This window comes from Zalophus californianus, chromosome 10 (assembly GCF_009762305.2).
Source record: "Zalophus californianus isolate mZalCal1 chromosome 10, mZalCal1.pri.v2, whole genome shotgun sequence".
NCBI lineage: Eukaryota > Metazoa > Chordata > Mammalia > Carnivora > Otariidae > Zalophus > Zalophus californianus.
In genome coordinates this window covers 57,960,423-58,082,899 of record NC_045604.1, presented here as the reverse complement: position 1 = coordinate 58,082,899, position 122,477 = coordinate 57,960,423, and the positions used below count along the sequence as shown (strand labels likewise).

The 122,477-nt window shown below is 40.9% G+C and overlaps 1 protein-coding gene and 1 pseudogene across 1 annotated transcript; both read right to left on the bottom strand.

Moving 5' to 3' along the window:
• Positions 1 to 6,747: 6,747 nt before the first annotated feature.
• On the bottom strand, positions 6,748 to 92,528 carry LOC113932591 (annotated as a pseudogene).
• A 9,655-nt stretch (positions 92,529 to 102,183) lies between these two features.
• Positions 102,184 to 103,257, bottom strand: LOC113933263 (ras suppressor protein 1-like). The gene is given in 2 exon segments (XM_035722477.1): positions 102,184 to 102,813; positions 102,816 to 103,257. Coding segments are annotated over 2 exon segments (825 nt in total). The 5' UTR covers positions 103,228 to 103,257; the 3' UTR covers positions 102,184 to 102,400.
• Between the last annotated feature and the right edge of the window lie 19,220 nt (positions 103,258 to 122,477).

Below are 122,477 nucleotides of genomic sequence, written 5' to 3'. Positions count from 1 at the left end.
CAAAGAATCAAAGGATCCGTACTCAGAAAACTATAAAATACTCATGAAAGAAATTGAGGAAGACACAAAGAAATGGAAAAACGTTCCATGCTCATGGATTGGAAGAACAAACATTGTGAAGATGTCAATGCTACCTAGAGCAATCTATACATTCAAGGCAATCCCCATCAAAATACCATCCACTTTTTTCAAAGAAATGGAACAAATAATCCTAAAATTTGTATGGAACCAGAAAAGACCCCGAATAGCCAGAGGAATGTTGAAAAAGAAAGCAAAGCTGGCGGCATCACAATTCCGGACTTCCAGCTCTATTACAAAGCTGTCATCATCAAGACAGTATGGTACTGGCACAAAAACAGACATATAGATCAATGGAACAGAATAAAGAGCCCAGAAATGGACCCTTAACTCCATGGTCAACTAATCTTTGACAAAGCAGGAAAGAATGTTCAGTGGAAAAAAGACAGTCTCTTCACCAAATGGTATTGGGAAAATTGGATAGCCACCTGCAGACAAATCAAACTGGACCATTTCCTTACACCACACACAGAAATAGACTCAAAATGGTTGAAAGACCTAAACGTGAGACAGGAGTCCATCAAAATCCTAAAGGAGAACACAGGCAGCAACCTCTTCCACCTCAGCCACAGCAACTTCTTCCTAGAAACAACACCAAAGGCAAGGGAAGCAAGGGCAAAAATGAACCATTGGGACCTCATCAAGATAAAAAGCTTTTGCTCAGCAAAAGAAACAGCCCACAAAACGAAAAGACAACCGACAGAATGGGAGGGTATTTGCAAATGACATATCAGATAAAGGGCTAGTATCCAAAATCTATAAAGAACTTCTTAAACTCAACACACAAAGAACAAGTAATCCAATCAAGAAATGGGCAGAAGACATGAACAGACATTTTTCCAAAGAAGACATCCAAATGGCCAACGGACACATGAAAAAGTGCTCAACATCGCTCGGCATCAGGGAAATCCACATGAAAACCTCAATGAGATACCACCTCACACCAGTCAGAATGGCTAAAATTAACAAGTCAGGGAACGACAGATGTTGGCAGGGATGTGGAGAAAGGGGAACCCTCCTACACTGTTGGTGAGAATGCAAGCTGGTGCAACCCCTCTGGAAAACAGTATGGAGGTTCCTCAAAATGTTGAAAATAGAGCTACCATACGATCCAGCAATTGCACTACTGAGTATTTACCCCAAAGATACAAAGGTAGGGATCTGAAAGGGTACGTGCACCCCGATGTTTATAGCAGCAATGTCCACAATAGCCAAACTGTGGAAAGAGCCAAGATGTCCATCAACAGATGAATGGATAAAGAAGAGGTGGTACATATATACAATGGAATACTATGCAGCCATCAAAAGGAATGAGATCTTGCCATTTGCAACGACATTGATGGAACTGGAGGGTGTTATGCTGAGCCAAAAAATTCAATCAGACAAAACAAGTGTCATATGACCTCACTGATATAAGGAATTCTTTTATTTTATTTATTTATTTATAAAAGATTTTATTTATTTATTCATGAGAGACAGAGGGAGAGAGAGAGAGAGAGAGACAGAGAAGCAGAGGGAGAAGCAGGCTCCCAAGGAGCAGGGAGCCCAATGCAGGACTCGATCCCAGGACCCTGGGATCATGACCTGAGCTGAAGGCAGATGCTTAACCATCTGAGCCACCCAGGTACCCGATATGAGGAATTCTTAATCTCAGGAAACAAACTGAGGGTTGCTGGAGTGGTGGGGGGTGGGAGGGATTGGGTGGTTGGGTGATAGAAATTGCGGAGGGTATGTGCTACGGTGAGTGCTGTGACTTGTGCAAGACTGTTGAATCACAGATCTGTACCTCTGAAACAAATAATGCAATATATGTTAAGAAAAAAAAAGATAGCAGGAGGGGAAGAATGAAGGGAGTGAAATCGGAGGGGGAGACGAACCATGAGAGACGATGGACTCTGAAAAACAAACTGAGGGTTCTAGAGGGGAGGGGGGTGGGGGGATGGGTTAGCCTGGTGATGGGTATTAAAGAGGGCACGTTCTGCATGGAGCACTGGGTGTTATGCACAAACAATGAATCATGGAACACTACATCAAAAACTAATGATGTAATGTATGGTGATTAACATAACAATAAAAAATTTAAAAAAAGAGAAAACAAAAATCATCTATAATCTTACCATCCATAGATATCATGGCATTGTTACTATTTCTATTTTGCTTTCCCTTTGTCCCTGTGATATTTTAAAAATTGAATTGGGATTCTATTTAATTTTGTGCCTTACTCTAAAAAATAGTAAATGTTAAAAACCAAGATTTGTTTAAGATCTTACTATTGATTAATTCGATTAAAGAAATAAATATAAAATAAAGTGAAATTTTCATACAGCTAATACGAAGCATCCACTACTGCTGAATTTTCCTTTGAGCCTACCCTGGACTCCCCTCACCTACTCTTTCAGCAACTAACCCTTACCTACTCTATAGTCTCCTCTACAGCCACAAGAAAAAGAAAACAATAAGACAAAAAAATGCAAGCTGACATTCTCAGTTTCTGTCCTCCCTCAGTGTAATGGAAACCCTTTGCCTTCACTTCCATCGAGTGTGTGGCCAGTTGCTGTGATTGGTGGGTTCCATTAGGACCTCAAGATGTTAGGAAGAGAGACAAATCATAAATGCCACTCAATAATTCTAATTTTGGCGAGATTTTTGTCTCTATCCAAGAGATTTCTGCAAAATGACCGTGGGTAATTTGAACTGAGTAGGCCAACTCCTATTTCAAGAGAACTGAGAAAGGGGGATTTATGATGACACTCTCTGCCTATGTTCCAGGCGGATGTTCACAATGTGTTGTTTGAAAGCAGGATGGTCATGTTGCTATTTCATTCCATTGACAAGCTTGCCCTCCATGAGGCAGGACCACTTCATGTAGGAAATTAGCTAACCAACTTGATTTTGGCCAGAAAGACAGTCATATAAATCTGATGTAGTAAAGAATACAATAATGCAAACTTTTCTTAAAAACAAAGAATATATATTTATTTTTGAAAATGTCTGATTATACATACAATGCCAATAGGCTATATGAAACAAAGCAACATGTATGCTGATTTCTGGAATACACATTGTCCCACTATTAGAAGAAATTTTTTGTTTGCTCTAACACTTCCTCTTTTATACTTACGAGGGGAACAGAAATGTCAAATTAAGCACTGCAGGGAAAATTGTCCATCCGGTTCAGGAGGAACTGAGGCAAATGGTAAGTTCACCATCTGACAGGTAATGCTCTCTGTTCTTAGATTTACAGTCCAATTTTGCAGGTCCCATTGCATTGGGTAAAGTGTGTACTGAGTTCATTTTGGCGGTAGGAAAGTGTCCAGACCCATGTTGCTTGGTTGCACAACTCCACATTGCAAGTCAATCTCTGATAAGTCACATGTACCACATGACTGATGATGGGCTCCGGAGACAAGGGCCTCCCCAGGCTCCCTTCCCAAGCCAGCAGCATGAACAGTTAGTGAATTTGCCATTTTCAAGATTGTCACAGAGACACAAATAGCACATCTCAGTCTACAAGCATAAGTGTACAAGAAACCTCACTATTTTGCTTTCCAAATCTCTATTTAATGTTAATTTCAAGCCCCATTTCACTAGGATAGGGCAGTGTCTTCTCAGTCAACTTGGAGTCTCCGCTCCCCACTGCCATTACCATCCTGGGGTTTAGTCTGGTTTGAAGAGATAGAATAAAGCCATTGCCCTGAAGCAAGTGTCTATCCAAGTCCTTGGTTCACACTGACATCTGTGTCCATGTGACTGTCTCTATTCCTCTATTCCCCAGCAATGGGTACTGCTGCCTTTGTGCCCCACTTGGGGTCCCAGAACTTCTGCTGGGGCCCAAGTTCTGTCTCCATAGTGTGGTCATCTTGCTCATCTCAAGACCTAGTTCACACTCACTTCCTGCAAGAGACCTCTCCTTGTCCCTCCAAAGCCCATCTCATCTCTTTTCCCTCTAAGATTCTACAGCATTCATCTGGCCTTGCCGCGCAGGGATTGTCTTGTCCTTAAGCTTTTCATGAGTGTCTGTAGGCCCTTTGAGGGCAGGGCTCCATCACCTTTACCTCCAGGTCCCCATTAATATGTCTTCCTCAATTAAATTAGTACTCCGTCTTGCCACTAAGAAGTCCACGAGCTCACATAGAGGAGCAAAGAAAGGAGACATAGGTAACAGAGAAAATGCAGACATGTGTTGCAGGTTATCAAGATTATGCACCAACAAACCAAAAACATGCCGTGTATATATTTTGTCTTCTGCACTACGCTATAATTCAAAGGCAGTGTCTCTGTGTTAATGGTTTTTTTATCTATCAGCATCCAGCCTGGTAACTCAGTTGATTGATGCATCTGTTCTATGCTGACCCTATTCTGAGTACCATGAAGAAATAAAAAGGAAATTAAAAGGTAAATAAAAATTCCGACCAAAACAATATTTCTTTTCAAGATGTTGATTGGAGGGCCACATACACAGAAATGATGAATAGATAAGCCCAAATAATGGACTCCTCTATCATCTCTATCAGTAACACAGCAAGTTCAATTCAGTTCAGTCAGGTTTGTTTCATTTCTAAAAAGTGCTCCTGCGCTAGGCCCTGGTGATACAGAGAAAAATAGGACATTGTTATAAGGTTACATTTGATGTGACTGCTTGGAATTTCCTAGCAAGTAGGGCTGTTTTATAGTTATAAATAGGAACACAGATACACAACAAACTATTATTTTTTTAAATCAGTACTCATTTTAAGAGGCACCCCAGGGGCCCAACTTACCTCCAGCTGGAGAAGGGAAACATATAATGTATGGGGCTCTCAAGTAGACCAGAAGTGAGCTACAACCTCTCCAGCCAGGAAGCTCATTAAACACTAAAACACACAACATTGAATCAGTTTCAGGTATAATAATACAATGTTGCATGCCAATTATACCTCAGTAAAAATAAAACAAAGCAAAGTTTTCAAAGACAAAACCAAAAACAAAACAGTTGCCATTCTTGGGTAGTTAACTAAGGAGCAATTCTATGCATATTGTCGAATACAGACCTTTATTAAAACCTGAGTCACTGCTATTTGGATAGGTCTTACACAGAGCACACATATACACTGTTGTGTAAACTGACACTTTTGGCAGTAAAAGGGAGCACTATTATTACTGATTATTCCGTGACAACAGCAGACATAAAGCTGGAGTATGGCACCCTAGTCTGGCAATGCTGTCAAAGTGAAGGAAAAGAATTAAGGACAAACCAAAACATAAAGACACCCCAAACCCCTGAAATATCTTCTCAATGGAATATCAAACCACAGCTGACCCAGAAGTAGATTCTCTCCCCTTTGCAGAAGAAGGAAACAGTTTCCCCAGAATAATTTCACAAACTTTTCTTCCACCTCCAGAGTTTACCTTTTGTGAATTTCCTGAACTGGGTGGGGCTTCGCTGTTCCCAGATCAGAAGTTACCACAATGTTTACTTGTCTTTGGGTTGATGAGTAAAGAACTTTAAAAAATGGTGAATATTAGATGCCAAGAAGACAGTATTATTTCAGTATGTTTGCATGGGCCATTGAATTTGTGAGCAATGCTGAGTATTGAATATATACTTAAGTAACTTCCCTGTAGGCTATTTTAATAACATTATACATTAATTCCTTTTATAAAGTAGGACATACATACTTATTGTAGATAATTTTAAAAAACAAGAAAGATATACAGAAGAAAACAGAATCACCCATAAGCCCATCACCTAGAGAGAAAACATGTTGGTATATTTCCATTTGTGTGTTTCAGATAGTTGAGATTATACTGTATATGTATATGTTCTTTCTTCTTCTTCTTCTTCTTCTTCTTCTTCTTCTTCTTCTTCTTCTTGTACCACTTTAATTTAATGGTCATTTGATATTCAATAATGATGACCCCTAATGTTTATTGATGCTAATATATGTCATGCAATTTATCCATGTGACAGTCCTATGAGGTAGGTGATTTCATTAACCCATTTTGCCGATGAAGAAATTGGGCAAATAAGGGTTAGGGAACTTGCTCAAGGCTTCACTAGAATTAAGTGCAGAATCGGGGTTGAACCAAGTCTGAGCACCCTTAGAGCCCAGGTGCTAAACAATAGGCTGTACCATATCGGTCAGGTTTTGGTTTTGCAGACAGAAGCCACTCAAAAATTTTCAATACGAAGGACTTTAACACCGGGTATGTAAGGCTTATACAACCTGTATACACCTCCCATTGGAAGAGAACAGTAATCAGGAAAGCCCTAGGTCTAGAAACACACGTATTTCAGAGATGCCGCTACTGCGGAGCTCAGCTGCCCCCAGCGCTGAGAGCTGCCAGCAACCCCCCACATCGGCCACTTGCTGATGCTCACACTCATACCTAGAGCTTCTGCCGCAAACAGTGGCCTATCCTTTTCTTCTGACTTGCAAACCTCGAAAAGTGCCACTCACTGAGGATATCCAGACACCTGCTGCCGAGGACATCTGAGAAATATAGTTTCTAGGCTTTCAACGCCTATGGTTCCGGGGCGAAAAGCGTAGCCGGACAGGGAAGATAATGAATTCATTAGGTAAGATAGGGCCCACCGGTTATGCGACAAATCATCCTTTACTTAATTTTCTCCATAATTGTCCATTTCAGTTATTTCTCTGACCTATGGCTACAAATGAGACTGGTAACTCAGATTGCACCGCTCATGTCCCCACCTGCAGGCGTCTTCACTCCACACCCCATTTCAGTTCTCTCTCGGAGCTCATGTGAGCGCAGCGACGGTCCTCCCCGCCCTTCCACGCCCGGCCCCTGCCTTGTTTCCAGCCGCACCGCCACTGGAGGGCAGCACCGGCCCGCCAAGCGCCCACGCGGCCTCTCGGGCGTCTCCGGGGCCAGGACCCTTCCACTGCCAAGGCACGTCTCCAGGCCCCCTCTGGGCTTCTCCCCCGAGGGAAGACCGCTCCGCGCCGTCTTCAACTTCTTTCCTGAGCACCGGACAGCTTCCAGGCCTGCCAGGCTCCTTTTTGGAAAGGCTTCTTTAGCCCGTGTGAGGACCTCCCCCTTGAGGATGGACTGACCCGTGGGCCTGGGTGGGAGGCAGACGCCTCACTGCCCTCTCCATCGTCCCCCATCTCCAGCCCTCAGAGTCCAGGCCTGACTTCCCTCCCGGAAGCTCCTTCCTCAGCGAAAATCAGCTCATGCAAACGGACACCATTACCTGCCAACTGACATTTCATGACATGTGGAGTTATTTGTCTGAACATTTAGGTTCTCCATACCCAGGGCTACATGGAAAATTTTGGACATCGCTCTTTGTCCACATTGTTCCTGTAGATCCCTAAATAATGGAATTACTGTATAAAAGAGAATAAACATTTTTAAGGTTGTGATACGTATTGGCAATTTGGTTCCACAAAGTTTTACCAATTTATACACCCACCAGCTAGTGACAGTGCCTCTCCTTGAACCCTGGCTCACTGCAGCTTCTGCTGAATGCCATTTTATCTGCATCTATCTATCTATCTATCTATCTATCTATCTATCTATCTATCTATCTCTCTATCTCTCTATCTCTCTATCTCTCTATCTAGCTATCTATTTATCATCTATGGAGATATTGTCCCATATTTTATATATATATATATAATTATATATTATATACATCTTATTATATGACATATATCATAATATATATATGTTTCCCACAGGTTGCTTCATTCACCCTGTTAAAGTGAATTATGCCCCAAACCTCTCTCTCACATATATCCTTGAAGCTCCAAAACCAAACCTTCTAAAAATGTGAGGAAAGTAACATCCCTCACATATTTTAGTCAATTACCATAATTGGGGCAATTTTAATTGTTGATTGAATGCAAGGTGTCCTTCCACAAGTTGTAGGGGTGTATCACTAAGGAGTAGGTTGAGCTGTGAGTGAACAAATCCAAAATATCAGTGGTTTAAACCAGATACATTTTTTTTTCTCTTTGTCATAGCAATGGTTAGGAGTTAAGCAAGATCTCATCTGGTATGAGATTCACTGAACCAGGTTCATTCCACCTTCCATTTCCAAGTTTTTTTTTTAAATATTTTATTTATTTATTTGAGAGAAAGAATGAGAGAGAGAGAGAGAGAGAGAGAGAGAGCACATGAGAGGGGAGAGGGTCAGAGGGAGAAGCAGACTCCCTGCTGAGCAAGGAGCCCGATGCGGGACTCGATCCTCGGACTCTGGGATCATGACCTGAGCCGAAGGCAGTCGCTTAACCAACTGAGCTATCCAGGCACCCTCCATTTCCAAGTTTGCATCCATGTTCCATCCAGCAGGAAGGAGAAAGGGAAATTATGCTTCTGCCTTCTAGAAGAAACTTTGCAGAAGTTGTGCATACCCCTTGGTCTTAGAGCTCGCTGCCCAGAAGGTAGTCATACAGCCAAGTTCAGCTGCAAAGAGGGTGGGAAATATAGTCTTCTTCCCAAATGATCATTTTCCAGCTAAACATCAGACGAGTTCTGTAGAGAACAGATACCAAGGAACACGCAGTGGTCCCTGTCCCAAAGTCACAGAAGTATAAGATATGACGTTTGCTCTTAAATGGCACAATTTACTTATTTCCTGGAAAGCCTGTACTCCTTTTTTACATAGAAAATACAGTATTGTGGGTAAGAGCCTATTGTTTTTCTTTCTTTTAATTACAGTCTGCTTTTCCTTTGACATAGATTATAGTTTTAGAAATGTTTCAAATTAATTTTAGCCTTCAAATGCCTATAATTTCTCATGCTTTTCTCCCTTTGCTAGCCCAGCCCCTCTGTCTCACCATTAACTGGTCTGAGAATAAACAGTCAGATGGAGCAGGTGAGGTGTGAACCCAGAAATTTGCTTCATATTCTTTCCTTGATAAAAGAACAATGAAAATGTACTAAAATATCAGGAAGCAGAGAAAGAAACTAAGAGAGAAGAAAGAGACAGCAGGTCTGTGTGATGAGCAATGAATATAACCTCCAACATCCCAACTGAAAAACCCAAGTGGGACAGGCCAAGGAGCTTTAATGGAAAGATACACATCAGGAGACTCGGCAGTTTACAGAGGCAAGATCCCATCATGGTATTGTATATACCTTGTGCATCTTATCAAGTGTACAGCAACCAGAAATTAAGATAAATTACTGGCCAAATAAGTTAAGACTGTGGTATGAGTTTTATGGATTAGTGAGCTTAAGCAAAGAATAGGCATTAGCTTGAGCAGTGGATCCCAGAAATCTTGAGTCTGCTTATCATCCCACACCATTTGGTGAAAGGTCTTTCTGCTGCCTCAGTGGTAGGGCCAGAGTTCTCTATTTAATTATTTTCCCATCTTTATCTTCAGTTTTCTCATCCCTCTCCTGAACCACATATTCATGCACTGTACTCTTCTCAAGAAATACTCTCTAAATGAAACAGTTTTTGTATAGTCTATACCATGAAGATGAACTTGAAGTTTAGTGTGTTCATGTAGCATGTTGCAGAGAGAGCCCTTGTACCCAAGCCCTCAGGCTTCCTGCTCAAGGTTCAAATGCTGATCTTTTAGGGATTCAAACCCTGGAAATTCTTCCAAGGTCAGTGGATCTTCAGGTGCCCCCAATCTGAGTTGTTGCTGTAGGCTTTTAGCCACTGGTTAAGACTGGCTTCCACCCCACCCCTAGCTTTGGGTGTCTGACCGTCTGACTGAATTATTGCTAAAGGTGTATAAATTTAGTCAAAGCATGTCTGGAAAGAGATTTAACTTATGTTCTCAGCGTTCAAGGAACTCTATTTAAGAATATGCAAATGAACAATAAAAGGATGCACAAAAAATCCAGTGAAGTGGATCTGATGAGTACTGAAGTTGGGGCAAAAGTGGGTTAGCCTGGGACACTAGGAATTAAGACAGCCTGGGAATTGCTGGTGAGGACGTAAGTCTTTGGAGCCATTAGATGCTCAGTCACAACAGTGTCTCCTCACAACAATGGGAGGAGGACGGGGTAAGGACTGCTTTCTTTATTTTACAGTTGAGTGCCTGCCCAAGGTCACACAGTCAGGGGGGGACTGGGATAAAAATAGAACTCAGGTGTCCTGACTTTTAGGCCAGTGCTCTTTCCATTATGTTGCGGCTGCCTGCTTCCAAGAGACCCACATCCGATGCCCAGAAAATGCCATGCAGAAGACCGCTGCAACTATTCTAAGTTTAAGTCGGGATGGGGGGAGGCGTATGGTGGGGTAGACCCAGGGGCGGACTGTGGGAATGCCATCCTGCCATCCTGGATATGGATCCTTTTTATGGCTTGTGCCACTCCAACTGGCATAAACAAGGTATAGCTGAAGATTAAATGTCCTGAACATTATTAGCCCAGTAGGTCTCTTGATACCTTCCCCCAGACTTCTCTGCTATTTTACATTCCCAATCAGGTTTTGTTTATTCAATTTCTCACATGTTCGTGAAGAGATGTCCTCTTCATTGCCTCTCTTCCAGGAGCAAATATTCTCTCGTATATGTCGGAAAGGAAAAAAATTCCTTTTAGTCCAGAGGTCAAGTCATCAAGAAAAAATTGTGTTGCCATCCCCCACCCCTGCGTTGGGCGACCAGCTCGTCTGTCTGCCCAGGACTTTCTCAGTCGAAAGTCTCATGTCCTCCCTTTAATCCAGGACAAACGGGGGTTGTTGGTCATCCTTCCATGAGGGGATTTTTTTTTTGCATTGGCCTCTCTTGCTGCCTCAGGGGGTTATGAAGCAGACCCTGCAAAATGCTTTTTCCTCACTAGAAAGGCATTTGGTGGTGCCACCCACATCTAACAAAGGCAGAAGGATTGGTGAACTGGGCTGGAGAGCCTCATGTTCTGTAGGACAACGAGAGATCCCATCAAGGTGAAGGGCAGATTTTCTGGGGCCTGGGCTTCCTGGTGTAATTTGAGAAGCTCCTTAGGGTGGAAGAGAGCAGCTCTGGCTGGTCAGAGGTGAGAGGAGGAGAGAGGAGCTACTCGCTCTTGCCTGCAGGAAATTAGGACTATCCCATTACCCCACGGAAAATTCTTGTTTCCAGGTTAGAACATTCTAGTAAAGTCAGGCAAGGAGGAATTACTTACGACGTCAGTGAGCCAAGAGGTAATTGAGAAGACTTAGCACAAACCAGTTTGTCCTTCATTTCTCTTGGCTGGCTTTCCCTGGCACATGGTAGGGTCGCAGGCAGGCTGTCCCTGCAGGTCAGGCGAGGCTCTGTGCTGGCAAAGAGGTTAAAGCCCTTGCAGGGATCCCCTTCCCAAGCATTCCTGTTTCCTTAGGAAGAAGACTTCCCTGTTCATGATTAGGTAAGGCTGCCTTTCTGACCTGTCCCAGGGTAGTTGCTGTTGCTAGCTTTGTTGTTTCGGAGCCTGGCTATGTGCCATCTCCAGAGGGGAGGACAATCTAGCAGCATTTCAGATTTCACTGTCTATCCAAGAGTCTGGATAACCGACAAGATGAATTCACTGCAAGTGCGCAGGGGGCTTATGTAACCTGCAGGCCGCAGCTCAGCACAGAGCCTAGGAAGCCATGTGGGGGCAGGGAACCAGCCGGCGGGCACCACACTGCAGATCCCAGCTGGGAGAGCATGCTTGGAGGTTCAGTGACTACTACTGCAATGTGGAGCACCAGCAGGGATGGAGGAGGGAGACTAGGAGCTTCTGGCAGTGGTGCTGGGGCTCCAAGACCTGATTTGGCAATGCTCAGGGGGTGGGGCTGGGGATGGTGGGGAAAGTTGTCTTATTGGGGCCCCTTTGTGACAATAGGTGGGAGCATGCAGTGTGGGAGGGAGCTGAGGAGACAAAGGGGAGAGGAAAAGACCAGAGGTCTTGGAGCTGTTTTGTTGGGGGGTAAGGGATTAAGACAGCAAGCTCCTTTAACTGATTAGCAGCACGATTTCTCTTTGGGGGCCTCTCCCCCAAATTCTTTCTTCCTTATAACCACAGCCACACTCCTCCCCATCGTTGACTCTCCTAAGCCACAGTCCCCGGCCGTCCACCCCAGCACCCAGTAATTAGCAGAAGCTCTGCTGGAGTCATCATGTTTGGGGACAGTCAACATCTCAGCTGAGGAGGCAACTCCATGTTGCGCCAATCAGGTGGTTGTAATTCCACAATATTTATTTGACTTTATTCTGCATGAGGAACCAGGTTAGGCCCTTCAGGGCATATTCCTGCCCTCTGGGTATTGCAGTATAATGGTAATAAATAGGACAAGGGCCCAGATAAATACAGCACAGAGCCAAACATGGTACCTGCAAAGCTCAAGGGAGATACAAAGTGCTATACCTTTTTTTTCTGTAGGTTCAAATACTTAATACCTCTTTCCTTTAAAAAAAAAAAAGATTTATTTATTTATTTGAGAGAGAGAGAGAGAGAGAGAGAGAGAGAGAGAGAGAGCCAGTGAGTGGGGGGGAGGGTTAGAGGCAAGAATCTTCAAGCAGACTCTCTGCTGAGCATGGAGCCTGACAGGGGGCTTGCTCCCAAGACCCTGGGATCATGAACTGGGCTGAGACCAAGAGTCAGACCCTTAACTGACTGAACCACCCAGGCGCAACACCTCTTTTCTTCCAGCTGATTTGAAGGAATAAAATGCGGGTTATTTTGTCTGATTTCTGCAAATATGTTTAGGCTGTCAATAGGACAAAAGCTGTAGGTTCATATCCAACGGCACTCTTTTTGTTATGGTGAAGAAAGCTGGCCTTTAACATCAGATGGACCTGGGTATAAATCTTGGCACTGTCATTTACTTGCTTTGTGTTATTGGGCAAGTAACTTCACTCACTGTCAGTTTTCTCAGCTGCAAAATTGGGCTTACATAAAAAGAGGTTAAGAGCAAAGGCTCTGAAGTTAGACTAGGTTTAAATGGGAATCTACCACTCATTAACTGTATGACCTTGGGTAAGTTGCTGAACCTCCTGATGCCTCAGTTTCTTCATCTGGCAAGTGGGCATATTAATACCACATACCTCCTAGCATTGCTATAATGAGTAAATATTTTAACATATGCACAGAACTTAAAATAGTGGCTAACATAGAACAAGTGTTTTATAATAATGACAATAGCAGTAATTTCATTATAAGGTTGCTATGACATAAAATTAGTGCACATTATTTTATTATAGGAAAATAAATATGAACACATGTGACTATATCCTTCTTTCACTTATAATGAGTCAGGAAACAAAAGAAGAGCCCTTCTGTACTAATATTCTATACCACAGAATTAAGTCTAGCATGAGTAGATAATTTTTCCTTCTTTTGCCACTTTTCCCTTAAGAAAATGGAAACTAAAGTTGATATAGGGAATGGTTATTAATATGATATAATAGCTCTTAGCATTATAATTTAAAAAGCTATACTAAAGTACAATTTTCAAAAAGGTAAAAATTATGAGCCACACACAAATAAAAAATGAATAAATTTCAAACATTTTATTTAACCCATTGATTAGGGAAGAGTAAGATGCTGACATCTGTTCAAAGGACAATCTGAAGAACACACAGAAACACACACTCAGGAACACAGCAATGAATTTGCTAATAGATACAACACTGGTTCACAGTCTAGAGCACAGTCAAATATAATGTTTGGGGTTAACTTTTTTATAGGATGGAAATCAATCAAATCTCTACCAGACAAAATTCACTTGCATTTCTGTAGACAAGGATCATTTGTTTTACTATCAGTTTTCCAAAGCTTAACTTGTATTCCCATAGAGCTTGTCTAGTGAGTGGAAACAGTAGAAGATGCACCATTCTGTAGAATCCACTAACCCTCAGAAGAGTCTGTGAGCCAGTGCCGGGTTGTCACTGGAAGAGTACCCAGTAAAGTCTTTAGTAATTAAAGATAAACCAAATGATAAAGTACTTTCTGCATTGGAAAGAGGGGAGATTTGTCAGTTGATGGTGTAAAATGAGGTGAGCCTACATTTGTGATGTTACCTTATCTACCACTTTGGGTCCCCAAGATCAAGACCACCCTCCTTCAAATGTGACACAGTTTTGACATGGTAGGTGACACCAGGATAGCTGATACCAGAGGCTATGTGTTGCTGACAGGCTTCTCAGAGAGATTCTGTGGCCTGCGGACTCTTCTTCCAGAGGCACTGAAGCCTTGAGAGAGGAATCATGCCACAAGTCTGCAAGGCGTGAGACAGAACCTGATGTTGGTGGAGGGGGGAAGGGTGTGGAGGATCTAGGCCCCTGTGGACTGATCTACATAAAGCCACTTAGCAAAGCTCTCCACAGCTTCTTGGCTCCCCCAGCACTGTCTGTCATAAGTCCATGAACCATGTTAGGCACCATATTCAGCCTCTATGAAGCAGGAGACTTTTTTTCCAACTCCTTGGGATATAATCATGGGCTGGTAGAAACACTGAGAATTAGCATGATTAAGACTTCTTGGAAAGTTCTCTTAGGAACACAAGGCTGAGTTTTCCCTTAGTTCCTAGAGGGGAGCTAGCTGTGTTGCTCAAATCATGGTTTGAAGCCCCTAAATATCAATCACTTTGAATGTTGCCCCCAAACTGCTGAACATGAGGACGTTTAAACAATCAGTGAGTCAAACTTTTCCTCATCTCCTTTATTTGGAGGTGAGACCAGCCAGTTTCTCAGAGGCATCCCGGGGATGAGGCAGATGAGAGAGAAATGGAGGGTGGAGTAGTCCTCAGTTTGTGATGCTGGCTGATATGGCATATCTACTATAGGGCTTCTCTAACTCCTCCTGATTTGGGGGAACCAGGAGAGCTGGAGGAAAACACGGTGGAATCAGTCAAATATGATTTATTCATGGGCAGGCAAGGAGACAGTTTCCCTTCCTCTTTTCCTTACTAGGACCATGTAATTGAGTCTAATGGGAAGTGATTGTAGGGGGAGTTCAGAGCCTGTTTTCAGTTGTCTTTGCACAAAGACAGCAATCAAAATGCAGATGAGCTTTCTCTATCTTACCATAGGAAAGGGACACAGACTCTGGATAATGAAGGGGAAAATGGCTAATGCATGTTTACTGTGGCTTCTCTGTCCACAGATGGCCACTGGCGTGAAAGTGGGGGATGGAGGGCCAGCAGACACACTTTGTTTCCTAAGCTGATGCCACCACGTATTGACTGCCTACTTTCCGCCAGGAGAAGCTAAGTGCTGCACTAGTGCTCTCTTCTCACACTGCTGGAGGAGGGGCAGGAGGCCAAGGGATCTTGTTTCTTCCTTCCTTTGCCTCAACCTGAACAAAGATCTTGTTTTTTCCTCCCTTTGCCAGCTAAGTAGCTTTCCCCAAAGTACACCAGGCAATTGGGACTTTTCTAACCAGAAAGGGCAAATTGGAGCATTGCATTTGGCAGCATCAGAGATCCACTCTCATTTTGACCTTCACTCTAAATAATTAGAGCCTTCTCATCTAACTAAACAAAGAAGATCTGGGGCAGCATGGGACAGAATTAGAAATAACCCACCAGGAGATCAGAACTCAGCCTGAGGAGGACAGCACCATGCTTTAACCCAAACGGGAGAAAATTAATCAAATGGAGGCCGAGAGATGCCTCCTGATCTGCATTTTTTTTTTTTAGCAGAAAAATGACTTTCAACAAACCCCTCCAACAGACAAATCAACCTAGGATGAAATTTCCAGTGCACCTCCTTCCCTGCCAGGAATAATAAATTATTCCTAGGCTGAGCAGCTGCTGGACATCACTTAGGGCTGTTTCCTTCCATCCAGTCCTGGGAGAGCCCCTGAAGCCCCTCCTCTTCCTCCCAGCCAGCGCTGCTAAATTTAGATCTTCCAGCATGTGCACAGTCTATATTTAGTGCCTAAGAGTCAGAGCTCAGCATACAATTCATCAAGCCATCAGTCATCCCTCTATCCAAGCGACATGTAGAGAAAAATCCTTCCAAACTAGCTTGCTCTCCACGAGGATGGAAGCCATTCTAAGAATGGGGAATTCACAGGGCCAAAGGGGTTTTCTCCTTACCCAGTGGTGTCAGGAGTGCCTGAGATTGCCAGGCACGCAGCCAAGGAAAAGAGCATGGCTCCAGAGTGCCAGAGGGCAGGGGAAAGAGGAGGGAAAGAAGCAGGACTCAAAGAATGGCCTGCAGGCCCTGTTGCGCTTGTTCTGTCCCCATTGACATTGCAGGCAACTGGGATCTTAAGGCTCTAGCTTAGATGTCACTTCTTCATGGGAATTGCCTTGAGACCACTCAGAGTGGATTAGGAGCCCCCAACCCCCAACCCTGCCTGCACACAGTATTTCCTCTGCCACACCGTATAGAAACTACCCCCTCACACTGTAACGTGCAAATAAATCACCTGGGATATTGTGAAAATGAAAGTTCCCATTCTGTGTATCTGGGCCTCAGATCCTGCATTTCTAATGAGCTCTGGGGGGCAAGACTGGTAGGGCAAAGGTAATACCAGGCTGACCAGCTGGTAGCAAATCCAGACATTTCCTCAAGGACTAAGCTTGTGAGTTCATGGGTAAAGGCATTATAAGAGGGGTGTTGGGAAAAGAGGAAAGTGACTGGTCTTCATATACCATCCCTGCCCCTGCTCCCCCAACCCACTACCACCACCATGGCTGCAGGCCAGTGGGACTGTACCCAAGTGAGGGAGAGATCCCAGTACATGGGAAAGAAGGTTTGTGTCCAGGCATTTCAGTTCAGGCCCTGAGCTCCTCCCGCTCTCCCACCTGGACACCTTTCTTTTATCAGAACAAGCAATAATGCAGAGGTGGTGCAACCACAGCTGAAGCTGGTGTGGAGGGGCCTGAGTTTTCCCACTGCTGAGGGGCAGCCCTAATGGGATAAGCCAATGGGGAGGTGGGAGGAGGTTTCAGGATACTGGTAAACTGACAACAAAGAATGGTGAGAGACAAAATACACCAGACAACTGAGATGATTTAATTCAGGCTATTGCAATAGGGAGAGAGTTTGTTCATGAGCAATGTCTCAAAGAAAAGGAAAGTGACCTGGCGTTATGGAGACAAATAAATGAGAGTCATGAGAATGGTCTTACCTGAGAATATTTAGAATATTGGGGGGCACGGTGATCATTTGCAGTTAGCCATTTTAGAAACCCGGAAGGGTAGTGGATTTCTGAGAACAAAGAGTTGGGAGAATTTCTGAACCTTTATTGTTTTCCAGAGCATAAGACTCAGGGGAGTTTCAATCTGTCAGAGTATAAGATGTTGACCGTGAAGTGTGGATTGGGGGCTGCTGTAGGGGCAAGAGCAAGCCATGAATGCCTCAGAACTTAGATAAGCTGAGTGATAGATATTGGGGAGGGTATGTGCTATGGTGAGCACTGTGAATTATGTAAGACTGTTGAATCACAGACCTGCAACCTCTGAAACAAATAATACATTATATGTTAAAAAAAAAAAAAGAAGAAGATAGCAGGAGGGGAAGAATGAACGGGGGGAAATCGGAGGGGGAGACAAACCATGAGAGACTATGGACTCTGAGAAACAAACTGAGGATTCTGGAGGGGAGGGTGGTGGGGGGATGGGTTAGCCTGGTGATGGGTATTAAAGAGGGCACGTTCTGCATGCAGCACTGGGTGTTATATGCAAACAGTGAATCATGGAACACTACATCAAAAACTAATGATGTAATGTATGGTGATTAACATAACATAATAAAAAATTAATAAAAAATAATAAACTAATATATATTTGGGGAAAAAATAAAGAACTCAGATAAGCAAGAGGTATCTATGGACCAGCGCTACCTGAAAGCAGGGGTATTGTGGAGCTGGCTGGAACCTGCAGTTGAGAGCTCATCCTTAAACATACAGCTTGTTGCTAAACCATTGGTAGGTTGAAATTGGCCATGGTGGGAGTATTTATACCATGAAAATTGGCAAACACTGTAAATCAGTGTTCCTTTTCTGCCCACTCATCTACAGAGCTTACACATTTATCAGCAGCCCACTGCCCAGAAGGCCCTGTGGAGGAGGCAAAATTTGAAATGGACCTTAAGAGTTGGGAAAAGAAGAATGTTGTATCTCTCCTTCCCAAGTTAGTGCCAGAAAAGAGAGGGTACAATCCTTAAACTCCAAAATGAAGTGCCTGGAGTTGAAATAGGAATAAATTAAGCATTGTTTTAAGTGAGGACATATGGTCTGGCAAAGAAGTTTAGTCTTCATTTTGAAATGGGTTGAAAGAGTTGTCTCAGGAAATTTGTGACATGTAGATACAGTACTTGTGTGCCATTCCAGCATCCAGAGAATTCTGTTCAACAGACATCTTTTGAGCATCTACAATCTAGTGATTATATTACAAGATCTGTAGTGCCTTCTGAATTGTCAAAGCAAGATTACTTTATGTTCTTTATTGTTTGACTTGTATATTTTGTGGGATTGTGATTACTTTTTAAAAGTGTGTGCAATTATATCTACCTCCTTCTTAATGAGAAAGTTGGTATTCTGCATTATTAAGATATAGCCAACAACATAGTTTAGTAGGGGTATGAAGATGTTATGTCATATCAGAGTAGGATATTCAATGCTTCTGGTGCATTTCCCTTTTGAAGGTGGCTATATGGTCCAGCCATTAGCCTTATCATTTCTTTACCCTGACCATTTCACAGTTCCTTTTTTTTATTATTATTTAAAAAAAATTTAATTCCTGTATAGTTAACATAGAGTGTTATATTAGTTTCAAGTGTATGAACCATAGTTCTCTCTCATAAGAAGCTTTCAATTGTTCCCTATTTTTTAAATGTATAAACTGCTAAATCAAGAGTGATCAGAGAGAAGAGTAGGATTATGTCAGGACAAATGTATTCCTGCTTCGGAAACAAAAACTGAAACAGACACTTCAAAGTATATATCAAGTTCAGAACTCTGCTTTGAGGAATAAATAGCAGTTAGCTAAAAACATAGGAGTGGAAGGAATTCCAGTGAAGGGAAGTGCATTTGGTCATGCCATTGCACTATAAGGCATTCATTATTGTTGTAACTGAAACACAAATAGGCTTGAGATAAAACAAGAAGTGGGAAAGAATAAGGAGGAATAAGGTCAGAATCAGGCAGTAGCCACACCATTCAGAGCCTTATGGTTTAGTCTTACTAAGGAGTTTGAACTTTACCCTAAAAGCTCTAGGGAACTCTCAAAGGATTGGAATCAGAGCAGTAGAAGAAGTGTGATTCTACATTGAAAGAGGATTACACAGATAGCTGAGTATTGGGGAGGGTTGGTAGTGATCCAAGTGAGGAGGCTCTGCACTGAGACTGGCGGGAGGGTTGAAGATTCAATTCTAAAAGTGTTAAGGGGGGAGTGTCTGCTGTCTTCATGATGTGATTGATTGATTGGGTATGGGGACTGAGAGAGAGAAAAGAATAAAAAGATTCAAAGGGTTCTGTGTCTGAAGATTGGATAGTGTACCATTTGATAAGATAGGGAATACAAGAGTATTTTTTTAATTGACATATAATGTATTATTTATTTCAGGGGTACAGGTCTGTGATTCATCAGTCTTACACAATTCACAGCACTCACCATAGCACATACCCTCCCCAATGTCTATCACCCAGTCCCCCCATCCTTCCCACCCCTCTCCACTCCAGCAACCCTCCGTTTGTTTCCTGAGATTAAGAGTCTCTTATGGTTTGTCTCTCTCTCTGGTTTCATCTTGTTTTATTTTTCCCTCCCTTCCCCTATGAGCTTCTGCCTTGTTTCTCAAATTCCTCATATCAGTGAGATCATATGATACTTGCCTTTCTCTGATTGACTTATTTCGCTTAGCATAATACCCTCTAGTTCCATCCATGTTGTTGCAAATGGCAAGATTTCATTTTTTTGATGGCTGCATAATATTCCAATGTATATATACACCACATCTTCTTTATCCATTCATCTGTCGATGGACATCTTGGCTCTTTCCACAGTTTGGCTATTGTGGACATTGCTGCTATAAACATTGGGGTACATGTGTCCCTTCAGATCACTACATTTGTATCTTTGGGGTAAATACCCAGTAGTGCAATTGCTGGGTCATAGGGTAGCTCTATTTTCAACTTTTTGAGGAACCTCCAAACTGTTTTCCAGAGTGGTTGCACCAGATTGTATTCCCACCAACAGTGCAGGAGGGTTCCCCTTTCTCTGCATCCTCACCAACATCTGTCATTTCCTGACTTGTTAATTTTAGCCATTCTGACTGGTGTGAGGTGATATCTCATTGAGGTTTTGATTCGGATTTCCTTGATGCCAAGCGATGTTGAGCACTTTTTCATGTGTCTGTTGGCCATTTGGATGTCTTCTTTGGAAAAATGTCTGTTCATGTCTTCTGCCCATTTCTTGATTGGATCATCTGTTCTTTGGGTGTTAAGTTTGATAAGTTCTTTATAGAATTTGGATACTAGCCCTTTATCTGATATGTCATTTGCAAATATCTTCTCCCATTCTGTTGGTTGTCTTTTGATTTTGTTGACTGTTTCCTTTGCTGTGCAAAAGCTTTTTGTCTTGATGAAGTCCCAATAGTTCATTTTTGCCCTTGCTTCCCCTGCCTTTGGCAATGTTTCTAGGAAGAAGTTGCTGTGGCTGAGTTTGAAAAGGTTGCTGCCTGTGTTCTCTTCAATGATTTTGATGGATTCCTGTCTCACATTGAGGTCTTTCACCCATTTTGAGTCTATTTTTGTGTGTGGTGTAAGGAAATGGTCCAGTTTCATTCTTCTGCATGTGGCTGTCCAATTTTCCCAACACAATTTGTTGAAGAGACTGTCTTTTTTCCAGTGGACATTCTTTCCTGCTCTGTCAAATATTAGTTGACCATAGGGTTGAGGGTCCATTTCTGGGCTCTCTATTCTGTTCCATGGATCTATGTGTCTGTTTTTGTGCCAGTACCATACTGTCTACAAGAGTATTTTGATCAAATTCTTTCCACATGTGTCTGGTGAAAAGCGTCTTGGGGAAACTCACAAACTTCTTATAATTCATTATCCTCCTAGTAACTTGCTATATAAGCTTTCAGCTTTCAGCAGTAACATGACTTAAGTGACCTGTCCTCATGACGGTTAATTATGGGTAATAAATAAATAATAATTATGTGTATAAATCAAATAATATATGACTAAGAATAGAAAAATGTGAATCTATATACCAGTGAAAACCTCCACAGTAGTAGTCTTGCTCAGCTGAGTGATGAACTAGCTGACTGTGTCATCAGCATGCTCATGTGAATTTCACTGACTGCCTTATAATCTCTTTTAATACCACTTAAGTTTCCATTTTGTGATGACAAAACTTTAAATAATTATTTTACTGATTGATCCTTTAAAATGTCAATGGAAACAAAACACATTACTGTTTTTAATAAAATTAACTCACTGGAACCCATTTTTGAGCCCTTGGGCTTCTGCAAACCACCATTATAAAAACATTGATATTCCTCATTGTAATAGAGACCTGACATCAAATTAGCATATGTGCTCCAGAGCTATAACATTGAGAACCATTTTTTTGAAAAAGAAAATCCATCCAGAATTAGATTCACTTTTAATGTAATAGCATGTTTGCTATGAATTTGACATTGATTTTAAAATATATTAGCTTACTCAATGAGCATGATCAGTATTGGTGAAACTTTCCAATCACATGGATCTCTTTATTATTTTTTACTTTTAACCCTACCACTTACAAGTGTGTCTGCATCACACCAATCCTCTCTTCCTTTTCTGCCTCATTAGAATGTGTGCCTTATTTCCTGTCTGAAGCAGTCTTTTTCAACTGAACCTCCAAGTTCTCATTCCTTCTGCTTCCTCTGGGGCCACATGTGATCTCTCTCTACTGTATCATCAACCTCACCCTTTCCAGTAACTATTCTAAATGTGAAAGTATGCTCACGCCTCTTCTATCTTATGGAAAATTTCCCACTCAATCCTAAGCCACCTGTACCTATTATCCTGTTTTTTTTTTTTTTTCCTTCTGTTCACAGCCACATTTATTGAAGCAGTTGTTTAAACTGCTGTTACCATTTCTGGTTAACTCTTTAACTCCTAAGCTTTATGTTCCCACTCCTTCCTTGAAACTACTCTTATGATGGTTCTCTATCACCAGATCTATAGGCCACTTGATCTGTAGTAAAGAGCTTGGATTTTTCTCTGAGGTTGGTGGTGAACAGAGGAGTGACATGATGCAACTTGTGCTTTATCAAGGTCACTCTGAAAGGTGCAAGTGTTAAGTCAGGAAGATCAATTAGAATGCTATGAAAATATTATTTATGAGTTAAAATGGTGGCTTGAACTACCATGGTAGCAATGTAGATGGTAAAAAAATGATCAGATTCTGGGGATGTTTTAAAGGCAGAATTGACAGGATTTGCAGATGGAATGGGGGTTGAATGTGAGAGGAGGATGGGAGTCAAGGGTGATCCCAAGGTTTTGACCTGAACAAATGAGAGAATATAGGTGAATGCTATTCTTTCATGTTGGGCCATGACACAGAAAAAAACTCACACCATCCTGCTACCCCACTGCTGATGGTAAGGACTTCGGATTTTACTCTGAACGATATGAGAAGCATGGAGATTTTAGAGCAGAGGAGTGACATAATCTGATTTACATTTTAGAAAATCACTCTGCTGATAGAGAACAGATTATATGTTAACAAGGTTGGAAGAAAGGGGATTAGTGAGATAGTTTTATAATAATGCAGGTAAAAGGTGATGGTGGATGGAACCAAGGTAGAGACAGTGGAAGTGGTAAGACATGGTCAGATTCTGACTATAAACTGAGAGAGGAATTGGCACAATTTGTTGATAGGAGGGATAAGTGAAGAGGAGTCAGGGATTACACTAAGGTTTTGGTCCAAGCAACTAGAAGAATGCAGTTACCATTTACTGAAATGAGGAAGACTATGAGATAAACAGATTTGGGGATTGAATGGGAAATTAAGAGTTTAATTTTGGGACGTGATAAATGTGCAATACTTATTAAAAATCCAGCGGAATATTACCTGGAAATTGTATTTATGAGGCTGGTGTTTAGAGAACAGATTAAGTTCGAGTATAGACCAGGGGATCATCAGCATAGACGTGGTGTTTAAGTCTATGAGACTGGATGAGATCGCCAAGGGAGTGGATATAGATCGTGAAGATGCCTGAAGGGTAAGCCCTGGACTGTGTACACTTGGGTGGCAGAGATACAAGTAGGAAACAACAAAGAGGATTGAGAAGGAACAGCCAATGAAGTAGATAAGGAACTAAGAATGATGTTCCAGAAAATAAATATTTCAGGAAGGAAATCATGATCCACATGGTCAAGTGCTATTGTTAGGTCAGGCAACATGAAGTGTGAGAATTAATCCCTGGATTTGGCCACGTGTGTGTTGTGGGTGGGGTTTTGACAAAAGCCATGCGGTGAAGGAAGCTGATTGGAGTGAGTCCAAAAATGGAAGGGAAGATGTTGCGTGCCGACAACTCATGATCACTATTGCTATAAAGGGGAGCAGAGAAACAGGACAGTAGCTGAAGGCAGAAGTGGAGTTGAGAGATGGGTTTAAAATAAGATAAACAACAGTATGTTTGTGTGCAGATAGGAACATTCTTTATGTAGGAAAGAGATGAAACATTGGAGGGAGCAAAATCTTTGAGAAAGCAGAAGGGGATGGGTCCTAGAGCACAACTATGGGGGGTGACTTCAGCTAGGACCATAGATAGTTCATATATCGTGATGGAAGATGACAGCTCATATAGGTGGAGCTCCTGGTAGATTGGTAGGTGGTAGCATATGGAAGTTCTTTTTTGATTGTTTCTAATTTCTATAGGAAATAAGAAGTAATGCCATCAGCCAAGAATGAGAGTAGTAGTAGGAGATGGTGTGAAAATCTGGTCCAGGACAGAAGGAGACTGAATGAACTAGAGATATGTAATAGGATGGGAGGCCACCACCAAGGACCTCAGGGAGGATAGTGGCTATCCATTGAAAGTGACACTAGTGAGCGTGGTTGTGTGTTTTCTCCAGCTGGGCTCAGGTTCAGGGAGGAAAAGATGGACCACCAGCTCTCTTTCTTTTCTCATTTTTTCTTGCAGCAAACAAAACTCTTGAAGCTCTTAGCAATTTATTTCAAACTCCCAGGTGAATCCCAGATGAAAGCTGGGAGAAACAGCCCTTTCTTTGGAATGTCTGTTCTTCCTGCCAGTCAGCGTTCATCTGGCAGGCCAGCCTTCTACTGCACTGGTATTTTAAGCATCCAAATGTGTTCCAAGCCAGACTGGCAGCCCTTCTATGCAGTCCATGCCATTTCCCTTTACCCTAGAGGGGACTGAGGGACCCTTGGAATCCTCAGTCAGCACAGCCTGGTCTGAATCATAATGGAATCCATTTGCCCGGGGACGCTAATAGATTGGATTCAGAAATAGACAAATTTGGAGTTTTTGTTAAAGGGAAGAGGGGTGTCAGGGAAGGAGGCAGCTGGGGGAGGAGTAAAGTTTGTATATGATTTAAATAAAATAGCCTTCAGAGAAAATGTACCCCCCCAAAAAATAAACTGCACAAAGTAAATGAGAGAGGAGGTTAGCCTATAACCTATATATGTAGATATGTATTGATGTCCTCATCTCTGTAGGCTGGGAATAATTGTTTCATAAAGGAGTTTGACATTCCTATCCATAAAGTACTCAGAACACTATTGGGCAGATAGGAAAGCTCAATACATGTTAGAAAACATAATAATAATGCCAATAAATTATTATTTTATCATTATGCCTTGCCTAGGGCTGAACTGCTTCTTGTTTCTGTGTCTTTTTGCAGACCATGAAGAAAATATTATTTAAACAAATAACAAAAATTAATAGATTAATTAATCTGGTCATATACAAAGATGATAACCACATCTATAAAACACAACACAAATGTGATGTGAGGGTAATGTTGGGTAGTGGGAAGACATGGGGCTGCCAGCCAGAGATTCCTTAGCCACCTAAGTACCTAGCCAAACCACTTAACTTTAAGAATCTCACTTTTCTGATGTGTGAACTAAAGAAAAGAATACCTACCCTTGAGATTGTTATCAGGGTTCAATAAATCAACATATATAATGTGATGTGAATAGTGTTAGGTACATAGTATATATCCAACAATGGTAGTTGTGATCACTAGTAATTTTGGTGGATTCCCCACGTGGGAAAATCCTCCCTCTTCTTTTCCATGTGCAGAAATCTTTACCTTTTAGGACCAACTTTATGCCAGCCTCTGCAAGAATCCTCTCCAGATTCTCCAGGTCAGATTTAAATCTGTTTTTCTTCTGGGCTCCTGTTACACTTTGCATCATGTCCCCTCCCCCAATTCATCTTGGAAGTCTTTTTTCTCCCATGTCTGTCTCTTGAGATAGATTTGAGTTTTTTTTTAATCCATCTCTAAATTTTCTTTCTTTCTTTCTTTCTTTCTTTCTTTCTTTCTTTCTTTCTTTCTTTCTTTCTTTCTTTCTTTCTTTCTTTCTTTCAAAGATTTTATTTATTTATTTGACAGAGAGAGACACAGTGAGAGAGGGAACACAAGCAGGGGGAGAGGGAGAAGCAGGCTTCCCACTGAGCAGGGAGCCCGATGCGGGGCTCTATCCCAGGACCCTGGGATCATGACCTGAGCCGAAGGCAGATGCTTAACCGCTGAGCCACCCAGGCGCCACCATCTCTAAATTTACTTACCATTTAGCAGAAAGGCCAGGATGTAGTAGGCAACTAACAAATGTTTATAGAATTAATTGAGAGTTCACTTTAATCTTCAAAGCCAGGAAACTGATCTATGTTCTCTCTTTTCCCAAATTTCCCCTATGAGAATTTTGAGAACAATAAGTAGTGGCTAATTGTGTGGTCTGTGGTCTCTGAAGTCAGTAGACCTCCTCTGGAATCCCATTTCAATAATTACACAGCATATTGTCTGGCATGTCATAAGTAGCTAATATTATGCTATTATGGTTATTGTTGTTCCAGCTACCATTATCATCACTAACACACGATTATATCTTTCCTGCTTGTAATCTCAGTAGGGAAAGAGGACACATGCATAATGCAACTGGAGCATAGTACCAGAATGGTATTTACTAGCCCTCACTTGATCTTGGAGCACAAGGATGGCACAGCTGGCTCCAGCCAAGAAAAGATCACCTCCAAGCACGACAGAAAGGAAGCAAACTGTTTGTAAGCAGCTCCAGTTGCTTCCTGCACCAGCTGATCAAAGTAATTACAGCAGATAAAGGCAGGCCAAATATGGATCCCTCTTCCATGCTAGGGATAAGGTAGCATGTTATGAAGATATACAGCTAAAACACTACAAATAGGTGTTAGTCACCAGATCTCCAGGGACTGAGAGAGTCTCATATTTGATGAGGAAAAGTGACTTTAAAGGTGGGGTCAGAGGAGGACCTCATAGTCACTAAGCTGCCACAGGGCTCTTCTCTGCCACAACTGGGCTCAAGTTATCAAACATCTAAGAGTAGAGGAACTGCAGCTCTAACACACACAGTAGTGTGGTGTAATGGAAAGACAAGGAGATTCAGTCCTGAATTTATCACTTACTAGCTCTATGGCTTTTGCAATTTACTTAATCTCAGGGAATTTTTGTTTCCCAAGGATAGTTGGGGGTTAGAGATGATATAACATACCCATGCTCACTAACTGGCAATTTCATTGGTAAGGACTCTAATACTAGCAACCTGATCTTTTTTCAATTTTAGAAGAATAATCAAAACTGACTAACCATAAACAACATCAGTTTCAGTTGAAATGTTCTGACTGCTTCTGGTTTTGGCCATGGGCCTCCTAAGACTCTTCTTGCCCTGGATCAAAACCTCAAGAGATAGTAAATTGGCTTTTTTTCTATTCTGGATCCATTTCTGTACCCCAAATCTCAGCCTAGAAAACCCTTGAAATTGTTCTTAGGGTCACTGAGCTGGGGCATGAGAAGAATCAATGCCCACTCATTCCCACTGTAGAGAAAATTGCTCAAGAGCACGGAGCCCACTGATGGGAGATTAGTGACATCATCTTCCTATACGAAGGACATTATTAATCTCACAGTGATTCACACTGTGTGACTCCGGGCACTTACTGGAGGGGAGGGGTGGGAATTGATCGACAAAGATGCAGAGGGAGGAGGAGAAGGACCAAGATTTAGGTGGGATATTTTAAATGGGGAAGTGGCAGCCTCTTTAGCTCTGAGAGACGAGAAACAGGGGAGTCACTGGTGGGCACAACTAAAGGTAGGAGAAACAGGTAAACTGAGAAGGGAGCCAGAAAAGGAGAAGGAAAGAGATGGATGGAGGACGGAAGCAGAAAAGAGAAAGGAAAAAAGGGGCTTGGGGAGAGGATAGGAAAGGAGCATCATTACTTAGGACTGAAACTCAAGCTGCGGTATGACCAATAAAGATTAAATTAGTAAAATATATCCAGGAGTCAGAGAGGTCCCAGAAGGAAGATGTTTAGGAACATCTAAGCCAGGGGTTTTTGAGACTTAGATGAAATCCATGGATGAAAACAAAACATGTACCTTTTAACTGTGCACAGCCTCAGGAGTTCATGGATTCCCTAAAGCCTGTCCATGGACCCCCCTCTTAGCATATTCTGCTTTCTGTATTCATGTACATTATTTTGAGACAGTGACAGGTCTGGAGTTTCTCAGACAGATCTGAAAGTCAAAGAGTTTATTGATATTATCTTTTTGGTGTCTTTTCAATTGCATGAATATCACTTTTTCAAATCTAGCTATGATCATATTTATTTAGTCAGTATATATATATTTTTTTAATTTCAGGAAGTGTTGGTAGATTTTTTAAAAAAATAACTATTAATAAATGGTTCAAAAGTTTGGGGCCAAACAAAAGAGGATCATGACCTCAAATAAAATTTGTCATTTGGGAGTATAGTGTAAGCCCTGACAGTTTTATTTCTTTTCTGTAATGCAAGTGTCTGACTTAAGCTTTGATTTCTGAGACACCCTTTTCAAAGAAGCACCTACTCCAAAGATCCTATCTTGAATAAACACATTATCAGACACACAACTAGATAAAGAGCCGGGCCACCTTCCCAGCACCGAGGGTCCTTTGTTTTAAAGGTCCTGGTGTATTTCCCTAACTGACCATTTGGGCCACTTATTTTTTCTCTTCCATACTTTAAATTCACCAATAAAGAGTGAACCTGCAAAACCCTGGGTCCCCAACCTTGACCCCAATAAAAGCAGAACTCCTGGCCCCCGTGCACTCTTTTTCCTGTTCTCTCTCTCTACCGGCAACCTTGCTGTGTGTCCCCAGATGTGCGATGTAATTTCCAGGTCTTGTAAGTAATAAATGTTTATTTTTTCAAAGTTTCCTGATGCCTGTTGCTGAAGGCTACCTTGCAATCATAATAAGAAGCACAAGGGTGAGTCCAACCACAACACTGGCTCTTGATAGGCAGAGACCCGCACCAAACAAGGTGCTTGTCTCTTTTAGCCTGGAAGAAAGTGGTCTGTTGGGGTTTCTTGCAGTGACTGGGTTTGTTTTAAGTATCCGCAGGGAATTAAGGAAAATAAAAGGTAGTTGCATGGGGGAAGAAGTATCAGAATGCCAGGCCACACAGACTGTTGCTCAGGAACTGGGCTGTGTAGGATTTGGTGTAGCTTGAACCCTCCAGTGTTCTCCTCCCTGCTCAGCATAGGCTGACTTCTACTCTAGTGTTTCTCTGTGGTGGCGGCTGTGCCTCTCTTCGCTGTTCTCCCCGTTCCCGCCTTCTTGTTCTTCAGTAGATTCTGCCTGCTCAGTCTTTTGCCTTGCTGTTTCCTCCAGCCATGTTTTTTGTTTTCTTCTTCCCTTTGTTTTTTTTAAAATTTTTTATTGTTATGTTAATCACCATACATCATTAGTTTTTGATGTAGTGTTCCATGATTCATTGTTTGTGCATAACACCCAGTGCTCCACGCAGAACGTGCCCTCTTTAATACCCATCACCAGGCTAACCCATCCCCCCAACCCCCTCCCCTCTATCTTCTTCCCATTTTTAAGTGCTGACCTCTTTGTGTGCCAGACTGCCCAAGAGAGTCACTAGTGGGTCCACGATCACCATCATCTCTGACAAACTCTTTTGTGGTCATTCTACAGTAGCTGCTGGGAGGCATGTGTGTACCCAGGTCCAGTGTCTGTGCCCAGATATCACTATCATGTAGTCAGCAACTTAAAGCGGAACGGTTTCTTGTCCAGTGCTGTATCTGTTGGGCTTTGTGTGTTTACAAGGCTATAGTTTCACATCCAACACATCATCCAACCCTTCCAGTAACCTTTCCTGTAGAGGGAAGAACTCCCGGTCTCCCCACCTAGCAAACAGTAGAGCACATTCAAGTCCAGCTCTTCTGACCCCAAAGTCTATCCAGACACCATTCTGGGGATGAGAAGCTGGGGACAAGGCAGGGGGCCTTTGAGAAGAGCTGATGAGGAAAGGACATGACTATTTTAGGGGATGAAAATGGTAGTGGGAGGGGCAAAGGCAAAGACTGAAAGCGAATGCCCTTGCTAGATGTCAAGCTTAAATACCGATACCAGATCTTGAATATTTCCTCAAGGTGCCAAAAGATGGCCAGAGATGCGTTTCTGTCTTTTCCCACTGCTTCTGTAAACCACCCTATGTAGCCATGACATGAAGAGCAGAGTGGGGAGGAAGGCCTCTTCCGGGAAGCCTCAAATTTCCTTTCCCAGCCTGACATTTCAGGGGTTAAAATTTCTTTTTTTTTTTTTTTTTTTTTTTTTTTTTTTTTAATTTTTTATTGTTATGTTAATCACCATATATTACATCATTAGTTTTTGGTGCAGTGTTCCATGATTCATTGTTTGTTCATAACACCCAGTGCTCCATGCAGAACGTGCCCTCCTCAATACCCATCACCAGGCTAACCCATCCCCCTACCCCCCTCCCCTCTAGAACCCTCAGTTTGTTTTTCAGAGTCCATCATCTCTCATGGTTCGTCTCCCCCTCTGACATACTCCCCTTTTCTTCCTCTCCTGTTATCTTCTTCTTTTTCTTTTTTCTTAAAATATGTTGCATTATTTGTTTCAGAAGTACAGATCTGTGATTCAACAGTCTTGCACAATTCACAGCGCTCACCGTAGCACATACCCTCCCCAATATCTATCATCCAGCCACCCCATCCCTCCCACCCCCAACCACTCCAGTAACACTCAGTTTCTTTCCTGAGATTAAGAATTCCTCATATCAGTGAGGTCATGTGATACATGTCTTTCTCTGATTGACTTATTTCACTCAGCATAACACCCTCCAGTTCCATCCACGTCGTTGCAAATGGCAAGATCTCATTCCTTTTGATGGCTGCATAATATTCCATTGTGTATATATACCACATCTTCTTTATCCATTCATCTGTCGATGGGCATCTTGGCTCTTTCCACAGTTTGGCTATGGTGGACATTGCTGCTATAAACATTGGGGTACATGTACCCCTTCGGGTCCCTACATTTGTATCTTTGTGGTAAATACCCAGTAGTGCAATTGCTGGATCGTATGGTAGCTCTAATTTCAACTGTTTGAGGAACCTCCATACTGTTTTCCAGAGGGGTTGCACCAGCTTGCATTCCCACCAACAGTGTAGGAGGGTTCCCCTTTCTCCACATCCCCGCCAACATCTGTCGTTCCCTGACTTGTTAATTTTAGCCATTCTGACGGGTGTGAGGTGGTATCTCATTGAGGTTTTGATTTGGATTTCCCTGATGCCAAGCGATGTTGAGCACTTTTTCATGTGCCTGTTGGCCATTTGGATGTCTTCTTTGGAGAAATGTCTGTTCATGTCTTCTGCCCATTTCTTGATTGGATTATTTGTTCTTTGAGTGTTGAGTTTGATAAGTTCTTTATAGATTTTGGATACTAGCCCTTTATCTGATACGTCATTTGCAAATATTTTCTCCCATTCTGTCGGTTGTCTTTTGGTTTTGTGGACTGTTTCTTTTGCTGTGCAGAAGCTTTTTATCTTGATGAAATCCCAATAGTTCATTTTTGCCCTGGCTTCCCGTGCCTTTGGCGATGTTTCTAGGAAGAAGTTGCTGCGGCTAAGGTCGAAAAGGTTGCTACCTGTGTTCTCCTTTAGGATTTGGATGGACTCCTGTCTCACGTTTAAGTCTTTCAACCATTTGGAGTCTATTTTTGTGTGTGGTGTAAGGAAATGGTCCAGTTTCATTCTTCTGCATGTGGCTGTCCAATTTTCCCAACACCATTTGTTGAAGAGACTGTCTTTTTGCCATTGGACATTCTTTCCTGCTTTGTCAAAAATAAGTTGACCATAGAGTTGAGGGTCCATTTCTGGGCTCTCAATTCTGTTCCATTGATCTATGTGTCTGTTTTTGTGCCAGTACCATACTGTCTTGATGATGACAGCTTTGTAATAGAGCTGGAAGTCCGGAATTGTGATGCCACCAGCTTTGCTTTTCTTTTTCAGTATTCCTCTGGCTATTCTGGGTCTCTTCTGGTTCCATACAAATTTTAGGATTATTTGTTCCATTTCTTTGAAAAAAGTGGATGGTATTTTGATGGGGATTGCATTGAATGTGTAGATTGCTCTAGGTAGCATTGACATCTTCACAATGTTGATTCTCCCAATCCATGAGCATGGAACGTTTTTCCATTTCTTTGTGTCTTCTTCAATTTCTTTCCTGAGTATTTTATAGTTTTCTGAGTACAGATCCTTTGCCTCTTTGGTTAGATTTATTCCTAGGTATCTAATGGTTTTGGGTGCAATTGTAAATGGGATAGACTCCTTGATTTGTCTCTCTTCTGTCTTGTTGTTGGTGTATAGGAATGCCACTGATTTCTGTGCATTGATTTTATATCCTGCTACTTTACTGAATTCCTGTATGAGTTCTAGCAGTTTTGGGGTGGAGTCTTTTGGGTTTTCCACATAAAGTATCATATCATCTGCAAAGAGTGAGAGTTTGACTTCCTCTTTGCCGATTTGGATGCCTTTGATTTCTTTTTGTTGTCTGATTGCTGTGGCTAGGACTTCTAATACTATGTTGAATAGCAGTGGTGAGAGTGGACATCCCTGCCGCGTTCCTGACCTTAGGGGAAAAGCTCTCAGCCTTTCCCCATTGAGAATGATATTCGCTGTAGGTTTTTCGTAGATGGCTTTTATGATATTGAGGTATGTACCCTCTATCCCTATACTCTGAAGAGTTTTGATCAAGAAAGGATGTTGTACTTTGTCAAATGCTTTTTCTGCATCTATTGAGAGGATCATATGATTCTTGTTCTTTCTTTTGTTAATGTATTGTATCACGTTGATTGATTTGCGGATGTTGAACCAGCCTTGCAGCCCAGGAATAAATCCCACTTGGTCGTGGTGAATAATCCTTTTAATGTACTGTTGGATCCTATTGGCTAGTATTTTGGTGAGAATTTTTGCATCCATGTTCATCAAGGATATTGGTCTGTAATTCTCTTTTTTGATGGGGTCTTTGTCTGGTTTTGGGATCAAGGTAATGCTGGCCTCATAAAATGAGTTTGGAAGTTTCCCTTCCATTTCTATTTTTTGGAACAGTTTCAGGAGAATAGGTATTAATTCTTCTTGAAATGTCTGATAGAATTCCCCTGGGAAGCCATCTGGCCCTGGGCTTTTGTTTCTTGGGAGATTTTTGATGACTGTTTCAATTTCCGTAGTGGTTATAGGTCTGTTCAGGTTTTCTATTTCTTCCTGGTTCAATTTTGGTAGTTGATACATCTCTAGGAATGCACCCATTTCTTCCAGGTTATCTAATTTGCTGGCATAGAGTTGCTCAAAATATGTTCTTATAATTGTTTGTATTTCTTTGGTGTTGCTTGTGATCTCTCCTCTTTCATTCATGATTTTGTTGATTTGGGTCATTTCTCTTTTCTTTTTGATCAGTCTGGCCAGGGGTTTATCAATCTTGTTAATTCTTTCAAAGAACCAGCTCCTAGTTTCGTTGATCTGTTCTACTGTTCTTTTGGTTTCTAGTTCATTGATTTCTGCTCTGATCTTTATGATTTCTCTTCTCCTGCTGGGTTTAGGCTTTCTTTGCTGTTCTTTCTCCAGCTCCTTTAGATGTAGGGTTAGGTTGTGTATTTGAGACCTTTCTTGTTTCTTGAGAAAGGCTTGTATTGCTATATACTTTCCTCTCAGGACTGCCTTTGCTGTATCCCAAAGATTTTGAACAGTTGTGTTTTCATTTTCATTGGTTTCCATGAATTTTTTTAATTCTTCTTTAATTTCTTGGTTGACCCATTCATTCTTTAGTAGGATGCTCTTTAGCCTCCATGTATTTGAGTTCTTTCCGACTTTCCTCTTGTGGTTGAGTTCTAGTTTCAAAGCATTGTGGTCTGAAAATATGCAGGGAATGATCCCAATCTTTTGGTACCGATTGAGACCTGATTTGTGACCTAGGATGTGATCAATTCTGGAGAATGTTCCATGGGCACTAGAGAAGAATGTGTATTCCGTTGCTTTGGGATGGAATGTTCTGAATATGTCTGTGAAGTCCATTTGGTCCAGTGTGTCATTTAACATCTTTATTTCCTTGTTGATCTTTTGCTTAGATGATCTGTCCATTTCAGTCAGGGGGGTGTTAAAATCCCCCACTATTATTGTATTGTTGTCAATGTGTTTCTTTGCTTTTGTTATTAATTGGCTTATATAATTGGCTGCTCCCATGTTCGGGGCATAGATATTTACAATTGTTAGATCTTCTTGTTGGATAGACCCTTTAAGTAGGATATAGTGTCCTTCCTCATCTCTTATTACAGTCTTTGTTTTAAAATCTAGTTTGTCTGATATAAGGATTGCCACCCCAGCTTTCTTTTGGTGTCCATTAGCATGGTAAATGGTTTTCCACCCCCTCACTTTCAATCTGGGGGTGTCTTTGGGTGTAAAATGAGTCTCTTGCAGACAGCATATTGATGGGTCTTGTTTTTTAATCCAATCTGATAGCCTGTGTCTTTTGATTGGGGCATTTAGCCCATTTACATTCAGGGTAACTATTGAAAGGTATGAATTTACTGCCATTGTATTACCTGTAAGGTGACTGTTAACTGTCTGTTGTCTGTGTTCGTTTCTGCTCTTTGCTGCTTTTAGGTTCTCTCTTTGCTTAGAGGACCCCTCTCAATATTTCTTGGAGGGCTGGTTTCGTGTTTGCAAATTCTTTTAGTTTTTGTTTGTTCTGGAAGCTTTTGATCTCTCCTTCTATTTTCAATGATAGCCTAGCTGGATATAGTATTCTTGGCTGCATATTTTTCTCGTTTAGTGCTCTGAAGATATCTTGCCAGTCCTTTCTGGCCTGCCAGGTCTCTGTGGATAGGTCTGTTGCCAATCTAATGTTTCTACCATTGTAGGTTACATATCTCTTCTCCCGAGCTGCTTTCAGGATTTTCTCTTTGTCTCTGAGACTCGTAAGTTTTACTATTAGATGTCGGGGTGTTGACCTATTTTTATTGATTTTGAGAGGGGTTCTCTGTGCCTCCTGGATTTTAATGCCTGTTTCCTTCCTCACATTAGGGAAGTTCTCTGCTATAATTTGCTCCAATATACCTTCTGCCCCTCTCTCTCTCTCTTCTTCTTCTGGGATCCCAATTATTCTAATGTTGTTTCGTCTTATCGTATCACTTATCTCTCGAATTCTGCCCTCGTGATCCTGTAGTTGTTTCTCTCTCTTTTTCTCAGCCTCTTTATTTTCTATCATTTGGTCTTCTATATCGCTGATTCTCTCTTCTGCCTCATTTATCCTAGCATTTAGTGCCCCCATTTTTGATTGCACCTCATCAATAGCCTTTTTGATTTCGATTTGGTTAGATTTTAGTTCTTTTATTTCTCCAGAAAGGGTTTCTCTAATAACTTCCACGCTTTTTTCAAGCCCAGCTAGTATCTTTAAAGTCATGATTCTGAACTCTAGGTCCGACATCGTACTAATGTCCGTATTGAGTAGGTCCCTGGCTGACGGTACTACCTCTTGTTCTTTTTGCTGAGGTGATTTCTTTCGTCTTGTCATTTTGTCCAGAGGAGAATAGATGAATGAGAGAACAAAAGGCTAACAGGTTTACTATGTCCCCAGCAAATATACTGTATACAAATCAGAAAAGACCTGAAACCAGGGGAAAAGAAAGGGAAAGAAAGAAAAAAGAAAGAGAAAAAGAAAAAAAAAAGAAAAAAAGATAAAAACAAAAACAAAACAATTCAAAAAAGGCAGAATATGATCAAATATGATCAGGCTAGTGCATAGATCAGTGCCACACACTAGATTTTGGGCGTATTTTGGTCTGTTAGAAAAAAGTGCCTCCTAAAATTTTAAAGGAAGAAAGACATATATGTACAAAATAAGGGTTGATACAATGAAGGGATGGAAGATGACTGTAAAGATGAAAATTATAAAAGATTTTATAAAAGGACTTGGTAAGATAAGTTGTTTGAAAAAAGAAAGAAGATTTAAGGAAAAAAAAAAAAAAGGAAAAAGGGAGAGAATGTGATCAGGCAGGAGACTAGAACAAAGCCATACACTAGTGATTTAGGGTATATTTTGATCTGTTAGAAGAAACTGTACCTCAAAATTTTAAAGAGAGAACAACTTATATATATATGCCAAAAACAAGGATAACTACTATGAAGGGATAAAATATGACTCTAAAAATGAAAAAAAAAAATTTTTTTTTTTTAAAAAAAAGGGATTTATAAGATGTTGGTTGAAAAAGGGAAAAAGAAAAATAAAAAAAAGTCAACAAAAATTAACTTTGATGAAATAATGAATCATGGTAAAAAAAAAAAAAAAAAAAAAAAAGAAGCCATGAATCTATGTGCAGTATTCCCCTAGCGCTGGAGTTCTCCTATTCTCCTTGATCGATCAACTTGGTCTTGGCTTGCTGGCTGTTTGTGTTGATCTTCTGGGGGAGGGGCCTGTTGCTGTGGTTTCCAAATGTCTTTGCCGGAGGCGGAATTGCCCCGCCCTTGTCGGTCCGGGCTAAGGAAGCTGCTCCAGTTTGCTCTCAGGAGCTTTTGTTCCCTGCAAGCTCTCGGCACAGCTTTGGAGGACCAGGGCGAAAATGGCGGCCTCCCAGTCTCCGCCCGGAGGAGCCGAGAACTCAGGGCCCCACTCCTCAGTGCGCCCCCAGAGAAAAGCAGTCACTCCCGTGTCCCCGGTCTCCGGCCGCTCTCCATGCTCACCCGGCCTGTGATCGAGCGTTGCTATCTCTGGCACCCGACCCCGCTCGGAGTCTCCAAATCCAGCAGATCCCTGCAGTGCGTTCCCGCACCGCTCCTCCCCGGGAAGGAAGGGGAGTCTCCCCGGATCTGCTGCTTGTTGGGTCCTTGCTGGGGGAGCCGTGCCCCGACTGGGCCGCAGATCACAGTTTATGGCAACCCCGAGCTGAGAGCCCGCGACTCTGCTCCGTATCTGCAGCCGGCTTCCCCGCCCCGACACCTGGGAGCTCTGCCGCACTCAGGCACCCCCGGTCTCTCTGTGACCCCAAGGGTCCTGAGACCACACTGTCCCGGGAGGATTCCACCCCCCGCTTAGCTACTGCAGCGACGTCCCTCCGCCGAGCCAACTTTTAAAAGGTCCGATTTTGTGCTCCGCGGCTCTAGCACTTGCCAGAAGCGGCCGACGGAGGCCCCTCCCCCGCCGTCTATCCTCCCGAATATCGCCTCGGATTCACTTCTCCGCACGTCCTACCTTCCAGTAAGTGGTCGCTTCTCTGTTCAGAGAGTTGTTGCTACTCTCCTGTTCGATCTCCTGTTGAGTTCGTAGGTGTTCAGAATGGTTTGATCCCTATTCAGCTGAATTCCTGAGACCAGACAAAATCTAGGTCTCCTACTCCTCCGCCATCTTGCTCCGCCCCAGGGGTTAAAATTTCTTAATAGTTATTCAAGTCAACCTCCTTGAAATTTAATGTTCTTGAGAGAAGTCAGAACATCAAATCCCTAACATCTTATGTGAAATCATTTATCAAATTACTTCCCTTTTTAATTAGAGGAGTAAAAAGATCCTAAAAGATAAACAGGTAAAAACAACATTTGCTCCAAACCTCATAATGCTGCTTGGGGCTAGCCGTGGGAGCAGGTGCAACAAGTCCTCCGGGTACAAGCCACAGGTGCCAGGGCATGGGATCTTTCACCAGTATGCTGCCAATCCTAGAGATGGATCAGTGACATCAGAGGAGGAGAGTAAAGGCCTCAGCAACATCATGTATGGAAGCACCTGGGGTGGGGGTGGGGGGGTCCACTGTGCTGAGAAGCCTGCCTTCTGTGTAGTGTCCTTTAGAAATGTGGCTGGGCAAGCTGACAGTCACTCTTGCTCCACAAGTACATGAGATATCCTGAATTCTTCAAGGCCATTTGGAGGGCTTACAGTGCTGTATGTGTCCTTCCCCTAAATTCTTTCTTTTCTTCTGTAGACTCATCAGAAACTGACTCAGATACTGATAGTGGAACTTTCTACACTAACCCACACTCTTCTCATCAGAAGAGGGACTGCGTGGGACTTTTCTATGGTGCTTATTCTCATGGGTTCATTTATTAGTGGTTCTCCAATTTTGATAGATGTAAGAGGAACTCAGGCAACTTGTTAAATTATGGATTCCCAGGTCTCATCTGTCAGATTCTGAATCAGAAGTTTCAGATGATATGCATTTTAATTAAGCATTTCAGGATACATTGATGCAAATGATGTTTGGATTATGCAAGAGAAAAACACTGTAATTTGGCTGGGTCTCAGTTCGTTTTTACTAAGTAGAATAATGGGATTTACTTCATTAGATTGTAAATTTCTTGAGTGCGGAGACCATGTGTCCATATTCCTACCATAATTCTTAGCATAGTGTCTGGCGTGAAGTAGGTTAAATTCAGTTACCCACAATCCTCAGTTCCTATTTGTTAGTATGAGCAGGGGGACTGAAGAATCAAGTTTGGCTCTAAGTCTCTGGGCTGAAGAAGAGATTGGGGTAAACAGCATGGGGAGCTTTTGGTGTGTTGACCTTGGCATGCAGTAAGAAAATGACCTTAGTTTTCAGAACATCAAATTCTGCTCGTGTTGTTATGTTTTTATGTGAACTGTAACGCTTTTTTTTCTCCATAAGCAATTTAAGTCTTATTTTTTTTTGTGTCTCCTACTATGCCTAACTTTGAGTAAGACCTAATAATGATGGATGATCTCCATTCATCCTAACCTTATTTGTCAATGTCCTTAGCAAGCACTCTACCTAATGAATTCTCATTCTGGTTTATACCAGGCCTCAGCATCTTATGTACCAGGTGTGAGGTAAAAGGTTGTACATAGTCTCATCCTAGTAAACACATTAGCTAAGTTTTCGGTGTGCCTTGAGCTGAGGCAATGGTAGAAGAATATACTTGGATGCATCAGATCCCCCATGGAGACAATGATAGAAGATGGCAGGTAGAGAATATGACCTTTGGTAGTAATGCCAATCTAGTGTCAATGGCCAAGACCTGTCTAAGTACCTTGGCAAACCTAACTCTTTGAGACACAAACCAGAAGTCACTGATTCTTGAATTATAACCAGGAAAGAGAAATTACATACATACTTCAGACAGCATCTTCAAAGAAGTTCCAGAAAAAAATCAAGCAATTTTAGTCAAGTATCTAAGGCAACCTTAGAGGTGTATGACATTACAGAGCCTGGAACAGGGATACAGGTGGGTAGACTATATAGACCTTTTCCTACAGAAGAAAACAGATCAAACCAGGAAACTGTTGGTCCAAAATAAAATTTTATCCTGACAGTGTTCCATTATTTGGCATCACATAAAATGTTATTAATATAGATCCCTGAGAAGCAATTTAGCCAAATTAATAAGTTAACATTAGAGTCCCTCGTACCTCATATTGGAAAGGATTTGCTGAACATCTGCTGAAGGAAGTTCTGTAGATCCACTTCTCTTTTAATTCCCTACCTATTAAGTGCATTTACAAAGAAGCAGGATGCTTACTGCTGGAAATGTCAGCACCATCTGACTTGCTGCACCTCAATTTTCTCAATTAAAAAATTTAGCTCCGACCCACTGTGGGAGGAACTACCTGTTTCAGTGATGTTTCTGTTGGTCTCTAGCTTATCCCATGATATAGTGCACAGAAGGTGGGGGATTCTTAAGGCTTTTTTTTTTAATCTTAAAAAAGTTTTACTTTTAATTCCAGTTAATATACAGGACTATATTAGTTTCAGTTTTGAAATCACAATATAGTGACTCAAAAGTTCCATACATCACCCAGTGCTCATCACAACAAGTGCATTTCTTAATCTTCATCACCTAGTTCACCCATCCACCCCACCTACCTCCCCTCTGGTAACCATCAGTTTGTTCTCTATAATTTAGAGTCTGTTTCTTGATTTGTCTCTTTCTCTTTTTTTCCTTTTGCTTATTTGTTTTGTTTCTTAAGTTCCCCATATCAGTGAAATCATATGATATTTGTCTTTCTCTGACTTATTTTGCTTAGCCTTATACTCTCTAGCTCCACCCATATCCTTGCAAATAGCAAGACTTCATTTGTTTTTATGGCTGAATAATATTACATTATATATATGTGTGTGTGTGTGTGTATATATATATATATATATATATATATATATATATATATATATATATACAAATTATACACTTTTTTATCCATTCATCAATCAGTGGACACGGGCTGCTTCTATATCTTTGTGCTTATAAATAATGCTGCTATGAGCATAGAGGTACGTATAAACCTTTGAATTAGTGTTTTTGTATTCTTTCAGTAAATATCCAGTAGTAGGATTGCTGGATCATAAGATAATTCTATTTCTAACTTTTTGAGGAAACTCCATACTGTTTTCCAGAGTGGCTGCATCAGTTTGCATTCCCACCAACAGTGCAAGAGGGTTCCCTTTCTCCACATCCTCCACCTGTTGTTTCTTGTGTTGTTAATTTTAGCCATCTGACAGGTGTGAGGTAATATCTCATTATAGTTTTGATTTGCATTTCCCTGATGGTAAGTGATGATGAGCATCTTTTCATGTGTTGGCCATGTGGATGTGTTCTTTGGAGAAATATCTATTCATATCATCTGCCCATTTTTTATCGGGTTGTTTGTTTTTTTTGGTGTTGAGTTGCATAAGTTCTTTATATATTTGAATACTAATTCTTTATCAGATATGTCATTTACAAGTATCTTCTCCCGTTCTGCAGGTTGCCTTTTAGTTATGTTGATTGTTCCCTTCTCTATGCAGAAACTTTTTATTTTGATGTAGTCCCAGTAGTTTATTTTTGCCTTGTTTCCCTTACCTCAGGAGAGGTAAAAAAAGAAAAAAGTTGCTACGGTTCGTGCAAAGAAGTTACTGCCTGTGTTTTCTTCTAGGATTTTTATGGTTTCAGGTCTCACATTTAGGTCTTTAATCTATTTTGAATTTACTTGTGTGTATGGTGTAAGAAAGTGGTCCAGTTTAATTCTTTTGCATGTTGCTGTCCAGCTTTCCCAACACGATTTGTTGAAGAGACTGTCTTTCTCCTATCGGATATTCTTTCCTGCTTTGTCCAAACTAATGGACCATACAGTTATGGGTTTATTTCTGGATTTTCTATTCTGTTCCATTGATCTGCATGTCTATTTTTGTTCCAGTACCATCCTTACCTGATTATTTGCCACTAACTTGAAGTCCAGAATTGTGATGCTTCCAGCTTTGCTTTTCTTTTTCAAGATTGCCTTGGCTATGCGAGGTCTTTTGTCATTTCATACAAATTTTAGGATTGTTTGTTCTAGTTCCATGAAAAAAATGCTCTTGGTATTTTGATAGGGATTGCATTAAATCTGTAGATTGCTTTGGGTAGTGTAGACATTTTAACACTTTTTGTTCTTCCAATCCATGAGCATGGAATGTCTTTCTGTTTCTTTGTGTCTTCTTCCATTTCTTTCATCAGTGTTTTGTAGTTTTCAGAGTACAGGTCTTCTATCTCTTTGGTTAGGTTTATTCCTAGATATCCTATTATTTTTGGTGCAATTGTAAGTATTTTCTTAATTTCTCTTTCTGCTGCTTCTTTATTAGTGTATAGAAATGCAACAGATTTCTGTAGATTGATTTTGTATCCTGTGACTTTACTGAGTTTGTGTATCAGTTCTAGCAGTTTTTTGGTGGAGTGTGTTTGGATTTTCTATACATAGTATTATGTCATCTGAAAATGTTACTTTTTCCTTACTGATTTGGATGTCTTTTGTTTCTTTTTGTTTGATTGCTGTGGCTAGGACTTTGAGTACTATGTTGAATAAAAGTGGTGAGAGCAGACATCCTTGTCTTGTTCCTGATCTTAGGGGAAAGGATTTTAATTTTTCCCCATGGAGGATGATGTTAGCTGTGGGTGTTTTATAAATGGCCACTATTACATTGAGGTATGTTCCCTCTAAACCTACTTTGTTGAGTGTTCTTATCATGAATGAATGTTGTACTTTGTGAAATGGTTTTTCTGTGTCTATTGAAATGATCATATATATGGTTCTTATCCTTTCTTTTATTGATGTGATATATCATGTTTGATTTGCAAATATTGAACCACCCTTGCAACTGAGAATAAATCACACTGGGTCGTAGTGAATGATTTTTTAAAGTATTATTAGATTTGGTTTGCTAGTATTTTGTTGAAGATTTTTGCATCTATGTTCATCAGGGATATTGGCCTGAAGATCTCTTTTTTAGTGGTGTCTTTATCTGGTTTTGGTATCAGGGTAATCCTGGCCTTATAGGATGAATTTGGAAGTTTTTCTTCCTTTTTTATGTTTTGGAATCATTTGAGAAGAATAGGTATTCATTTTTCTTTAGATGTTTGATAGAATTTGCCTGTGAAGCCATGTGGTCCTGGACTTTTGTTTGTTGGCAGGCCTCCAGGATTCTAAGCTTCCTTCCTTTTGTTTTCTCTCGGGTACATTGGGGATAATTGCTCTCTTCTACCTTGTTGGAATGAGGGTGGAACCAGGTAAGTCTTTCTACCTTCCTTGAGCTCTGATGGTTCACGCTGCATTGCAAACTCAGAGCACTGCAACTGAGGGATGCTCTTCCAGGTCTCACTGCCTTCAATTTTGCAAAGTATTGTCTCTGCAGCATTGTGTCCTCTTATCTAGCATCTTTTCTCCAAGTGCACTGGACTTTCCAGCCATTCTGAAGGTGGTCTGTGGTGACAAGTTTTTGTCAGTTTCTTGTGCCTTCTCTTTCTCGGGTTCCACTTTCTGGTTGGCCCAGCACCCCGCTCTGTCACAGAAAGCAAGCTGAGAATGGACTAGTGTTTGGCAAGTGGGAGTCAGGGAAGCAGGGCAGATTAGAGCTAAACTTCCCGTCCCTGTCAGAAAAAATGTTTTTCTAGTCTGCATGGATTTTAATGTGTGATCCGTTGTGGAGGAAACTGAGACTATTCTCAGTGATGTCCTGCATCCTCTGTATGCTGGGTGGGGAGTGACACACGCCCCTGCTCTGTGGCACTCAGTGGTCTTCCTGGAAGGCTGAACACAGGCAGTTGGTAGGGCTCATGTGTGCCACGTACCAGAACCCACCTCTTCTCACACACTTGCCTGCTCTCCTCTGTGGGTTGTGTTTGTCCACTCACCTGCCCTGTGCAGTTTATCATGTTTAGCCGTGAGAGTCCTGGTTCATGGGAACAGTTCTGAAGCTTCCTACATAGGGCTTTGTGCCCTCTTTCTTATCGAGACTCCTGTCTCCTACTTGCACCCCTCAAGGGGTGAAGGTCAGCCTAGGTCACTGGACCCTGGGAGACACAGGTCTTGTTCCCATGTTACTTGAATGCCTTTCAGTTGACCAGCCCACACTGTGTTGTGTATACACCTGACAGAGGCCAAATGCTTTAGCCAAAGCATGAACAGACTCAGCCAGTCATCCTGTCTACCCCATCCTGACTGCAGCACAGAGCTGCTGTTTCCCTCCAGTCTGCTGCTCTGGATTCCAACCCTGTCCTGAGCAGACACAGGAAGATTTGAGTCCCTGAAGTAGTCCTTAAGGAAGAGATGGTCTGATGTCCTTTCCAGTTTCAAGTCCTGCTAGTACAGGTGCTTTCCCTTACTACTTACTCTCTCCCTCCCTCCCTTTCTTCCTCCTCTCTCTCCCTCCCCCCCATTTCTCTCCCTGTCCCTGTCTCCCTCCCTCCCCTCTCCCCCATTTCTCTCCCTGTCCATGTCTCCCTCCCTTCCTCTCTCCCTTTCTCTCCTTCTCTCTCTCCCTCCTTCCTTCTCTTTCCCTTCCTCTTCCTCTCTCCCTCCTTCTCTCTCTTTCTTTGCCTCTCTCTCTCTCCCTCTGTCTCCCTATCTTCCTCCCTCCCTCCCCCCCCATTTCTCTCCCTTCCCCCCTTCTTCCCCCTCCCCTTCTCTTTCCCTCCCTCCCTCTCTCTCTTCCTTCCTCCTTCTCTCTCTCTCCCCCCTCTATCTCCCTCTCTTCCTTCTCCCCCTCCCCTACACATAAAGCAGGCTGTACCTTCACTCAGCTTCTCCCAGGCTTTCTTCCAACCTTGTTCAATCTTCCCGTTTCTAGCAAATAATGACATTAATGAGGAAAACCACTAACTTCCCATGATTTTAAACAACTATGGCTTATATGCTTAAATGTGTTGGTTTGCCATTGAGGAAGCCAGGTCCTGGGGTAATGGCATGAAGAGCAGTTTGGGTAAAATGAAGAAGACTTTGGGAATAAAAAACATTTGTTGGTGAAGATCTAAATCCTACTTTCTGGAAAGGAAGCTTGTTGGTGAGAAATGCTGGTTGTAACAAGGCCTGGGTCAGCTAAGCAGTTTCACTTCAGACCAGGAAGTGGTACAAGGTTACACCCAAGGCAGCCAGGCCCAGAGTTACTACTAATTTTCCAGTTCCTACCTCTGGAAGAATTTCTGTTATTTTGGGTTTTATTTTTCTTTATTTTTCTCCCCTAGCTTTCAATGTGTCCTGAAACAACCCCAAATAAGCTTCTAAAAGTTGTAATCATCTAAATAATAATACAATAATACTTAGTAATAATTTGTTTTATAATGGGCAATGTACCGAATGATTTACATAATTATCTCATTGAATTCTCATAGTGTACATATAAAATATAGGCAATTGTTATCCCCATATTACAGATTAAAAAAAAGAGGTCTGGAAAGGTTAAGTGACTTTCCCAAGGTCACACTCCTAGTTAGTGGCAGAGCAGAATTAGATATTTTATCTAAGTTTGAGACTGAAGCCCTTTCTATTACATTTTGGCTGTTCTCAATCTTTGTAGGTACAGAGGGAATAGTGATAGCCTTGAAAACTCCTCTCGTTCAAGAAGACACCATGGAAGGAGTATCAGCCCCCGCGTCCTTCAATGGCAAGGGAGACATTCATAACAATAAGGTTTGTCATGGGAAAAATAAGTCCTTAGACTAATGAGTTCATTTATTCAGTAAACCTATTATGTGTAAGGTCTCATTCAAGGAACTGGAGATACAGGGGAGAAAAAAGGAAACAATAGGTACTTTTCCTCCCCTCATAAAGCTTATATTCCAGTGGGAAGAGAGACGATAAAAAAAAGTTAAGTGTCCTACGAGAATTAAAATCAGTCAATGGATAGAAAGTGACTTAGGTGACAGATTTTTTGGTAGAAACTGACAAGTTGATTTAAATGGAAATAGAAAGGACCTATCAAAGCCAAAACCATTTTTGAAAAAGTATTTCTTTTAAGCTTTATTAAGCTTAAAGACTTAACATTACCAGATTTCAAGACTTACTTCTAAGTGCAATAATCAAGACAGCCCGTGTCAACATATATACAAATAAGGACATAGCACAATGAGAATGCAGTAGAGTTCAGGAATAGACCCACATATATATGGTCAATTTATTTTCTATAGAGGTGGCAAAGGAATTCAATGGGAAAAGGATAATCTTACAATAAGTGGTGTGAAAACAATTGATATCCATATGCAACAAAAAAAGATTCAAATCTTACCTCATACCAGATATAAAAATAAATTTGATATGGAAAATCATAGGCTAAATGTAAGAGTTAAAAAACTGTAAAACTTTCAGAAGAAAAAAGAGAGGAAAATCTTAGTGGCCTTAGGTCTGGCCGAGGAGGCTGGAGCCCAGTAGGGGAGAGTGATGAGGAGCTGGACACTACTGAAGTGGGCAGGGGTGTTTAAGTTTAACTTATTTGTCAAGAATATTTTATAAAGTTGTTGAATATATCCAGAAGGAGGTATGTAGCATTTGGTTGTCCCTTGATTTACATTTTAAAAAGGTCATTCTGAATGCTGTTTGGACAATATTTTTTTAGTGAGGTCAAAGTACAAAGGGGCAGTTTGGTTAGGAGGCTGTGGTGGTAGATGGGATAAGAGATATTGGTGCTTTCCTGGGGGTGGTACCAGTAGAGATGGAAAGGAGTGCACTGATGCAGATAATGTCTAGGGAGTAGAGGTAAATGGACCTTGCAGATGGGTTGGAGACAGAGGGTGTTGGGAGAGAGAGAGATAAGAGGCAGAGAAGCTGCTGGATTCTGGCTTGAGCAACAATATGTTGCAAACAGAGCAACACTCTGCTACATGGGGTGGATTGATCCCTGAGATGGAAATCAAGATCGGTGAAAGACTTTCAGATACATTATCTTTTTTGTTTTTACAACAATCCTTGAGAGGTAGTAAAAACATAATCCCTATTTTACAAATAAGGTAGTTAAGCTTCTGAGAGAATAGATTTATTTCTATCCACACAGCTGGTAAATGGAAAGGCTGTGTGGCAATCTTGGGCTTCTTGGGGCAGGCGATCTGTTGCTTGTTTCCCTACCAAACTGACTCCTGTGGGAGCCAGAAAGAATCCTGCTCCTCTGCTCCATCACCGTTGCCGAGTATTGGCACTCGACTCTTTTCTGCTACAACTCTATTTCAGGTTAATTTACCTCGTACTTAAGACTTTGACGTTCAGATGGTTTAACAGCCATTTCAGACATCTATTTCTGTTAAAAGATGCACTGTCTCTATTTTTGGAAGTCAGATGATGTACAGGAAAGATAATGGGATAGGAAACGTTTTGCCCCTCATAAATCACTGACTTAAATCATAACCAGATTATGAGAGATACAAATATCCTAATGACTGCCTATGACACCTATAAAGATGCCAGTACATAGTTGTGTTCCTCTTTGATGTTTTAATAGTATTGACATTAGAATATTAAAGACTATCTGAAATGCAGTTTTAGATATTTTACAGACATTATCTCCACCATGTTTTACAGTAACACTGGAAGGCTCAGGGAGGTTAATTTCCCCAAACGTCTAGAAAGTGCCTGTGTGAATATTTGATTCCAAGTCTGTAAAGCCAAACAAAGGTCATTCTCCTTTCACTATGATACTACTTATTTCAGGGAAGAAATCCAATGCTGCTTTGGCCTTGCCCCTTTGACCTTTAGTGTTCCTCTCCTGCCTCCCCCCTCCCAACTAGTCAGCATTAGTGATGGGATGTAGGCAAAATTCCCCACAATTAGTTACTCTAGTAAAGAATTTATTATCTGGGGATGCCTGGGTGGCTCAGTTGGTTAAGCATCTGACTCTTGGTTTTGGCTCAGGTCATGATTTCAGGGTCCTGGGATTGAGACCTACGTCAGGCTTCGTGCTCAGCAGGGAATCTGCTTCCTCTCTTTCTCTCTCCCTCTGCTCCTCCGCTGCTTGTGTGCTCTCTCTCTCTCTAAAATAAATGAATAAATAAGTCTTTTTAAAAAAAGAATTTATTATCTGGAAGCATCAAAAAACTTGTTTCTTAGACATTTTCTAGATAATGCCTATAACAAGGATCTTTGATTTTCTGCAAGAATGACACCCATTTATTATTTTGTTATTTTATATGGTACCCCCATATTTCTTCCTCACAAATACAGTGTGGAAAAACTCTGTTATTTAATGTGGGTGAATTAAAATAAAATTTTACCATTGTCCTTTAGAGATTTTCATAAATGCCCTGGGAATTTGCAAAACCAGTGATCTGTTGATTTTAGATCTATAATCTGTAACACTGTCTGCTGACAGCTTTTCAAGGAAGATAGGAGGTAATCAATGTAAAGTCGGTGGAAGTTTGGCTAACAAAACTAACCAATGGCAACGTTTAACCGATGTTCAATAAGGAGGATCTGTCTTGATATCTTCAGTGAAAACTTGGTATGAAATGTAGACAAATAATTTAGACATAAATCCATTTGGGGGGTTTTGCTTGCTTTCATCGTCATGTAATGGCAATCAGCTGCGTTTCATTGGGCTGTGACTAATTCTAAACCTCTCAGCAGGCTGGGAGTAGGATGCCAGGCTGTGGTAGTGAGAGCTAGATGGCACTAGTGTCACTCTGTCAGTTGCCCAATTATTAACAGTCATCTGACTGTGATGAAAGAGGTTTCTAGAATAAGAAATTCAGCTCTGGCTGCTTGTATTTTCTCTAGTGCAACACAATAAAACACAAAACAGAGAGCATTCTCTTCTCTCTTTCCCTCTCATGTTTGTCCTTGCTTTCTTTGTGATACACCCCTGTGTAGGAGGCTGTGTGTGTGTGCGCGCACACAGCCTTGTTGAACTTTTCCTTAGAATAAACAATTGGGAACCACTAGTCCTGGGCTTTCTGGAGATTTGACACACACAAGCCTTCTCCCCTATGTCCTAGATGCAGCAGTTGTTTTTCTGTCTAACGACAGAGATGTTAGAGTTTTTACAGGTCATACGTAAGCTCAGGCCAGAGCCTACTACATGAACAGCTTGTAATCTGACAGGAAGGACAATGGTATCTTAGAGTTGGAAGGAGACACTGGATGTTTTTCAGTTCAACTTCCCACTTGGGAATGTTTGGAGTTCATTTTTTAATTTTGGAAAACGTTTTACTGACAGATATTTGAGAACTATTAGCAAAGGTTAAGGAAGGCCAGGAAAAAGTTTCTGGTGTAGGAAGGCTGGAGATGGTGCTGGTGACTGGGTTCTCTTACATGAGAGTGCAGGAAGGCCAGGAGATGAACAAAATGGTACCTTCCAAGTGTGTGCTGCTATGTCACATGGCGTCCTGTAGGGGGAGCTGAGCCATTCAACAGCTTCAGCAGCTGCCTTGAAGGTCCTGAGACTTTGTTCCCCATTACTCATCTTTCTTTATCCCTCTCTCCACAGCTTTCCAGCTGTCATAAATGTCATGTATTTGATATGATATATCACCCACTCTTGATACAAGAAGAACAGAGCCTACAGAGCACAGGAAGGAGAAAGACAGTGATGAAGGACATGGTGTATACATACCAGCTGGCCTCTGGGAAATTTTTCCTTCCCTGATTTTTCCTCTTCAGCCTGCCTCGGAGTCACACACTATACTCAGAGATGAGATTTATTTTTTAATTGAGGCCGTTTTTACTTCACAGGAACTTGTGAAACTGCACTTCTTTGGTGAGGTATTGGGTCTGGGATTCCTGAAAACAGTTTAAAAGGAAGTGGGTGGGGGGGAACAACAAGTGATAAGATTGCTGAGACTAAAACCCTAAAAAATAGGTGGGAATCTAGGTAGCTTTTGATAGAAGGAGAAATAGTGGCTTTAAGGTGTAGGTGAGGCCTGGCTCTAGGAGTAGGGGTCTGAAGGGTTTTGGGGGGGGGGGGTCTCTGGTAACTGGCAATTAGCTAAGGGCAGAACATCTGGAGGGGGAATGAGGGTCATCTGTGATGGAAGTGAAGGGGGAGCAAGTAAAAAACTCACTTTACTTGGGTTCATGTTCTCTTGAGACTTTGTCTTGGTATCTGAAATTCTAGTCTTATCCTAAATGGAAGTTTACTTTTTCAGTACCTAGAAAGCATTCCACGTAGCATTGTACTGTACTGTTGGTTGCTGATTTAGCATCCTTTCTTTCTTTCCACCCTTACTTCCCAACAGACGTGATTTTGTTATATACAAACTTTTGGGAGAGCCATGTGTCTAGGGAAGCCTGGTCCCAGGGCCTCTGTGGGATGGAGGGTGATGGGGTTCAAATTGATGTTCTAAGCCAATCAAAGCAGTTCCATCCTCTAGGAGTCTTTGGTTTGGACACAGACAAGAGACAAACCTGGCCACCAAAACATGAGGAAAAGTCTGTGGGAGGCTACTGGGAAAAGTTAACTTGTTTTTTAAAAAGATACACAGAGGAGACGGTTTTCTCTTCCTCTGGATGTTTTAATGTTTGGATGATGTCACATGAGGAACTGTTGTAGAATTTTCTTTTCTTTTTTTTTAAGATTTTATTTATTTATTTGAGAGAGAGAGAATGAGTGATAGAGAGCATGAAGGGGGGAGGGTCAGAGGGAGAAGCAGACTCCCTGCCGAGCAGGGAGCCCGATGCGGGCCTCGATCCCGGGACTCCAGGATCATGACCTGAGCCGAAGGCAGTCGCCCAACCATCTGAGCCACCCAGGCGCCCCTGTTGTAGAATTTTCTAACCATGAGAGGAACTACCCTGAAGACAAAATGAACCACCCAAAATGGCAGAACAGAGAGAAAGAACTTGGATCCTTAATGCTGTTGTTGAGCCATTGAACCAACTGAACTTGCAATCACTTCACCTCTAGAGTTCTTGCTTTGTGGCATAACGAATTTTCTTATTATTTAAACCTTTTAGAGGTTTTTTTTTTAAAGTTTACTGACGTAAATTAACATACACTGAAATATATCCTTTTTTGCATAGAATTCTATGAGTTTTGACAAATGCATTAGAGTTGTTTATCTGTTGTACATTGTTAAAGTATGCTTTGTGATTAATTCATTCATTTTATTCAGAAAAGTTTATTGTGCATTAACTGTACCAACCAGGTTCTGTGAAGAATATAAAATGAGCCATGGTATGGCCTTTTGCCTCAAGGAAATATTCATTTATTTTATATGAAATATACAAATAAAGGATGATTCTGTAATAGCATTACTTGAAAAGAAGACATGCCAGAATCCTTAGTTTCATTCATTCCTTCATTTCATTCCTTCAGTAAATATTTGTTGAATGTCTATTACATGTCTGTTCTTGTAGATCTGTAAATAGGTAAAACATACCCTTCCCTCAAGGGAAATCTGAAATATAAATTAAAACTTAAAATACAATGAAATGTGTCCTATTCAGAGTTCTAATAAATTTTTATCAGCACATTAGTTATGACATATATAAATTTATATTTTGTAATAGTCTATTTGTGCAGGCTTTTTCTGTTTTTCTTGTTTATAAGACCCTGAAGGAGTTAATAATCCCATATCAGACCCATCCTGTATCCTCAGAATAACTAGCACATTGTCTTGTCTATAGTAAGCGCTCAAAGTAAGTATTTGCTTAATGAATTAAATATTTTTTGGTAAATGAGCCAACTTTCGTAAGCCTTGAAGGACATACCACATTTGCCTCAAATGCCTAGATCTTCTGACTAAAGTAATGTGACTGAAAAAACAATAAAGGCAAAAATATTTATGATGAAAACATTTTCAAACAAAAGTTGTAATTAATAACTATCTTCATATTGGCCTTTCTAACCAACATTTAAAATAAATTAAGTGCTCCATCTCTAACTTTTGACAAAGACAAATTAAGTGTTCTATCACATTGGCCGTTGGCTGAATAATGGTTTAGCGAAATTCCTTTGACTTTCATTGAAGCATCATTTCTCATATCAATGGAATCCAGTCTTGTCAAACAGTGATATAGAATTTTTCATAATTCACTGTATTTTTAGAATTCTTTTCTTTCACATTCTTTATGATCTCTACAATATGCCCTTTGGATCTACCTGTTTTTTAAAGTTTTTATTTTAATTCGAGCTAGTTAACATACAGTATTATATTAATGTCAGGTGTACGATATAGTGATTCAACACTTCCAAAAATCACCCAGTGCTCATCACAATAAGTGCACTCTTTAATCTCCATCACCTCTTTCACCCACCCCTCTCCCCTCTGGTAAGCATCAGTTTGTTCTCTATAATTAGAGTCTGTTTCTTGGTTTGTCTCTCTCTTTATCTTTTTTTCCTTTGTTCATTTGTTTTGTTTCTTAAATCCCACATCTTGAAACGTAATGTCATATGATATTTGTCCTTCTCTGACTGACTTATTTTGCTTAGCAGGATACTCTCTAGCTCCAACTGTGTCTTTACAAATGGCAAGATTTCATTCTTTTTTATGGCTGGATAATATTCCATGGTAGATATATACCACATCTTCTTTATCCATTCATCAATCAGTGGACACTTGGGCTGTTTCCATATCTTGGCTATTAGTAAATAATGCTTCTATAAACACTGGGGTGCATGTATCCCATTGAATTAGTGTTTCTGTCTTCTTTCAGTAAATATCCAGTAGTAGGATTGCTGGTTCATAGGTAGTGCTATTTCCAACTTTTTGAGGAACCTCCATACTGTTTTCCACAGTGGCTGCAAAGTTTGAATTCCATCAACAGTGTAAGAGGATTCCTCTTTCTCCCCATCCTTGCCAATACCTGTTGTTTTTTGTGTTGTTGATTTTAGTCATTTTGACAGGTGTGGGGTGATATCTCATTGTAGTTTTGATTTGCATTTCCCTGATAGTAAGTGATGATTAACATATTCTCATGTGTCTGTTGGCCACCTGGGTGTCTTTGGAGAAATGTCTGTTCATATCTTCTGCCCATTTTTTAATTGCATTATTTATATTTTGGGTATTGAGTTTGATGAATTCTTTACATATTCTGGATACTAACCCTTTATTAGATATATGTCATTTGCAAATATCTTTTCTTATTCTGCAGGTTGCCTTTTAGTCTTATTGATTTTGCCCCTCACTTGGGAACAAAATAAGCCAAAGCTTTTTATTTTGATGTAGTCCCAGTAGTTATTTTTGCTTTTGTTTCCCTTACCTCAGGGGACCTATCTAGAAAAAAGTTATTATGGCTGATGTCAGAGAAATTACTGTCTGTGCTCTTTTCTAAAATTTTTTGCTTTAAAGCCTCACATCTAGGTCTTTAATCTATTTTGAATTTACTTTTGTGTATGGTATAAGAAAGTGGTCCAGTTTCATTCCTTTGCATGTTGCTGTCCAGTTTTCCCAACATGATTTGTTGAAGAGACTTTTTCCCACTGGATCTTCTTCCCTACTTTGTCAAAGACTAATTGACCATAGAGTTGTGGGTTTATTTCTGAATTTTCCATTTTGTGTCCCTTGATCTGTGTGTCTATTTTTGTCCCAGTACCATCCTTTTTTGATTACCACAGCTTTGTAATATAACTTGAAGTCCAGAATTGTGATGCCTCCAGCTTTGCTTTTCTTTTTCAAGATTGTTTTGGCTATGCAAGGTCTTTTGTCATTCCATACAAATTTTAGGATTGTTTGTTCTAGTTCTGTGAAAAAAATGCTCTTGGTATTTTGATAGGGATTGCATTAAATCTGTAGATTGCCTTGGGTAGTATAGACGTTTTAACACTTTTTGTTCTTCCAATCCATGAGCATGGAATGTCTTTCTGTTTCTTTGTGTCTTCTTCCATTTCTTTCATCAGTGTTTTATAGGTTTCAGAGTACAGGTCTTCTACCTCTTTGGTTAGGTTTATTCCTAGGTATCCTATTATTTTTGGTGCAATTGTAAGTAGGATTGTTTTCTTAATTTCTCTTTCTGCTGCTTCTTTATTGGTGTATAGAAATGCAACAGATTTCTGTAGACTGATTTTGTATCCTGTGACTTTGCTGAGTTTGTGTATCAGTTCTAGCAATTTTTTGGTGGAGTCTGTTTGGGTTTCCTATATATAGTATTGTGTCATCTGAAAATGGTACTTCTTCCTTACTGATTTGGATCTCTTTTGTTTCTTTTTGTTTGATTGCTGTGGCTAGGACTTTGAGTACTATGTTGAATAAAAGTGGTGAGAGCAGACATCCTTGTCTTGTTCCTGATCTTAGGGGAAAGGATCTTAGTTTTTCCCCATGGAGGATGTTGTTAGCTGTGGGTATTTTATAAATGGCCACTATTACATTGAAGTATGTTCCCTCTAAACATACTTTGTTGAGTGTTCTTATCACGAATGAATGCTTTTTCTGTGTCTACTGAAATGATCATATGGTTCTTATCCCTTCTCTTATTGATGTGATGTATCATGTTGTTTGATTTGCAAATATTGAACCACCCTTGCAACTGAGAATAAATCACACTGGGTTGTAGTGAATGATTTTTTAATGTATTGTTAGATTCAGTTTGCTAGTATTTTGTTGAAGATTTTTGCATCTATGTTCATCAGGGATATTGGCCTGAAGATCTCTTTTTTAGTGGTGTCTTTATCTGGTTTTGGTATCAGGGTAATCCTGGCCTTATAGGATGAATCTGGAAGTTCTCCTTCCTTTTTTATGTTTTGGAATCGTTTGAGAAGAATAGGTATTCATTTTTCTTTAGATGTTTGATAGAATTTGCCTGTGAAGCCATGTGATCCTGGACTTTTGTTTGTTGGGAGATTTTTGGTTACTGATTCAATTTCTTTGCTGGTTATTGGTCTGCTCAGATTTTCTATTTCTTCCACTTTTGATTTTAGTATTTATATATATGGCTCTGGGAATTTATCCATTTCTTCTAGATTGTTTAATTTGTTAGCATATAGTTTTCACAATATTTTCTTATAATTGTTTGTGCTTTTGTGGCATTGGTTGTTATTTCTCCTCTTTAATTAGTGATTTTATTTATTTGAGTCCTTTCTTCTTTTTTCTTGATAAGTATGGCTAGAGGTTTGTCAATTTTATTGATTTTTTTCAAAGAACCAGCTCCTGGTTTCATTGATCTGTTTTATTTATTTAATTTTTTAAATTTTATTTTAATTAATCTAGTTTTTGTATCATTTATTTTTGCTGTAATCTTTATTATTTCCTTCCTTCTGCTGGTTTAAGTTTTGTTTATTGTCCTTTTGCTAGCTCATTAAGTGTAAGGTTAATTGTTTGAAATTTTTCTTCCATCTTGAGATAGACCTGTATTGTTATAGATTTCCATCTTAGAATTGCTTTTGCTGCAATCCAAAACTTTTGGACCATCGTGTTTTCATTTTCATTTGTTTCCATGTACTTTTTATTTCTTCTTTTATTTCCTGGTTGACCCATTCATTGTTTAGTAGCATGTTAGTATTTGTGATCATTCCAGATTTTTTCTTTTGTCTGACTTCAGTTTCATAGCATTGTGATGATAAAAGAAGCACAGTGTGCCTTTGATCTTGAATCTATTGAGGCTTGTTTTGTGGGGTAACATGTGATTTCTTCTGGAGAATGTCTCATGTGCACTTGAGAAGAATGTATGTTCTGCGGTTTTAGGACAGAATGTTCTGAATACATCTGTTAATTCCATCTGGTCCAGTGTGTTATCCAAAGCCATTGTTTCCATGTTGATTTTCTGTTAGGTGATCTGTCTTTTCATGTGTGTGGGGCATTAAAGTCCCATACTATTATTGTATTATTATCAATTAGTTCCTTTATGTTTGTTATTAATTGTTTTATGTATTTGGGCACTCCCATATTGGGTGCATACATATTTACAATTGTTATATCTTCTTGTTGGATTGTCCCTTTTATTATTATATAGTGTCCTTCTTTGTCTCTTGCTATGGTTTTTGTTTTCAAGTCCGGTTTGTTTGATATAAGTATTGCTACTCCAGCTTTCTTTTGATGTCCATCCCCTCACTTTCAATCTGCTGGTGTCTTAAGATCTAAAATGATCTCTTGTAGGCAGTGTGTAGATGGGTCTGTTTTTCTTATACACCCTTTCACCCTATGTCTTTTGATTGGAGCATTTAGCCCATTACATTCAAAGTAATTGTTGATAGATGTGTATTTATTATCATTTTATTACCTGCTTTGTGGTTGTTTCTGAAGATTTTCTCTGATTCTTTTTTGTCTTTCTCTCTTTTGTGCTTTGCTGGTTTTCTTTATTTGGATTTATGTCCCTCTTTTCTTTGCATATTTATTAGTGGTTTTTTGATTCATGGTCACCATTAAGTTTGTATATAACTCTTCTGCATATAAGAGTCTATATTAAGTTGATGGTCATTTACGTTTGAACCTATTCTTACTCTTCTCCCACCCCCCCCCACACAAATATGACCCACATTATAGTGTCATATTTTACATCTTTTTATGTTGTGAGTTCCTTGACTGATATTTTACAAAAATATTTACTGCTTTTGTTTTTCTAACCTTTATACTGCCACTGTTGGTCTTTCCTTTCCACCTACAGAATCCTCTTTAATATGTCTTGCAGGGCTGGTTTACTGGTCATGGACTCCTTTAGTTTTTGTTTGTGTGGGAAACTCTCCATCTCTCCTATTCTGAAATGATAGTCTTGATGGTTAGAGTATTCTTGACTGCAGATTTTTCCCCTTCAGCATTTTGAATATATCATGCCACACCCTCCTGGCTTGGAAAATTTCTGCTGAAAAATCCCCTGCTGTCCTTATGGGTTTCCTCCTGTATGTAACTGTCTTTTTTTTTTTTTTTTTTGTCTTGCTGCCTTTTTTAAAAATTTAATTTAATTTTATTATGTTCTGTTAGTCACCATTCAATACATCATTAGTTTTTGATGTAGTGACCCATGATTCTGTCTTGCTGCTTTAAAAATTTTTCTCTATCACTATATTTTGCCATTTTACGTACAATATGTCTTGGTGTGGATCTACATTTGTTGATTTTGTTGGTGGGTCTCTGTGTCTCCTGGATCTTGATATCTGTTTCCTTCCCCAGATTAAGGAAGTTTTCAGCTATTATCTTTTCAAATAAATTTTTTGTCCCCTTTTCTCTCTCTTCTTCTTCTGGGATTCCTAAATGCAAATGTTATTACCTTTGATGGAGTTACGGAGTTCCCTAAGTCTATTCTTGTTTCGCATAATTCTTTTTTCTCTGTTTTGTTCAGCTTCTTTACTTTCCATTACTTTGTCTTCTAGGTCACTAATTCACTCCTCTGCTTCTTTTAGCCTTCTGTTCAATCCTTCAAGTGTGTTTCTTTATTTATTGAGCCCTTTATTTCTGCTATGTTATTCTTATCTCTGTGTTAAGGGAACTCATTCATGTCTTTTCTCACTCTTTTCTCAAGGCAAGATCCTTATGATCATTACTTTAAGTTCTCTATCAGGCATGTTACTTATATCTGTTATACTTAGATCTCTGACCATGGTCTTTTACTGTTCTTTCATTTGTGATAAATTTCTCTGTCTTTTCATTTTGTCTAAATCTTTGTGCCTCCTTGTGTATGTTTGAAAGTCAGCTATGTCTCCTGTTCTTGAGGGTAGTAGCTTTATGAAGAAGAGGTTGTGCAGTGCCCTGAAGGGTCTTGCACTTCTGGTAGTGTCCCCAGTATGTACTGTTTGTGCTCTGCTCTTGTGTCCTGGCTACTTTATCCTTCATCTGCAGAGGCTCTCTTTGCTTGTTGTGGGCAGTGTTTGGTCCCTGGCCTGAATGTGATGAGTTTTAACTAGGTGTGCTCTGGTCTGCTTGTGATATATGACTTATCTCCACCACTGCTGGAACCGAGGCCCTGCAACATTCGCAGGTTGGGAGACATGGTGTGGGCAGATGTTTGGGCAAGTCTTCAGTGGCATGGTACTTGCTGCGCTGGGACTGAGGTAAGTGTAACTGTGAATGGCAGCTCCATTGGAGTGCAGGGGGCAGGGGAAGGTGTAAGCAAGTTAGGTAGTGAGTGGCACTGGTTCCTACAGGTGGCCCTATGCTTATGCTGAAGGTTGGGAGAGGGAAATGACATCTGCCAGTTCCTTTGTGGACCCAGAGGGGTCTCTCCATGAATGCTGCCTCTCTGGGACATGCTTCAAGTTGAGCACATAAACTCCCTTCTGTGTGCTCCAGGGGCTCTTTAGATTTCTGTTTCCATGCTGTGTGTCTGCAGGATGTTTGCCTTCCTTCTCTTCAAGAGCAGCACAATGCCTCCTAGAGCCAAGCATGCTGACCTTTAAAGCTCCAGGTTTTAAGCCCTGTTGATTGCCAGAAGTCATGAAATTTGGTGTCTCTCGTTTTCCAAGCCAGTTGCTATGGGGTTTCATTTCCCCATGAGCCCCCCTGTGCTAGTCTATCTCTCGCCCTTCTCTGTGACTGTGGCTCCCTCCCCACTGCAGCAATCATTGTCTGTTTCTCTCCCAAATTGCATGTCTGCACTTCCTACCTTCTTTTATGTGGCCTCTTCTTTACCTTTAGTTGTGGAGTTTGTTCTGCTAGTCTTCAGTTCAATCTCTGGGGTATATAGGATGATTTGATAGTTATCTAGCTGTATTCAGAGGAGGAGGTGAGCCTATAGTCCTCCTACTCTATTACCATCGTCCCCTCTTTGTATCTACCTAGTTGTAACATCTGGTTTTTGAAGACTACTACATGCTAGAACATATATAATCTAATTTAGTTCTCATAACAGCCTTGTGAAGTTTTCAATAACTCCAAAACACCCACTTCAAATGCTAATAATGTAAATGCTGTACTTCTTTCTAAATGGTAGGTGTACTCTTGTCCAAGGCTACATTTTTACATGGACATTTGGAGCGAAACAAGGAGATCTAGTTCATTCAACTAGGCAGTTAATTTAAACCCTCTTGTTCTTATAGTGCCTTAATCAACTGTTTGAATTCACCTGCTTTAGCTTTTGTGTAGTTGTGTTTCATGTATTTCTGAAGAATGGGGCATCTCTAGAGGCTGGCAGTCCTCTTACATGCTTATAAAGGGAGAAGGGGAGGTGAATTAGAGTTGGAGAGGTGTTGGCCCTGGCACTGTGTTACCAGCAATATCTAGGGATGTTTTCTCAAAACATATACATTTGGAAGCTCTGTGGGGAGAAATGGTCTTATGTTTGAAAATATTTGAGAAGTGCCTTGTATTGTGTCATAATTACATAAGGCTCTAAGCTGCCTTGCAGCAAAGAAATTTTATTTCAACCTTTTTTCAAAAAATTTTTTTCAAACTTTACAAAAAAAAAAAAACCCAAAACCCAAACAAACAGTGGTGGGTGTATGTGTATGCATGTAACATTCATTCTTTTACTCATGTGACAGATAGTTTTGAGTACCTGAACCAGGTATTTTCTAGGCACTGGGGATTACAGCAGCCCTTATGAGGCTTGCTAAATAGGGACATGTCATGGGACACATTTTGGGAAACACTGGCTGAGGAGTTCTTGTGTCTACTTTCCTTAAAAAGAGAAAATTCAAGGATATATAGTTTTTAGATTTGTAAATATGTGGAATGATGACTAGTCACCAGGGTAGGGAGACCTCATCCTCTTTTGACTTCTATAATATTCTTCAGAAACAGAGGAGTTACAGGAACCACAGAATTAGAGGGCTTGAAAGGATGCTTTTCTCCTCATTCTGCGTCTAATTTGACCCACCTGCACACTCATATTTGTTTGGCCATAAGTATGGGTCTGTCACCAGCTGGTCATGCAGACACCTCCCCAGGACCTGTCCTTGTTTCTTCCTGACCTGCTTTTGTTCCCATTCTCATCTCCACTTAGCTAGGATTTTTTGAAATATCCTAAACCTCAGCCCCATCTTTGACCCATTTAGCCTTTATATTTATATCCATTTTTCTCAGTTTTTTCCTACAGACTGAAGGAAAAAAAATGAATTTGGTAGTTAGGTCACTGGATCTTCAAGGGAAGGGTTTCTGAATAGTAGCAGAATTTGAAGTGAAACTGAAAAGGATTGAGTGTTGAGTGGAATTGGAAATGAAGGAAGTTAGTGATAAATGTGAGAATTTGAGGTAAAAGTGAAGAGAGATATGGGAAGGTCACTTGACTAATTTAGCAGAATGGCTTGCATGAAAGTTTACTGACATAGGGAATATGTAAACATAGCCATAGGGTGAAGTCAAGGATCCTAAGAAAGAAGATTTATCTTCTAACTGAAGGAGAAGAAGTCAGGTTGGCAGGAGGGATTAGCCTTGGAAAGGGGATCTTTATTTTTTGGCTTAAGTGGGAATGGAGAAAAGTTGAACATAGGGACATAGAAACATGGAAACGGACAGATCCACTGATTACCTGGTTCACTCAAGGCCACATGCTTTATCTGCTCTTCCTTTATGGTATATGTGACCAGACATTGAATGAGATTTTCTGTAGTCCTGAATTGGTGCTAAAACCCAAAGGTGAAGAAAAATGTTCTAAGTGCCTGACATTCTAAACTCAAGGATCTGTCAGATCATTTTCTAGGTACCAGTTCAGATCCCAGCTTTCCTACCAACCTCTCTTTCCCCCTTTGCTAGTATAATAGGGTCAGAGGACTGAAAGTGGAGAAGAGTCACCTTAGGATGCACAATTCATGGAGAGAGACTTTGCATTTCCAGCCCATGGGAGGTGCTTCCCTTCCTGAAGTCAAGGTAAATGAAGACTGTCCAAGAATTGAAAAGATTGGTAGTTTCTGCATGAAAGGAAGTTATTGATATTTCATTCCTCAGCTGATTTCTTCTTAGCCAGTTGACTCTTAACATCCTCTGTACCATGTGAATAGGAGAGACAGAATTGGAAAAAATGATATGTGGGATGGTCTGCCCAAAAAGGATGCCAACATGCTCCCTTCAAGTGCCCAGTTCCCAGAAAGTATGGAGATGTTGACTCTGGCAGAAAGGTGATATTGGGGAACCTAAACCTGCTGATGGGTTTTGGGTGCTGGAGCTGAGGGAAAGGTGTACGTACATCAATGGGTAATGACATAAAGGTGGAGGTCAGACTGATAAGGAGGACAAGTCTGGAAGGGGATGGCTAGTACATAGAAGATCTGCACAAGAGCAAACCCTGTCAGTGGGGCCCACTATTGCTCTCATGAACCATGACGTTGTATCCTGTCAACAATGAGCTAGAGCAACTAACCCATGAGTGGGCAGCAGCTTCATCTTGTTAAGGTAGATGTTTGGCAAAGCAAAGACAGATCGAGCTAGCGCTGAAGTTTATGAGGAGGAGATGATTCTTGAATTTGATGTAAAAGATTTATACATAAAATGACATTAAACCTTAAATGCTAAACTGAGGCTGTTCTAATAGCCATAGAATTTAGGAAGCTAAAAGATTAAGCTGTGATGCTGTCCAGGGACCCACTACTCAATTGGATAGGAAGGTTCAATAAAAGTTTCAGGTTTGTATTCCCAATGAATTGACACTCTGCAACCAACCAGTTACAAATTAACCAAACTTGAATTTAAAGCCCATACACTGTAACATGAGCTCCTTGAGAGTGGGGCCATGTTTATATTAACACTTCCCTTATAATCCCTTACAGGATAATCCTTACAGGATTGCTACTGAAAACCTAATCAGTGCTAAATACCTACTGATGCATGAATTAATTGATCAAATTGTTTTTTCCCAGAGGTTGGCAGAATAAGTTCTACCTCTGCTGGCTTAGAGAGGTTCCTCTGCTGATCCCCATTAACTGAGGGGATACCATAAGGGACACCATGTGAATATGAGAAAGTTCGATCATATTCAAGGCTAACCTTACTTCTTTGTCTTCAGACTCTCATGGGTGACTTCTATTTGTCCCTGACACACAGAGTTCTGTCCATTTCCTATGACCAGTTAAAGACTTTTTTTTTTTTTTTTTTTTTGGAAAGTAAACTCCCATTTTGATAATCTGGCTTCATTCATTTATTCAACAAATATTTTTGGGCTTCTCCTATCATCAAGCATTGTGCCAAGGGCAAAAGCCTCCTGCTGTCATGGTCTGGTGAAGGAAGAACACTGAATTAATGACAGAATCTCACAACAAGTGCATAAACACAAGGAGGGTAAAGTGTTATGGAGGAAAAGAATCTGACTCTGTGAGAGAGAAGGTCAGAAGAGCACCACCCACCTGGGCTCAGGGAAGTCTGGGGCTGAGAGCTGACAGATGAATGGGAGAGAACTGGTAAGGGGATGGGAACTTGGATGAGATTTGGTGACAGTTTTGTTCCTGACACAGGGAGCCATGTGCAACAGTCCTGCGGTGGGAGTGGCATCTTTGGGGAGTTTATAAGGTGGTTCAGGTATAAATTAGAATTAACTCTTGCCTGATTTGACTATGATGAGTGAATTGCCTGTCCTTTCATTCCTCCTCCCCATTTCCTCAGATACAAACCAGGCAGTGGTTTTTACTCACCTGATACTGAAAACATCTCATGGGTAACCCATGACATGGTTAAAGGGCCTGAACAAAGTCAGGGAATCGACACCAATTCAGCTGGGCAAAAGATAGGGGGAAGAAGGGACCCAAAGAATGGAGGGAGACATCTTCCAGGCCAGGCTATGCCTGTTAATGGACTAAAGAGTCATCTGATTCTCACATTCATTCCCACTGTCTTTACTGGGAATTTGAGGGAAGTGTCCCAAAACACATTCTTCCAGAAACCAATGTTAAGATGGTTTCTTGATCCTAGTTCCTGAGAAGTATTGATCACTAAGGAGCTCAGGAGCATAGCGATGGAGGGAGATCAAACAGAGGATCTGGTTCCTGATTTTAAAGCAAAGCAAAGTTTCCTTCGTTAAAAACTCAGTGAAGAGAAGGGAGAACAGGATGGAAGGAAAATCAGTGGGCAGCTGTGGGCACTGACTTCCTGTCAGCCAGACCCCCAGCTGATCCATCACAGTGCCATGCCCCGTGGAGACAGCCCATCAAGTATGCTGTCTCTCCCAGGGGCACAGCTAATTTTTGTGCCAAGCAGAGGATGGAATTTACTGATGGAAAGAAATACTACAAGGCAATGATGGTTTTGTTGCAAAACAAAGCAAAACAAAAGATCATGAAAAGCTTTTTTTTTAAAGATTTTATTTACTTATTTATTTATTTAAGAAAGAGAGAGAGAGAAAAAGCGGGGGGGGAGGGGCAGAGGGAGAGGGACAAGCAGACTCTGCACTGAGCACAGAGCCAGACGTGGGGCTTGATCCCATGACCCTGAGATCTCCATCCTGAGATCATGACCTGAGCCAAAACCAAAAGTCGGAGGCTTTACCAAGTGGGAGAGGGAGAAGCAGGCTCCCGGCTGAGCAGGGAGCCCGATGCGGGGCTCGATCCCAGGACCCTGAGATCATGACCTGAGCAGAAGGCAGACGCTTAACGACTGAGCCACCCAGGCGCCCCTCAATCATGGAAAACTTTAAAATCACCTTTGGCAAGACTGAAATTAAAGCTTGTGGATTCAGTGTTTGTGGGACCCTGAGTTGCTCCCACTGCCACAGTCCCTTTAGATGCCATGCTTTAGGCTTTCTTCCCTGAGTTCTTCTCTGTCTCTTGCATTTATCCCACAGCTCTGGAACCAGACAGACCTGCAGGGAAATCTTGGGCAGTCTTTGACCACCCTGCACCTGTATCTTTGTGAGGTTAAATAATTGGATAGCCCCCATCATAGGGCTGGGGTGAGGCTCAACTAGTTAACATCTGCAAAGTACTTAGCGTCTGGCACTCACATCTCAAATATAAGTTCCATGACTATAGGCATTTTTTGGTGCATTTTTGTTCACTGCTGCCTCCTCAGTGCCTAGAACAATGCGGGGCACCAAAGTAGGTGATCAGTAAATATCCACAAGTGAATATATGGCATGAGGTTCTCAGTAAGTGTTACCTATTGTTATATCCTTCTTTAGAGTCCATGTCCCTTGAGAAAAAAAGTCTTCTCTTTCTCTGTGACTTTGTACAATATCTAAGGCAGACTGTAGCTCCCTCTGTCCACTCTTGCCCTTCCTCCAAGCACATAACTGCTGTTCTCCTAAACCCTTTACATGCCTCCTTATGTCCTTAGCATAAAGTCCAGTATCTTTATGGGGGTTGACATGCACATGGTGATTTGGTCCTTGTCTACTTATACTTCATCCTTGGCTCTCTGATAGCAACTCCTCCCCGTCAGTGCCTGTAATAGAGCAGTTCTGTGTTCCAGTTTCATTGGACCTCATGGTTCCTCCAATGAGCCATATCATCTTGCTTCCAGTCCTTCAAACATGCTATTGCTTTTGCCCCAGTATTTTTTTATTCTCCTTTGTTTGGCTATCTCATACTCATTCTTCAAGCTTCAAATTAAATGTTTCTTTCACAGTACAGTTTTCACTGACTCCCTAAACTAGGTTAGATATTTCTTTATAATTATGTTCCCATAACACTCCATATGGCTCTTTTGCCTCATTTAGCATATATTAATATTTGTCATGTTGGTTTTGTACCTGATTGAAGAATTGATGAGGGCTGGCATCCGATCTGTATTGTTCAGTATGCTACCCCTGCAACCTAGCCTAATGTGTGACACTCTGTAGGTGCTCAGAGAGATATCTGTAAATAAATTTCAAGTGAAGAACATATAAAGAGGGAAGGTTTTGGATTCAGGCACATCTGAGTTTTAATTCTAACTTCACTATCTGCTTCTGTGATTTTGGTCAAGACACTTACTTTATAGAGTCCTAATGTTTACTTATGTAAGATAGGGATAATACAACTGATCTCATAGGGTTTTATTTAAAGGTTAAATTGGATACAGTATGTAAAATGTCTCAAACATTAGCTGGCTTATAATGTATGCTTAATAAAGTTAATCATTATAATTATTATCATTAGTAATCTCAGTGTGGCCTTGAAGAAAAGCTACTTATGTACTCACTGAGAACAAGTAATACTCAACAAATATTTAGGAATACCTTTTTCCTTTATTGTATTCTGCAATTAATCGTTGACATCAAGCTAAGTTAACTATATTCTTGGCTTAAGGATGAAAAAAAAAACCACACGAGTGTCCCTTCACTAAACTAAGTGACCACCTTATTTTTAATTCCTCATATGGCATTTGGGGCTTCATGTTTCTCTTCTTACATCAGGCTCACATACAGTATCACTATTGTATGATTCAGGTGAGCAGAAGAGAAGTATTTGTGAGCTTTGTATTGTGCAAGGCCCTTCACTTACATTCTCTCATGTACTAATTATTAATAAATAAATAGAGAAAGCGTGTGGTGATTAAAAGCGTGGCCTTTAGAGTCAGAGATCGAGGTTCAAACCTCAGCTCCACCACTTACTAAGTGGACCACCTTGGGCAAACCTGTAAGGTAGGGCCTGGCACACAAGTGTCCAATGAATGGTTATTATGATTGTGTTGTGAAATGGAAATGGGTAGACATTTATGAGGCTAATGAATGATTTATTTACTTTAAGAAGAATTGCCTGAGTCTTCATAGAAGACACATTGTTTTGCAGAGACAACACACTACTCTAGGAAAGTTCTCATCACTTTGTCACTGGGGAATGTTGATCATCACTGTCAGTTGTTAAATAGGTGTGTTTCTCAGAGCAGAGACCGAAGCTGAATGGGAGAGCCTGAGCAGGTAACTGATGTTTGAGAGTAGGACAGGTTTCATTTAAGGTAGTTCAAATAGCCCTTGTAAAATAGAAATTGTCCAGGTAGATTACTGTCCTGGTTGCAGGGAAACAAATAGATTCCAGTGGTCACAAGAGAAACAAGCAGGGAATAGAAAATAATTCAGTAGAGTTCTTGAAATGTGGTTGTAGTTGTTGTATTGCTGGCATATGGCAAGTCAGCAACTACTTTACTACTTATTAAAGGAGTCTGTACTTCAGCAACTTGGCTGTATTGATTGCATTTTCTTTGGTTGTATCCTCTAGTGATTTAGCAAAGAAATGCCTAACTGGCTCAATATACAAAGAAAAAGAACAACAGGAAAGAGGAGAATCAAATGCTATGACTATGACAAGAAGCAAGGGGTCGGGGCAGTTGTCCAAGAGGCAGGTATAATCTCCTCAGGTAGATAAAGGGGTCTTCCAGGCTCTTGGGTAGAGAACTCTTCTCAGTTCATTCTTTGTGTTGTGTTTTGTTGAAAAAGGAATTGATTTTTTTCTCTATTTAAGAGAAAATGGGGAAAAGAGAAAAAAAATACAGGAGAAAATTATGTACAGAAACCATGTTAATATAGACAGAGGAAGAAAAAAATGTCCCATCATTGTTAGTCACCATTCATACATGTGTTTGTAGAAAGAAAGCCTTTCAAAGACCTGTAGCTTCATCTTACTTGCTTCCTACCTATCCTTCAAATATAGAGGGGTCCTTGCTCTTTTCTTTGTAAGGAGGCCTTAATCTTTGCTTACTGCTATTTTCACGCTAGGCACTCGGTACAATGTAGATCAATGAAAGCCAGAGGATGCCTGGCATATCTGTGATCAAAGTATGTCTCAATATTGCCTGTGATCACACACAAAAACTCCAAGTCTATTTTTATTGATCAGCTTTTAGAAAGCAGAAAAAGTGAGCAAACACTCTAAATTGGATTATAGGCACTCGATATTTAATCAGCTTTTGGTTATTGCAAGCCATGTGACATTTATCTGAACTGTTCTTTTCTTAAATAGAGTATTCATCTAGATTTTCCCGTCATGAATGAAGGTGAGTAAATGAGTCTGTTGTTGAAAGTTTTCAACACTGAGTGGCCTCTGAGGTCACCATCTATGCTGGTGGTCAGTATGGTTTTGAGGATTGTTTAGGATTACTAGGATTTTTAAGTTCTTTTTTATAAATGTGCAACAAAGGCAATGTTGTCATATGCTTTGATGATTTAACACCTTATACTGACAGTGGTCATTTCTTTACTGGACTTTCTTTTTGTACATTTTCCCCCATAGAATCCTTTGAGATAGGTAAATTTTAACCATTTTACAGATGAAGAACATGGACTCTTAGCAGTATTAACTTTTCTTTGCTATGGTACCTCTGGAATTTAATAGGAAAGATAAACAGTAGATTGATGTAGCTCGGCATCAATTAACAGCAACTTTGCTGAAGGGCTGTATGTTTTTATACTGTTTGTTGTTAATGAATATAGCATAGACACATAGCACGGGAGACTTTGGCTAGTTCCATGCAATACCACCATAACCGACAAAGTAGAAGTCAACCTGCAACTGACTTTAGTTCCTAAAATGCCAAATAAAGTAGACTCTTTTTGTCCTCAAAATGACAGGGTTTTTTTGCTACCATATGGCAACCTGTGACAAGGGAGAACAAAGTCGAATACAATTTAAAAGCAAGAAATAACCTGAGTGGTTTCCACGGGAGAAAATACAGAAGAAATATAGTGAATATTGCAGTGGACAGCCGACCCCACCCCCTTTAGGACTGAAGCCCTTGTCTCTGGGCCACTGGTAGTGTTAGAAGCTAACCACCCTCAACTGGAGCTGTCTCTGGCCTTTGTTTTCAAAAAAGCTGAAGAGAGCTGCCTTGCCCAACTGTCCCTTTTCCAGGCCAGCACCCGGTGACTGGTGGATGTGGGAGATGAAAGACTTGACCTCGGGCCCCAGTTTGGGGGGTTCTGAAAGGCCATCAGCTCCAGAGCTCCTGCAGGATTGGCTGAGACCTTTGTTGTTACTGAGTCATGGTTCTCTGCCCTCTCTGTTTCTGACAACCCTACAGGGTGGTGATACAGAGGACACTCCCCAGTAAATCTCCTGCAGGCAGATCTCGGAGTCTGCTGTCCTGCAAACTTAAGATGAAGGGAATAATGGCAGCTAACGTTAGTGAGTACTTAACACACGCCAGACCCTGTTTTGGGTGCTTTACATCAAATGCTCACTCTACCAGGTGAGGTAGAGCTAAGGAAACTGAGACACAGCAAGATTAACAAATTAGTCTGTAGTTACACAGTGGGGAGGGGAAAAGTGTCAGGATTCAAACCCAGGCAGCCTGCAAGGGCAGCAAGGGATAAACGAGATCAGCAGAGAGGGAGGAGAAAGGAGAGAGTGGTCAGGGAAGTAGGGGGGACACATGGTACAGCATTGGGGGGGGGGCAGAGAAGAACCACAGTAGGAAGGGGTGATGGAGGGAGGGTCTGAGAAGGAGTGAGGGAAGGCCTTTAGGCTTCCTCAAGTGTGAAGTCAATGAAGGCAAATTATTTAACTTTTTTTTCAAAAGGTATATCTAATTTTCACCAAAATCTTGAGCCATAATGTTTCTCCAAGCCTTAAAAATAAATGCATTAGGGGCACTTGGGAGGCTGAGTCATTTAAGCGTCTGCCTTCGGCTCAGGTCATGATCCCGAGGTTCTGGGATGGAGCCCCACATGGGGTTCCCTGCTCAGTGGGGAGCCTGCTTCTCCCTCTCCCTCTCCCTCTGCCTTTCCTTCTGCTCGTGCTCTCTCACTCTCTCAAATAAATAAATAAAATTCTAGAAAAAATAAATGCATTAAAATTCTGGAGTCTGATAAAACCAAATAGTGGTGCAGATGTGAAACAACAGGAGTCTAGGGCCCGGCCCTGATACCAGCGCTGCGGGAAGCGCTCGGCCCCACCCATCTATGACCCGGCAACCGCAGTCCCGCAACACACCCCAGAGGAGAGTCTGCACGTCTCCTAGGAGATGTGTAGAAGAATGTTCGTAGTAGTATTGTTGTAAAAGTAAAGAACTGGAGACGATGATGATAATCCATTAAGTAGAGAATGGGTATATAACTCGTGGTCCAGTTATTTACCACACTGACACTTAGAGCAACTCTGTAAGAATGAACCACAGGGATAGCAGAGCACTCGTGAGTCCTACACACATAATGCTGGCCGAAATAAGCAAATTTCAAAATAAAAATAGTAATACTGACAGAGCACTTACTCCGTGGAGGGCACTAGTCTAAGTACTTTACAATCGCAAGGTGAGGTCAGATAGAAGGTGTAGAGAAATGGACTGTCCCTCAGGATGTGAGGAATAGTGAAGGCCATTGCAAAGAAGTGTGCATACAGGGATGGGTAGAATTATTGCAGCTGTCTTTGTAAGCACTTTATTACCCCAATGATGGAGCATATGCATTTGGTCAGAGTATCTTTAGCACTTCCTTTTTTTAAACACATTGTTGAGGTATGATTGACACGTAAAGAGCTTCACATATTGAAATATGAGTTTGGAGGTAAATATACACTCATGAAACCATCACAACCATCAAGGCCAAGGCATGACCATCATGTCCCAAAGCTTCCTTTAATCCTCTTTATTATTATTATTATTAATTATTATTAATAATTATTATGTGTGTGTGTGTAGGTAGTGGGTAAGAACAGCTTAATCTTTTGTGCTTCTGATGTTCTTTCTGGCACACACTGTGGAGACAGGCAACTGACCAATGATTTAAGGGCTGAGATCCTGACCAAATTCATCTTTGCTCAAAATTACACCTGTTCCAACATACAAGTGGCAACATTGTTTATAATAGCAAAATTCTAGAAACAACTTAAGAGTTCATCAATACTGGACAAGTTAAATTATGGTACATTTCTATAACAGGTATACTTAATATAATAATCCATCCATTAAAAAGAATAAAGTAGATCTATTGACACAAAATTATCTCCAAGATAAACTAGTAAATGAAAAAAAGCAAAATGCAGAAGAGTGTATATACTACACTTCCATTTGCATTTTTAAAATTTATTTATTTGAGAGAGAGAGAAAGAGGAGAGAGAGAGAGAGAGAGTGGGGAGGGAGGGCAGAAGGAGAGGAAAGAATCCAAAGCAGACTCCCCACCAAGCATGGAGCCTGATGCAGGGCTCTCACGACCCTGAGATCATGACCTGAGCTGAAATCAAGAGTCTGACACTTAACTGACTGAGCTACCCAGGTGCCCCAGCCCATTTGCATTTTTAAAGGATGCTTTGTATGTATAAGCTCTCTCTTGAAGGATGCACAAAAAGAAGAAACTGGCAATATTGGATTTCTCAGAGGAAAAATATGGACAACTGGGAGGCTGGGGTATGAGGGGCACTTATTTTTGCATTGTTTGAATTTTATCATCATGAGTATGAATCATTAGCTGGTTGAAGCACATGAATAGAATAAATAAATTCATTGTTCTTTCTTGCCTATGTACTCTTACCTCAGAAGAATATCAGAAATAGTGGTTTAAAGATTTAAGAGAATATAACATTTAGATATCTGTGAATGGCTAAGAAGTCAATGCCTTTAAGATAAGTAGTAGAACACCTTCACCAACTCTGACCTTAGCAGAGGAGAGGACAAGGTCATAACGTTGAGGCTGCCAGCCTAGAGCCCAAAGGTCTTTGTAGGATACCAGTTCTATCTGTTAGCCAGCCCCCCAAAAAGCAGGCTTGTACCCCCCAATTTTAGGGTCTTACTGCACCATGAAAATAGGGATTGTCTCTGATGAAGGAACGACAATTTCTCCTAGGAAATTCTTTTCTCATTTCCTCATCAAGGCAGTTAAAAAACTGGACACTTCAGAAACCATCACTCCAGTCCCTCTTCCCAAGTAACTAGATGGGATGATTCATCCAACAAGCTTCTTTTCTTAGCTTTATGCAGACATAATGAAAGGCGATAACACGGTGGAGGTATTTTGGGGAGATATCTGTTACAAGAAATTCACTTCAGGTTGCTGGCCCTAAACACCCAAATGTCCTTTCAGGAGCAATTTTGTTCGTGGCTTGAAACAACCTGTAACATATCTCTGAAAAGGAACACCCAAGGTGCCAGCCCTGAGGGCTTTGTTCACTTGGCTCAGACCAGACATTCCTCATCTCTAACCCAAGACCAGCAGTCCTCAGTCCTCAGTTCTTAATGAGAAGCTGTTGCTTGACCATGCTCCAGGTTTCCTCGTAAGTAAGACTGAGCCAGTATGCCATCCTCAGGGTGGTGAGGGCCCCACTGACCTGTCACCAACAATGACCACACTTTATGGACCTTTGAGCCCAGTCCAGATTTCGTTACCTTTTGTCCTGTTGTGGACTTAGATGAGGTCTACTTAAGGCAGCCATACTCTGTCTTTGAAAAAAAAGAATGTTATTTTAGGATGTAGCTCATTTGATGCCTCCTTATTTGGCACATATACCTGTTTTTAATTCTAGGTATATATAGTTAGAAATTAATCAGAAGGAATGATTAGACTCCTTTTGGAAGAGACAACACAGAGAAACAAAGAACAAGAACATTCTCTCAACCGGGAAATAATTCTACCACTCATCAGCAGCCTCCAGTGTAACTAAAACAATCGCTGTGCAAATTTGAAATACCAGGTCTGGTACCACCTATAACTTCTTTGCAGTGTGTATGCCTTGCTTGGCACTTTCCTGTCCCACGTATTTACGTAGCGTTTGTGTCTGAATGAGTACTGGGTTTTGAAAATGTCTCTGGCTCCACAGATGGATGTAAGTCAGTAAATGTTGGATTTGGAGGTGGGGCAGGAGCTCTCCCAACTTGTTCTGGTTAAGGTTGAAACATTGCTTATGAAGCCACACATGTGGGGACATCTGAGAAACAGACAGGTCCATTTCCTCTCTTCCTCCCGGGGGAGTCCCCTGAGGAAGCTGAAGGTTCCCGCCCTGGACATCAGCCCATGGCTGCAGTCCTCCCTCATCCCACTTGAGCTCAAAGATTCTTGAAGGATACTCTCTTTGGGGCTCTTTTCCCTCCAGAATAGAAGTGGCAGTTGCTATCCTGCCCACTATAAATTACAGAAAAGACAACCAAAATTTCTCTCTTCCTCCTATGAGCTGGGCATGGGGCCAGGTGTTTTTTACACGTATTTTTTCATTTTATCTTTTTAACAAATCCCTAAAGTAAGAATTATTATCTTCCGCGTACAGGTTTGTTACCCAAAACTCAGAGTGAAGTAACTTTTCCAAGGTCGTTCAACTAAGAAATGGCAGAAGCAGGATTTAGGGCCAGGTCTAACCTCAGAACTTGTGCTTTTTATAAAATCCCCCTCCCCTGCCCTCATTTGGTGGTACTTAAAGTTCATTTCATTTCATTTATTTCATTTTTTCTTTTCATTTCATTTATTCTTTTTTTTTAGCCCCCCTATTAATTGAAGACTCCTAATAAAATGCGAAAGTGTCCCAGGTCAGTAACACATTAAAAATCCACAAAGATCTTGTGTTCTGAAGACAAAATGTATGGGGTCTGCACAGCATAGACCACCTGGGCAAAGAAGCAAACTTTTGAAAAAACAACTGAGATTTGACAGCAGTTTTGAGTTTACAGAGCACTTTTATAGACAGAACTGGATTAACCCTTACAGTGCATCTGTGCTATCATCTTATCTGTAGCACAGTTTATCAATGATGAAAGGGAGTGTGAGAGAAGCTCAGTACTTTTTCTGTGGTCCCACATCCGGTAAATGATAGGCCAGGGCTTAGCTGAGGTCTCCTGACTCTGTCCTGGCACCAACAGTCTCTGTTGATTTTGAGCAATCCTCGAGGACCCATAGGACCAAAAAAAAAAAAAAAAAAAAAAAACAAGCCCTCACAATTGCTCCAATGTTTGACCTTGTCCAAGTTAGACTCACTCCTTGACTGAGTTAAAACATGGCAATGATGATACTGGATCATTAGATAGCAAAATTATTAGCATGGAGTCTTTTTCCTGATTAAGGCTTCAGAGTGTGCAGTGTAGCTCCAAACATTTGAAATGTTTTCAAGTACTCGGTGGCAGTGAGAGAGTGGAAAAGAAATGAGAGACCAGAGAGTGACCTTTGGCTTTGAATGTCATCCTTAAACCATTGAACATTGATCAATGATGCATTGCTTGTTCTTCCTTTCAAGTATTTTTTGAATGCCTGCAATCTGCCAGGAATATTACAGAGATTACAGATACACCAACAAATGGGACAAAATCCCATCCTTCATGGAGTTTATGGCCATGGAGAAGATTTTGGTATGTAAATAAATAAGTAAATAAATGGAATGAGCTCAGGTTGTTGGGTTGGAAGAAGCTAAGCAGGCTAAGGGGCGCAGAGTGGTTGGGACGAGTGGGTGTGCACAGGAGTATGTCCGCCAGGTGGACCAGGAAAGAGTTTTCTGAGGAGGTGATACTAGTGATACTAGTATACTAGTATAAAGTCCAGAGAAGTCCATTTGTAGCAGAGGAAACAGCATGGCTTGAGTCAAGAAGAGGCTGTTCAAAGGACAGATGGACAGGGTAAGCAGAGAGGGGTTAGTGAAAGGGGGGTGGTGGGAGAGGAGGCAGGGGTAGAAGGTGCTCCGGATCATGACATGCTCCCGAAGCCAGGAGACTGCTTTGTTCTAGTTAACAGGAAGCCATTGCATGATTTTAAGATAATCTGAATTTTTTTCAAAAGGGTCATTCTTCCTACTATAAGAATGGGCCACAGGGGAGCAAAAGTCAACTCAGGGAGAAGACTGTAGAAGGCAGACAGATGATAAAGATGGGACATGCTCAGGGGCAGCCCAGTGAGGCAGATAATGGCCCGGGGACCAAGTCTGGCCCTTGTGGAAATAGTCTGCCAAGCCCTGGAGTAGGAGATTGTGAGAAATGGTACATTCAGAAACTATTTCAGATGTGGAGGTAGCAGGATGGGGTTGAATGTGGAGGCAGGTGGCAGAGTGGGCAGAGCCGAATCCAGGGTGCCGGCAAATAGGTAAATGGTGACATCATTCATGGAGATGGGAAAGACCCAGGGAAGAGCAGTTTTGAGGCAGGGAAGTTTAAAATATCATTTTGATATTTTTTAGTGTGATCAGCTAACACAAACCCCATTTTTAAGGTTTTTTGTTCATTAAGACAATAATAGTGATGAACAAAAACTGCCCTGTTATTGACACTATTATTCCCATTTTACAGATGCCTAAACTTGCATGTTCTGAACTGTCCACACTAAACTACTCTCTGGAGAAGCATATGCACATGACAAAATGATTTGTAGTATTATTGTCATTTTACTCCAATCACTCAGCCAAACCCCATTCCTGAAGCACCTGGATGACCCATATTCTCTATTCATACATTTGGAAAGACCTTCTTTCTCTGCTGGGAAAAGTTAATAATTTTATAGAATTGTGTCCTACAAATTCAGTTTTCAACCTCTGCTGAGTCTTTGGTTTTACCTGGCGGGTCTTTTATGTGTCCCAGGTGAACTTTCTTGGGACAAATGAGCAAACACATTTTTTGGTGTTGTTCTCCTAACAACATTTGGAATGGTTGTGACTCTTCTCAAGCCTCCAGCTGCCACTTCCCTCAGAGAATCATAATCTTCAGCTCTTGGGGTACACTGTGGCCATGAGGCAAGGGTACTTTCACCTTCACCATCTTCCTCCACCAAGCCAGCTTCTTCTCATCTACTGCTTCTGCTTCCCTCCTGTCCCCATAGTTCAGTGGAAGAGGTGTCCCTTTTCCTACTAAACATACTGGATTCCATCCCTCCTGACCCCTGGGACCTTACTCCATCATTTATCATCAGACCAAAAACACAGTAACTGCCAAACAAGCAAACAACAATAACAACAAAGCATCAGTCACACCATCTACCCCCACGCATCCCCTTAGCGCCCCTGTCTCTTCTCCTTCCCTTTTTAGCCAAACTACTTGAAATAGTCATTTAAATACACTTTCCATTTATATTCATCACTCATGCTGTCCTCAATCTTTGGCAAAATCAGCTACTGATTACCGAGAACTTAGATATTCCTGGCACTGCAGAAAGTCTATTACATTGACTATCTCCTTTGAATCCTGACAATACTGTGAGGAAATCATTATTATCCCCCATTTTATAAAGACACTGAGTCTGAGAAAATTAATTTGCCCACTGTCACTCCTAGTACATGGAAGAGCTGGGGTTCAAATCAAGAATGTTCTCCACGAAAGGGGAACCCTCCTACACTGTTGGTGGGAGTGCAAGCTGGTGCAACCACTCTGGAAAACAGTATGGAGGTTCCTCAAACAGTTGAAAATAGAGCTACCATACGATCCAGCAATTGCACTACTGGGCATTTACCACAAAGATACAAATGTAGGGATCCGAAGGGGTACATGCACCCCAATGTTTATAGCAGCAATGTCCACAATAGCCAAACTGTGGAAAGAGCAAAGATGTCCATTGACAGATGAATGGATAAAGAAGATGTGGTATATATACACAATGGAATATTATGCAGCCATCAAAAGGAATGAGATCTTACCATTTGCAACGACGTGGATGGAACTGGAGGGTGTTATGCTGAGTGAAATAAGTCTATCAGAGAAAGACATGTATCATATGACCTCACTGATATGAGGAATTCTTAATCTCAGGAAACAAACTGAGGGTTGCTGGAGTGGTGGGGGGTGGGAGGGATGGGGTGGCTGGGTGATAGACACTAGGGAGGGTATGTGCTATGGTGAGCGCTGTGAATTGTGGAAGACTGTTGAATCACAGATCTGTACTTCTGAAACAAATAATGCAATATATGTTAAGGAAAAAAAAGAAGAAGAAGATAGCAGGAGGGGAAGAATGAAGGGGAGTAAGTCGGAGGGGGAGATGAACCATGAGAGACGATGGACTCTGAAAAACAAACTGAGGGTTCTAGAGTGGAGGGGGGTGGGGGGATGGGTTAGCCTGGTGATGGGTATTAAAGAGGGCACATTCTGCATAGAGCACTGGGTGTTATGCACAAACAATGAATCGTGGAACACTACATCAAAAACTAATGATGTATGGTGATTAACATAACAATAAAAATTAAAATAAAAAGAATGTCCTCCACTGGGGTGCCTGGGTGGCTCAGTCGGTTAAGCGTCTGTCTTTGGCTCGAGTGGTGATCCCAGGGTCCTGGGATCGAGCCCCACATTGGGGTCCCTGCTCAGTGAGGAGTCTGCTTCTCCTTCTCCCTCTGCACCCCCCCTTGTGCTCTCTCTCTCTCTCTCTATCTCAAATAAATAAAATTTTAAAAAATGTCTTCCACTGACCTAAATAGCTAGAATGTCTCCCCTTGCAAACTAAGGTTCACTTGTTGACTTAGTAAAATGAACATTTAGAATTTGAATACAAGTTTTCATTTGCCTATTGATTGCGTGGGATTGTATGTTTTCTTGTTTATTTGTTTTTACTATACCAAACTGCATTTTGCTGAGAATTTCCTTATACTATCTAGGGATGGAAGTATAGCATTTAACATTTTATTACTTTAGGAAAGCGAGGCCTTCTTGGTGGTAATTCTTTATATCTGTAAAGACCTTAAGGCTTTCACCTAATACTGATGTTTCTTCTCTCTTCCAACAGTGATACACACTGCAGCCAAGCTCTGCTGGGAAATAACAAAAGCATATGCATTCATAAGATTCAGAAATAGCTGCAAATCAGAGAACACTGTGTCTGGATACTCCAGTCACACACATGAGAGTCCCTAGTCCCTGTCTACTTCGTGCCCATTGGACTTAAAGGATGTAGTCAAGGGGCATGGCTGTGTGCATCTGTTCAGATGTCTCGGTCCAGGTTGTATTAATTACCTGGATGTAGAACCCTGGTTGTTAGAGCCAGGAAGAAACTTTTTTTCTTTCTTTCTTTCTTTTTTTAAAAAATTTCAGCTTTATTGAGGTATAATTGACAAATAAAATGGTAAGATATTTAAAGTGTACATCATGATCATGGTAATTTGATATTCATATACATTGTGAAGGGACTCCCCCCATGTAGTTCATTAATGCATCTGCCATGTCACATATGTATTTTTTTGTGAAACTATTTAAGTTCTACTCCCTTAACAGATTTCAGTTATCAGTGTTATCGGCTATAGTCCCATGTTTTACCTGAAATCCTCAGTCCTTATTCATCTTTAAAAAAATTTATTATTGAAGTATTGTTGACATACAATGTTTTATTAGTTTCAGGTGTACAGACCTTATTCATCTTATAGTTGAACGTTTGTACTAACATCTCTTATTTTCCCCACCCTGGTCCCTGGCAACCACTTTTTTACTTTCTATGAGTTTGATTTTTTTTCTTTTCTTTTCTTTTCTTTTTTTTTTTTTTTAGATTCCACATGTAAGTGATTCTCTGCAGGATTTGTCTTTCTGTGTCTGACTTATTTCGCTTAGTATAATGCCCTCAGGGTCCATGCATATCATCCCAAATGGAAGGATTTCCTCTTTCTCATGGTTGAATAATATTCCTCTGTGTGTGTGTGTGTGTGTGTGTGTGTGTGTATCACTTCTTTATCCATTTTTCCATTGATGGGCACTTAGGTTGTTTCCATATTTTGGTTATTGTGAATAATGCTGCAATAAACATGGGAGTACAGAAATCTTTTCAATATCCTGTTTTCATTTCCTTTGGATATATACCTAGAAGTGGGATTTCTGGATCATAGGGTAATTCTTTTTTTTAAAAAAATATTTTATTTATTTGACAGAGAGAGAGAGATAGCAAGAGTAGGAACACAAGCAAGGGAAGTGGGAGAGGGAGAAGAGGCTTCCTGCCAGGCAGAGAGCCTGATGCAGGGCTCGATCCCAGGAACCTGGGATCATGACCTGAGCTGAAGGCAGACACTTAACAGCTGAGCCACCCAGGTGCTCCAATAGGGTAGTTCTACTTTTAATTTTCTGAAGAACCTCCCTACTGTTTTCCACAGAGGCTGAACAAATTTACATTTCCACCAACAGTGCATGAGGGTTCCCTAGGAAGAACTTTAAAGATCCTGATTTTACCATTTCACAGATAAGTTGAGGTTCAGATGTGCCAAGTGAATTGCCGAGGCAAGTTTTGGAGAGTTGGGACTGACCTCAGTTCCCCTGACCCCTAGCACAGTGCTCTTTCACCCTTAGTCACTTGATGTACTTGAGTCCTATGTGTAGGGATACATGTGTTTGGGAGCTTGGAGATTCTAGCTGTTCCCTCACTGATATGCACCATGGTACTCCTGAGCCAGGCTGATGATTTCCCTTTTCCTTAGACTTCCCTGGGGATGAGAAGCTTGGAATTCCAATCAGGGGCTCTTAGATTCTGAGCTTTTTAATGCAATGTGTCCTACTATCCTTATGAATTGGAAAGAGCAAGGGCAACACACTTTCCACCAGCTGGGGAGCCAAGGACTTGATGAAGATTACCTGATGCGGGTGTGCCCAGTGAGCCCTGCAACAGCAAACTGCAGCTCTCTGCCACATTCATCATTTTAGTAAATTAATTAGGTTCCAGCCTAAAAGGGCCATTAATCTCTATAGATTTTATGTGTCAAACTCTAGAATCTCTTCTGTTGAAAAATATGCTGATCCACTTGCAAACTTGGAGCAGAGAAAAAGAAAAGACAAACAGGTGGCTCATCAAGTTTTGGCCAGAGATGCTCACTGTTGTGGGCTGACTCATGTTCTTGGCTGGAGAAGTGGATGCCAGTTCAATGTCCTAGAAATCTGCTCTTCCACTGTGAAAGCCACCAAATGGTTATGGAAGAGAATTGGGGAAGTGCTGGAATGATCATTTCTAACATGTTCATCACTGTTCCCTCTCAGCCCCACTTCTACCTCTAGCCCTCGAATTTTTAATAAAAATTCCCTCAGTCTAAATGCTGTAGTGGAGGGGCGCCTGGGTGGCTCAGTTGGTTAAGCGACTGCCTTCGGCTCAGGTCATGATCCTGGAGTCATGGGATCGAGTCCCACATCAGGCTCCCTGCTCAGTGGGGAGTCTGCTTCTCTCTCTGACCCTCCCCCCTCCCATGTGCTCTCTCTCTCTCTCTCTCATTCTCGCTCTCTCAAATAAATAAATAAATAAAATCTTAAAAAAAACTATTAAAAAAATGCTGTAGTGGAAAGAGTACCGCAAAGACCTAAGCGTTTGATTTCTGTCTACTTTTCTTCAGCTGTGAGTCCTTAGCCAAGTCACTGAACCTCCTTGGGCTTTGTATCAGTTTCCTGATGCTGCTGTAACAAATGACCACATACCTAGTAGCTTAAAACAAACATGGAGATTTATTCTGTCACTGTTCTTGAGGCCAATCTGAAGTCTGAAATCAGTGTTGCTATGCTGAAATAAAGATGTTGGTAGGGCCATGATTCCTTCAGAGTTACTAGGGATAATCCTTCCTCCCCTCTTCCAGCTTCTGGTGGCTGATGAAGGCATGCCACTAAAGGTAAATGACACTTGGCAGACAGCATTCATTTTATTTAATGAATATTTACTGAACACCCCTTCTGCTCTTACAGGTGTTGAGAATACAACAGTGAAGAAAACAGATTAAGTCTCTGCTCTTGTGGAGCTTGAGTGTGGTGGCTTATAAATAGCTATGGGATTCCTTAAATGCATGGTCATAAGGAGGAGACTTATTTCTACCCATTACCTACTCACTACGCTACTATTGTTACATGCTGACGCCCTTCCAGTCTTTAAGAGTTTGTCTTAAATGCTGCCTCCTCCATGAAGCTTTCTTTGATCTAGTCCTGCATGCCTAAACTTTCTTCTGAATCCCCCAGACACTACACTTTACCCTAACTGTGTTTGTCATATTCTGTTAGTCACCTTTAAAAGCTATCCTCTCTACAGTCTCTTGGGGGTTCCTTATCTCAGGGCTCAAGCTAGGGGTGAGAGAAGCATAAGGTTGGGGCTCTGGGCTCCCACTCCACTTGACCAGGGCTGGTTTACCTTTACTGTTTACATCCTGAGCTTTAATTGGATGCCATCTGAAGGAGTTCTATGACCAAAAGCATTTGATAATAATTGGTCTTGATCAGCGTGTCTTGACCCTAGCTGCTATGACTACACAAGTCTGGCACCCATTCAACTATGCCAATGCCCAGCTGGAGCCCATTCCACTTCTGCCCAGAGAGTCTGATTCAATAGGTCTGTGGTGGGGTACACGGGTTCCCTGGGTAATTCTGATGCACGGTCAAGTATAGATGCCACTGCTCTACATGGCTCTAAATTTTACCAGATCATAAATTACTTGGAAAGATTAAGTGCTTTTTTGTTTGTCTTTATATCCATCCCCCTACCAGTATATAGCAGGTGTTCCTTTGAATTTTTGAATCTTTAAGACAGTCATGAGGGATGGTTATGTTGCCGCAGCAGCAACAGCCAAATAAATCCTATTGTCTTCTATTAGTGAGATTTATATTCCGTCACAGACACAGAGCTGGGAGCTTTCTTCTCATCTCCTTATCTGGGATCTGAGCTGAGGGAGCAACCCCCACCTCAAATATAGTAGCCACCATTATTAAAGTTCCCACATCTAGAATGACATGTCATTTCTGCTCCCAGCTCATTGGCCAGGACTATTATATGGCTCAATCCAACTATAAGGGAGCTGAGAAATGAAATCCTACCATGTTCCTGGAAGCCAAAGCACAGGAAAACTTTGGGAAATAACACTTATGACCATCACAGTGCACTCTTTTGGTTAACAAACATTTGGCACGTTTTCCCTCCCACAGGCAAAGTACTCTCATGCCACCCCATGGGAGACAACCCAAAAATTCTATGTGGACACCAGTTGAAAGTCTAGGAGCTGTGGGTGATGCAAGGCAGTCTCTATATTAGATGGTAATGCTCAGTGGTGTCCACATCAGATCTGGATGTGACTCATCTTGATGTGCAGCTCTATGAACTAAATTAAAAGGCAGGTCTTATGTCCTGTATTAGTTTCCTATTATTGTCATAACAAATTACCAATAATTGGTGACTTAAAATTTATTTATTCTTTCACAATTCTGGAGACCAGAAGTTTGAAATCAAGGTGTCAGGAGAGCTGTGCTCCCTCCAGAGACTCTGGGAGAGACTCCCTCCTTGCCTTATCCAGTGTCTGGCATCTGCAGGTGTTAGTGTGTGGCTACACCACTCCATTCTCTGCCTCCGTCTTCATGTGGCTTCTCCTCTACTGTCTGTGTGTGCATCCTTCTCTGTGTGACACTCGTCATTGGATTTAGGGCTCACTTGGAGAACCCAGGATGATCTTATTTCAAGAGTCTTAATTTGATTACATTTGCAGACTTTTTTTTCTGGAATAAGGTCACATTCATAGGTTGAGGGATTAAGATATGGACATATCTTTTAGGACATATGATTGCAGCTCACTCTAGTCTTTCCTCTGGCCAAAACTCGTATCCATCCACAAGCAAAATACATTCAAATCCCAAAAACCATCCAACGTTTTAGCGCATAACAACAACATCAGCTCTAAGTCCCAATCTTATCCAAATGTCATCAGTTCAAAAAATCCCCACTGTCATGACCTGAACTATTTAAATCTGTTTATGCATGAGACTCTGAGTATACTTCATCCTGGGAAAAAAATTCCTCTCTATTTAAGAACTCATGAAACTAGAAAACAAGTTACATACTCCCCAAACACAATGGTGTGATAAGTATAGGATAGAAATTCCTATTCTAAAAAGGAGGAATTGGGGAAAATTAAGAGGTCACTTGTCCCAAGCAAGGTCTTAGTCCAGCAGGGGAAATTCTATTAGGTTCCAAAGCTAGAGAGTAATCCTTTGTGGCAATACTCCACCCTCTGGGCCCATGATGGCTCGACTGGTCTCTCTGCCACCTGTTATGGCTCTGTCCTTGTAGCCATCTTTCCTTTTTTTGTGGGGTAACATGTGTTTGCAGTTGAGTAGCTCTATCAACCAATTTCCTGACTGTAGAATTTTGGAAGGCCCATGGCCTTCTTTCATTTTTTCCTGTCTTTGTCCCTTTCAGTACAAGCTGTCAGTCATTTTTTTATTACAACTACAAAGACCCCTTTTTCACAAATAAGTTCATGTTCACATGTTCTGGTGATTAGAATGTGGACCTATCTTTTGGGGGGCTACCATTCAATCCACTACATGCTCCCATCCCCATGCCCAATATACACTAGTGGAATACAGACAGGATAACTGAAATAAACACTTTAGTTCCTAAGTGAAAAGAATATGAGAATCTCCAGTCATCGGTCTGTAGCAATTCTGAACTCTTACCTGGCAGATGTTGTGATGGCCCTCTCTTTTGGGAATGGGAAATGCTTCTTGGTTAACCCATACCCTTGGAGTCGTTCCCCAGCCTGATGTTCTCCTTGGATATTCCCCACATCCACCTCTTGGGGAGATCCTTCTTTTGCAATAATCCTGAAATGGTATTTTAGAACATGCCCGTCTTGAGATCTGAACAGCTTTCTCAGTCATAGACTGGTGGGATCCAAGTGTCATTTTGAATTTTGAGTACTGTAAACGTTTTTAGTACAGGCTCACAGTTTCTTTGGCAATATAACTCTTTAAAAACTCACTGAGATCCTTATCTATTTGCTCCTACTCAGTTCTATGTGCCAATAGCCACACCTACAGTTCTTTCCCAGACATTTCTTACATTTGGTATACTTTTATGCTTTCTTTATCTTGTGACTTTCTTTCAAATTATTTATGAGTTTCTCAGTCTATCAGGCTTCAGTGGGAGAACCACACGTCTAATATCTTTTCTCTGAACTATTTTGCTGAACTGCAGGTATATACTGGGTACGCTGAAATTAAACAGATCTCTGCTCTGAGATGCCTTATTTCATTCAGAGGTTTGACAAATGGGTGTTATGGTCACGCCCTTGATTCCATCCTTTACTCAAGGCTGAATTTTAGTTGGTTCAAAGGTCCTCACAGTTTTATCCTTTACTGCTTAACATAATAAAATATAGCCTTTTCTACCCCTACTCATACCCAAATTCCTGGATATTCTCTATTTTTTTCTCTGGGCTTATCTTTTTCTTGTGCCCTGTCAAGTTCAGCCAGCTAAACAAACACATGTTACTACCTTTCTTTCTTTCTTTCTTTCTTTCTTTCTTTCTTTCTTTCTTTCTTTCTTTCTTTCTTTCTTTCTTTCTTTCTTTCTTCTTTCTTTCCTTTTTTCTTTCTTTTTCTTTCTTTCTTTCTTTCTTTCTTTCTTTCTTTCTTTCTTTCTTTCTTTCTTTCTTTCTTTCTTTCTTTCTTTCTTTCTTTCTTTCTTTCTTTCTTCTTTCTTCCTTCCTTCCTTCCTTCCTATCTTTCTTTCTTTCTTTCTTTCTTTCTTTCTTTCTTTCTTTCTTTCTTTCTTTCTTTCAAAAGAGAGAGAGCGTGGGAGGGAGGGGGAGAGCGTGGAGGCTGTGGGTGGAGGGGCAGAAGGAGAGAGAGAGAGAGAGAATCCCAAACAGGCACTACACCCAGCACAGAGCCTGATGTCGTGCTCAATCCCATGACCCTGAGATAATGACTTGAGCTGAAATTAAGAATTGGATGCTTAAGGGACTGAGCCACCCAGGCGCCCCTACTAACATCCTTTTTATAGCATTTTCTCTGATATGTGAAAGTTCATTAGGGACCTCATTTGCCTTCCAAGTTATAATTGGCAGCATTTTTATTAAATATTTTGTCACTGTTAGCATTCTTCTAGCTTCCAATAATAGTTTCAGTTTCTGAATCAGCTAGAAAGTATAGATTTTGTTGAAGTAACAAAAGACTTCAAAACACTTTTAAATACAAGGTTTTATTTTTTGTTCACACTATATGTCTAATGTAGATTGACTGGGTGGGTGGAGGGTTGCTTTTTGTGTTCTGGATTCCAAAATAATGGTTATTGTGTGTCTTTTGTAATTTTCAACCTTAGTATCAATTGTGTTGTCTACATGTTAAACACTTCAGCATCAAAACACAAAAATTAATTAAACAATTTCCTTTCACATTTAACCTTACCACTAGCTTCATTCAAATAAGTAGAAAACTCACAGCTGAAACTATTTATTTTTTTGAATTTTATTTATTTTAACAGGCTTTGATTCACTTTCTTTTTCTTGTATAAAACTATGTGGTGGCCACAGCTGGAGCCTGGTGTGGGTCTTTACAAGACAGTCAGTGAATCCCTGATAGGGAGACTTGGTGAACCCAGTCTCTTTCCAGAGGTTAGGGGGAGATAGTTGTAGGTCTCAGAAATGGCATCAAAAGTGGCTGTAACCAAGTTGCCGAGGGTAACAGTGCAGCCCCTGGTGGGAGCAAGGTGTATCAGTCATCAATCCCGGACATCATCAATAGTTTCTTGGGCACACGGTCTGGGACAATGCCATTGCCTCTGGGGGTGGCAACAAGGTGCACCTGCACAGAGCCATAGAGGCCGGTCATCTTGCCTGGAACAGTGTGGGGCTTGCTGATCTTGTTCCCCCAGTAGCCTCACTGTACAAGGATGATGGAAAGCTTGGTCAGGATGGTAGCCCCATGGATGGCAGTGGCTACCTCCTTGGAACACATAACACTCAGACCGACGTGTCCACTGTAGTCTCTGATGGCAACAAACATCTTGAACCTGGTCCGCTGGGCAGCACGGGTCTACTTTTGCACAGGCATAATCTTCAAAACCTCATCCTTGAGGGATGCCCGCAGGAAAGGTCAATGATCTCAGATTTCCTGATGGGCAGAGAGACAAGATAGATCTCGTGCAGGGACTTGATCTTCATATCCTTGACCAAATGGTCCAGCGTGGTGACAGGGATACACTCCTTGCCATTGTCCTTGCCTCCCTGAGCTCCCAGCCTCTGCCCCACCCAGGCTCACCCCGATCCCTCCCCAACCCCAGCCCAGAATCCCTAGGGAAACCTCTGAGGAAGCCCCCTGGCCTTCCATTCCAGGGGTTTCCAGGCTCCTGGTGCAGCTGCCATTTGGTGCTGAAACTATCTTATTTTTTAAATTAGCAAACCTTAGTTCTGAGTTATTGAGCAAAAGTGACCTGATGGCTGAGGATCTGAACATTTGTGGCCCACAACAAAATGGGTACCACGAGCAATTTCTCCTTCTTCAATACATGGTATATTTGATGGAAATAATCTCAGCTTCCATGCTGATTACATTGAGATGTGGATGTGGTGGTGATGGGATATTTCCCAAATATTTACAGTTCTCCCCCTGTACTTCCAGGCTCCTGGGTGGTTGGATAGGTCTGTGACTATTTCTGACCCATAAGTGCTAAACAAAGTGAGACCTTCAAAAATTATCTTTCCCTTTGCCACCATGACCAGCAATATTTGAGATGATGGCTGTTCAATCAGCCTGGGTTCTTACAGTAAAGAGATGAGAACAAAATTAGAATTTTGTTTTTCAAAGCCATTTGAAGTTTCTCTGTTACTTCAACAAAATCTGTACTTACTGATACAGAAATTGAAACTATTATTGGGGGCTGGAAGAACCACCTTGTTAAATTAAAAGAAGACTATATTGCAAACATGCTGGGTTATCTAACAGGTCAGAAGGGAAAGTTGAACAACAAAAAACCATTAAAGGACTTGAAGATGTCAGACCCTTAGGAGCAACTGAATTTGAAGATTGAAATGTGCTCACGGCTCTGCTTTTTTCACACCTCAGCTTTTCTTCTCCTCTTTCACCACAGGTCAGTCTTTCTACAGATGAGAAAATATGGCTGTGGACAGTTTTTAGTTTTATGCATTACAGTGTTGGTCACCTGAAAGGGACTAGGTTAATTTTGTCCCAAGTACATGATGAAATCCAAGAAATAGACTCATTGGTATGAGGCAGTTATCTACCCTTGAACCAATCAGTTGTGGTTGCAATGTAATTGTACTTGCAACAGCTGATTGATGGGAGTATGGGGACCATGGGATTGTGGGGAGGGTGGAGACTCTTTGCTCATGTGGGAGTGTGATTTCTTTGTACTTGTGTGGTGACTTCCTTCATACTCATGTGAAAGAGGCAAGGGCTTTGAAGGGGTAATTCCTGCATAGGTATTCTCACTACTTGTTCGAATGTTCTTCTTTTTTTTTTAATGTTTCCTCATTAAGTTTGCTAGTTAGTTAAACAGGTCAAATAAACCATTTATTTTTGGACTCATTTAGGAAAAGCAAACATTTTCTTTAAAACATGAGGACAACAGAACAAGCAATTCATGAAGATATGGTCAAATGTTTCCTAGCTGAATTAACATAGTTTCAAAAAGTCTTTTATACCCTTGACCTCTTAGTAGAAAGAGAATTAGAGAGGCCTTTATTTATTTCTTAGGGCACTATGGGTCTCAAAAGGCATCAGATAACATATTGAATCCTGGTGTCTCTAAAGAAATAACTTTCTGCTCTTCTTTCTGGGTTTATAAAATATCATAGCAGCCTGCAACATCAAAATTATTACCTAGATATGAGTGAAGTGACTCACAACTTAATAGGGATTCCGAAAGCTTTGGCTGGCTTCTCTCTTGAGAGTGTGCATTTATTCAATCCTTCTTTCCAAATAGTAGATGCTAACACCATGAAAAATCATTGCCATACTTCGGTAGTAAAGTTGACCACACTGACTCCCTATTCATAGTGCATGCATTATGTATCATGGGGGAAGGTGATGCTTACTGCATTTTCTTTCCTAAAATGGAGGTGACAATACTGACCTCATGTCAAAAGGGTATATGCCTTGAATTTTATTATTTGTTTCTGATCAGTTATTTATGATTGCTTATTTTCCTTTGATATATACATTTGAGAAAGATGTATAACAACCCTTCAGAGTCTGACTTGTTCAACTGTTTGAGGGATAACAACAAAGTAAATAAGTTCTTAGAGAACTTGGGCCCTTGGCGCAATCTGAGACTGTCCAATGGCTCGGATGAACAATTTTCAGTGTCTCCTGTTTTCTATCAAAGTTCCTAACTTATTTGTTGTAATTCAGCCTGAAGGTGAGTTGTTAGAAAATATCTGTCTTCAACATAGTAATTTTGGCAGTTATAAGATTAAAATATAATAAAGATCATTTAGAAATATAAGTGAGTTAATATTTACTCAGAGTAAGGCTTCAATATTGAGTTCCTTGAAGAGAACAGCATGCTGGTTAAAAAAAAAAAAAACAAAAATCAAACAACCAAAGAACAATAGAGAACTAAAGGCCACGCTGAATCACTTGTCAACTAACAACTTTCTGTGTCTGTCTCACTTGGGTTGATGCCAGACATTGAGTTTACAACGATGAACAAGAAAGACATCAGGAAAGGAAATGAGGTCACTGGAAAATACACAGGCATATGAATTACAAAAATTAATTATATATGTTTCAGTTAGGTCTCCTTTTACCCATTGTTAAACTCTCATCTTAAGCCTTTGTGCAAATTTTATTTTCCATTTGGTTTCTCACCTAGACTTTGATATGATACATTAGTTTGGTTTTCTCTCTTTTTGACAGTAGAGCTTTCTCTGGCTTTTTATATAAACTCTCTCCTTTCTATGCTATTAAAGTTATCTCTTAAAACAAAAGCTTCATCATATCACTTTCAAATTCAAAGTTTTTAATAGTTACCTCTTAGGAGCAATGTAAAGTAAGGGTTATAATCATGAAATTTAGAAAGTGCCAGAGTTGGCTTTGAGTAATCTGAGATCTCAGATAAATTCTTCAGCTCTTCTAATCCTCCGCACCTTCATTTGTAAAAGGGAGGCACTATAATTATTTCTCTCATAGGATTTTGGTGAGGACACATTCCCTAGTTTATAATAACTCAATAAATGATAGCCATTATAGCTGCTTAGAAAGCACAATTCCTTTAACACATTATTTATCAAGGATACTGTGGAGATTTCTCACTGGCTGAGACTAGTCTGGATGATTTTTTTTAAAGAAAACATTTTATTGGGGCGCCTGGGTGGCTCAGCTAGTCAAGCATCTGCCTTTGGCTCAGGTGGTGATCCCAGGGTCCTGGGATTGAGCCCTGCCTCAGGCTCCCTGCTCAGTGGGGAGTGTGTTTCTCCCTCTCCCTCTGCCCTTCCCCCACCACCAACTAGTGCTCACTCTCTCTCGTGCTGTCTCTCTCTCTCAAATAAATAAATAAATAAAATCTTTAAAAATATTTATTTTAGAAAGAGAGAGAGAGCATGTGTATGCACACATGCAAGCAGCGGCAGGGGGGAGGGACAGAGGGGGGGAGGGGGAGGGAGAGAGAATCTCATACAGACTCCCTGCTGAGCAAAGAACTTAATATGGGGCTCAATCTCATGACCTTGAGATCTTGAGCCAAAACTAAGAGTTGGAGGCTTAACAAACTGAGCCATCCAGGTGCCCCATCTGGATGATTTTTAATTTCCCTTGTAATTCGGTTCTCTGGATCTTTGGCCCACTCTACCCTTAAATTTCTATTAGAGTCATGAAAGAATAGTGTTTAGTCTACAAATCCCTAGGAATTGGTTAAAATAACCCTTGACTCATCTCTTAAAGGCCACAGCATGGTAATGAGAGAAGCGATGGGCCTTCTGCCTGCTGCCAACGTCCACTGGATGCTGACCAGAGACACAGATGAAGGACTTCGTGACTTGGTGGTGATGTTTCCAAGGCCTTATGCCCAGCAGTCCTCTCTTCTGCTGTGATTGTTATTTATAGCCTTAATTTCTGGAGCATGTAAGTAAGTCACCTCAAAGGAACTTACCAAAGAAAAGCTAGGAGCTACAAGGAGATGCTAATTTCCTTTATATGATTATGACTTCAAATACAATCACACTGAAAATTATACACTGAAGTGTATCTTGATTACATTTCTGACTTATGAGTTGACAGTCCCTAAAAATGAGAAATAACATTTCTGTAGTACTCACAGGTCTTAAGTGCTTTATCCAAAATGCCTCATATCCTTCTTTTGTCCATCCAGAGAGCTGAACTTTTTTTGAAAAGAAAAAGGGGGGGTGGTCAGAGCAATATCTTGATTCAACTATAGCAAAATTAGAGTCTCTGATCTGGAAGTTCTTTCCAAAGTGTGTTCCCCATTTTTTTTTTCTTTCACAGAGGAGAAAAAGATGGTGGTGTGCCATTAGGGAAAGGAGAAGGGAGAGAGAGACTCTCAAGTGTCCTTTCTTAATTATCTGCATGCACAGAGCTTTCCTTCATTGGAGGATAAATCTTGATATGATCAGGATTTGGGACACCTTTCCTAGTGTTTGAGGATCAAGGTCGATGGTCAAGTCTAATGGTTTGAGATGAAGGGAACTATGTCACATATAAGATAGGAGGGACAATCTAACTACTTTCCCAATATTTCCAACCCCAAAACAGACAAACAAATAAAATAGTAACTGGGCATAGTCCCAGACCCTTCTTAGTTCTTTCAGTAGAACATAGTAAATGAAGCTGAAGCTTGATTTGAAAATTTCATATTATTTAACAAGCATGATTAGGTGGAAATATTTGAAATAATTTATCTTCTGTGGCAGTTCAGGGTATATAGACAGAGCTGTGGTTGGATAGGTAAGTATTCTGCTTCATAAACAGAACTCATTTATTTATGACATCATAGGTGATTAATGGAGATAAACAACAGTGAGGTACTTGCCAATAACTTTGAAAAATGGAAATAAAAGTGTCATCAGAGATAACCTACTATCATAGATAAAACATGTAGTGCCAGTTTACTGGTTAGAATAGACCAGATTTCACTACCGTGAAAAACAGCTTAAAGATCTCCATAGTGAAACATCAAGACTTATTTCTTGTTCATGATATGTGTTCTTCACAAGTTCTCTGAGGGCCTGTGTTTCATATTTTCTTCTTCTTGGGACCTAGAGCAGACCTTATTTGGAGGTATAGTTGGGTATCTTGGAAGATAAAGGGAACTCAGGAGAGTTTACACTGGCATTTAAATGTTCCAATCTACAAGTGACACATGACTCTTCCACTTGAAATTTATTGGTCAGAACTAGTTATATGATCTCCCCAAATTCAAGGAGGCTATGAAGGGCATGTGCTCAGAAGGGGTCATTATAATGACTACTAGCCCATCTTCAAGAAAATGATTGGCTCACAGGCCAATATGACTATTGACTGTAACCACATTGAAAAAGTTAATGTACATGAAGAATATGTCAATTAGATTGTACATGAAAGTCAGCTGCCTTAGTAACATAGAAGCAGAGCCCTGGATTTTGATATTGCCAATGGGTTATTCAAGCTCTTTCTGGAAAAGAGGGGTTTAGATAGACAGACGCAAGCCTTTGTTGATAGGTAGATCCCTGCTGTAGAAATGGAAGCATTAGTTTAGCAAAGCCTTAAGTCCATTCAGTATTTGATTCTTTCAGTTTCCCTTGATCTCATTTTATGAGAACCATGAAGCTTTTCTACAAAGAAAGGGATAGTCAGGTGGATGCACACATCTAGTTCACTCAGTGTAGTTTTATTTTAAATTAATACTTTGATATTCTGGCTTTATAAATTGTTTTCTTGTGAGCTTCATTAGCTTAACTCAACTTCTTAAGTTAAATCAACTCCAGGACACTGAAGAGGTAGAATTTCTGAGCCAATGCAGCTGAAAGTCAGGCACTGAACTATAGACCATTCACCAGAAGAAGGGGTTTGTTATTTTGTCAGGGAAGTTGGCTGCTTTACCCTGTGTGACAAGTGGCCTCTCTTAACATTGTCAAAATCTCTTTCTATGTAGTCCTTGCCAATACTTATTTAACTATATCAGGAACACATATGTAGCCCATATTTTAAATTGATGATAACCAAGTGAAAATCAGAGAATTTGTAGGAAAACTCTCAGGCAAAACCACCTTAATAAAATATAAAGCAGCACAGGAAATATCCTAAGATAATGTCTAGTAACCACAAGTACCATTATTATTTAGTACTTCCAACCATAATTCGAGACATATGGAAATGCTCTCTCTAGCGGTGTGTTTGAATTTAAAGGAATGTTTCAGCCGCAGTATTCTGGGCAGTAATGCAGAAGATGTAACATTTTAACTTGGGCACCATTTCAAGTAACTGAGGGACAGAATGGGAGCTGAACCCTCATTTCACCCTGTGCTCCTCACTTCTTTTAATTCATCAGCCAGGGGAAGCAGTGCAAAGCGGTAACAATAACTAATAAGTAATAATTCAGTGGGGTTCTCTATATTCTTTTATGAAGGAAATCATAAAGTATGCGTTTCCATACGTGGCTCTTTTTAAGTATGTTTTCTATCAAATTTGCAGTCCAACATATTCATTTCATGAGTCAGTATCTTTACGTTATCATATAAATGACCACACGAGCCAGAGAGAACTAATACTCTGTGTTACTTCCTGCCTCACTAATGACATACCTATTTTATATGGCAGCTTGGCTTGGCTATAGTTTCAAGTTATTTAATTTAGCGCTAATTTAGGTGGTGTTATGAAGGTGTTTTGTAGATGTGGTTAACATCTACAATCAGTTGATTTTAAAGATTATCTTTGATAATCTGGTGGGCTTCATTTAATCAGTTGGAAGACTTTAAGAGCAAAACTTAGATTTCCCTGAAATCTAGAAGAAATTCTGCCTGTAGACCACAGCACAGTGTCAGGATATATATATCTTATTGGTTGTTTCTCTTCTAGAACCCTTACGATGCTTTGTCTTTTTTTTTTTTTTTTTTTTTTTTTTGTCCTGGGCAGTGGACAGCTGCTGTCACAAATCCTACAAATGTGGAAGTGGCTTCAGAATTAGTGATAGGTAATGGAAGAATTTTGAGAAGCATGATAGAAAAATCCCAGACTGCCTTGAAGGGACTTTTGGTAGAAAGGCAAAAGTTAAACATGTTTCTGGTGAGATCTCCGAAGGAAATGAAGCACATATTATTTGAAACTAGAGGAAAAACAGCCGTTTTTAATCAAGTGGCAGAGAACTTGGGTGGATTGCGTTCCACTGTTGGTTGGAAAGCAGAACTTGTAAATGATGAACTTGGATATTTTATGAGATTTCCAAGCAAAGTATGAAAGGTGCAGCTTGTTTTTTCCTTGTTGCTTATAGTCAAATGAAAGAAGAATGAGAAATTGAGAGAAAAAATAAACAAAAAAGAACAAGCATTTGATGATTTGAGAGGTTCTCAAACTATCCAGATTGCAAAGGATGCTAAAATTAGGAAATTCTCTGTTGAGGAAAAGTATTTTGAAGAGAAGCCCAAGGGTATTGCTGGACAACCTTTTGTTGAAGAGATTAGGTATGTGGCTTGGATCCAATTAGCCATCTCAGAAGAATTCTGGGATAGAGATGGGGTTATTCAGGGAGAATCTTTAATGAATGGATCCCCTTGACATACATGGGAGAACCGTGAGGTTTTTGGGAATGCCAACAGGAACACTTCCAGGTTGGACTGGAAAGGACAGTAACTGAACAGAATTAAAGAAAAAAAAAAGGTTGTCAGCTTTCTAAAATTCAATAAATAGGAAATGAGCTACAAGACTGCAAACGTGTGCTACTCTTCAAGGAGCAGGAAGAATGGCTTGGAGTATGGAGATGCAGGCCCAGGAACTGAGGGTACAGGAGCAGCTGCTGGGGGCACAGTGGACAATGGAGCTACTGTGGAGGGGCAGGAGGTGATGGAGCTAGCTGTGTGCCCAGAGATGGAAGCTTTGAGCCACAGAGGACAATTTGCAAGTCTTGAGGACCTAAGGAATTTTCCTTGTTGGGTTTTGAACTCTGCTGGGGCCAGTGATCCCTTAATTCCTTCCAGTTTCTCCCTTTTGGAGAGAGAATGCCTACCTAACACCTGTACCACTATTGTATTTTGGGAGTAGATAATTTGTCTTCTAGTTCACAAGTCCACAGATGGAGAAGACTTTTCCTATAGGATGCATTGGTCCTGGAATCTCAATCATACTTGACTCAAATGATTTAGGTGATGAAACTGGGGACCTTTTGAACTGATAATATTTATAGAAGACTTTGGACTTAGAGTTGATGTTGTCATGAGTTATCTTAACTTTGGGGATGTGGGGATGGAGTGAATATATTTTTCACAGGGAATGGACATGAATTCAGAGGCCGGAGTGCAGAATATGGTGAGTTGAATAGAGGATCTCCAAAATTATGTCCATCCAGAACCTCAGAATGTGACCTTATTTGGAATAAAGGTATTTGCAGATATAATTAAGGTAAGAATCTTGAGAGGAGCTCATCCTGGATTAGGGTGAACCCTAAATCCAATGATGAGTATCCTCATAAGAGACAGAAAAGAAGAGACACAGAGACAGAGGGGAGAAGTTTACATGAAGATGGAATTAGAGAATGAAATGTTGCTGCCACAAGCCAAGGGATGCCAGGAGCCTCCAACATGCTGGAAGGACAAGAAAGGATTTTTCACTAGAGAGCAGGGCCCTGCTGGCACCTTGGTTTCCAACTTCTGATCTCCATACCTGGGAGAGAATATATTTCTGTTGTTTTAAGCCACCAGACTTGTGGTAATTTGTTAGGATAGTCCTAAAAAACTAATACATAGCCTTATATCACTTATTTATAAACACAAATAGGCATTTATTATGTGATTGCTCTTTGTGAAAGGCACTGACCTAGGTGCTGGGGATATAACAGTGAGCAAAATACATTTGTAAAATATATCAGAAAAACAAAATAAAGTCATTACCACATGACATGATAAGTTCTATGATAAGGATAAGCCCAAGAAGCTACAGGAATGCAGAGCCAGGGTACCCAACCCAGTCTAGGGTATTTAGGGAAAACCTCTGAGAATGTTAGGAGTTAGTTGAGGGAGAGGATGGAGTGAAAAAAAGAGCATGTACAAAATCCCAGAAGCAAGAGAATATAGGAAGTTTATTCAAGAGACTGTGAATGGTTCTTCACAGGGTAAGAACCTTGCCTGTCCAAGCAAAAAAGCAGGGGCTGCCAATAGCAGCTACCACAGTCCCCAGTGACCTGCTTTGCAGACAAACCCAGCAGATTTCATTTCTAAAGAAACCAAGGACTAGCACAGCCACAGCAGGCCCTGCGGATTTTGCCAGCTTTCATCCCAGAGGCACTTGTGGATAGCAGGGTCCCCCACAGCTGCTTGTGGGGCTTGTCTTTTGTCACTGACCTGCATGACTTCACTCATCTCTAACTAGCCTTTCCAATTCTGCACCTGCATGCTCCCAGCCTGACCTCTGTCGATGGCTTTCACTGCCATGCTCCCATGACAAAACCCAGCAGCCACAGCAGTACACACCAAATCCAGGGCTCCTGCAGTTACCAATGTGCCTGCCGTTGGCCCTGGCCCTTGCTGCCTGCCCTGGCCCCATCACTACGTGTGTGTGCAGATGGCCTCTGTTACTACAGAGGCACCTACAGCCACATTTGTGCACACCACCAGCTCTGGCCATCACTGTTGCCTGCTGTGGTTTCTGGCCGCTGAACATGGAGGCACCACTGAGGACCCCACCAGCCCCTTTAGCCACTGCAGACTCACCACTGTGCTGGTCAAGGATCACATGCTTATTAATATAGAAAGAAAACATGGCTGGGAATGTCCCAAATAGGGGGAGAGATTTGAATATTTAAGTTCATAAAGCTCATAGGTCACCATAGAAAATAAACGTAAAAGAAAGTCTAAGACACAAGGGCTGAAAGAAAACATTGCCTAACAAGAATACTTTACCTGGCAAGGCTGTCTTTCAGGGGAGGGCAATGAACTTCCACTTCTTCTTCTTCTTTTTTTTAATATATTATGTTAATCACCACACATTACATCATTAGTTTTTGCTGTAGTGTTCCACGATTCATTGTTTGTGTATAACACCCAGTGCTCCATGAAGTACGTGCCCTCTTTAATACCCATCACCAGGCTAACCCATTCCCCACCCCCCTCCCCTCTAGAACCTCAGTTTGTTTCTCAGAGTCCATAGTCTCTAAGGGTTCCTCTCCCCCTCTGATTTACCCCTTTTCATTCTTCCCTTCCTGCTATCTTCTTTTTTTTTTCCCAACAGTCTTACACAATTCAGAGTAATCACCATAGCACATACCCTCCCCAATGTCTATCACCCAGCCACCCCATCCCTTCCCCCCACCACTCCAGCAACCCTCAATTTGTTTCTTGAGATTAAGAATTCCTCATATCAGTGGGGTCATATGATACATGTCTTTCTCTGATTGACTTATTTTGCTTAGCTTAATACCCTCCAGTTCCATCCACATTGTTGCAAATTGCAAAATCTCATTCCTTTAGATGGCTGCATAATATTCCATTGTGTGTCTATATATATATATATATATACATACACTACAACTTCTTTATCCATTCATCTGTCGATGGACATCTTGACTCTTTGCATAGTTTGGCTATTGTGGACATTGCTGCTATAAACATCGGGGTGTACATACCCCTTTGGATCCCTACATTTGTATCTTTGGGGTAAATACTCAGTAGTGCAATTGCTGGATCGTATGGTAGCTTTATTTTCAACTTTTTGAGGAACCTCCATACTGTTTTCCAGAGTGGCTGCACCAGCTTGCATTCCCACCAACAGTGTAGGAGGGTTCCCCTTTCTCTGCATCCCCGCCAACATCTGTCGTTTCCTGACTTGTTAATTTTGGCCATTCTGACTGGTGTGAGGTGGTATCTCATTGAGGTTTTGATTTGGATTTCCCTGATGCCGAGCAATGTTGAGCACATTTTCATGTGTCTGTTGGCCATTTGGATGTCTTCTTTTTTTTTTTTTAATTTTTTATTGTTATGTTAATCACCATATATTACATCATTAGTTTTTGGTGCAGTGTTCCATGATTAATTGTTTGTTCATAACACCCAGTGCTCCATGCAGAACGTGCCCTCCTCAATACCCATCACCAGGCTAACCCATCCCCCTACCCCCCTCCCCTCTAGAACCCTCAGTTTGTTTTTCAGAGTCCATCATCTCTCATGGTTCGTCTCCCCCTCTGACATACTCCCCTTTTCTTCCTCTCCTGTTATCTTCTTCTTTTTCTTTTTTCTTAAAATATGTTGCGTTATTTGTTTCAGAAGTACAGATCTGTGATTCAACAGTCTTGCACAATTCACAGCGCTCACCGTAGCACATACCCTCCCCAATGTCTATCAACCAGCCACCCCATCCCTCCCACCCCCAACCACTCCAGTAACACTCAGTTTGTTTCCTGAGATTAAGAATTCCTCATATCAGTGAGGTCATGTGATACATGTCTTTCTCTGATTGACTTATTTCACTCAGCATAACACCCTCCAGTTCCATCCACGTCATTGCAAATGGCAAGATCTCATTCCTTTTGATGGCTGCATAATATTCCATTGTGTATATATACCACCTCTTCTTTATCCATTCATCTGTCGATGGGCATCGTGGCTCTTTCCACAGTTTGGCTATTGTGGACATTGTTGCTATAAACATTGGGGTACACGTACCCCTTCGGGTCCCTACATTTGTATCTTTGTGGTAAATACCCAGTAGTGCAATTGCTGGATCGAACGGTAGCTCTAATTTCAACTGTTTGAGGAACCTCCATACTGTTCTCCAGAGTGGTTGCACCAGCTTGCATTCCCACCAACAGTGTAGGAGGGTTCCCCTTTCTCCACATCCCCGCCAACATCTGTCGTTCCCTGACTTGTTAATTTTAGCCATTCTGACGGGTGTGAGGTGGTATCTCATTGAGGTTTTGATTTGGATTTTCCTGATGCCAAGCGATGTTGAGCACTTTTTCATGTGCCTGTTGGCCATTTGGATGTCTTCTTTGGAGAAATGTCTGTTCATGTCTTCTGCCCATTTCTTGATTGGATTATTTGTTCTTTGGGTGTTGAGTTTGATAAGTTCTTTATAGATTTTGGATACAAGCCCTTTATCTGATATGTCATTTGCAAATATTTTCTCCCATTCTGTCGGTTGTCTTTTGGTTTTGTGGACTGTTTCTTTTGCTGTGCAAAAGCTTTTTATCTTGATGAAATCCCAATAGTTCATTTTTGCCCTGGCTTCCCGTGCCTTTGGCGATGTTTCTAGGAAGAAGTTGCTGCGGCTAAGGTCGAAAAGGTTGCTACCTGTGTTCTCCTTTAGGATTTGGATGGACTCCTGTCTCACATTTAGGTTTTTCAACCATTTGGAGTCTATTTTTGTGTGTGGTGTAAGGAAATGGTCCAGTTTCATTCTTCTGCATATGGCTGTCCAATTTTCCCAACACCATTGGTTGAAGAGACTGTCTTTTTGCCATTGGACATTCTTTCCTGCTTTGTCATAAATAAGTTGACCATAGAGTTGAGGGTCCATTTCTGGGCTCTCGATTCTGTTCCATTGATCTATGTGTCTGTTTTTGTGCCAGTACCATACTGTCTTGATGATGACAGCTTTGTAATAGAGCTGGAAGTCCGGAATTGTGATGCCGCCAGCTTTGCTTTTCTTTTTCAGTATTCCTCTGGCTATTCTGGGTCTCTTCTGGTTCCATACAAATTTTAGGATTATTTGTTCCATTTCTTTGAAAAAAGTGGATGGTATTTTGATGGGGATTGCATTGAATGTGTAGATTGCTCTAGGTAGCATTGACATCTTCACAATGTTGATTCTCCCAATCCATGAGCATGGAACGTTTTTCCATTTCTTTGTGTCTTCTTCAATTTCTTTCATGAGTATTTTATAGTTTTCTGAGTACAGATCCTTTGCCTCTTTGGTTAGATTTATTCCTAGGTATCTAATGGTTTTGGGTGCAATTATAAATGGGATAGACTCCTTGATTTGTCTCTCTTCTGTCTTGTTGTTGGTGTATAGGAATGCCACTGATTTCTGTGCATTGATTTTATAGCCTGCTACTTTACTGAATTCCTGTATGAGTTCTAGCAGTTTTGGGGTGGAGTCTTTTGGGTTTTCCACATACAGTATCATATCATCTGCAAAGAGTGAGAGTTTGACTTCCTCTTTGCCAATTTGGATGCCTTTGATTTCTTTTTGTTGTCTGATTGCTGTGGCTAGGACTTCTAATACTATGTTGAATAGCAGTGGTGAGAGTGGACATCCCTGCCGTGTTCCTGACCTTAGGGGGAAAGCTCTCATCTTTTCCCCGTTGAGAATGATATTCGCTGTAGGTTTTTCATAGATGGCTTTTATGATATTGAGGTATGTACCCTCTATCCCTATACTCTGAAGAGTTTTGATCAAGAAAGGATGTTGTACTTTGTCAAATGCTTTTTCTGCATCTATTGAGAGGATCATATGATTCTTGCTCTTTCTTTTGTTAATGTATTCTATCACGTTGATTGATTTGCGGATGTTGAACCAGCCTTGCAGCCCAGGAATAAATCCCACTTGGTCATGGTGAATAATCCTTTTAATGTACTGTTGGATCCTATTGGCTAGTATTTTGGTGAGAATTTTTGCAACGATGTTCATCAAGGATATTGGTCTGTAATTCTCTTTTTTGATGGGGTCTTTGTCTGGTTTGGGATCAAGGTAATGCTGGCCTCATAAAATGAGTTTGGAAGTTTCCCTTCCATTTCTATTTTTTGGAACAGTTTCAGGAGAATAGGTATTAATTCTTCTTGAAATGTCTGATAGAATTCCCCTGGGAAGCCATCTGGCCCTGGGCTTTTGTTTCTTGGGAGATTTTTGATGACTGCTTCAATTTCCTTAGTGGTTATAGGTCTGTTCAGGTTTTCTATTTCTTCCTGGTTCAATTTTGGTAGTTGATACATCTCTAGGAATGCACCCATTTCTTCCAGGTTATCTAATTTGCTGGCATAGAGTTGCTCATAATATGTTCTTATAATTGTTTGTATTTCTTTGGTGTTGGTTGTGATCTCTCCTCTTTCATTCATGATTTTGTTGATTTGGGTCCTTTCTCTTTTCTTTTTGATCAGTCTGGCCAGGGGTTTATCAATCTTGTGAATTCTTTCAAAGAACCAGCTCCTAGTTTCGTTGATCTGTTCTACTGTTCTTTTGGTTTCTAGTTCATTGATTTTTGCTCTGATCTTTATGATTTCTGTTCTCCTGCTGGGTTTAGGCTTTCTTTGCTGTTCTTTCTCCAGCTCCTTTAGGTGTAGGGTTAGGTTGTGTATTTGAGACCTTTCTTGTTTCTTGAGAAAGGCTTGTATTGCTATATACTTTCCTCTCAGGACTGCCTTTCCTGTATCCCAAAGATTTTGAACAGTTGTGTTTTCATTTTCATTGGTTTCCATGAATTTTTTAAATTCTTCTTTAATTTCTTGGTTGACCCATTCATTCTTTAGTAGGATGCTCTTTAGCCTCCATGTATTTGAGTTCTTTCCGACTTTCCTCTTGTGGTTGAGTTCTAGTTTCAAAGCATTGTGGTCTGAAAATATGCAGGGAATGATCCCAATCTTTTGGTACCGATTGAGACCTGATTTGTGACCTAGGATGTGATCAATTCTGGAAAATGTTCCATGGGCACTAGAGAAGAATGTGTATTCCGTTGCTTTGGGATGGAATGTTCTGAATATGTCTGTGAAGTCCATTTGGTCCAGTGTGTCATTTAAAGTCTTTATTTCTTTGTTGATCTTTTGCTTAGATGATCTGTCCATTTCAGTCAGGGGGGTGTTAAAGTCCCCCACTATTATTGTATTGCTGTCAATGTGTTTCTTTGCTTTTGTTATTAATTGCCTTATATAATTGGCTGCTCCCATGTTCGGGGCATAGATATTTACAATTGTTAGATCTTCTTGTTGGATAGACCCTTTAAGTAGGATATAGTGTCCTTCCTCATCTCTTATTACGGTCTTTGTTTTAAAATCTAGTTTGTCTGATATAAGGATTGCCACCCCAGCTTTCTTTTGGTGTCCATTAACATGGTAAATGGTTTTCCACCCCCTCACTTTCAATCTGGGGGTGTCTTTGGGTCTAAAATGAGTCTCTTGCAGACAGCATATGGATGGGTCTTGTTTTTTAATCCAATCTGATAGCCTGTGTCTTTTGATTGGGGCATTTAGCCCTTTTACATTCAGGGTAAGTATTGAAAGGTATGAATTTAGTGCCATTGTATTACCTGTAAGGTGACCGTTAACTGTCTGTTGTCTGTGTTCGTTTCTGCTCTTTGCTGCTTTTAGGTTCTCTCTTTGCTTAGAGGACCCCTTTCAATATTTCTTGGAGGGCTGGTTTTGTGTTTGCAAATTCCTTTAGTTTTTGTTTGTTCTGGAAGCTTTTTATCTCTCCTTCTATTTTCAGTGATAGCCTAGCTGGATATAGTATTCTTGGCTGCATATTTTTCTCATTTAGTGCTCTGAAGATATCTTGCCAGTCCTTTCTGGCCTGCCAGGTCTCTGTGGATAGGTCTGTTGCCAATCTAATGTTTCTACCATTGTAGGTTACATATCTCTTCTCCCGAGCTGCTTTCAGGATTTTCTCTTTGTCTCTGAGACTCGTAAGTTTTACTATTAGATGTCGGGGTGTTGACCTATTTTTATTAATTTTGAGAGGGGTTCTCTGTGCCTCCTGGATTTTAATGCCTGTTTCCTTCCTCACATTAGGGAAGTTCTCTGCTATAATTTGCTCTAATATACCTTCTGCCCCCCTCTCTCTCTTCTTCTTCTGGGATCCCAATTATTCTAATGTTGTTTCATCTTATCGTATCACTTATCTCTCGAATTCTGCCCTCGTGATCCTGTAGTTGTTTCTCTCTCTTTTTCTCAGCCTCTTTATTTTCCATCATTTGGTCTTCTATATCGCTGATTCTCTCTTCTGCCTCATTTATCCTAGCATTTAGTGCCCCCATTTTTGATTGCACCTCATCAATAGCCTTTTTGATTTCGATTTGGTTAGATTTTAGTTCTTTTATTTCTCCAGAAAGCGTTTCTCTAATAACTTCCACGCTTTTTTCAAGCCCAGCTAGTATCTTTAAAGTCATGATTCTGAACTCTAGGTCTGACATCGTACTAATGTCCGTATTGAGTAGGTCCCTGGCTGACGGTACTACCTCTTGTTCTTTTTGCTGAGGTGATTTCTTTCATCTTGTCATTTTGTCCAGAGGAGAATAGATGAATGAGAGAACAAAATGCTAACAGGTTTACAACGTCCCCAGCAAATATACTGTATACAAATCAGAAAAGACCTGAAAGCAGGGGAAAAGAAAGGGAAAGAAAGAAAAAAGAAAGAGAAAAAGAAAAAAAAAGAAAAAAAGATAAAAACAAAAACAAAACAACACAAAAAAAGCAGAATATGATCCAATATGATCAGGCTAGTGCATAGATCAGTGCCACACACTAGATTTTGGGCGTATTTTGGTCTGTTAGAAAAAAGTGCCTCCTAAAATTTTAAAGGAAGAAAGACATATATGTACAAAATAAGGGTTGATACAATGAAGGGATGGAAGATGACTGTAAAGATGAAAATTATAAAAGATTTTATAAAAGGACTTGGTAAGATAAGTTGTTTGAAAAAAGAAAGAAGATTTAATAAAAAAAAGAAAAAAAAAGGAAAAAGGGAGAGAATGTGATCAGGCAGGAGACTAGAACAAAGCCATACACTAGTGACTTAGGGTATATTTTGATCTGTTAGAAGAAACTGTACCTCAAAATTTTAAAGAGAGAACAACTTATATATATATGCCAAAAATGAGGGTAACTACTATGAAGGGATAAAATATGACTCTAAAAATGAAAAATAAAAAAAATTTTTTTTTTTAAAAAAGGGATTGATAAGATGTTGGTTGAAAAAGGGAAAAAGAAAAATAAAAAAAAACAGTCAACAAAAATTAACTTTGATGAAATAATGAATCATGGTAAAAAAAAAAAAAACATGAATCTATGTGCAGTATTCCCCTAGTGCTGGAGTTCTCCCATTCTCCTTGATCGATCAACTTGGTCTTGGCTTGCTGGCTGTTTGTGCTGATCTTCTGGGGGAGGGGCCTGTTGCTGTGGTTTCCAAATGTCTTTGCCGGAGGTGGAATTGCCCCGCCCTTGTCGGTCCGGGCTAAGGAAGCTGCTCCGGTTTGCTCTCAGGAGCTTTTGTTCCCTGCAAGCTCTCGGTACAGCTTTGGAGGACCAGGGCAGAAATGGTGGCCTCCCAATCTCCGCCCGGAGGAGCTGAGAACTCGGGGCCCCGCTCCTCAGTGCGCCCCCAGAGAAAAGCAGTCACTTCCGTGTCCCCGGTCTCCGGCCACACTCCGTGCTCACCCGGCCTGTGACCGAGCGTTGCTATCTCTGGCACCCGACCCCGCACGGAGTCTCCAAGCCCAGCAGATCCCTGCAGTGCATTCTTGCACCGCTCCTCCCCGGGAAGGAAGGGGAGTCTCCCCGGATCTGCTGCTTGTTGGGTCCCTGCTGGGGGAGCCGTGCCCCGACTGGGCCGCAGATCACAGTTTATGGCAACCCCAAGCTGAGAGCCCGCGCCTCAGCTCCGTCTCTGCAGCTGGCTTCCCCGCTCTGATACCTGGGAGCTCTGGCGCACTCAGGCACCCCCGGTCTCTCTGTGACCCCAAGGGTCCTGAGTCCACACTGTCCTGGGAGGATTCCACCCCCCGCTTAGCCACTGCAGCGACGTCCCTCCGCCGAGCCAACTTCTAAAAGGTCCGATTTTGTGCTCCGCGGCTCTATCACTTGCCAGAAGCGGCCGGTGGAGGCCCCTCCCCCGCCGTCTATCCTCCCGAATATCGCCCTGGATTCACTTCTCCGCACGCCCTACCTTCCAGTAAGTGGTCGCTTCTCTGTTCAGAGAGTTGTTGCTACTCTCCTGTTCGATCTCCTGTTGAGTTCGTAGGTGTTCAGAATGGTTTGATCCCTATTCAGCTGAATTCCTGAGACCAGACGAAATCTAGGTCTCCTACTCCTCCGTCATCTTGCTCCCCACCCCGGATGTCTTCTTTGCAAAAATGTCTGTTCATGTCTTCTGTGCATTTCTTGATTGGATTATCTGTTCTTTGGGTGTTGAGTTTGATAAGTTCTTTATAGATTTTGGATACTAGCCCTTTATCTGATATGTCATTTGCAAATATCTTCTTCCATTCTGTCGGTTGTCTTTTGGTTTTGTTCACTGTTTCTTTTGCTGAGCGAAAGCTTCTTATCTTGATGAAGTCCCGGTAGTTCATTTTTGCCCTTGCTTCCCTTGCCTTTGACAATGTTTCTAGGAAGACGTTGCTGTGGCTGAGATCGAAGAGGTTGCTGCCTGTGTTCTCCTTTTGGATTTTGATGGACTCCTGTCTCACATCGGGGTCTTTCAACCATTTTGAGTCTTAAAAGGAAATGGTCCAGTTTCATTCTTCTGCATGTGGGAGTCCAATTATCCCAACACCATTTGTTGAAGAGACTGTCTTTTCTCCATTGGACATTCTTTCCTGCTTTGTCAAAGATTAGTTGACCATAGAGTTGAGGGTCCATTTCTGGGCTCTCTATTCTGTTCCATTGATTTATGTGTCTGTTTTTGTGCCAGTCCCATTCTGTCTTGATGATGGCAGCTTTGTAATAGAGCTTGAAGTCCGGAATTGTGATGCCACCAGCTTTTCCTTTCTTTTTCAACATTCCTCTGGCTATTCGGGGTCTTTTCTGATTCCATACAAATTTTAGGGTTATTTGTTCCATTTCTTTGAAAAAAGTAGATGGTATTTTTTTTTTACCCTAAGATCAGACCGTTCTTTATTCAAGAAGCAACATGTGATACAAATTCAAGATTTTATTAAAAATTATGTTATTTAACATAATATCTCGATGGTTACAGCTTTTAACAAGCTTTTAACAAAGCAAAGTAATGAGTTATGTGAATAAACAGAAGAGTGAATGGTGTTAGCTGTGACATTTAAATAATCACATGGTTTTAATTATTCTTTTGATAACACACAACTTTGTGAACATCTATTCAAGAGACTGAACTCCGTGCCTACTATAGAATTTGCAGTTGAATTAGAGCTTTGTTTCCTGCCTTTGGCATTTTTAAGCAAACAAATGGAAATGGTTTTAAGAATTTATAAAAATCTACCACCTACCAAAAACATTTAAAAGGTAAAGTGATAAGCTCTAGAAAGAGAAAAAAAACAACACATACACATGTATTTATTTGTGGGATACAGTAACAGAGAACAGAAGTCATAATGAGGGAAGCAACCAGAAGTTCAGCCCATGCCAACCCTCTATTTGTTCTTGCCTGTCAGGGGTTTCTGGCTGATCTTTTTCGATTTTTCATTATTTTTCTTCGGTGGTTCTGGGTTTGCTTGCATGTGTCTGCCGTAGAGGTATTTGTACTTCTCAGAACGGATATATTCAAAAACATGGGACACGCCAAGCTGGAATTGGTCAGCGATTGGGGTAACCCAGGGATTGTTCTCTGCTTTGAACACTTGCTTCTGACCAGTTAAATCCAAGTTTCCTAGTTTTGGGGGCAGAAAGGTCAGGCGATTCCCCTGAATGTGGAGTTCCTTAAGCTGAGTAAGCTCCCCGATTTCTTTAGGCAGCGAGATCAGGTCGTTATCCCTAAGGCTGAGTATCTGCAACTTTGTGAGCTTCCCAATATCTGGTGGCAGGATTTCAAAATCGTTGTCACTTACAGTGCATGCAGGGTGGTAAGGTAGAAGAAGTTTCCGGGAAGAGAATTTTCATTCAAGTTGTTGTAAGTCAAATCAAGGACCTCCAGAGCTGGGAGGGAGCCAAATCTTCGAGGCAAAGTGTTTAGTCTATTCATGCCCAAGTTCAGGTGTTTGAGCTTTTGAAGGCTGCTGATCTGTGTGGGCAGCTCCTCAATCTGGTTATTAAAAAAGTTGAGCATCTCCAAATTCTTCAGTTCTATGTGTGGTGGGACCGTTGTTAGCTTGTTGTGGCTGAGGACCAGCTGCGTGATGTGGGCTAAAGAGAACAAGCCGTTGACATCCAGCATGTTGGAGATGCCCCGGTCACTCATGTCCACTTCCGGCTGGTTCTTCTCCCGGCTCTCCTCCACCAACTTTTTCAGAGACTTGGACATGTTCGCGGAGGGCAGCGCCTAACAGGCTGGGCGAGGGAAGCACAGGTTTCCACAGGGCGCACCTCAGTGGTAAGAAATGCACTTGGTCAGTAGTAGATGGTATTTTGATGGGGTTTGCATTGAATTTGTAGATTGCTCTAGGTAGCATTGACATCTTCACAATATGTGTTCTAATCCATGAGCATGGAACGTTTTTCCATTTCTTTGTGTCTTCCTCAATTTCTTTCATGAGTATTTTATAGTTTTCTGAGTGCAGATTCTTTGCCTCTTTGGTTAGATTTATTCCTAGGTATCTTATGGTTTTGGGTGCAATTGTAAATGGGATCGACTCCTTAATTTCTCTTTCTTCTGTCTTGTTGTTGGTGTATAGGAATGCCACTGATTTCTGTGCATTGATTTTACATCCTGCCACATTACTGAATTCCTGTATGAGTTCTAGCAGTTTTGGGGTGGAGTCTTTTGGGTTTTCCACATACAGTATCATATCATCTGCAAAGAGTGAGAGTTTGACTTCCTCTTTGCCAATTTGGATGCCTTTGATTTCTTTTTGTTGTCTGATTGCTGTGGCTAGGACTTCTAATACTATGTTGAATAGCAGTGGTGAGAGTGGACATCCCTGCCATGTTCCTGACCTTAGGGGGAAAGCTCTCAGTTCTTCCCCATTGAGAATGATATTTGCTGTGGGTTTTTCATAGATGGCTTTTATGATATTGAGGTATGTACCCTCTATCCCTATACTCTGAAGAGTTTTGATCAAGAAAGGATGCTATACTTTGTCAAATGCTTTTTCTGCATTGATTGAGAGGATCATATGATTCTTGTTCTTTCTTTTATTAATGTATTGTATCACATTGATTGATTTGTGGATGTTGAACCACCTTGCAGCCCAGGGATAAACCCACTTGGTCGTGGTGAATAATCCTTTTAATGTACTGTTGGATCCTATTGGCTAGTATTTTACTGAGAATTTTTGCATCCATGTTCATCAAGGATATTGGTCTGTAATTCTCCTTTTTGATGGGGTCTTTGTCTGGTTTTGGGATCAAGGTAATGGTAGCCTCATAAAATGAGTTTGGAAGTTTTCCTTCCATTTCTATTTTTTGGAACAGCTTCAGAAGACTAGGTATTAATTCTTCTTGAAATGTTTGGTAGAATTCCCCTGGGAAGCCATCTAGCCCTGGGCTTTTGTTTTTTGGGAGATTTTTGATGACTGTTTTGATTTCCTTAGTGGTTATAGGTCTTTTCAGGTTTTCTATTTCTTCCTGGTTCAATTTTGGTAGTTGATACATCTCCAGGAAAGCATCCATTTCTTCCAGATTAGCTAATTTGCTGGCATAGAGTTGCTCATAATATGTTCTTAAAATTGTTTGTATTTCTTTGGTGTTGGTTCTGATCTCTCCTCTTTCATTCATGATTTTGTTGATTTGGGTCATTTCTCTTTTTCTTTTTGATAAGTCTGGCCAGGGGTTTATTAATCTTGTGAATTCTTTCAAAGAACCAGCTCCTAGTTTCGTTGATCTGTTCTACTGTTCTTTTGGTTTCTAGTTCATTGATTTCTGCTCTGATCTTTATGATTTCTGTTCTCCTGCTGGGTTTAGGCTTTATTTGCTGTTCTTTCTCCAGCTCCTTTAGGTATAAGGTTAGGTTGTGTATTTGAGACCTTTCTTGTTTCTTGAGAAAGGCTTGTATTGCTATATACTTTCTTCTCAAGACTGCCTTTGCTGCCTCCCAAAGATTTTGCACAGTTGTGTTTTCATTTTCATTGGTTTCCATAAATTTTTTAAATCTTCTGTAATTTCCTGGTCGACCCATTCATTCTTTAGTAGGATGCTCTTTAGCCTCCATGTATTTGAGTTCTTTCCGACTTTCGTCTTGTGATTGAGTTCTAGTTTCAAAGCATCGTGGTCTGAAAATATGCAGGGAATGATCCCACACTTTTGGTACCGGTTGAGACCTGATTTGTGACCTAGGATGTTGTCTGTTCTGAAGAATGTTCTATGGGCACTAGAGAAGAATGTGTATTCTGTTGCTCTGGGATGGAATGTTCTGAATATATCTGTGAAGTCCGTTTGGTCCAGTGTGTCATTTAAAGTCTTTATTTCCCTGTTGATCTTTTGCTTAGATGATCTGTCCATTTCAGTCAGGGGGGTGTTAAATTCCCCCACTATTATTGTATTTTTGTCAATGTGTTTCTTCGCTTTTGTTATTAATTGCCTTATAAAATTGGCTGCTCTCATGTTAGGGGCATAGATATTTACAATTGTTAGATCTTCTTGTTGGAAAGACCCTTTAAGTAGGATATAGTGTCCTTCCTCATCTCTTATTACAGTCTTTTGTGTAAAATCTAATTTGTCTGATATAAGGATTGCCACCCCAGCTTTCTTTTGGTGTCCATTAGCATGGTAATTGGTTTTCCACCCCCTCACTTTCAATCTGGGGGTGTCTTTGGATCTAAAATGAGTCTCTTGCAGACAGCACATCGATGGGTCTTGTTTTTTCATCCAATCTGATAGCCGGTGTCTTTTGATTGGGGCATTTAGCCCATTTACATTCAGGGTAACTACTGAAAGATATGAATTTAGTGCCATTGTACTGCCTGTAAGGTGAGTGTTACTGTATATTGTCTGTGTTCCTTTCTGGTCTATGTTACTTTTAGGCTCTCTCTTTGCTTAGAGGACCCCTTTCAATATTTCTTGTAGGACTGGTTCGTGTTTGTAAATTCCTTTACTTTTTGTTTGTCCTGGAAGATTTATATCTCTCCTTCTATTTTCAATGAGAGCCTAGCTGGATATAGTATTCTTGGCTGCATATTTTTCTCATTTAGTGCTCTGAATATATCATTCCAGTCCTTTGTGGCCTGCCAGGTCTCTGTGGATACGTCTGTTGCCAATCTAGTGTTTCTACCATTGTAGGTTACAGATCTCTTCTCTTCAGCTGCTTTCAGGATTTTCTCTTTGTCTCTGAGACTCATAAATTTTACTATTAGACATCAGGGTGTTGACTTATTTTTATTGATTTTGAGGGGGGTTCTCTGTTCCTCCTGGATTTTGATGCCTGTTTCCTTCCCCACATTAGGGAAGGTCTCTATTATAATTTGCTCCAATATACCTTCTGCCCCTCTCTTCTTCTTCTGGGATCTCAATTATTCTAATATTGTTTCTTCTTATGGTATCACTTATCTCTCTAAATTTGCACTCATGATCCAGTAGTTGTTTATCTCTCTTTTTCTCAGTTTCTTTATTTTCCATCATTTGGTCTTCTATATCACTGATTCTCTCTTCTGCCTCATTTATCCTAGCAGTTAGAGCCTCCATTTTTGATTGCACCTCATTAATAGCCTTTTTGATTTCGACTTGGTTAGATTTTAGTTCTTTTATTTCTCCAGAAAAGGTTTCTCTAATATCTTCAATGCTTTTTTCAAGTGCAGCTAGTATCTTTAAAATCACCTTTTGAACTCTAGATCTGACATCTTACTAATGTCTGAATTGATTAGGTCCCTGGCAGTCAGTAGTGCCTCTTTTTCTTTCTTTTTTTTCTTTTTTTTATTGTCATGTTAATCACCATATATTACATCATTAGTTTTTGATGTAGTGCTCCATGATTCATTGTTTGTGCATAACACCGAGTGCTCCATGCAGAACGTGCCCCCTTGAATACCCATCACCAGGCTAACCCATCCCCCCACCCTCCTCCCCTCTAGAACCCTCAGTTTCTTTTTCAGAGTCCATCGTCTCTCATGGTTCGTCTCCCCCTCCGACTTACTTCCCCTCATTCTTCCCCTCCTGCTATTTTCTTCTTTTTCTTTCTTCTTAACATATGTTGCATTATTTGTCGCAGAAGTACAGATTGGTGACTCAACAGTCTTGCACAATTCACAGTGCTCACCATAGCACATACCCTCCCCAATGTCTATCACCCAGCCACCCCATCCCTCCCACCCCCCCACCACTCCAGCAACCCTCAGTTTGTTTCCTGAGATTAAGAATTCCTCATATCAGTGAGGTCACATGATACATGTCTTTCTCCGATTGACTTATTTCACTCAGCACCCTCCAGTTCCATCCACGTCGTTGCAAATGGCAAGATCTCATTCCTTTTGATGGCTACATAATATTGCATTGTGTATATATACCACATCTTCTTTATCCCTTCATCCATCGATGGACATCTTGGCGCTTTCCACAGTTTGGCTATTGTGGACATTGTTGCTATAAACATTGGGGTGCACGTACCCCTTCAGATCCCTACAATTGTATCTTTGTGGTAAATACCCAGTAGTGCAATTGCTGGATCGTATGGTAGCTCTATTTTCAACTGTTTGAGGAACCTCCAAACTGTTTTCCAGAGTGGTTGCATCAGCTTGCATTCCCACCAACAGTGTAGGTGGGTTCCCCTTTCTCCACATCCCCGCCAACATCTGTCGTTTCCTTACTTGTTAATTTTAGCCATTCTGACTGGTGTGAGGTGGTATCTCATTGAGGTTTTGATTTGGAGTTCCCTGATGCCAAGCGATGTTGAGCACTTTTTCATCTGTCCGTTGGCCATTTGAATGTCTTCTTTGGAAAAAAGTCTGTTCATGTCTTCTGTCCATTTCTTCATTGGATTATTTGTTCTTTGGGTGTTGAGTTTGATAAGTTCTTTATAGATTTTGGATACTAGCCCTTTATCTGATATGTCATTTGCAAATATCTTCTCCCATTCTGTCGGTTGTCTTTTGGTTTTGTGGACTGTTTCTTTTGCTGTGCAAAAGCTTTTTATCTTGATAAAATCCCAATAGTTCATTTTTGCCTTTGCTTCCCTTGCCTTTGACAATGTTTCTAGGAAGAAGTTGTTGCAGCTGAGCTCGAAGAGGTTGCTACCTGTGTTCTCCTTTAGGATTTGGATGGACTCCTGTCTCACATTTAGGTCTTTCAACCATTTGGTATCTATTTTTGTGTGTGGTGTAAGGAAATGGTCCAGTTTCATTCTTTTGCATGTGGCTGTCCAATTTTCCCAACACCATTTGTTGAAGAGACTGTCTTTTTGTGATTGGACATTCTTTCCTGCTTTGTCAAAGATAAGTTGACCATAGAGTTGAGGGTCCATTTCTGGGCTCTCGATTCTGTTCCATTGATCTATGTGTCTGTTTTTGTGCCAGTCCCATACTGTCTTGATGATGACAGCTTTGTAATAGAGCTGGAAGTCCGGAATTGTGATGCCGCCAGCTTTGCTTTTCCTTTTCAATATTCCTCTGGCTATTCGGGGTCTCTTCTGGTTCCATACAAATTTTAGGATTATTTGTTCCATTTCTTTGAAAAAAGTGGATGGTATTTTGATGGGGATTGCATTGAATGTGTAGATTGCTCTAGGTAGCTTTGACATATTCACAATGTTGGTTCTCTCAATCCATGAGCATGGAACGTTTTTCCATTTCTTTGTGTCTTCTTCAATTTCTTTCATGAGTATTTTATAGTTTTCTGAGTACAGATCCTTTGCCTCTTTGGTTAAATTTATTCCTAGGTATCTTATGGTTTTGGGTACAATTGTAAATGGGATCGACTCCTTGATTTGTCTCTCTTCTGTCTTGTTGTTGGTGTATAGGAATGCCACTGATTTCTGTGCTTTGATTTTATATCCTGCTACATTACTGAATTCCTGTATGAGTTCTAGCAGTTTTGGGGTGGAGTCTTTTGGGTTTTCCACATACAGTATCATATCATCTGCAAAGAGTGAGAGCTTGACTTCCTCTTTGCCGGTTTGGATGCCTTTGATTTCTTTTTGTTGTCTGATTGCTGTGGCTAGGACTTCTAATACTATGTTGAATAGCAGTGGTGAGAGTGGACATCCCTGCCGCGTTCCTGACCTTAGGGGAAAAGCTCTCGGCTTTTTCCCATTGAGAATGATATTCGCTGTTGGTTTTTCACAGATGGCTTTTATGATATTGAGGTATGTATCCTCTATCCCTATACTCTGAAGAGTTTTGATCAAGAAAGGATGCTGTACTTTGTCAAATGCTTTTTCTGCATCTATTGAGAGGATCATGATTCTTGTTCTTTCTTTTATTAATGTATTGTATCATGTTGATTGATTTGCGGATGTTGAACCATCCTTGCAGCCCAGGGATAAATCCCACTTGGTCGTGGTGAATAATCCTTTTAATGTACTGCTGGATCCTATTGGCTAGGATTTTGGTGAGAATTTTTTCATCCATGTTCATCAAGGATATTGGTCTGTTATTCTCCTTTTTGATGGGGTCTTTGTCTGGTTTTGGGATCAAGATAATGGTGGCCTCATAAAATGAGTTTGGAAGTTTTCCTTCCATTTCTATTTTTTGGAACAGTTTCAGGAGAATAGGTATTAATTCTTCTTTAAATGTCTGATAGAATTCCCCTGGGAAGCCATCTGGCCCCGGGCTTTTGTTTCTTGGGAGATTTTTGATGACTGCTTCAATTTCCTTAGTGGTTATAGGTCTGTTCAGGTTTTCTATTTCTTCCTGGTTCAGTTTTGGTAGTTGATACATCTCTAGGACTGCACCCATTTCTTCCAGGTTATCTAATTTGCTGGCATAGAGTCGCTCATAATATGTTCTAATAATTGTTTGTATTTCTTTGGTGTTGGTTGTGATCCCTCCTCTTTCATTCATGATTTTGTTGATTTGGGTCCTTTCTCTTTTCTTTTTGATCAGTCTGGCCAGGGGTTTATCAATCTTGTTAATTCTTTCAAAGAACCAGCTCCTAGTTTCGTTGATCTGTTCTACTGTTCTTTTGGTTTCTAGTTCATTGATTTCTGCTCTGATCTTTATGATTTCTGTTCTCCTGCTGGGTTTAGGCTGTATTTGCTGTTCTTTCTCCAACTCCTTTAGGTGTAGTGTTATGTTGTGTATTTGAGACCTTTCTTGTTTCTTGAGAAAGGCTTGTATTGCTATATACTTTCCTCTCAGGACTGCCTTTGCTGTATCCCAAAGATTTTGCACAGTTGTGTTTTCATTTTCATTGGTTTCCATGAATTTTTTTAATTCTTCTGTAATTTCCTGGTCGACCCATTCATTCTTTAGTAGGATGGTCTTTAGCCTCCATGTATTTGAGTTCTTTCCGACTTTCGTCTTGTGATTGAGTTCTAGTTTCAAAGCATTGTGGTCTGAAAACATGCAGGGAATGATCCCAATCTTTTGGTACCGGTTGAGACCTGATTTGTGACCTAGGATGTGATCAATTCTGGAGAATGTTCCATGGGCACTAGAGAAGAATGTGTATTCCATTGCTTTGGGATGGAATGTTCTGAATATGTCTGTGAAGTCCATTTGGTCCAGTGTGTCATTCAAAGTCTTTATTTCCTTGTTGATCTTTTGCTTAGATGATCTGTCCATTTCAGTCAGGGGGGTGTTAAAGTCCCCCACTATTATTGTATTGTTGTCAATGTGTTTCTTCACTTTTGTTATTGATTGCCTTATATAATTGGCTGCTCCCGTGTTAGGGGCATAGATATTTACAATTGTTAGATCTTCTTGTTGGATACACCCTTTAAGTAGGATATAGTGTCCTTCCTCATCTCTTATTACAGTCTTTGTTTTAAAATCTAATTTGTCTGATATAAGGATTGCCACCCCAGCTTTCTTTTGGTGTCCATTAGCATGGTAAATGGTTTTCCACCCCCTCACTTTCAATTTGGGGGTGTGTTTGGGTATAAAATGAGTTTCTTGCAGATAGCACATTGATAGGTCTTGTTTTTTTATCCAATCTGATAGCCTATGTCTTTTAATTGGGGCATTTAGCCCATTTACATTCAGTGTAAGTATTGAAAGTTATGAGTTTAGTGCCATTGTATTGCCTGTAAGGTGAGTGTTACTGTATATTGTCTCTGTTCCTTTCTGATCTATGCTGCTTTTAGGCTCTCTCTTTGCTTAGAGGACCCCTTTCAATATTTCTTGGAGGGCTGGTATTGTGTTTGCAAATTCCTTTAGTTTTTGTTTGTCCTGGTAGCTTTTGATCTCTCCTTCTATTTTCAATGACTGCCTAGCTGGATATAGTATTCTTGGCTGCATATTTTTCTCGTTTAGTGCTCTGAAGATATCTTGCCAGTCCTTTGTGGCCTTCCAGGTCTCTGTGGATAGGTCTGTTGCCAATCTAATATTTTACCATTTTAGGTTACATATCTCTTCTCCCGGGCTGCTTTCAGGATTTTCTCTTTGTCTCTGAGACTCGTAAGTTTTACTATTAGATGTCGGGGTGTTGACATATTATTATTGATTTTAAGGGGGGTTCTCTGTGCCTCCTGGATTTTGATGCCTGTTTCCTTCCTCACATTAGGGAAGTTCTCTGCTATTATTTGCTCCAATATACCTTCTGCCCCTCTCTCTCTTCTTCTTCTGGGATCCCAATTATTCTAATGTTGTTTCGTCTTATCGTATCGCTTATCTCTCGAATTCTGCCCTCGTGATCCTGTAGTTGTTTTTCTCTCTTTTTCTCAGCCTCTTTATTTTCCATCATTTGGTCTTCTATATCACTGATTCTCTCTTCTGCCTCATTTATCCTAGCAGCTAGTGCCCCCATTTTTGATTTCACCTCATCAATAACCTTTTTGATTTCGACTTGGTTAGATTTTAGTTCTTTTATTTCTCCAGAAAGGGTTTCTCTAATAACTTCCATGCTTTTTTTAAGCCCAGCTAGTATCTTTAAAGTCATGATTCTGAACTCTAGGTCCGACATTTTACTAATGTCCGTATTGAGTATGTCCCTGACTGACGGTACTACCTCTTGTTCTTTTTGCTGAGGTGATTTTTTTCGTCTTGTCATTTTGTCCAGTGGAGAATAGATGAATGAGAGAACAAAATGCTAACAGGTTAACAACGTCCTCAGCAAATATACTGTATACAAATCAGAAAAGACCTGAAACCAGGGGAAAAGAAAGGGAAAGAAAGAAAAAAGAAAGAGAGAAAAAAAAGAAAAAAGATAAAAACAAAAACAGAACATTACAAAAAAAGCAGAATATGATCAAATATGATCAGGCTAGTGCATAGATCAGTGCCACACACTAGATTTTGGGTGTATTTTGGTCTGTTAGAAAAAAGTGCCTCCTAAAATTTTAAAAGGAAGAAAGACATGTATCTACCAAATAAGGGTCGATACAATGAAGGGATGGAAGATGACTGTAAAGATGAAAATTATAAAAGATTTTATAAAAGGAATTGATAAGATAAGTTGTTTTAAAAAAGAAAGAAGAAGAGTTAAAAGAAAAAGAAAAAAGGGAGAGAATGTGGTCAGGCAGGAGACTAGAACAAAGCCGTACACTAGTGATTTAGGGTATATTTTGATCTGTTAGAAGAAACTGTATCTCAAAATTTTAAAGAGAGAACAACTTACCTATATATGGCAAAAATAATGGTAACTACTATGAAGGCATAGAGTATGACTCTAAAAATGAAAAATAAAAAATGTTTTTTTAAAAAAGGGATTGATAAGATGTTGGTTGAAAAAGGGAAAAAGAAAAATTAAAAAAAATAGTTAAAAAAATTAACTTTGATGACCTAATGAATCATGGTTAAAAAAAGTCATGAATTCTATGTGCAGTATTCCCCTAGCGCTGGAGTTCTCCCGTTCTCCTTGATCGGTAAACTTGGTCTTGGCTTGCTGGCTGTTTGTGCTGATCTTCCGGGGGAGGGGCCTGTTGCCGTGGTTCCCAAATGTCTTTGGCGGAGGCGGAATTGCCCCACCTTTGTCGGTCTGGTCTAAGCAAGCTGCTCGCGTTTGCTCTCAGGAGCTTTTGTTCCCTGCAAGCTCTTGGTACAGCCTTGGAGGACCAGAATGAAAATGGTGGCCTCCCAATCTCCACCTGGAGGAGCTGAGAACTTGGGGTCCCACTCTTCAGTGTGCCCCCAGAGAAAAGCAGTCACTCCCGTGTCCCCGGTCTCCGGCCGCACTCCGTGCTCACCCGGCCTGTGATGGAGCATTTCTATCTCTGGCACCCGACCCCGTGTGGAGTCTCCAAACCCAGCAGATCCCTGTGGTGCATTCCTGCACTGCTCCTCCCAGGGAGGAAGGGGAGTCTCCCCAGCTCTGCCACTTGTTGGGTCCTTGCTGGAAGAGCAGTGGCCCGACTGGGCCGCGGATCACAGTTTACGGCAACCCCGAGCTGAGAGCCCACACCTTGGCTCCGTCTCTGCAGCTGGCTTCCCCGCTCCGATACCTGGGAGCTCTGCCACACTCAGGCACCCCCGGTCTTTCTGTGACCCCGAGGGTCCTGCGACCACACTGTCCCGGGAGGGTTCCACCCCCCGCTTAGCCACTGCAGTGACGTCCCTCAGTGGAGCCAACTTCTAACAGTTCCGATTTTGTGCTCCGCGGCTCTAGCACTTGCCAGAAGTGGCCGGCAGAGGCCCCCTCCCCCGCCATCTATCCTCCCGAATATCGCCTCGGATTCACTTCTCCGCACGTCCTACCTTCCAGTAAGTGGTCACTTCTCTGTTCAGAGAGTTGTTGCTACTCTCCTCTTCGATCTCCTTTTGAGTTCGTAGGTGTTCGGAATGGTTTGATCCCTATTCAGCTGAATTCCTGAGACCAGACGAAATCTAGGTCTGCTATTCCTCCGCCATCTTGCTCCGCCCTATTCTTTATTTTTGAGGTAATTTTTTTCCATCTTGTCATTTTGTCCAGAGGAGAATAGATGAATGAGAGAAGAAAATGTTAACAGGGTAACAACAACCCCAGAAAAATATACAGTAAACAAATCAGAAGAGACCTGAAACTGGGGGAGAAGAAAGGGAAAGAAAGAAAAAAGAAAAAAAAAAAAGAAAAAGATAAAAACAAACAAACAACCCCCCAAAAAATAATATGATAAAATATGATCAAGCTGCTGCATAGATCAGTGCCACACACTAGATTTTGGGTGGATTTTGGTCTGTTAGAGGAAAGTGCTTCGGAAAATTTTCAAGAAAAAAAACTTATGTATGTGCAAAAATAAGGGTTAAATCAATAAAGAGATGGAATATGACTGTAAAGATGAAAAGTATAAAAGATTTTATAAAAGGAATTGAGAAGATAAGAAGTTGGTTGAAAAAAGAAAGAAGAGCATTTAAAAAAAAAGGAGGGGGACAGAATGTGATCAGGCAGGAGACTGGAACAAAGCCATACACTAGAGATTTAGGGTATATATTTTTTTCTGTTAGAAGAAACCCTATCCCAAAATTTTAAGGCGAGAACAACATATATATATATATATATATATATATATATATATATATATATACTAAAAATAAGGTTATCTACTACGAAGGGGTAGAATATGACTCTGAAAATGAAAATTAAAAAAGATTTTTTAAAAAAGGGATTGATGTTGGTTGAAAAAGGGAAAAAGAAAAATTGAAAAAAAAAGAAAGTAAAAAAAAATTAACTTTGAAAGACTAAAGAATCATGGTAAAAAAGCCATGAATTCTATGTGCAGTATTCCCCTAGCGCTGGAGTTCTGCCGTTCTCATTGATGGGTAAGCTTGGTCCTGGCTGGCTGTTCTTGCTGATCTTCTGGGGTAGGACCCTGTTGCCATGGTTCCCAGATGTCTTTGCCGGAGGTGGAATTGCCCTGCCCTTGCCGGGTCCAGGCTAAGTAATCTGCTCGGGTTTGCTCTCGGGAGCTTTTGTTCCCTGCAAGCTTTTCGTACAGCTTTGGAGGACGAGAGTGAAAATGGCAGCCTTCCAATCTCCCCCGGAGGAGCCGAGAACTCGGGGTCCCGCTCCTCAGTGCGCCCCCAGAGGAAAGCAGTCACTCCCGTCTCCCGGACTCTGGCCGCACTCTGTGCTCACCCGGCCTGAGACCAAGCATTTCTATGTCTGGCACCTGACTTGGTGTGGAGTCTCCAAACCCAGCAGATCCCTGCAGTGCACTGACGTGCCACTCCTCCCCGGGGAGGAAGGGGAGTCTCCCCGGATCTGCTGCTTGTTGGGTCCCTGCTGGAAGAGCAGTGGCCTGACTGTGTTGCCGATCATGTTTATGACAACCTCGAGCTGAGAGCCCGCGCCTCGGCTCTGTCTCCACAGCCTGCTTCCCTGCTCTGATACCTGGGAGCTCTGCCGCACTCAGTCACCCCTGGTCTTTCTGTGACCCCGAGGGTCCTGAGACCACACTGTCCCGCGAGGGTTCCACCCCCCACTTAGCCACTGGAGCGACGTCGCTCAGCGGAGCCGACTTCTAAAAGTTCCAATTTTGTGCTCCGCGGCTCTATCACTTGCCAGAAGCGGCCGACGGAGGCCCCCTCCCCCGCTGTCTATCCTCCGGAATATCTCCTCGGATTCACTTCTCCGCACGTCCTACCTTTCAGAAAGTGTTCGCTTTTCTGTTCAGAGAGTTGCTGCTGTTCTTTCCTTTGATGTCCTGTTGACTTCGTAGGTGTTCAGAATGGTTTGATCCCTATCCAGCTGAATTCCTGGGACCAGACAAAATTTAGGTCTCCCACTCCACCTCATCTTGCTCCTCTGAACCTCCACTTCTTAAAAGGAAGTGTATCAAAAATTTTCTGGACATGTTTTTTAAACTCCCACTTCTACATCATCTCCTGAAAGGAGATCATACAAAAGGTGTTAAAATATTGGGCTGCCATGAAATATTTATTGATGGCTCGTAACAATTATAGCCCCCTTTTAGATACATGTGTGAGGAGGCTATCTCCTTTAATTTCTGTACAATACCTCATTAAAGGCTTCTGCACATTTTGAGGAAAGTGAAAAATTCCTCAGAGTAGAAACTTTCATTATGAGAGCCTCAATTTCACAGATAAGTAAATCACATCTGCTCTTAGCAGTATTGTGTACCCAGTGTGCAGGACATTAGCAACTAAATCTCCCATTTTCTTCTGCAAGAAGTATATGGACTGAATGGAATTTACCAAGATTTACATTTGCAATGTCTGCCAAATATGCAGATTTGCTAAGTCTAGTGTGTGTTTAGATATCAAGAATCTTTTGTTCTATGTTTTTGTGGTTTCTTTTAAATTTTCACAGAATTCAAGAGAATGATTGGAAAATTCATTTTTCACACCAAAGTTCTGAAGAGCTAGAAAGAACACTTTTTGTTGCCTCAGTTTGACTCAACACTTCATTAACTGCAGATAGAATGGTCATTGGTAAGAACTGACAGAATCAACTCTAAACTCTAAGAGGCCAGCACATTTATTATGAAAATTTTCTCTTTTATTCAACAATAGGCACTTCAGTTGTAACTTGAGTCAGAACATGTAACTACTCAGTTTCATAGAGACGCCAAGAGAAAGATATGACAATGTCTATTCATTTGTGTGGTGTGCTTAAGCTAATTCACTGGTTCCTTTGTCAACTGAGCATTGGTGTCTTTTTAGGTGCCCCCCCAAAAAGGCTCTTCATTGAAAGAAATGCACGCCTGTCCTGTCTTGAACTTAAGAGATTTGGTCTCCAAGTCAGCCTTTCACCATAAATGTCCTTTTGCCATGCCCAACTCCAAATTCTTTCCTGCAGATTGTGTACTGATGATGCAGATTGTGTACTCTGTTTTGGTTACTTAGCTCCCCAATCCCATTGTACCTGTTCTTCCATCTGTCATTAAAATAGCAGTCATTTAGCCTTCTTTTCTAGCAATTTCCACATCATGCTGCAGTAGCTTTCATAATCACTCTCATTTTCTTTATCTGAACTCTTAGAAAACATGATCACGATAGTCAATATGTGAAAAAATTAAACTAGGTTTATTTTGATAAAAAGCACAATAGTTGATCCAGATGCAAAGTAAAAAGTGGACTGTTAAGGCTCATGATTACCAGGCACTGAAATTGCACACTAATCCCTCGGAGTAATACAACAGTGAATGATCCGGTATAGTGAACTGCAGATTATGGTTGCCAACATCAGCAGTTGCTAGGGTCTGAATGTTTGTGTCCCCTTAAAATTCATATATTGAAACCTAACTCTCAAGGTAATGGTATTAGGAGGTGGGGCCATTGGGAGGTGGTTAGGATATGAGGGTGGAGTCCTTCTGAATGGGCTTTGTGCCTTTAAAAAAGAAGCCCAAAGAGCTCCCTCTCTTCTTCTGCCACGTGAGGACAGAGAAAAAACACCATCTGTGAACTCGGAAGTGGGCTCTCACCAAACACAGAATCTGCCAATGCCTTGATTTTGGACTCCTAGCCTCCAGGCATGTGAGAAAGAACTTTCCGTTGTTTATAAGCTACTCGGTCTGGGCATTCTGTTATAGAAACCCAGACTAAGACAGAATTATGGGGAAACAAGCAGCAATGGCCACCCTAGAAGGTGGGTAATCTGCATTGCAGTCATTTGACATCAGTAACAGTGTAATTTCAGCCCTATTTTTTGGGCTGCTGTACGAGTTTTCTATGTTTCCCCAATTTTCCATATCTATGGCCATTGGGACTTTCTGCATACCTGGGAGAGATAAGAGATTTTCAGCACTAAAACTGGGGTAATCCTGGGCAAACTGGGTTGGTTGGCCATCCTAGGTTTTAAAGAGGTCCCTATACTCCAAAAGGGTCAATGCTCTTATCCAGTAGGTTATACATACGGGTTGTGAGGCCCCTCTTCCAAATTTGCCATAACTGTCTCTGCTCACCAAGATTCTGCAATGGGTTTCCCAAGGAATACACTCCTCTCTCCACTCTGTTCTTCCCTTTCAGCACACTTTTGGCTGGCCATTTATTTTTGAGGCAAAAATAAAGTATGACAGTGAGCCTCACCATGGAAATGGAGAATTGAGATGATTATCTGCACAATCCAGACAAAGAGGCTTATCATTGTTGGTAATTTGAAACCTGGGAGATGTGGGCATGGGCCATGGGTAACCTGATCATTGCTCCTTTCCATACATTTGGACGTATTCAAAGGAAGGAGCCTGTGCTTCTGAGCCAGAGCTGCCTCTGAAATCTTCCAACAGAGGCCAACAAAGAACAGGAAGTCTCTGAAACACCAGTTTTCTCCCTCAGAGGTGTCACTGAATGTAAGAAGTTCTGGCTGGATCTCTAGGAATCATCTTTGTTCTTCCCTTCCCTGTATCTTTTAAGGAATTTATTATTTCTCAAGCGCCTACCTACAACAGTGGTCCTCACGACTAATCCCCAGAAATGAACATCCCCTTACTTCATCACTGATGATTTCCAAATCCTCTCCCTCCACTCTTGGAGTCAGAATGGAGTGTGGTATGTGACCACCTGGTGAGCTATTTGAATTTGAGATGTGGTTGGTTTATGCTACTGTTGTATGCGTTCACTGTCTCTTCTAATCTTTTTCCTCCCCTATTTTTTGCTTATTTTTACTTGGGGTGATGACTCACCCTTCACTGTTCTGCCCCCTCCCTTTCTGCAGGTGCACAATCTAAGGAGGCATTTGGGGCCCTAGAATCTTTCAGTTCAGTTGAGTGAGAAGCTAAATTTTGCCTAATAGGTCCATTTCCCTAGAGTTGCCTATGACTGAGAGGCTTATACTACAGAAACAAACAAACAAAAAGCCTGAATGGGGACTTTTGGGAATTGTAGTAAATCCTATTTCAGGATTTTAAAAATTTAATATCTCCACTGGTCTTGTCTTGGGAGAAGCAGATGTTGTCTTAAAGACCTGCTGTCTGAATTTCCCCATTTTTCAATGTTGTTCATTTTTAAGGTGCTCCGTAGCAAAATCAAAAAGTTTCTGCAAAACTCTCAACATTTCTACAAAAACAAAACTAAGCAATCAACAGAAAAGCACATCTATTTCCTGAATAATATTTCAGCCACGCTGAATTGCACCATGACCTATGAGCACATTTCTGGAACACAAAAGTACCTCCAGGGATGAGAAACAGAGTCTGGGTCAAATGGAAAGAGAAGATGTTGTCTAGCAAGCCTCAGAGGCTGTGGCCTCCCTCATCTCCATTTTATGGGCCGCTCAGGCTCATGCAGCCTGCACACATATTTCAGGGAGAGGAAGAGCTGCTGTCGGAGGGCCCAGTGGTTTACCTTTGACATTGGAAAATTTTCAGTTTGGTGGTGAAAACAGAGGCAGAAATATTCAGAGCTGCCAGCTGGAACTCAAGGCAATGTTTAAAAAAAATATTGGGGTTGTTAAAACCATATTTTATCCAACTGCCTTTAATGGTGACTGAATCTCTCAAAGAGCCCAACAGCCATTTTCTTGGTGCTGCCTGGGATCCCAACACTGAGCATTGCAAAATTGCTAGAGAAAGCCAATTAATTTGCTGCCAGGAGTGTTCTTGGTGCCAGACAAAGATCCTTGTTCTTGTCTTTCTCAAAGTTTTTGACTTGGTTCGCAGTGGTTTTCTAACCAAGATCCTACAGCGGACATTCCACATTCCACAGTTAACATATTTAGTGCTCGAGTGTTCTGTTGCTAAAATAGAACAATGGGGATTACATTCCAATTCATAGAGAAAACAAAATTACAGAATAGATCTCCAGTTTTAGCCATTTCTGACATAAAATTTTGCAAGCCATCAACACTTGAATGAACAAATAGCTCATGAAAAGAAAAAAGAAAAAAAAAAGATTGAATGCATGTCTCTTGGAATCTTAACTCTGCCACTCATGTGGGCAAGTGAATCCACCACTCAAATGCGTTAATTTTATCATCTGTAAAATGGAGATATAAAAAGTTAGCTCACTGAGGAGTTGTATCAAATTAGGGGACTTCTGTAAAGACTTTATCTTTGCAAGTATGCTTATTTTGTACACGTTACAGACTCAAAAATGTTCATCACTTTTAAAAAGACATGGATACTTGAAAACATGAAATGTGATCTTCTAGTAAGATATTTTTTCCTAGTTTGTGTGTTAGAATTACATGCATGAGTATTTCACTGTGGTTCCACTTCAAGGACTCCTCTTGACCAAGCTTGTCAACCAAAACACTTAGAATTTTCTATTCTGCCTTGCAGTAAACTTCAGTGAACATGTTTCCTTATACATTTCCACCTTTGTCTAAGAAGATAGGAATCTTTGTGCTGAGATCTAAATTTTGGATTCCATCGTTTTGTGTCTCTTCTATTACTTTGTCATTCTTCTCTGGTAGTAAAAACAAGACAACAGGTCCAAAATGGAGTTGTGTATGCTAAGCCCCATATTACCAACCAAAACTTAACTTGATTACAGTTTCAGTTCTCCCAGAAATGGAATTTTATTTATTTATTTATTTATTTTTTTAAAAAGATTTTTATTTATTTATTGAGAGAGAGAGAGAATGGTAGAGAGAGAGCATGAGAGGGAAGAAGGTCAGAGGGAGAAGCAGACTCCCCGCTGAGCAGGGAACCCAATGCGGGACTCGATCCTGGGACTCCAGGATCATGACCTGAGCTGAAGGCAGTTGCTTAACCAACTGAGCCACCCAGGCGCCCCAGAAATGGAATTTTAAACTAGTCACCCGATCAGAATTAGTTAGGTAATCTGCCTGATAGATCCCTGCCATCCCCTGAAGGAAAGTAACCTTGTCATAACCAAACCACTTTTTTTTTTTTTTTTGCTAGCATCACTTCCTTGTTCCCACTCCCTTGTGCCTATAAAAATCTTTCCTTTTGTACAACTCCTTGGAGCTCCTTTTCATTTGCTAGATCAGATATTGGTCAATTCAAATCAATTTTTGCTCAAACTCTTAAAAAATTTAATATGCCTCAGTTTCTTTTAACATCAATTTCAATTTAAGAGTGGCTCAATTAAGGGATGATCTTTTCCTTAGTTTAATTTCTCCAGGTGCCCGCATCTTCACCCAGCTTGTGAACATTTTTTCCACAAAGCCTTGCCTCAGCACCATCTACCCTTCACCCGTGTTATGTATTAATCCATCCATTAGGTCTCACCTAAGTGGCCTTAAATCTATGTCATGTTGATTTTTTTTCAGTATTTATTTCTTGTATTGCCATATCTTCTCCATGACTAGAATATGAAGTGCTTAAGGTTAGGATTACTGTATATATTTTTTATTTATGTTAACCCTTGTAGCTCTGACAGAGTATGGGACCCCACATTGGTGCTCATTGAATACTTACTTTACAAACTCTTTCCTATTTCAAAGCTGAAGGCATTTAGGGAATCCTAAAAGGACTTACTCATGCAGTCTCAAAGGGCAGGTATGAATGTGGAATTAATGCTAATAATGAATCAGCGTATGGTATTTATAGTATGTTTTACCATAACTACATACACAACAACCCCAAACTCAATAAGGAAGGGAGGAATTATGGTAGCTATCTCTATTTGACAGAGAAGGACTCCGACTCATAAGAATTGAGTTACTTGCTCATAGTTGTGCAGACTGAACATTTTAGCGGCAGAATGAGAACCAGATATCCTGACTCCATATCCCTTGCTCTCCCAAAGGTGTTGCACTGCTGCCTTCCCAATTTGATGAAATATTTCCTTACCAAACTACCTTTGTAGGAGGTGTCATCCTTTGCCTTTGAAGCAAGAACTCTCATTGTAAAGAAATTCTTTTCCTGCTTTTCTTATCTGAACTAAATATACATAAAACTTGTAGTCCTGGTTAGGGGCAGATTGTTTGCGTTTTAAGGTAAAATGTTGTCCTTCAGAGACTGTTTGTCCTGGAATTTAGCACTTATACCGGGTGCCCAGGCTTGGAAGTCAGGGCAAGGTAGAATGCAGCCGTCAGATCCTACAGAGTTGCTGAAGGCAAAGAGGCTAATGCCCCTGGGCTGCACTTAGGAGCTCTCTCTCCTTGTGATACTTCGGAACTGTCCTCATTAATGTTGGCTCTCTGAAAAAGCAAGCCACAGTCCCTGGCTTTTTAGGAATTTACCGTGGGGACAAAGATCTACCATAAAAGAGCTGGATGAAAGCTGAAAATTTCCCTCAAATAGTGGATGTTGTCTTCCAGCCAAGGGAAAAAAAAGTAAAATTAGAAATTCCAAAAGATTCTCTTTTTAGTGATTCAGATTCATTCATAGTTTAAGACATACCTTGAAAAAAAAATAAGACATACCTTGAGTGTCATAGAAAAGTGGAGAATTCTGTGAAAATTTAATAAGTATGTAATGCTCAAATCCATAGCAGTAATACATTCAGCAATTTATTATTAAAAATAAACAATAAGGCATTGTGGAAGAGTATAGGGATATGAGAGAAGCCACAAGGGACTAATATAAATATTTCTGGATGGCCAAATGAATTTTAATAGACTCTCTAATACACAAAATGCAGTTTAATGAAGGTATAGTGATGTCTATAAACAGGAATCCAGCATATTATATAACACTGGAGGAATGAAGTAATATTAATCTTGGCCAAGACTATGGCTTTGTTTCAC